Source organism: Phaseolus vulgaris, chromosome 1 (genome assembly GCF_051622355.1).
Source record: "Phaseolus vulgaris cultivar YP4 chromosome 1, ASM5162235v1, whole genome shotgun sequence".
Taxonomy (NCBI): domain Eukaryota; kingdom Viridiplantae; phylum Streptophyta; class Magnoliopsida; order Fabales; family Fabaceae; genus Phaseolus; species Phaseolus vulgaris.
In genome coordinates, this window is record NC_143498.1 from 6166460 (window position 1) to 6297447 (window position 130988).

Genomic DNA, 130988 nt, shown 5'->3' on the forward strand with positions numbered 1-130988 from the left:
TTGGTTCTACAATTTCTTGAAAGCATATGATTGTGTAAGAAGTCCCTGTGCCCATACCGATAAAATCCTCCAGAATTCTTTTGCTCTTGAATTTTATTTAGTGACCATGAATGTTTAACAAAAATATTATTAATTAACTCAATTTGCAACACACTATTTCATAGTAGAGCCTGGCTAGGTATAACTTTGAGACATAGCAAGACCCAATAATTGGGATAGACATGAAGTGAGACAAAAAAAAACGATCCCACATTTTAAATTTTCATTTTCAAAATAGAAATATGTTTCCTCTTGGACACAACATTTTCCTCACAGTCAAACTTCAAGATTGAACATATAAAACTATGTGCATACACAAAGATCTTGCTATGTAACATATAACATGTCACATGAATCTAAGCATGCATGAAACCAAGACCACTCTTCAAAACTAACCTAAACAAAGATCTTCAACTATATGCACACATATATAAATATAAATAGAGAGAGACACAAAAAATTGTAGCTGCAATGATGACAAGTAGTCAAAGTGGCTATAATGCTTTCAATTCAAGCTATCAACTCATTCAATGGTGATTAACTTACATTGGCTTGTCCCTTAATCATAACACCAAAATGTGAGTAACTTAATTACCTAATCCACAAAAATACCACAGAATTGATACATAAATGATTCTTTAAACATATTGTTGAAGCTTCGATTCTATGTGAAAGATATTTTGTCTAGAGAATTAAATTTATTTTAGCTATGTCTTTGTACTTTTAAAAAGTTTTGAACTGAAATTAGGCTTAATTGAAATATTTTAAATATATTTCTATTAGAAGTAAAGTTACTATATATTATGTGCATCTCAGCTTTATATTAGTGTGTTTTTCTTTATATATTTATGTTTATTTTTGGCATCTCAGTCGCATCAAATAGGAGAGTCATCTTTTGAAATTTTGGCTTAACTGTAATTTTAATTCCTAATTTTGATTTTAAAATTTTTAATTTTAAATATTATGTAATTTTAGTTTGTAATTTTTTTTATGTCATTTTGATTCCTTAATTCTTAATTATTCATAAATTTATTTAATTTTCAGTTTTTATGTATTAATTACTATCAACGTTGTAAAGTCAATGTAGTTGTTACGATCCAATGAAAGAGTCAAAATTATCTTATATTTTTCTCCGATCTACCTATATCCTGTTAAAAATAATAAAAGTAACCAATAATTGAACTGGCAATTTAATAAGATTACAAATAATTAAAAATTGATAGATAAAAATTATATAATTGAAAATTAAGAGACTAAAATTACGATTTTTTAAAAAAATACAGAAATTAAAATTATAGAACAAAATTGCAAGTTTTTTAAAACCCAACAATTAAGTTATTATATATTTGTCAATACCAAAAAAAATACCCCAACTATAACAGTCAGAACTCACTGAAAAAGTCAACATTCCTATAGCAACAGCAAAAAAATGACTCCTCTTCCATAGTAAATGGTAGAATTACTAATTATATGAAGAAATTTGAAGTTATTTTGATTCTTTTTTTTCATATTTGAATGAAACATAATTTTTTTCTAATTTATTCTGAAATTAATTACTCTCTCCATCTTAGTAAAAACAACATATTTAAAAAAGGAATAAAGGTATTTTAATAAAATATTTGTGGAAGTTGATATGAGTATATGGTAAATGGTGAACCTAAAAGTGTTGGTCTAGGTCACAAGATTCAAACGGCTAATGATTAAAAACCAACTTTTTCTGATATTCAAAAGTAAAACACAATAATGAGACTTAACAACTTTATTATTTGATGGTTGTGGGGAGCAAAATCAATCCCAATACAGGTCAACAATCATGAAGTTTCACTGATAAAGATGGGACACCAAATCATGCAAACCCCAACAACCCATGCACTGTTCATATAAACAACCAAATAGGTTTTAAGTAGCTATGTTTACTTCAAATTTTATATCTCATCAAAGTCTCTTTCATACTTCAAAACTGTATAATTATCTGTTAGTTACAAATTATACCAGCAATTTTTTTGTTAAACTTGATTAGAAGCAGCAGTTAGTAGAAAAGTTGGTTAAGTATGATTATTATGTGGATAAGAACTACAACTGTTACAGGAATCAATAAAGTGATCTCAATTATTGAGCTCAACTGAACCTAATAAGATCTGGAGCTAATGAACCTCCCAAGATTACTAGAAAACGATTGTTTAACTAATGTGACTCTATCTAAAGCATCATCAACTGGTCAAAACCCAAAGAAAAAAGACTTCTATAAGGGAAACTAAGTGGTAAAAAAACAGAAAGTGTACACATTCCCTTTTGTAGGATTAGGAACAATAGAAAATTCACATTAAAAAATTAGAAGAAAAAACTATTATATTAAATAATAACATTACATTGTATACATTAAACTAGGTACACTATCAAACCCTATAAATTTTAAAAAACTGATATGTTTGAGAACCTTTACTAGATTATAACTGATAATATAAATATGTTTTTACTGAAATTTCACAATTATGAACTAATGTTTTTTTACTGTGCAGTTGTCAAAGTAAACTATACTGTGTAATTATCAAAGTAACATTTTTCTTATCATCTTTGCATCATTAATAGACAAGTTTAATGACTGATAAATATAATAGATGATTTAAACAACTATACTATTATACAAGTTTAATACTAGTGAACTAGTCTAATAATGAGTGTAATAAATAATCTTCTTTAACACTTTCAAATATAATAGAGTATTTTCACATATATTTATGTATGCAAAATCAAATGATATATAAATAACTGTGTTTCATGTATATGAAAAAAAAAGACAAAAAAACTCACTTTGATCTTGAGAGATTAAGCTTATAACTAGTACCTTGTTCTGATAAAGAAAACCAAGTAGTTATAATCACCAGCTTTGTTGTCTCTCCATTGGGATTACCCAATAAGAATTCGGTGATTTCAATGTCACACTATCGTTTTCATGTTCAAGTTTCATCAGATTCAAAGATTTTAGTAAGATAGAATAAAAAATGATTTAATTTAGAATAACGAATTTCTCTAGCAAAAGTGGCACTGCAACATGAACTAACCTTCACTTTCATCCCTTCACGCTTTAACAAAAAGGAAGAGAGAAAAGGAAACTCTGAGTTAACTTTTTCACTCTTCTACCTTATTAATTATACACTGTCCTTTTCTTTGTGTGATAGTAACCAGGAGAAGTTTGTATGTTAAACATGGAACTTAAGAGTAAGAATATCTGAAATTGTAATGATAATTTGGTTTGTTGAAGTGTTGGAGAGAGGAAAAAATGAGGGGGAAAATTGGTATAAAGATGAATATTGTAAGGCTTTTAAGGTGGAAATGGGCCCTTGAATAAATTATTAGAACAAGCACTCAATCTCATTCAGTGTCCATTCCCAAACAAAAGGCATATATATAATTTAGAAAGGTATTTTGAATTTTGAAAATTTAGCAAAGTGTGTTCCTACACTGAAACACTAATCATATCCTATTTGCAGCAAGTCAAAACGTTGTTGTTTCAGGTACATTCCTTTGCAAAATTATTGGAAATCCTATGTGGCTGTGTTTGTTATCTCTCATAGGATCTCAGCAGAGCTTGGTTTTGTTTTCCACTATCAATACCAACAAGAAGGTGTCAGCTGAACTGGGGTTTTCTTTTGTACAATCTACATTCTATATGATTCTGCATCACAACATTCTTCAGATGGATATTATTTTTCTTTTTATTGAAAAAAAGTGGTAGAATTAAAAGAAACTTTCAATTACATGTTCAAACCATCAGCAAAATTATCCAAAAGATTGTTGTACTTATGCAAACTACAAACACTAGTTTTTTTATGTTAAAAAATCTCTTTCAAAATGATTTTTCATTAAATATGTAAGATTATAATGATGTTAGAAGAATCAAATTTGCATTCAATTCTAGATTTTTGTTCACTTTAAATGAAGATTCATAAAACAAACTCTAAGATTTATAAGTGTGATCATACCAATACAATTTTAAAATTATTCAATTTCTCTGCAATTTTATAATTATAATCTGGTACATGATTATTAATATATCAGTACTTATTAACTAATTAAAAACAATTTGATAGGAAAGATTAAGATGGTATTTTCAATTCAAAAGTATAATATACACTACAAAAAAATCATGAAATAGAAACCAATTTTAGAAACAAATTAATTAGTTGCTATAGTGACTAAATTAAAGACTATTTTAGAGACTAAAAAAGTTTTTGGTTTCTAAATTAGTTTCTATGATTGTTAAATGGTTTCTAAATTGGTATCTAATTAGCAACCAAAGTTTTTGCTACCAAATTTAAAAACTAAATAATTGGTAGTTAAAACCTTGGTAGCTAATTAGATACTCATTTAGAAATCATCTAACAATAATAAAAACTAATTTAGAAACTATTTTTTTTTTAGTTTCTAAAATGGTCTCTAATTTAGTTACTATAACAACTAATTATTTTTGTCTCTAAAATTGGTTTCTATTTCATGTTTTCATTGTACTGATACTAAATTTTGTAACATTTTTTCTATCTTTCTCATTTTATTAAATATGAACCTTTCTACTCACTCAAAATTTTAACAATATTATCATCATCATCGTTTTTATAATTAAAGTTAGTCTTTATAAAAAATGAAAAGTAAAATCCCCACTTTTATAGGTAGAACTTAAAATCGTTTTTAAAATTTATGAGAAACTTCAAACATATATTACCTATAGGTAATTTAGGTAATTTATTGATGACATGTCTCATTATTTTTAACAAAGTATTCGAACAAGCTAACCCAATAAATTCAATTTGGAATATTTCAATTGATTGATGCATGACACAATAGTGAACTCTCCTTGGAATAATAAAAAAACTATAAATGAGTCAATAATTAGTTGAAGTCAACATTCTAGCTTTAACCACTTCATACATTCACCTTGATAAACGTTACCATATAAAAATATTAATAACATGTATGGGACAATGTCTTATTTATGCACCATTTTTTTAAATTATGTTTTGTGGCATAATTTTTCTTAAATCAACAATGGGCAACACTTGAACATTGATTCCAACTAGAACAACATAAATATATTATATTTTAGGCCAAAAAATGGTTGAAAGTAGTCAATAATATTAATCTATTAAAGTAGACCACATTACCCCACAAGTTGAATCACCTTCTCCTATGAGAATTCACCCAAAGCATAACTATGATGTAAGACCCTCTTTCTTGCAATACTAGCTATGAAAAGTATTTCCTAACTTAGACCTTAAAATTCATTATAAATACCAAAACTATACCAATTGCACTCCACCTCATCTTATTACTTAGCTCTAGAACAAACAAAGCTTAAATACAAACTAAGTTTAGTTGAAACTCAAAATTTTCTAAAACAAAATAGTGATATAATATTTTTATGTAACATGTTATAGTATATATTTAAAAGTTGACTTTTTTTATTTGTTGTTGTATGCCAACTTTTGACATAATATCCGTGATTGAATAGAGAATCAAAATTAATAAATGCTAGGTTAAAAGTCATAAACTTGAATAGTCATGGAGAATGGTAGAATCAACTCCACTTTTGAGGGAGGGAAGAATTCGTATAAAATATTAAAATTCATGTTTTGGTAGTGAAATATGGTAATATTTTTCAATGTATCAAAAAAATCGTATGATATCAAATTTGTTATTGAGTCAATTAAAGAAGAGAGACATGAAATTATGCATTATTTGTTATTAGTTTTTTAAGACTTTCAAAATTTTCTTATCATACTAATATAATTTTAATAGGTTAATTATTAAAATAAATAAAATTTTAAAAAATTATTAAAAATAGGTATGCTTCCTAAAAATAGGTAGTATTTAGATAAAAATAATTTTATTGTTTTTTAACAGAAATCGTGTTAATGTACATGACTTCAATCTGATTAGTTGAAATCTGATTCCACTAAAATTATATTACTTTTAACTTCACTTTCCAACTTGACACAATTTATTTATTTTAATATTTTTTTTAAATAATTAATCTATTAAATTGTACTAGTTTAGTAAAAATTTATTATTTGAAAGTTTGGATAATGAGAAACATAACTAAGAAGTTTACTGGGAGGATTATTTTTATTGATTTCACATGTTTTAAGATAATAAAAATAAGTTATTTTAATTTTACCTCTAAAAATTTCACATGTCTAAAAATTTATAGTTTATGATTATCTTTAATAGTTTTTTTTCCTTTTCAGTTTAAGTAATATTTAAAATAATATTAAATTAGTATAATACCATAAATTAATAATGCTCAAATTTTTAAGAATTGAAGTTTCCTAATATTCAAATTACATACATACAATTCAAATACAATATACTATAATACCAAGTCTAAGTTTCCACAAATACATATAAATATTTATTATTAATAATAAATTTATAGTTAGAACAAAAAATTAAAGATATTTTATAAATTTTCTCAAAATTTTGATTCTATAAAATTGTCAAAAAACTAATTTAAAATGAAGTTAACTCTTCCGATTTTGTTTATAGTTTCTAATCAAAATTTTAGCCAATCTTTTAATTGTTAACTTTTTTGTTGTTGTTTATGCTGCAAACTAACAATATAACTGATGAACATGTGAACGTACGTAATGTAATAAGACGGTGACAAAGTCATGTATTTTTTTTTTTATAAATTGTACTTTTCTTCTGTTCATGAACACAAGTTATGGGAATCAAGTACATTGTTTTGTTAAACTTCCTAATGACTTGTTACCAATTATATTAGTTAATACTGGTTTGTTCAACAACAATAAATATTAGAAAGAAAATTTCAGATTAGATTAGTCAAAATTTGAATAAAAAAGTAAAAGTATTATTTTTTCAGACATGGAATAGTCTTGTAATATTATTATTTGCTAACGAAATAGCAGAGTGCTTGATTTTTTCATAGCAGAGTTCTAAACAGAGGAAGAGTGTGTAATGCTGCTAAGAAAAACCTCATTGCTATGAAGTTGGGAAGTGTGTATTTGGATTGGTTCAAGTCATTATTTAGAATCAATCACGGTCCAAGTGGTATCAGCTATTTTAATTATATTAACCAATTTCAAACCCTTTTTTTATGTCAGTGCATAAAATTCTAGAAATCTTTGAAATAGGTTTTGTTAAAAGGTGTGCCCTTTGACAAACCTTCCCTTGCAGTTCAGAAAATGACTCATTCTGCAGCTACAAATGCCACATAACAAATAATTTTTTTCAAAGATTACAACATAATTGGCTTTACATAAAGCACTACTTAAAAGGGTCAATAGGAAGATATATTGAATCTTCACAACAGCTAGCTAAGAGTTTAGACAAATTGGTTAAATTAGAATAAATAAGAATAATGTTAACCACCAGATTCCTCAGATGTTCTGCACCATAATATCTTGGTTGTAACATTGGCATGTTCTTCGATGAAAACTTATATAACTTTATACAATGTTTTGATATCGTTATCTAATCATAATCAAAGTTTTACCTCGATAATATAAACTTTGATTAGACAGGTTCACGAGGTAAAACTCTAGTTTTGATTAAAGAACAATATTGAGAACACTTAAAAAATTGTATCTAAATTTGGCTTCATTTAAAATTGCAATTGTGGATACTCTTTGAGTTCATCACTACTACAGCTGCAATTTCAGTCAAATATACCCACAATTTTGTTAATCACATGGAAACTACAATTGTGACTCTAGCTTCAATTCAAAATCATGGACATTCCATTAAAGGGTCTGGGGTGAAAAGACAGAGCAAAGCTCAACAGAGCCATAATCAAGAAGCTCCTCAATCATCTGCTCTATGTGATCTTCCTCAAGAGGCTTGAACTGCAGGGGAACACTTTCAAGAGCTCTGACCATTTTAACACCCCTGTTGGCCTCTGAGTCTTGACCCTCCTCTGCTCTCTTGTGTGGCAACACTTGATGAGTTTGGTCACTCTTCACACTGAAGCTGCTTGGTGGGGATGTGGAAGTGGCATTGGGCACTGAAGGTGTTCTCTGAGACTCAGATGATGCCAAAGCCTGTCTTGTCATTTGCAAAGAAGCCATGTAGCACCTGTGCAGTTTGGCAGTCAAAGTTGCTGAGAGAAGCTTTGAACTAGAAGATGATGTGTGAGAGACATTGGGGTTGAAAGGGAAGTTTGTCCTTGCCCTGGCACCACACATTAGCCTAGCTGCTTCATCATAGGCTCTAGCTGCATCTTCAGCTGTTTCAAATGTACCAAGCCATATCCTGGTCTTCCTGCACAAGCCAAATCAATCATTTTTATAGGTTTCATTCATTTAAACAACACCAAAACAAAACCCTTTTTCCATCTCATACCTCTTACTCATTCACTTCAGTTAAAAATCAATTTTCAACATTACACATTTGGTTTCATTCATCTAAACAACAACAACAAGACAACCTGGTTAACATCACCACTTTCATGAATCACATGACCTTACAATACTATTCTTTCCAACAATAAAACTGTTGACACTAATCATACCCTTTTAGTGGCATGTCAAAAGGTTTGTAAGACTATGAAAATGTGACTGGTATATAATTGGTTGAGCACAGCATTTTGCATACATGTAGTAACATTTTTTTCTGGCAACTTGCATGGGAAAATGGTGGAAACTTACAATATGGGGTGGCGAATTTCGGAGACCCAAGAGCCCCAATGCCTTTGTCGGACACCTCGGTAACGCTGTTGTGGTCTGGCCATGTTGGGGAAAGAAAAATGGATTCTTGTTCTTTTTCAGAAAGTGTTTTGTGGAAAATGTTAACTGAAGGAGAAATGGGAGAGAAGGGGTGTTTTTGTAGAGAGGGGAAGTGTTTTCTCTACTCAACAATCTGGCCCCAGTTAAGAACATGGCCCCCACAGGGATTTCTTATTCTTTCCCTATCACCTGTAACTTGGCTATCTTTTGCAATTTGCAAGCCATGATTACGGCATAACTATTTCATTTCAATACACAATTCTTCTTCTGTCTCACTATATCTTACTTACTCTTGTTTTTTAGTCATCAACACAACACATATCTATTATGCACATACCATCTACCTTTCTTTTTGTTAATCACTGCTTAAGGATAAAATATACAATCATAAATTGTCCTCATGTGAGTGTAGGGAAAAAATTGTGGAGGATAATGACGGTTGTGTAGTTTAGTTTCTGGTGAGGTAAAATACAACAATATTATTATAAAGTGAACTTTAAATCTAACTCAACAGCATAAAAATGGTTCATAGGTGACGTTTGCACTCACTTATATGAAATCTCCAACACATCCCTCATGTCGAGAGTGATAACTCATGCGTGAGACAACATATTATGAGTGGTTTGATAACTGTTCGATAGCGGATCATATGATAGGTCCAACAAACACTCGTTAGGATAGACTTTAAATGACTCTGATACCATATTATAAAGTGAAGTTTAAACTCAACTCAACCCCATAAAACCGATTTATAGAATGAGATTTGCATCTATTTATATACAATAAAATATTCTCATATCTATTTGACGTGCTTAAAAAAAAAAGAAAAAAAAAGCACTTTAATTTGAGCTTATGCATTATACCTTGGACTGGTCCATTTGGAGACCAAGATAACGATCATACGTTGCAAATTGTTGGAGTGATCCGTAGTAACACATGTGCTATAGATATGAATAATGTCTTTTACCATTGCATTTCATGGATTCACATGTGATCACTTATCAAAATGTTTATTTTATGATTGGTCAATCCCACCCAAGTTGGAACACTCTTGGGTTAAAATCAAAGATTCTTTGACCATCATAATTACCCTAACATGTCAAATTGTTTAATCAAGTTTTTGTCCCTATTGTCCCTTCAAAACCCCATCACAACAACACAACCCTTTCCTCTATTCTTTATTAGGGTGGGGATGGGGGCATATGATGATGTGAGCTAGTTATGGAGATAAGAGTATGGGTATGTTATGGAAGAAGTTGGAAAATAATTATTTACAAACAATTTTTGTATTGATAGATTTGTTGAGCAACATAGAAATTAATCAGTGAGCATAATATGGTTTAAAAGGAAATAAATAAATGCTTATAGGATGTGAGTTCACAAGTAGGTTAGGAATTTGGTTGGTATTTTGTGGTCCATTTGCTACTTGTAGCCACTGTTCACCCACGTGCCCAGATACTTCATTCAAATAATTTTCAACACATTTAAAATAAAATTTTAAAATTATTTAAATAAAAAAAGTCCAAGGTTAATTAAAAAACAATAAAAATTTCAACCATCTATTTATTTATTTCCTATATCCATAAACCTCAAAAAAATAATTGTGGACTACCATTCTATGTAGCACAAATACGGATACAGACATTGACATGATACAGATACGAACACGAAGATACGTATAATTTCTAAACTGTCGGACACAGGGACACTGATCTATATATTATATAATTTTGAATTATATAAATTGAAAATAAATATTTATGTGCAAAAGAATTTGTTCTTTATTTTTATAATCATAATAAAAATTTATACAATAAATTTGAGTTTTTAAAAAATTATTATTTTTATACCTTTTTAAAATTGTGTTAAAATCGTGTTAGAATTTTCAAAAATTCAACAAATATTTATTGAATTGAACACTTCACCAATAAGTGTCTTACGAGTATCGACACCTATACGTATGTCCGACACGGATACGCCCATTTAAAAAAAGTGTCCGAGCCTCATAGACCATTACTCATTTTTCTTATCCCAACACAATTTCTCCAATTACATTTAATTTATTTAGGTGATTAATTGAATAGAAAGGTTAATTTTTTTTTGTCACTGTCACCCATCAGGGTCATGTGCTGAACTTAACAACCACCTTAGAATTCTTGTTTTTTGAATAAAACAACATGGGGGTCCATTATGCATGCTCATCACTGCAGGGAAAGAAGCTAAAGACAATAAAATGCTGCTTAATCATCTACCATTTTTTTATTTATTACTATAACATTATGCTAACCCTAGTATTTATTTCCCGTTGGAAAATAACAATTTAACATTATTCACTAATAATAATAGTGAAATAACTTTTTCGTATCTTCGAATTACTGAAATTGGTATGCACTTTTAAAGAATTTTACTTTTTGATATCAAATAATTTAGAAATATTTCAACGGTATCATTACTCACACATATATTATAATTTAATTATATCTCTATTTTTTTTCATACTGACTTAATATCTCAAATATGAAAAAAATATATTATGATTTGTATGGTTGATTGGATGAAAATGAGTGAGTAATAATAATAATATATATTTATTGATTTAAAATATTTAATATAAAAAATTATTAAATAATAATTATTTTTAGTAATTATTTTTTATTATTATTATGTTGATTAAGTTAAATATTGTTTTATAAAAAAAATTATTGGTATATAAAGTATTTTTTATTATTAATAAAAAAATTATAAACTAATTTCTAAATTAATAATTAAAGTTAATTATTAAAATTATGATGATTATTAATTTAAAAATTAATTTAATTTTTTTTATTAATAATAGAAACTATTTTAAATACTAATAATTTTTAAATTAGTTGTTATTTAATAATTTTATATAATAATTAGAAATGAAAAAAGAAAATTAGAAGAAGTAATTTTAAAAAGAACTTGGTTTGTGTTGGTTTACCAGCTACACCAACTAGTATACTATTTTTTAGTGTTTGAGTGAAGTTTTTGTTTTTGTTTCTTTTGGAGGTTTGAGAATTAGCAGGGAATAGTAACAAGGAAAAGTTAAAAAAAGAGAAGAAAAGGAGGAGACAAGAGAACAAGAAGCATGTCATGGATTCAAACACTTATTTCAATCTATCTTTCTCTCTCTCTTTCCTTTTTTAATATTTGCTTTTGTCTTCCACCTAAGATCAAATTAACTTATATGCATTAAATTAATGTACAAAATTTATGAGATTAACAAAAAATACCACTTAATTAGCTCTAACCCTTATATATGTGTATATAAATACGCGTGAAGTGGGTCCATAATCTATATAGCATGGGCATGGATTGTTCAAAACAAAAATTCTATTTCACTCTCTCCATGGCTGTTTATGCAATAAAACCAATTAAGAAACTTGTTTCAATGCTTTTGTCCCCTTTCATGTCTTCTTAATTCAAAATTAACCATTCACCAAACTAATCAAAATTAAATGAATTAAAGTGTTAATCCCTCCTACAATGACGACAATTTTAGTTTTACAAACAAATTTTAATCTAACTATGTTTTCACTTTTCAATGAGGCCTTATTTCTTATTTTAATTTTTTTCTTAAATTAATTAACCTTTTCCCATAATCAAAGTAGTATATTTATTAAAAAAGCATGACTGTAAATATTTATTGTTATTCTTAATATATCACTACAAGAAAATTATGAAATAGAAACCAATTTTTAGATAAAAAAATAATTAGTTGTTATAGTGACTAAATTAAAGACCATTTTAGAGATTTTTTGTTTGTTTCTAAATTAGTTTTTATTATTGTTAAATGATTTCTAAATTGGTAGCTAATTAGATACTAATTTAGAAATCATTTAACAATAATAAAATCTAATTTAGTTATTATATCAACTAATTATTTTTTGTTTCTAAATTGGTTTATATTTCATGTTTTTCTTGTAGAGTATATATATATATATATATAATAAATTTTTAAATTATAATAATTATGAAATTCTTAAGGACTCAACTAATTCAAAATTTATAATCAAACCAATTATTTTTTTATAGGTTTTTAGTCTAATTAAATCTATCTAAAAACCAACAAATTATGATTTATGATTTATGATTAAATCGACAACGTGAAATTTTCCATTATTATGGTATTATAAAATGATTACGTATTTTTTTAATTATTTAATTGATGTGAGTAAATTACAACAAAATATGTTATTTATATCCTTTAATTACATGTTTATATATGCTTTTTTTTTGGGTAAAAAATGTAATTATTTTCTTAAATTAGATTTTTTTATAAAAAAACTTGACTGGTTTAAATTGAATGAACCTATTTTTTTTAATCGATTCCAATCTTATATGTGTAAAAAGCTATTATTATTTGATTTTGTATCATGTTGAAGATCTCCATATGGTGGAGTCTCTATTATCTTCACATGCCTCACGAAAACTTGTCCACACGTAACATCCATTGAATTCAAACTAGGAACAAAGGTCAGAGAAATATAACATGGGACTTTCTATCAAGTTAGTGACAAATTAAGGTCTTTTTCTTCTTCTTTTGTTTGGGTCCTAACCCTATTAATACACACACATGACACATGCATGCATCGACAAAATATACATATTCTCCTGCTTTCTTTTCTCTAATTTCTTTTCATTTTCTTTCCTTATTATTCAATGGATGTGATCACTATTATGATACTATCATTTCCTATTATATTTTTCACATTTAGACCTTTCAAAGTGAATCTAATTACTTAATCCAATTTTTTTTCACCATAAGTTGTCTCACTTTTGACAAGCAAAAAAGACTTTATCCACCATCTCTTCATCCATTAAATTGCTTGTTTCACCTAAAAAAGAAACTAAAATTAAAACATTATTTTATTTTGTTGACAAAATATTAAAGTAAATTGCATTTAATTTAAAGTTTCAAAATAATGCTATCATATTTGTAATATAGTACATTCAATATATTTTTTTTATGTATTAGTAAGATATTTATTTTTATGTGAATTCCAACCCCACCTAGTTAGCTTGACTTACCATAAATAAGCAATCCACTTTACTTATAATTGTGGTGAGTTTATTTTTATTAACCTAACACGGCTCAAATGTGTGGTTAGCAAGTTTGATTTGCAAGCTCTCAATATTAATATTGGGTTTATAATGTTTTGTTTGGATATAAGTTAAAAAAGAGAAGAGTTTGTCTAATTCCTTCTCACTATATACAAAGAAAACTCATGTATTATTTTTGATAATTTGAATTAAATAAAAATACATCCGAGTTTTTATCTTGAATGTGTTATATTTTGATTAATGAGTTATTTATTTGTAGTTTATCTTAAAGTGATGTTTCTTTCCAAGAAACCAATGTTGGTGAGAAAATATATGATACCTTACAATAGTTTGTGGGCATTTTTATTATGCAAGAAGTCAATTCATTTGTTAGTTTCATTAGGTTACTTCTATATTAGTTGTATTTAACAAAATTAGAAATTATTTTATAAATTAAAAAAATTATTGGTTTCTAAAGTAATTTTTATTATTAATAAAAAAATTACAAAATAGTTTCTACATTGGTATCTAACTATTAACTACCAAGATTTTAACTATTTATTATTTTATATTTTAAATTAATCTTTTAGAGACTAATCTAAAATCTAAAATATTAGTAACTAAGACACTAGTAGCTAATTTAGATATCAATTTAGAAATCATTTTATAAATTTTTCTTAATGATAGAAATTATCAATAATTTTTTAATATTTAAAATGATATCTAATTTAGTTAATATAATGACTAATTTTTTATTTATTTCTAAATTTAGTTGTTATTTAATGATTTTCTTGATAACTTTTATTGTTAATAAAAAAGAATATTATAAAGTTTATTAACATGTATGTTTAGAGACTATCAAACTCTTTACTTTAGCCTCCACTCTCTTACAAATTAAACCCTAAAAACTCCTTCATGTTAGAAATGTTCAATCACACTTTAATCATCACTTCTCACAACTATTTGAAATAAAGTTGTTTGACTTCGGAGAGGAAAATTAATCCATATTTTTACAAAGAGAATACATTTGATGAAATAATTTTTTAGATAGATTCCAAAAAAATAGGTTTCAATTTAACCAAACTAACCCATTATTATAACAAATAAATTCACATTGAACTATAAGTTAAGCATGAATCACATGTTTTACAAAATTAAATTATAATTGTTGTTTCTCTGAAAGAAATACACTTTTCATATTTAAATATATAGTTACATTTAGAAATAGAATAATTAATAAATTTGAGGGCCATTAAACAAAATACATGAAAGCATGGTGAGATAAATACTACACATGTTTCCAGAAAAGTCATTTTCTATGAGCAGGAGCATGTGAAAGGACTGCTCCCAACCTTGTCTGGCCAGTCAATTTTTGAATTTTAGGCTATCTAATTAATACTATTGACAACCCAAAGAAGGTTCTTGCAACCCTAACCTCAAAAAAAGATAAATACAATGCAACTATAACATGTGCTTGTTTCTGTTCTCATTAATTTGTAATAGATTCTACCTTTAAATAAAGTTCTTGCTTTAATATATTGAACAAAAAAAAGGCAATTAAAGGGAAAGATTTCACTAAAAGAAAATCTATATATTAGTTTCTTCAAACTTCTCTAAGTTAGTTTGTTATCAATGGGTAAAGAAAAAAGGAAATGATGATATATGGAGATGATGTAGTGATAATTTATAACTTATGGAATCACATTAACAATATCATTTCTAGAGATAATATGACAGATGCAGAGGAAATATTTTACAGTGGCATAAATGAAGACTTGGATGTGGATTAAACATAAATACTTAAATATATCTTTCACTACAAGAAATTTGTTATTTACATACGGATCCGTATGTAGAGTGAGCATTACATACGAATTTGGATCTGTATGTAAAGTGAGCATTGCATACGAATTTTTGCATATGAATTCATATCTGTATGTAAGGTGAGCATTACATTCGGATTTTTACATACGAATCCAAATCCGTATAAAAAAGTAAGCATTATATATGGATTTTTACATACGAATCCAGATCCACATGTAAAGTAAGTGGTACATACCGATTTTTACATACGAATCCAAATGCATATTTAAAGTGAGCATTACATACGAATTGAAGAAACTACATATTTAAAGTGAGCATTACATACGAATCCAAATGCATTTTATGTGTGGCAGTAGCGCTGAAAATTGAAGAAACTACAATCATCTCTTCGTCTCTCATCTTCTTCACATTATTCCTCCTTTTCATCCTCAACCAGCGTCAAATTTCTCTTCTCCGTAAGTTTTATTCTCCTTTCTCCTTCCTCTTTATCATTCATCATCAACATTTTTAAATAAAATTGAGTAACTGAACACGAGAAGAGGCATGAGAACGGGCTCGAGATGGCATGAAGACCACGGTTCATCACAGGACTTCACAACGTTCTTTTTTTTCTAATTTCCCAAACGATTATGGAGAAGTAGACATGTTTAAGGTTTTCCAGAGATGGGTCAGGGTAAAAGAAGTCTTTATTGCTCGAAGACCTAACAGATGGGGGAGAAGGTTTGGCTTCGTGAGATTCTTTGCAGTGAGAAATGTGAGGCGTCTGGAGAACGAGCTAGACCAAATCTATGTTGGAAATAGGAAGCTCTTTGTGAATGTACCGAAGTACCGTAGGAATAAGCTGGAACCTAAAAATTATGAGAGGAAGGATCTGAGGAACCACGCGTCGGGGAGTAAGAAGGAGAACAGGGAGGCGAAGCAGAAGGACCAACGGTCACATGGGAAGAAGAATATGAAGGAAGTATGGGTGGAGAAGAAAAGACAAAAATCATACGCTGAAGTTGTTAAAGGGGTTGTTAAGGAGAGGTGGAGAGGAGCAGCAGACAGAGTGCAACAGCATGCCCTGCCCTGGATGAAAAGAAGTATCGTTGGACAGCTCAAGGAAGGTATCTGGTTTGATCAGCTGGGAGAGGAGTTAGTGTAAGGGGGTATGAATATGGTACGTGCGAGGTACATGGGGGATAACTTAGAATTATTAACCCCAAAGGAAGGGGTGGCTATGAAAGCTCTGATCCTGCACAATAAAGATTAGTTCGATAGCGTCTTTGTCAGCACTCAACCATGGACGGAAACCATTGTAGCGGATCACAAAGTTGTTTGGACCAGGTGTTATGGTCTACCTATCTCCTTGTGGAACAAAGACTGCTTCGAAAAGGTGGTGGGGGAGGAGGCATCACTGGTGTCAATTGATATGGCTACGTTATCGTGGGAAAACCTAGAATTCGCAAGATTACAGATACGCATTCTCCAGAGCCACAGCTGCACATGGATGAAGAATATGAGGTTTAACGACTGCAAGTACAACATTGTCATGGAGGAGGAGCCCCCAACTGGGTATGGTGACATCTGTAAGTGTAACCTCTATGACTCGTCTGATAGCATTTCGTCATCAGAAACTTATGTTGAAGATTCTATGCTATCGGTCAAGAGCTGTGAGGAGGAACTTAGGCAATGGGGAGGAGAGTGTTCCCGGTCAAAAGGAGTGGAGGACGATGGCCAGCCAGAGGCAGGTGGTAAAGTGGGAGCACATACGACAAATTCGTTTTTTAAGGTAACACATATAGGTAGCAGGGATAGCCAGGGGAAAAGTTATCCTCCTATCACGGAAGAGGACTGCATGGGTTAGACGGCTGTAGCAGACTTTGATTTAGGGGTACTCTCTGTCAATGCCTACGCTCACGCCTGCAAAAGCAGCCATGACTTTGCTGACCTGGCCAAATTCGTGGTGGAAATTGAATCCAATTTGGACGTTACGTTTAACCGTTATGGGCTGAGCCAAGAAGAGATAAGGGAGGCCCAACTTGGCAAGGAGCGGGACCCCAATCCAAGCCACGTGCAGGTTGATGCAGGTGCGTGTGGCTCAGGGCCTTTGACGGAGCCCACCTTATGCGCGGAAGGCAGCACTCATTCCACGAGTGGATCGCAGGGGGCGCGATTGGAAGAAAGCGAACAAAAGGAAGAATGTAATGCCTCCCCTGAAGCGATCTATAAGATGAATCCACCGGTGGAGAGCAACTTGGCGACAAAGAAGAGGGAGGACCTCACAAAGGGAGACGACGCAGCGGCCCAAAGGCCTAGTGTAAGCGGTGACGCTGAAGGGGGTACCACCATAGACTCTGAAGTGACGCACACCCAAGAGCTGACTCCATCCTCACCCCGTCAGCGAAAGGAGAAGGGGCTCATTGAATTGGGGGATTCGTTCTCGATGCCTAGACGGTCTGAGAGAATCAGTAAGAGACAAGTCCTCTCTGGACCCATCTCGCATGCTAGAGGAGGTATGAACTCACCCTCAATTTCGGATGGGGATATAAATAACTACAATCTACGAATATGTGATTAAGGCAATGGCGTGGATCAGATCATAGCTAGAGAGGGAGTGAAATTTGTTTGTCTACAGGAAACTAAGATTACTCAGATTTCGGATACAAGATGTTTCGCCTTATGGGGGAATAATAAAGTAGGTTGGGTACACTATGAAGGTGGAAATGGTGGAGGTAGCCTACTCTCTATGTGGAATACAGACGCCTTCATTTCTGGAAGTCATGAAGTGGGAAAAGGGTACATAGCCGTGTTTGGGCAGAACGTTAAATCTAAGAGAGAAGAAGACACTGTGGGGAGGGCTAACTCGTATAAAAATGTCCACCCAAATTCAGAACTGGTGTTTCTCTGGCGACTTTAATGCCGTGAGAAGCCAAAGTGAAAGGAAAGGAGTGAGGGCAAGGGACAACCAGTCAAGCGAAATAGTAGACTTCAACTACTTCATTGATGCAAACCTACTGATCGAGCTCCCTTTTATTGGCAAGAAATTCACTTGGTTAAACTCTACAGGTTCGTCGAAGAGCAGACTAGACAGGGTGCTTGTATCAGAAGATTGGTTGCAAGTATGACCTATGTCTAAACAATATGTGCAAAGTAGGGAAGTCTCAGACCACTCTGCATTGGTAGTAAAGTCTGTGGAAAAGGACAGGGGGCCTAAACCTTTTAGAACTGTGGATGCTTGGCTGTCAGAGAAAGGGTTTATGGAGATGGTGAAGGACAGATGGTACTCATATTTAGTTCAGGGGAGTGGGTTCATGAAGGTCAAAGAAAAATTGAAATGCTTGAAGGGTGACTTAAAGGTATGGAACAAGGATGTATTTGGCAATATCGAGACTTGTAAGAGAAGGATCTTACAGGAAATTGATGTTTTGGACAGTCAAGACTGCAATGGTACCTTAGTAGACAACGAAAGGCTAAGAAGGGTCGAATTGGTCAGTAGGCTGAAGGAAACTAATCTCAAGCTTGAATCCCTGCTCCGCCAAAAGGCCAGAGTTAGCTGGTTCAAGAATGGGGACTCTTGTACAAAATTTTTCCATTCTTCGTTGACCTCTTGCTAATTGATTTTGAGTAGCTTTATCTAGATCAGAAGCAAATTGTGCAAAAGCTTCTAATTCTGCGAATTGTGCTAATTCCAATTTTAATTTACCAGCTACTTGTTTCATGGCTTGATTTGAAGCGACCAAAGACTTGGGTTGACGTGGTAGAGTTCAAGTCTTTATCTACTCGCGACAACCTGTGTCTGCTAGAAAGGTTTTCTGAGGAGGAAATAAGGGATGCGGTGTGGCAATGTGAAGGCTCAAAAAGCCCAAGACCCGACGGTTTCAATTTTAATTTTATTAAAAAGAGCTGGGATTTTCTGAAGGAGGATGTTATGGTAGTGATGAATCTTTTTCATGAAACAGGCTGCATACCGAAGGGGTGTAATGCGTCTTTCATTGCATTAGTGCCCAAAGTAAGAAACCCTGTCCACCTTGACCAATACAGACCCATATCTTTAGTAGGTGCTATGTACAAGATTATTTCCAAGGTGTTGGCTGGAAGGATCAAGAAGGTTCTCTCTACGGTTATTGACGACTGCCAATCGACTTTCTTGAAGGATAGAGGAATCCTAGACAGCGTACTTATGGCTAATGAAGTTGTGGAGGATCTTAGAAAGGGCGGAAGAAGTGGGTTAAGCCTGAAGGTGGATTTTGAAAAGGCCTACGATTCGGTTCGATGGGAGTTCCTCTATGACATGCTACATAAGATGGGTTTCCACAATAAGTGGATAAGATGGATCCGAGGGTGTATGGAAAGTGCTACTGTGTCTGTACTTGTCAATGGAAGTCCAACGGAAGAATTCAAACCTAAAAGGGGGCTGAGGCAGGGAGATCCGCTTGCCTCATTTCTCTTTCTAGTAGTAGCTGAAGGACTAACTGGGCTAGTGAGGCAAGCAGTAAAGGCTAATCTTCTGTCGGGTCTTAAGATTAGTAGGAATGAGCTCCAGCTATGCATCCTCCAGTTCGCTGATGACACCTTGTTTGTATGTGAGGACTCTTTCAGGAACGTGGTAACACTAAAGGCTATCCTTATGGGCTTCGAGGTAGCATCCGGACTGAAGATCAACTTTCATAAATAAAAGTTAGCAGGAATTAATGTCCATAGAGATAATCTACTTTGCTACACGAAGACCTTGAACTGTACCCAGATGGAAGTACCTTTTAAATATCTGGGCCTTGAAGTGGGTGGCAACCCAAGGAAGAAGAAGTTCTGGGAGCCAGTTCTTAACAAGCTGAAAGCTAGGCTCAGTGTGTGGAAAGGGAGGTTCCTATCCATGGCCGGGAGAATATGTGTTATAAAATCTGTACTCACTGTAGTACCTTTGTACTACCTTTCTCTGTTCAGAGCACCGAACTCAGTTTGTATGAGTATCACTAGTCTCCAAAGGAGGTTTCTGTGGGGGTGGGGGAAGGAGAAGAAGCCGATCTCATGGGTAAGCTGGGAGAACTTGTGTAAATCAAAGGAGGAGGGAGGGCTGGGACTTACAGACATCCGAAAGTTTAATTTCGCCCTATTGGCTAAGTGGAGATGGCGATGGCTCTCAGACGAAAGAGGGAGATGGAAGGAGCTGTTGGAGTCAAAGTATGGAATAGAAGACGAGCCAGTGCAAACACCTTTAAAAAGGTGATCATGGTGGTGGAGGGACCTCCATAGAGTGTGCAGAGAGGGAGGAGGAGATGAATGGTTCCAAGCAGGAATGAGATGGAAGTTAGGTCGGGGTAACAAAGCACGTTTTTTGGGAGGATGTGTGGGTAGGGAACACTAACCTCAAAACGTTGTTCCCCAGACTTTATTCGTTATCGTATAATCAGGGGCAAAGGGTGGAAGAGGTGGGTGTGTGGGAAGGGTTAGTTTGGTGATGGACCCTAAGTTGGAGGCGTGACAAATTTCAATGGGAATTGGAGTTGGAAACAGAGCTTACAACTCACATATCCAAGGCCATTGTTAATAGGGAGCAGCCAGATTTACGGGTATGGGGAAATGAAGAAAATGGGTGCTTCACTGTGAAATCAGCATATTTGAGCCTAGCTAAGAGTGATAGAGGGCCTCAAAACGAAGTGTTTAAAGCTTCTCTGGAAGGCAAAGGCCTTTCCCAACGTCATAACCACAGCATGGAGAGCTCTATTGGATAAACTACCAACTAGAGAGTGCTTGAGTAGGAGAGGGGTGGTGATGGAGTCTACCATGTGTGCGTTATGCCATGACAAGATCGAATCGAGCCAACATCGGTTCATGGAGTGCGGGTTGGCTCTGCGGGTATAGGGCCTGTGTCATAGGTGGATTGGTACTTTGTCTGTTGAAAATAATGTCCTAAAGTGCCACTTTGAGAGCTTCCTGCTCACACAGGCCAGCAACAAACAAAACATGGTGTGGAAAGGTATTTGGGCAGCTATAGTAAGGTGCATCTGGGAGCACAGAAACTCGGTGGTGTTCAAGCAAAGAGTTGTAGACGCAGAAGAGGTGTTTCAAAAAGCTCAACTCAAATCTTGGCTATGGATGAAGCATAAGGTACAAAGGTTTGATTACTCATTCGTGGACTGATCTTAAACCCAATGCCTTGTATAAAGAGTTACAAATAAAAGGGGGCCAAGAACGATACTTCTTCCTAAGCTGGCTCTGTACTGCAGTATAACAATTATTCCCTTGAGGAGATAATACCAGTGCTCCTATGAGGGGTCCAGGGAGGAGGGATGGCTGAATTATAGTAGGGGGACAAAATGGTGTGTTATGCCTTTTGTACTTGGCAACCTTGGCCAAATGCCTCTGTCAGTGCCTGGCGGATACAGATACAATGCCAACAAGCATTGGATGGTAAGCATAACTGGTCATTGTGGATGCTATGAGGGGTGATATGGGACTGCTAACGTGGATGAGGTATGGACTGGGCTGCTGGTGACCGTGGTTGTCGCCAGGTTGGCTGCTGCACGACCCAACGTTGGTCTGGTGATAAACTAATGCAGAGAGGATTGGGTAGGACATACTGGTTTTGCTGTGTTGTAGGTAAATAAAAGGGGAGTAGCTGAACAAAGGCATGTTGGGGATTATTTTCGCACTGGCTGTCATGGAATGCCTAGAGGATGGGGTGCTGTCAAAACGTGCTAAATCATGTACTACTCATCATCCACACATCTGGCATTGGTTTTCGGGTTGATGCTGGAACACATATGGATGACTGCTTGTTCTTGTGCCGCTCAAGAAGATGGTATAGCAGAACTGAATACAGGTTTGTGGCAGTATTCTGGTTTTGAGTAAAAGGTGAAGAGTTGGAAGCTGGCAGAGTAAAGGGTAGTACTATGGCAGGCAAATCACTGGATGCAGAATCTAGCTTGAAGGATGGTGTGCTTGCGACCATTCTGTCATGACGGTGCACCTATTAATTTACACTCTTAGTAGTCTAGATATACTCACTTTTTAATCCCACTTGCTTTGATTTGAGTTTTTTGGGGTAGCTGCTACTATGTTTATATAGTCCTGAATATCTTTTTGGGTGTGTTTTTGTAGTGTAACTCTCTTTATGGTGGTTCTGCTCCAACTATAAGGAGGACTACACATGTGACTGATGTAAACGGGTTGGGATACCCCTGAAGTATCCCTCTTAATTTAATTAATTCATTGTTGATAAAAAAAAACCATACAAATTTTTATATACATTCGTATAGTTCTTGATGGGAATTAAAAATAATGAACAAACTAAAATAAAAATGAAAATATAAAAAAAGTCATAGAAAATTGAAATAGTTTTAAGATTTATTGCGTTGTTAGAATTAAATTAAAAAAGTAATTTAAGTTTAATTATTATTTTTATTTAATTAAAGAAAAATATAATATTAAAATTATAAAAAATTAAAAAAATATATAAATATTAGTATCAATATATTATTTCATATTGATTGTCTTCATCTAAATCATATTAAAATTAAAATTAAAATTATTAATATTAATATTTTTATTAATATTAATTATATTATTAATATTATTAATATTATTAATATAATAACAAGGATAATGTGTTTCATATATTTATCATATAGTATGTTTTAGGGTAGACCACTTATACTTGGTCTTTCTATCTAGTATTTTGGAGTTTAATAGTCTAGTGTTTGAAGTTGGTAGAGGGTCTAGTGTGTGATGGGTAGACTGTCTAGTATGTGTTTCATATGTTGATCATATAATATGTTTTAGGGTAGACCGCTTATACTTGGTCTTTTTATCTAGTATTTTGGAGTTTGGTGGTTACAAGTTTTCTGTTTCTATCTTATATGAATGTACATATTATCCTTGTTATTCTTTGACAATGCGTTTTCTATATTTTAGTTACCTTTTGTTTTTCAATCAAGTTTAATACGGAGATTTGTTTCAAACTATTTTGCAACTAAATAAAGTTTCAAGATGTTATTCTTTGAATGTTAAATTACTCCATTATAATTAATAATTGGAACTTAATTTGTAGGTGTTATTTACAATATTGTGGCATATTTGTATCAAAGAAAGTTAATATTTTTAACTTTTTTTTTTAATTTTATCAAGTTCACTAGCTAGAGTGTGTTAACATATTGAAAACATCAATCTGACCCACTAAATTGTGGTGAGCTAGTCCATGACCCATACCCACTTTGTCAAGTTGGTCAAGTGAGTTAACAAACCAACCTCTTATAAAAAATTATTATATATATATTAAAATCACACATAATTATATGAGTATTTCTTAGGTTTTTAATTAACTAATTAATGTCTCTAACAAAATTAAAATAATTATTTGTTAAATTACTTCATTATAATTAATAGTTGAAATTTAATTTATAAGTGTTAATAATTTAAGTTATAACATTGTTACGTATTTCTATAAAAAAAAATTAATATTTTAACTTATTAGTAGGCTAATGAGCTAGAAGGTGTTGACGGTTGAAACACCAACCTGACCTGCCAAATTGTGACAAGTTGGCCTGCAACCTTAGACCCATTTTGTCATGTCTACTAAAATAAAAGTCAAATGTATCACAAATGAAATAAAAAATAAAATTCATAATGTTTCAATTTTTTATGAAAATAAGTACAAATAGTTGCTATGATGAATTTTTCAATATTTTGGTGACTCCAGTATGATTAGAAAATGTGGTGAACTTGTTAGGAATCTAAGTATGAGTTAAGTCTCATATTGAGTAGAAATAATAAAACATATAAGAAAAAAAAAACCGACAAACTCTTTCTCTTAAAGTTTTGAATTAAAAGAAAGTAATGTCATGATATTTTATAAGTTTTGTCATGATTCATTGGTGTTTAATCTCTTTAGTGTCATCTTCTCGCTCAAAACATATGAGTTACAATCGATTTTAACACATCATAGTATGAATGACAAAATGAGTCAACTTAACTTATTTTATCTTAACATACTCAACTTTAGGCCGACCTACTTAAAAACAAGATGTAATCAACTGATCCGTCATAATTAGAAAAACATTTACGTTCTTTAAATAATATAGACAAATGTTACTTTATGACAACTTTTAAAAAAAAAATTATCTCCTCTCATGGTAAAATATTATTGTCCCATCAATATGGATCAATTCGGTAGTTATGGATTGTAAGCATATCATGACTCAATAATATAATAATTGAAATCTTTTAAACTATTTTCTATTTTAATTTTTAATTTAAAAAAAAAATCCAAGAACCAGTTTATCTCATCACACCTTTAATCTACCAAGTTGACGGGTCAAAGAAGACAAAATATGTTGATGAACTAGAAATATCAAAGTATATTAAAGGAACATGGTATAATTTATATTGCTTTAATGGGTTGGAAAGTTAGAAATGTCAATCTATTCCACCAAATTGTTGCAAGATGAGAGCGTAAGCAATGTGCTTTGAGAAAACCCTTGAAATTTAGCTTTAAATAAAATTATAGGTTTGAATAATACAGATAGTAAAATATAATTAAGAAAATATCGTACGAGAAGTTCAAAATAAGATGCTTTTACCAATATTAAGTTATCGATCAACAAATAAATATTTGATAATTATTATAGAAAAAACAACAAAACTGTTCATGAAATTCAATGCTGAAATTTGAATACATATTCAATGTCCATTATGATTATATGTAACAATTTGACTGGCATTTAAAGTAGGCACAAAAGACGCGTACTAATTAAGGAAAACATTTATTTTTTGTATTTTTAATATAATTTTAATTGAGTTATATATTGTACCCTTCTAGTTTCTTATTTTCCCTCTTCTTATTAATTAAATTAAAAATTACAAAAAATTATGTTATTTTAAAATTAAAAAAAAATAGAGAAAAGTGAATAGATGTTTACTAAAAAGCGGACAATTAAAAAGGATTTTTTTTTTGTCATTTATACTTATCTTACATATATGTATTTATTGTGAAGTAAAAATGAGAAAAGTGAATTAAAAAAATATGATAAATATTTATTAAAGTAAAAAAAATAACTATGACATCTTTCTATTTCTAAAAAAAATAGTTTAAACACAAAGGAGTGGAAGAAGTAAGAAAATCTTATATATGTGAATTTGAACGTTAACTTGTAAAAAGTACATAACTTCTTTTTTAAGACTAAAACACCTTCACACTATTTTGAGGAAATGCTTTCAGCAAGTAATTTCCGCTTGATGTGGCATTTGAACAATTTTAATGGTTTTGTTTTCTATGACCAAATTTATTGAGAGCATTTCTACCGCAATAAACATTTTTTTTATCCGGATACATTATTTTTAAATTTATATCTTAATTAATTTTTTATTTGATAGCATATGGAAATATAATTTTTAAAATATATAACATTTATTTTTATAACTTTAAATTTTATTTAAAATCTAATAGATACGACCATACCAGTTAACTTGTTTTGTTTTGATTCGTTAGTCTCATATAACTATGATGTCTAGTGACTAATAATTTCATAGATCACCGCCTTATTTTTTTTTTTGATATAAAGATGAACACTTATTTGAGTTATTTTTAGCTTTTAGATAGATACTGCAAGGCTCTATAGTAATTATATTTTTTTAAAATAAAAAATTATTTGTGAGTTTTGTTTCCCTTGAGATGTGGGGTTTCTTCCTGCATCTCTACCTTTTTCTTCCTACACCCTTACATTTTTAAAGTACTAAAACTAATCTTATCATTTTATTTGAAAAGACATCATTATGGTGTTTATAGATTTTCGAAAATTGGGTTCCAGGATATTTATGAATTGGTAGATCCAGAATACATTTTTTTTACTTATAGATTGACGGATCTAAAATGCATTTTTTTACTTATGGATTGGTAAATCCATAATGAATGTGGATTGGTGGATTCATAATGCATTTTTTTTTTACTTATGGATTGGTGAATTCTAAATACTTATTTTGATTTATGGATTGGGGGATCCGGAATGCATGTTTTGACTTTTGATGTTTGGTTGTGGTTTTCAATAATTTGTTGAAATTTGATGGTAAGATGTTATTTTATAGAAGTATGTACAATACCGAAAGATTTGTTGAACTTCACTATTATTCAATTTTAAGACTCATTGGAAAATATAAACACAAACATTTATATCTAATCGCCAAAACTTGATCTTCATATGTAATTATGGGATTGTAATCAAATTCATAAATCAATAAGTTGTTAATAGTGACTCGTCCACTGGATTGTAGAATATTGAAGAGGTGCAAAAGAAACACCCGAAGTATAATATTAAAGTGGATGGGTCATTGTTGACAACTTATGAAAACCATGTGGCCCATTTCTATGATGTATGCGTATGTCCGCAAACAATGACATGGTCGACGATGATTATTTATATCTTTTATGTTTTTAGTTATATTTCTGTTTTGTAATTTGATGAAGCTACACATTGTTTACATTATTATTTTAAAGGGTTTAGGAATTAGTTCTTACACAATCGTGAGTGAATTTGTTCTTCCGCATTTATAATAGTCACAATGTATGCTTACATATTAATTTATGAATTTGATTACAACCTTATAACTACATATGAAGACCAAGTTTTGACAATTGCATAAGAATGTTTATGTTTTCCAATGAGTCCTAAAATTGATTAATAATGAAGTTCAACAAATCTTTCCTCATTGTCCATACTTCTACAAATTTATATCTTACCATGAAATTCCAACAAATTATTGAAAACCACAACCAAACATCAAAAAGTCAAAAAATACATTCGGGATTCACCAATCCATAAGTCAAAAAATGCATGATGCATTCCGGATTCACCAATACATAAGTCAAAAAATACATTCGAGATCCACCAATCCATAAGTCAAGAAATGCATTTTGAATCCACCATTTCATAAGTCAAAATAATACATTCCAGATCCACCAATCCATAGATTTCGTGGAACCCACATTCCAGAAACCTATAAACCTCATGACGGTGCATTTTCAAATAAAAATAGCAAGATTAATTTTGGTATTTTAAAAAATGTTAGGGTGCAGGAAGAAAAATATAGGGGTGCAAGAAGAAATACCCAATCTATTTCTTAATGTAGCTTTGTTTGGAAGGTTGTGGATTATGCTTTCACAAACCTTTATATCATAAAACAAAATCAAAATGCTCTGAATTATGCTCCATCTATATTGTATGAGATTTTAGGTTCATGAAACAAGTTATCAACTCTGGGTGTATAATATGTATCAACTCTGTATTTTCACTTATCCGTTTCTTGCACCATCTTTTTATATCTCATTTCTTTCTTATTTATTGGGTGGTTTGTTGGCTCCAAAAAGTGTCAAATAACTCTTTCCTACAAGTGATTTATGATGAAGTATATAATCACATCAACAAAATTTATAATACTAACATCTTATAAAACCTTACGAGAGACTCCTTAAATTTTGTTTAAAATAACTTTCTTTTCTTAATTAAAATTGAATAAAAGATACAATCCCCTAATTAATAACTTATAAAAACATTGTTGTTGATACACAATTCCATCTTTTGAGTAACAATTTAAAATATTTTTTTAAATTGGATTGAACTGAATATTATTCTTTTTAAACAAAATCATGTAGTTAGGATGAATTTGACCAATTTGAACTTTGGTTGGTTTACTGTTACGCCCCGACTCAACAATAGCACAAGGCCCATAATACAACCTAATTGGAAGAAGGACGTTATAGTGGGATAAGTCCAAAGACATTTTTATTGTTCTGTCATGTTGTGTTTTTCTTTTATTAATGTTTACTGTTACATGATGTTTGTCTTTTAAGTTTGTAAGGCCACACAACCCACTTATACCCTTTTAAAGGGATTGTTAGTTATGAGAAAAGAAGAATTTGGTAACCCTAGTTTTAGTAGCAGTTATAGCAAAAGTCTAACAAATTGGTACTTTCATTGAGAGACCATGCCTCATCTCCCAAACTACCATCCAAAGACTTAGAAGAAGTTTCACACATAATCCAGGAACGAATCACGATGATTCAAAGCCAAATCGAGAAAAATGTCAATCGTTAATCTACATTAAAGGTAAGGAATGATAACCTTCACTCTAATAGAGACCAAGTAGCATGCCTTTCTCATACGGAGAATAAAATACCTCCACCCTTACCTGCCACCCACTAGACCAACCCTCATACAACCTAAGCTCAATATCAGTATCAACACCTTTCACCTCCTGCAATCAGACCATCATTACTCACCCTACCTTTTTTTTATGACAACAACGCATTGGATTTTCTCTTTTAAGCGGACCAATATTTCTCATTCTATCAGATAACACCAAATCAACATGCGCCCGGGGTAGTGTTTCATATGCAGGGCGAGGCTCTTTCATAGTTCAAATGGTTGCACAACAACAACAAGACAACAAATTGGCCATCATTCACACGGGCTTTAGAGCTCCGTTTTAACCCATCAACATATACAAATCACCAAGTAGAGTTGTTCAAACTTCAACAAACAACTTTAGTTACTGAATATCAATGAACGACTATGCAATTGTATAATGGGTTTCACTCCAGAGATTATACTTAACTGCTTCATTTTGGGATTACATAAGGATATCCGCATAGAGCTAGCCATCTTGAACCCATTCTCTATATCCCAAGCCATTGGTCTAGCAAAACTTATTCAAGACAAAATTAGGGATTCTAAACCTAAACAAAATTGTTTTCCCTTGCCATACACCACTCACTCTTCTAGTAGCTCCACTGCATCAAACATTACTAAACCCTACACGCTTCCCCCATCAACATCTCTTATACCCTACATTACTAACACTATCCATATTCACCTATCACCCTAGGCTCTCACACAAACCATTTCACCCGAAACACTCAAATTCACAGGCTTGATTCATAACCTTTTCGGTTACTATTTTGATTGACTCAGGTAGCCCTCATATCATTCTCAAGTCCCGCATTGCACACCATCTAAACCTACCCATCACTCCCAGCCCACCCCTATTTGTAATGGTTGGAAATGGATAGTTCATTAAGTGTCAAGGTATTTGTACGATATTGGAGATCTCACTCTAGAAATCTACTTTTACCATTCCCTTTTACCTTCTTCCCATTGAAGGTGCATATGTTGTATTGGGCATTGAATGGTTAAGCACTCTTAGGCCCATTAAGGCAGATTTCTCAGTTCCAAGCATTGTGTTTATACACACACCGCCAAATCACATTACAAGTCCACACTTCCACAATTCCACTATCCACTACCTATCATCAATTTTTCCAATACATATCCACAAACTCTATTTCTTCATTACATCTTCTCTTAGTAGAACCCCAAAACGTGTCACCTATATCTGTAAACACTGAAATACATAATCCAACATCCCCATTATATTGTTTTCCCACTCTCATCCAATCTCTTCTCCAACAATACCAAACAATCTTCTAGAGGCCTCGTGGATTACCACCACAAATACCACATGACCACCATATACCCTTTTTACCTAATACACCAACCATCAAAGTGAAACCCTACCACTGCAAGGAAGTCATTACTAAACTTATTGTTGACATGCTACAAGAGAGTATTATTAAACCCACTACTAGCCCTTTCTCTTCACCAGTGCTCCTAATAAAAAAGAAAGATGGGACATGAAATTTATGTGTTGATTACAAAGCCCTTTAACAAAGCCACCATTTGTGACCACTTTCCCATTCCTACAATTGATGAATTGCTAGACGAGTTAGGCTCAACTACAGTTTTTACTAAAATATACTTACACTTAGTGTATCAACAAATCTTACTCATCCCAGAAGACACCCCAAAAACAACATTTTGCATTATTGATGGTCACTACGAATTCTTAGTCATGCCATTTGATTTAACTAATGCTACTTTTACTTTTTAGGCAGCAATGAATAATCTTCTCAAACCATACCTCTATCAGTTTGTCTTAGTTTTTTTTATGATATTTGAATTTACAGTCCTATATTGTAGGATCATATTGTTCATTTGAAAACTCTTTCACAAGTGCTACAAAATAAAAAAAATTATGTGCTAAGCATAGTGAATGTAGTTTTGCAACCGCTCAAGTTATTTAGGTCACATAATTTATGCTAAAGGAGTCAATCCTAACCCAGAAAAAGTGTCATACACAATTGGCCAAAGCCACGGTCGCTCATGGAATTAAGAGGTTTCCTCGGTCTCACCGGATTCTATAGGAAATTTATAAAGCACAACGTCACTCTCGCCGCTCTTCTCACTAACTTATTACAACACTAAAAATTACATGGTTAGAACTTGCACAAGAAGCCTTTGCAAAATTAAAGTTACACACATCAAAGGTGCCTAACTTACAACTTTCGAACTTTAAGCTTCCCTTCGTCATTGGGACATATGCATCACCAGTGGCAGTAGGAGCGGTCCTAAGCAATACAGGGCATATGCTAACCTTCTTTAGTACTTTAGTAAAAAGATGTGCCTAAAACTTCAAGTATCATCTGTATACGTCCGTGAGATGTATGCAATCACAAAAGATGTCAAGAAATGCCAGCATCTCATAGGGTAACATTTCAAGATAATTACATATCAAAAGAGCTTAAACACTCTCCCTTCACAAGCCATACAAACCCCAAAGCAATTGAAATGGACATTAAAGCTACAAGGATATGATTTTCAAATTGTGTACAAACCTGGAAAGGAGAACGCGGTGGCTGATGCTCTTTCATGTTAAGAGATAGTTATCCATCCATAATGTTGGTACTATCATCTCCCATTCCTAAGCTTTTCCAAGAACTACAACAATTTTTTGAGTCCACAGAAGGCCAACAATTAATCTAGACATGCACAAGGAGTCAACAATGTCTCAACCTCTTCTCCACACGCCAAGGGTTGTTGTTCTTCTGCCACCAAATATTGGTCCCTTCAACAAATACTTCTTCTCTCGTATCATTCAAGAATTTCATGTCTCGTCTTCAACCGACCACTCTAACATTAAACCCACATTGAGGCCCATTGTTGCATTATTGACTAAATTAAATACTATTTTAGAGATTAAAAAATTATTGGTATTTTAATTAATTTATATTATTGATAAATAGTTTCAAAATTGATATCTAATTAGTTACCAAAGTTTTAACTATCAACTTTAGAATCAAAAGAATTGGGAGCTAAAACCTTGTTAGTTAAAATCTTTAGTTAATTAGATACTAATTTAGAAACTACTTATCAATAATAGAAACTAATTTAGATATCAATAATTTTTTTAATAATATCTAATTTAGTAAATATAATAATTAATTATTTTTTATTTTTAAAATTGGTTTTTAGTTAGTAAGTTTTAGTAGTAACATTTCATAATGAATTCCATCAGAATTTGAATATTGAAATTCACATTTACTATGCCATGAAATAATTAATTAAGGCCTAACCAAACTTAAAAGTGATGCAGATCAATTCCATTATGCACAAAAAAAGGTTTGTATGCTAAATATATAAACAAAAGTATAGATAAAAATATCATTTCATTATTTGTTATTCTTTTGCCTAATAATTTGGCTATTTAATACTAATGTGAGTTTTTGTTTTGTTAGAGCGTGTTGGGGTGAATTTGACCCATTTTCTCTTTTATTTTCTCTTTATTATTGTCACTTAGTATTAATAGTGACCAATATAATAAATTATTTAAATTAAATTTTATTTTAATTTAAAAGTGTACGTCGGAATAATTTATCATCTTAACCATTTTTAAATTAAAATTTAAATAATAATAAAATATTTGATAACACATTTAATATTAAAATTAAATTACTATAAGTTATATAGTATGTAAAAATAGAAATAGTTAATCTGATGCAACACCCTTCTATTTTTATGATTTAAGGATACATATCATGACAATATGTAATTTTAAAAATCTTTCTCTAAATTAATTTTTTAAATAAAAAATAAAAAGTTATTCTAATTAACTTAAGTGTAGTACTTTTATTAATTCTTTATTTTAAAGTGGAAATATATTTTAAAATATAAAATAATATATATGTTTACTTAATTATAATTATATTTATTATGAATGTTATAGAACGATTTGTTTTTTACTTATTAGTTTTAAAAATAAAAGAAAAACAGTTTTTAATTAATTATAAGAGTGATTAGTTATTTAGTAAATATTTAAAAATAAGAAATGATTGAAATATTTAAAATAAAATATTAATAAAAATAAAAATAAAAATAAATTTATGTACAAACATTATAATGAGAAATTCTCTTTATATATAAATATAAATACTAAATAATCACACATATCAATATCAATAGCAAAATTTAATTTATTTACATTTTAAAAAAATGTTACTAATATATTAAATTAATCTACAATACTTTTTAAAACTATTGATTCACTATTTTCTAATACAAAACATAAATGCTCATAATATTTAATAAGAGTACAAAAATATAAATTTTATAATAATTAATATCTTATATTAATATCTTTTCTAAAATGTATGATGTAATAATAAGGAGAAAAGAGAGTGTAGATTGATTAATTTTTATAATAAGTATTTTTATTAAATCTTACTTATCTAAATTGAACACTTGTGAAGTTCTGCATGATGAACCAATAAGGGAAGAACTGTCTTCTCTTTCTTCTCATCGCCCATTGTTTCCTTCTTCAATTCTATCTCTCTAAGCTTCTTCAAGTGTTTCACAAAAACGAATCTACTTCATCGCATCATCGTCTTTTCTACGCTACTCAACTTCTACAACACTCAGATCCGCACTTCACAGTTAGTGTAACAGATTCTGCCACAATTTCGTATCGATTTTGTTTTGCAATCGCTTATCATTTTCTGTTGCAGGTGATGGCTTCTTCTGTTCTCTCCGCAGCTTTGAACTCTCTCTCTCCCTCTTATTCTCTCTCCTCGCGCCAAACCCACAAGGTACCTCTTTCGCATTGTTCCCACATTGGTTTTAACGATTACCCTTTTTTGATTTGACGTTGCTGTCAAACAGGGGAAGCCCAAGATTGGAGGCAACGCTTTGAGATTTAACAAGTCCTTCCCAAATGCAAGGGTATGTTCTAAAAACTAAATCTTTGTTGCTTCAATTTTATTCATTTGTTTTTGTTTTGCTTTGGTTGGTTCATTTTTTATTCGTTATTACTTTATGATCAATTGGGTAGGTCTATTGGGAAGCTAAGTTGGTTTTGGTTTTCTGCATGTGACATCTCTCGTGGTTTGTCAGGTGTCGATGTCTCTATACTGACCTTAAAATCAAAAGTCTGACATAGAGACACTTGAATGGACTCAAATCAAACTTTTTGAATTTAGGAGATTAATGAGATGAGAGATCAAAAGAATATTTTAGCCACTTTGTATTTGTTAAATTAACCTCGGTGCAGAATTTTTTGTTGGAGTTTATTTTCTATACGCCATTAGTATGAAACATCCTTTTGCAGACATTCAATGAGATTTTACTACTTTGCCATGTCATCATGTTTATTAATACGATGATGTGGTGAAAAGATAAATTCCTGCTGGATGTCCATATCTCTGTCTGTGTAAAGATGCTTTACAATCAAGATTCAAGATTCAATTCCTACTGGGGTGTATAAATTAAACTTCGTTTTTTATAATCAAGATTCAATTTGGATTGTGATTAGTTATATTCCCATTCTCCATTTCATACTTGGTGGAAGAACAGTTTTAAAGCTGTGTAAAAGTAGTTAGTGAGGATTAAGGAGAATGAGGGCACAGAAACTGTTGGCGTGCAAGTGTGCTAATATATTATGATTTCCGTCAATTTTGTTTCAGTCTAGTGGTCGGGTTATGGCTGTTGCAGTTAATGTTTCTCGGTTTGAGGGCATACCTATGGCTCCTCCTGATCCAATTCTTGGAGTTTCTGAGGCATTTAAAGCGGACACAAGTGATGTCAAGCTCAATCTTGGAGTGGGGGCATACCGAACAGAAGAACTACAGCCGTATGTGCTTAATGTTGTTAAGAAGGTATTTGTTCCTTACTTTATATGTGTGCTGTCGTTTGAGTGTACATAGTTTGCACAACTCTCCTGCCATCTGTTTGTTCCTAATTTTGCTTCACGTCCACAAACCTAAGTATTTTTTAATTGAGTTAATGTTGATTTAGATGAACTTCTTCGTTTTTTAGGCTGAGAATCTTATGCTGGAGAGGGGGGATAACAAAGAGGTAATTTTATTTACAGCATATGCGCTTATGTGTTCTGTGGTGCCATTGGCTCTTAGGTTATTGACTATGATTTAACTTGTAAGTGCAGTATCTCTCTATTGAGGGTTTAGCTGCGTTTAACAAGGCAACTGCAGAGTTGTTACTTGGAGCAGACAACCCAGCAATCAAACAGCAAAGAGTACGTAATTGATTTAGAAAATATAGAAGTTTTGAAGGACTTTGCGATTTCTTGGTTATGATTTTTTTTTTCTTCCATTTCTTACTTACATTATTCAGTTGCATCTAGGTTGCCACTGTCCAAGGTCTTTCTGGAACTGGTTCTCTGCGGCTAGCTGCAGCTCTGATAGAAAGATATTTTGCTGGGGCTAAAGTTTTGATATCATCTCCTACCTGGGGTGTGCATTCTTTTACTGCTTACTCTGTTTATATTAGTTTTATATTTGTTAGGGAGTTCATACAATACAACCCGGGTAATAAATACTATTATCTTGCAGGTAATCACAAGAATATTTTCAATGATGCTAGAGTGCCATGGTCTGAGTACAGATATTATGATCCCAAGACAGTTGGCTTGGATTTTGAGGGCATGATTGAAGATATAAAGGTTACATTCCTGATCCAGAACGTAGCAAGTAAAATGGACAATGAACGGTGTTGTATAACTGCTTTGAATTAGAAATCAATGTTGAAGAATATTCTATCTGTTCGCTTATCCCTTTTTTATATTCATTGTAAAATGCATGTTTTCAAAAATATCTTTCACTTGAAATACAACTGGTGTAATTGTTTTGATTTAACATGGCATTACAGGGTAATGGTACTTGATGCTTCATTGATTTAGTAGTTGTAACTTGTCATCTTGTTATAGGAAGGCATACATAAAAATACAGATTCATATTTAATTTAAAGATTCCTCCAATCCAATATATGATTGAACTCACGTAATTGTACATTCCTACATTTATACAGTCAGCTCCTGAAGGATCTTTTGTGCTTCTACATGGATGTGCTCATAACCCTACTGGTATTGATCCAACACCTGAGCAATGGGAAAAAATAGCTGATTTAATTCAAGAAAAGAACCACATTCCCTTTTTTGATGTTGCTTACCAGGTACCAATCTTGGGGTAAATGAGCTATTTCTTAATAAATTTCTTGATAGCACATAAAAAACCATTAACATATTCAGCATTATGACTAAATCTTTAGAGACCTAGAACCTTATTTCCCTTATTAATTTTAGGGCTTTGCCAGTGGAAGCCTTGACGAAGATGCAGCTTCTGTGAGGCTTTTTGTTGCACGTGGTATGGAGGTTCTTGTAGCTCAGTCATACAGTAAAAATCTTGGTCTCTATGCTGAAAGGATTGGAGCAATCAATGTGATTTCATCATCCCCAGAATCTGCAGCAAGGTACGGTAAATTAAGTCTCCCATTTTTTCTCATATCTGAAGTTGAATGGACATGTCTAGGAAAAATATTGGATCTTTCTACTTCCATCCCCTGCAGTTTTATCCCTTTTCAAGTCAGATACACGGATCGTTTTATCAATTGAGTAAAGGTTGTAAGAAGTAGCTGCAATCTAATGCTGTGTTTGGAAGAACTTATTTACAGTTTATTTTAAGTTGATGATATAAGCACTTACGTAAGTGTTTTGAGAGAGTTAATGGAACCAACACATGGTATGTTCATAAGCGGTTTTCAGTTTATTTCAATCAACTCTTCAGGGTAGCTTTTGTAAAACCAACTCGCAATTTATTTGAAAACAATTTGACCCTATTTTCTCTCAATTATAGATACAAATTATATACAAGCGCTTATTTGGTAAGCGTTCATTCAACAAGCTCTTAATTAAGTTGTTTACCCAAATGAACTAATACTTTCTTTACTAAAATCGTCACAAAAAATCTCCAGATCTGTCTTAAGAAAAGCAACATCTTGGATTCAACTTAATTGGGGCAATGTATGCCTCAGTAAAAGTTATGTATTTGGGCATATACTCTGAACTTTTAGTACGTGGTTAATGTTAGTTTTTGTTTTTTGGATTTAACTTGATTCTGGCAATGTATACATCTTGTATTTTTGTTTTTTGGATCAACAAATGTTAGTTTTTTGTTAGTGCAAAGACTTGAATCGACTACCTATCCCTCCCTCTCTTCAGTTCAATCCCCTTGCGTAAATACCTTTCTGTTATGGATAATAAACATTAAGCTCACTTTTCACACTTGTGCAATCATATTGTTCTATCTTGATGACCAATGTGGTAACTATTTATTGCAGGGTAAAGAGCCAGCTGAAAAGGCTCGCCCGACCAATGTACTCAAATCCACCTGTACATGGGGCTAGAATTGTTGCCGATGTTGTTGGAAACCCAGTTCTCTTTAATGAATGGAGAGCAGAAATGGAAATGATGGCTGGAAGGATCAAGAATGTTAGACAACAGCTATACAATAGTATTACTTCAAAAGACAACAGTGGAAAAGATTGGTCATTTATACTTAAGCAGATAGGCATGTTCTCATTCACTGGCTTGAACAAGGAACAGGTAATTGACTCCTGTTTACTTCTTGCCTGTGATCAACTTTTGGCTTTTATACACCATTTTTTAGTCCTATTGCATTGAATCTAGCAAAAAGAATATTGATCTGTAATTTGATTTTACTGCGTTGTTATATTGACTGTGTTGCTCTTTAATGATACATTGTGTTTTATCAGACTGACAACATGACAAATAAGTGGCATGTATACATGACAAAGGACGGAAGGATTTCCCTGGCAGGATTGTCGTTGGCTAAATGTGAATACCTTGCAGATGCTATTATAGACTCGTATCATAATGTCAGCTGAAACTCGGTGAAATATTTTTGGTGAGTGTTATATCCAATCGGAAAGATTGTGAGATACATGAAAATAATTTATGTATGCATTAATTAATTGTCATACATATGTACCTCAAAGTACCTTAGGAAATTTTGTAACCTTGTTGAAACAAATTGACTCTGTATTGACGCATAACAAGTCGGATTGTCTGACTTAAAGCTAGTTGAATCAGCACCGATTTATAGTATGTTTCTCATTTCATATGGGTGAGACTGAATATCATGGTAACAAACTTCCATTGGCCATAATGTCATTTCGTGGTTGGTCGGTATCTTTTTTCTTTTGTTAAATCCTCCTTCCATTGTGATCGAATCATTTATGTTGATAGAGAAATCATGAGATTTCACTCGTCATTTATTGTGAATGGTGATGAGGTAGGTATTTTGGATCCAAGAACGAAAATAATTGAATATATATGGTTTTCATACTTGAACCAAAGAATTAAAGACAAGAATGTCTCGTCACCTGCACAGAATCTGGACAAGTTACCATGTTGAAATTCCTTTATACAATGTTTTGTTGGAAGGTTATGCTGGGAAGAAATTAGTAAGGATTCTTAAAATTTATTCTTCTCTTGATTTAGTAGTATCAAATTTAGAAGAACGCAAATAAAGTTAACATATTCTTTTACATTTACTGTACAGCTTAAGTTTTTTAGGACATACAATGGCAGACAGAGTGTATTGGAGAGCCTTGTTAGTATTTTTCTGAAGTTTATGTAACTATTTGTAGTCTGGTTTGTTGAATTTGATATGGCAAAAGAGTGAATAAAGACAATAAGATTCTCTCTGAACAATTCAATTATCTAATCCTATATACACAAATATTTTCACAAAAGCGAAACCAATTTACTCGCATTTATCATAACAATCCAATGCTCTCATACACTATTTAGGCCTACTCTTTTCCTCAATCTATCTGTAGTCACACTCCCGGGCTGTGTTTATTACAAAACCAGTGTTGTTATGGATCTTTCTGTAATATCAAGCCTTGATGAAGCCTCACTAGTTGGGTAAGACAAAAGATATCATTGATGGATTATGAGTGAGTGGTAATTTCTCAAACTGATCATGGACTAGAATCCTCATGTGGGTTAGCAGGTAAGACTTGCTGTGGCAGTTGTGTGACTTTGAGTGTTCCTCCAAGCTCTACGGGGACAAGAGGGATAAGTGAGTGGAGAACATCTGCAATCAGGGGACGGTAAGTTGGCTCTGGTTGCACGCACAACACTGCCACTGCCGCAACCTACAAAGTTCAAGGTCAATGTTTTAGTTAAGCAGAGTTTACGTGATAAATTTCTCATGAACACTTGCAAAAGAAAAATAATATAAAAAAAAAGTATTTTTTTTCTGCAAATTAAAAGTAAAGTCATGTTTCTACAAATTAATTTTATGCATAAACTAAATTTTTTCTTATTTTAATCTACCCCTATAAGTGTTTAGACCTGAGATTATAATAATAAATAAGAGAACCACTACTCACTTACATTATTGTTTCTTAAAAGCCATGTTGATCCTAATAAAAAGTATGGAGTTCATTTCTAGATTGCAACATAGAGTGGCAAAGAAAAGATTTAAACTGCATCAATAAGGAGAGATAATCACATGGATTCATTTGTCAGGTGAGTCCCACATGAACCCTATGTTTTTCACCCTCCTACTTGTAGGTGTAGATGCTAGAGAGGATACGGATTTCAAGCCTACCTCATTTAGTAGAATTTATACTACTTTCAACTAATGTCAGATCTTTTGAAAATGGATCAGAAACTGTATTGTTATCACTACAGATGCATTGAATGTTATCACTATGAACCTATTACTGGTAGTATTATTATGACTTGAATAATTATACATAATGTCTTTCTATTAATCTTCGTATTTTCAAAATGAAGAAAACATGAAGTATTTTTTGTGTTTTCATGATGTTAAACATAGTTTTCATTCAATACAATCTTCATAAATTATAAAGTTTGATAAAAAAAATCTTGTAAGATGGTACAGCTAACTCTTACTATGACTATTATCTTGGCCAAAAAGGGTAAGTAGTAATAAACTGGAAAAATATGTCTGAGTTGTGTTTCCGAGGCACTCAAACCTGGTATAAGTGTTTGGGGTCCATTGTATTCTTAATTACAGGATCCACGATGTTTGGAAGCTTTTGTCTGTCTGTGAGCTGTGGCATGGCCTGCAAACATCATTAATAGCTTCATGTCATTTCCAATACCAACCCAGTTAAATTTCAGGATCATCAAGCAAACAGTACCCATGTGACAATAGATTGGCATTGAGCTGGTGCTAGTTTTTCCACAGGCTTTCTTCCCAAGAGAAGCTCCAACAGCACAACTCCAAAAGCATATACATCACTTTTATCTGTCAATTTACCTGCAAAAATAATTAAAATCAAACTTCCTCAATAGATAACAGTTCAGGTTTTGCAATAACTGTTTCTCCATGTTCTAAGAAAATCCCTGGAGAAGTGATCCGTTTAATTTATATCTCATGGTTAATGTGTGGTAGTTTGATTCACAGTCTCCCTTGATAATTTATATATCAAAGTTTTCAACTGAATAATACAAAGTTATTCTACTTCCAATGTTTCGCATCTCTAAGACAAGAACCAATTGAACTACCTAAGAACAAAATTCAGTTCCCACCCTTAGGACATTTATTATTATCATTATTATTTTTTATCACAGACAAGAAGCAGCTGGAGCAAACTAGGCATATGGGGCCGTAAGGTGTAACTGACAACATATTAATTTAATAAATAATCTATATAACTTGCCAGATCAGATGTTCCCAAGAGAAGCACAAGTGCACACATCTAAAAATTATTAAATGGTTCAAGACTATCATGGTCATGTGTTCATAGTTTCAATCAATCTTCACATCACAGTTAATCAGGTTTTTTAATTAACCAAAAAGAATTAACAAAAGGAAAACATTTATACACAACATTAGTATCATAAGTGTTGTTCTGCAATTAAATTTGATTTTTTCTCTGCACAGTATGTAATTAAAGAACACTAACATAATCTATGATATTATACCTAAGTTATGTAAGGATTTCTTGCACAGATCACACTTCCAAACTCACCCTTTACATAATTAATGCATCAAGTGTTCAAAATACAATTATGTTGGATCTGGTATGTTGAAAGCTTAAGGACACATTAAACATCTAGCAACTTGTCAGACCATTGCATATGCTATGAAGTTATATGTGATATGAGTTCAGTTCATACCATCTAAAAGATACTCTGGGGCTACGTAACCCAACGTGCCTGAGAGCTTGATATTATTCTTGTTTTGGGTCCCATTGGTTATGGCAAGACCAAAATCAGAAAGCTGAATCCACCAGTAATAGCAGGCAGAAAAGAAGCTTTTGAGAACACAATAAAAATGTATGGTACAAAAAGAGAATAATAAATGCAGCAAATTGAACATGGCCTTTTTGTTTTACCTTGGCATTGAACTTTGTATCCAAAAGAATATTAGAAGATTTCAGATCTCTATGGATCACTGGAGGGTAACAGTGTTCATGCAGATATTTTAATCCCCTGGTTGACATTAATCAAATACCATGTTAACAAAGATACAATAAACCAAATAAAAAATTGCAAACAATACACTCACACTCTTTCAACACACTTCATCCTTCACTATCATAGCTTTTTGCTGGAAACAATTTAACACACCAACAGCATTCTAAAAAAAGATTATCAGGGAAGAAATGAAATAAAAGTAACTATTATTATGGGTCAGTTTGGTTACACATAAAAGTGTTTGAAAAATAAATAATTTAAAAAAAAAAACACTTATTTAAGAAGTAGGCAGGATTTGCTTCTTTTTTTAAAAAAAAATATTGCTACTTACTTTAAAAATAAGCAAATTTTAAAAAACACATAAGTGTGTTTATTTTATTTTAAAAAAACAATTAAACTCATCCTCTATTAGAAAACTAAAATGTAAATGCCAGTAATTTTAGAATTTATTTACATTAGCAATGAAATGGAAGAAGCAAATAAGACCCATTAAGTATGCTAATTATTTTGTGACTTCCAATAAATTTCAATAATAATAAAAGAGTGCATGGAAAAGAGTGAAGCTAGCATTGCTTCTAAGCAAATAGGAGGATAGATAAAGAACTGTTTAGGGAAGGTCACCTTGCTGTGTCAAGAGCAATTTTCATCCTCAAATGCCAAGTCAATGCTGAGCCATGAGAAGGTCCTTCAAATAATAATAATAATAATTTTATAACTGACCTCATTACATCTTAATCACTTGTAATATCCCAGGTAATAAAGCATATAAAACAATGTTTTACCATGTAATTGTGTTTCCAATGATCCATTATGCATCAATTCATAGACAATAATCCTTGTATCTTCATTACTGCTACATCCCAGTAGAGAAATTACATTTGGATGTTGAATTTTACTTAACAATTCCACCTCGTTCTGTACATTCATATAAGCACAACTATTCAATATAATAATAAAAACAAATAGAAAAAGGAATAAATTATTCGCAAGGGATTACCTCATATTCTTGCTCAGCATACTGATTTTCACAGTGCAATTTCTTAACGGCAACTTCCAAATTATCAGCCAAATGTGCTTTGTAAACACATCCAAAACCTCCCTCACCCAAGATGTTACTTTCCTTGTAATTGCCGGTGACTTTTTCTATTTGCTTATAATCAATTATTGGAACACACCCTTTCTTACCAACCAGCTTTATAGAGCTGAATTTACTCAAAGTTGGTGATGAAGCTAGCCCTTTCTCAGCATCTTGGGAATCAAATTACAGAAAAAAGGGAAAAAATTACAAACCTTAGACAATACCAAGAAAGCAAATTAATGTCAAAGTTCCTTGATATCCCAAAATAGTGATTTGTGAAGCAAAATAGAAACCTGAGGGATCTTTTGGTTTGAAAAAAAAGGCCTTTTTTAACTTTATTTCTTGATTTTGAAGGTTTGTATTGAAAACAGTGGAAACAACTATTTATTGTTTTCTGTTTTCATTATTTCCTATATAAACTTCAGAAAATAGGAAACAAAAAGTGAAAACAGAAGAATGTAAAAAAAAAAAGGTTTAATAAAACTAAATTTCTTGAGATTCTAAGAAATGGAATTGTGAGAAAAAGGGGGAAAACCTGATCTTTGAACGTTTTTCCCTTTGGATTTTGAAGGGTACTTGGAATGATAAATCCAGATGCACAACACACTCAAAATGACTGCACCAAGTGAAGTGCTGGCTACGGCAATAGCAATTACCATTTTCTTGTGCGAATCTATTTGCTGCTCTTCAGCCCCCATCACAATTGCTGACAAATATGCAGTATATGGCAGTGAGCATCAAATCAAATAATGGAAACAATATATAACCAATTCATTAAAATTCAAACCATTAATGACAAGTTAATGGCGTTTAAGCAAAAGGGCAGCGCAGGATCCAAATCCACACAATAAAAAACACAAGTCCAAGAAATGAATAAAAATGAGCTACAACGTATGTTATCAGCATTAAGTGCTTGTCATGATTTTCAAAATTCGAAATTCGAAACTGTTGAATACCAACTCCATCAGAAGTGACACAGATTGTGGCAGGGACATCAAATGGAACAGAAACATAAGTAATGAATCAGACACAGCAACACACAAACATAAAATTGCATCAAAAAAAGTATCTACATTTAGTATCTGAACATGTTAGCCCCCAAAAAAAAAGTGGTAAACCAAGAAAATAAAACAAACATAGAAAAAGAGGGAGAGAACCTGGAGAGGAAGCAGACATTGAATTGGGAAATGGAGAAAAGGGTGGACCTTGAGGTGAGGGGGCAAGAGGGTATGGTGAGGCAAGAGTCCAAATGGGTTTGTGAAGAACAAGGAGGAGCATGAGAAGCAAAAGAAGAAGCTTCGTTTTCATTGTTTCTTTCTAAGAAAACATGAAGATAAAGATAGAATAGATGTGTGAAGGAAAAAAAAGGTTGTTGTGCCTGAAAAGGAACACACACAGACACCAACACACACTGAGTGAGTGAGTTTTGGTAGCCACTTCAACTGAGTGAGAGAAAGTGTTTGTTTGAGATCTTTGAGGCTTGACCTCTTCTTTTAAACTTCCAAAAAACAATATTTGCTTTTTGTTATCTTTTTTAACCCTTTTTATTTGAGCATTCTCTGTCTCATCTTTCTCCTTTATCTCTTCTTTGTTTAACTGTCTTTCTCATGCTTTCTCAGTGGAAGGAAAAAGGACAACAATGAACAGATGAGGTTTAATTTTAGGGTGGGGGCAACTTCACCACTATCATCTGCACTCGTGCATTGTTTTCAATGTCAGACAGAAACAACCCTTTCACCCAAAATCTTCAATGCCAAAATTTAAACAAGGAAAATAAAAGATCAATAATGATAGTAACTTAGGACATTCATTTATTAATTACTTTAACAATTAATTTGGTCATATACTTCTATTTCAATTAACTAATTTATCACATTCAACTTTTAGTTAGCAATTTATAAACTTAATTTATTAGCTAATATGGTGTAACCATAACTTAATTTGGATTTTTTTGTTTTTGGCAAAATTGCCTCCAACAAAACCTAAACCAATGAATTTGAATTTTTCTTTATTCCGGCCCCATGTGACGAACCCTAATCATGTGACGTGGGAAGATTGAAGAAATCTACCTATATAATGTATTATCATATAATCATACTATGTTTTTTTAAGTTTAAGCCAAAATAATTTTCAAACATGTGTGAATTGAATTTTATTAGTATCATTTGTCAATATACATAGAATAAGTATTTTTAGAAGATTCGTTAAAAAATAAATTTTAAGTCTATCTCGTATAAAACTGATTTATAAGATGAAGTTTGCATTAATTTGATATTAAATTATAATAAGTTCAACAAACTCTGATAAATCCAACAAATTTTTCCTAGAATAGACTTTAAATGACTATGATGTGAACTTTAAATCCAAGTAAATCTTATAAAACAGATTCATAAGATGAGGTAACTTAACCTTACAAGATAAAATTTACTATCATTTATATATTACGAATTATATTTATATTTAGGGGATGTATAATTCCAACATCATATGAAAATCTTTCCTAAAATTGAGGTGGTTTGAAAACGAAAATGTCATAATCAAAGGAAATTATGAATGTAATTAGGTTAATTACGTGGTAATCTTTTCCTTCTTCATTTTTGTAGGAAGCTCCAATAGGTAATACTCACAATCAGAAACGTCATTGTCACAGCTCTCATGGATAAGAAAAGTCACCAAAATTTCTTAAAAGCACCATGGAATCATTGGTAGCTAATACAAGATTATTGGTGAAAAATAAGTAACACAAATTAAAGCATATTGTTCAAACTATTAACGTATTATTGTTTTTAGTACCAGCAATCATTATAGTGAGATTTTCTTTACACAAATAGTTGTTATGGCAGTTATGTACTTAATATTTGGAACTATCATTTAAATTCAAATAATTCCGTAAATCCACTACCTTAATGGTCCCACAAATTTGTTATTGAATTTTTCTTATAAATTTCTGGATAAACATTAATAAAAATTAATAAGGTTTTTCTAAGTTAAAATTCAGTTATAATAAGTTTTTGAAGATTTTTTTTATAAATTAGTTTGTATAAACTAATTTTAGTTTAAAAAAAAATTAATTACCCTTTTGGTTCCTCGGGTATAATAATTGTGCGGTATTAATCCTTATGTTAATTATTTTAATTTTAGCGTTTGTTGATGCTTTTATATATTGCGAATGTTTGATTTTAGTTTAGGGTTCAAATTATGCTAATTTTAGTAATTACAATAAAGATAGTGATAGATTTTCCTATATATTGTAAATAGTAGTAATTACATAATACAATATAAAATAATTAAAATTGTTTCTACTAGGGAGATGAGACCTAGAGAACTATTGAAGTCTTCTTCTCCTTTCTTCGGTCGGTCAGGTTGTTGGGTGATGAATTGTGATTCTTCTCGTCCTCCTGCTCTCAGGTAGGTGAACAATAATAAATGACATATCTTACTCCTTGGGATGCATGTTATTTATATTATTCTAGTGGACCTACCTTGTTGGGCCCGTTTATCGAGGTGAACCCTACTTAGGGTTGCATAACCTAATTCTTAATGACGGGTTAGCTTCGCTGACTTTGGTTTGAGCATTAACGGTCATATGGGTCGGCCGTCAGCCAAGTTCCCCTGGTGTCGGTCGTCTCGGTCAAGTCTTCTAAGGTCTTGACCTGGCCTTGATCGTCTCGGCCAGGTAGACCGTCGATCTCGTCATCTCAACCAAGTCTCTCAAGTCTCAGACAAGTTTCTTTGATCTCGGGCAGCCAGGTGGGTCTTGGTCAAAGAGACCAGGGGTCGGCCTCGCCCATACCGGTACAAAAATATATTATATTATTGTTTCAAACAATTTGTTTAAACACGATACAAATTTTAGTTAACAGTAGTTTAAATGAATTTCCATTAACAAATGTTGTATTAAAAAGCATGTTAGAGAATGGCCATTAGTATTCGCCACTTTTGTAAATGATATATATTTTTTTTAAAGATTATCTTTTCTATTATACACCTTCTTCTATAAATTTTATGATGTCTTTTTAAATACAAAACCATAAGAAATTTCAAATTCTAAAACGGTTAATATTTTATAAACTTAAGTTCCGAAAAGTTAATGTAATTTAAGTGATTTTAAAATCAAATCCTCATTTTTTTTTCTTAAATACCTTATAAATTTGAGGTTATGAACATTAATATAATTTAAGTGATTTTAAAAACAAATCCTCATTTTTTTCATAAACTTATCATAGAGGTTTGGTTTGTTCTTGAAGTATTATTTGGGTTGGTTCAATTTGAGCTTTCTATCAACAAAATAATTAATGAATTAGTAGTTATTCTTCCTTCCTTTATTCTTAATAATGGCATTTCATTACAAACATTAGAGACAAATTTTTCAAATTAGTATCTGAGTCTCTTGTCACTAAGAAATAATTAACATACGTGACACCAATAAATCATTAAGTTTTATTAGAACAAAAAGAGAAAAAGACACACACATATATAATATATATAATCTTGTGTGTTTATATAATTGATTAATAGTTGGTGTAACGTGCATCTTCACCAAAATTCTACCCATAATCGACCTAACACGTGAGTATTATTTTTCTAGTAATATGTGCATTCAAAAGTTCAAAGATCTTGTCCTTTAGTTATATGGATCCATTAACCTTTCTTGTTAGAGTTATTTTTATAATAAATAAATATAAGAAAATGAGAAAGTACAAGTTTATACACACATAATATTTTGATGAGTTATAAGGAATTGTTTTCTACATGTTGATATTTTGACGAGTTATAAGGAATTGTTTTCTACATGTTGTTGAGTAATGCTTCCATCCATTAACTTAATATTAAGTCGATTTTAAGTCTAACTCAATCTTATAAAATTGATTTATAAGGTGAGATCGATGTGTAGAATCTTTAACACACTTTTCTCACACTGCTAAGATCTGCTAATTCGTGCATAAGACTATATATACATCATAAATAGTTTGATAGCGGCCCGATAGTAGATGACTTGCTAAACCCAACAAACTATTTTTAAGAAAGACTCTAATAGTTTGATATCATATTAAAAAGTAGATTAAACCTAATTCAATTTTTTAAAACCGACTTATAAAATAAGATTTACACCTACTTATATACTATTTCTTTATCTCTTTATTTTTCTGTAGTATCTATCACAAGATCTTATTGTAATTGTTTCCAACAAACGAGAATAACTCTGGATTGCGAAAAAAAAAAATAATACGCACTATTTTAGATTCTAAGATGAATCAGATAATTATATAGAAGAATTATGATTATTTATTGTGGTGTTTGAGTCATGGAATCCTCAGTCATTCATTGATAAAAGAAGAGACATGAAGTAGAAATTAAGGATGGAAAATTAATGTGATACAGTATTATAATTGGAAAAGTACCATATTGTAATGGAAAAAGACAAAAATAACTAAATAATATTTAGTGTGCATGTTTTAAGAAATATTGAAAAGTATACAGAGTAAAACAGAGAAAACCTTAGCAAACAATATCTATATAAATAACTAGTTCTATTTAGCTATAATAAAATCATTAATTACTCTTAATCCACTGTCAATGTCAATATTTCGAGTTCATTGTCTGCTGCTTGATATTTTTGGTGTTGTTCTTCTAATATACCTTCAAAATATATTGATTTTAATATATTATTTTTTTAATATATTTTAAAATATCTAAATTAATGTATTTTGGTGGCACAATAAAGAGACAACATAAAAACATCCAACAAAGAATCTAAATTTCATAATTTAACTTTGTCAATTATATAAGAACCAATTTTCTCTTAAGTTTAAATATTTAAATAGATGAAGAATTAATATTTTTAGATAAGAGGTTGTGTGAATTATTATTATTCCATCTAAGCATATATAAATAGCTAGAAAAAGGTTGAAATTGAATTAACTTATTTGGTGGGTCTTTAAATGGGTCCAATAGCATTCAAATTCCTTTGTCAGCTTCTTTGGTACAATAATTGCTGTAAACATTTTTTATAAATCGTGTTAGTACAATAAAATTTTACAAAAAAGAGTTATTTATAAAAAAAAGAAAGGACAAAAAAGGTGATAATGAAATATGGAGACAAAAATTAGTGCTGTAAAAAGTATATTTTGTATGAATAATATAATTTTGTGAAAAAAATGCCAAAGGTGGGTTGTGCATATACCTGACACTTTTTTTTTCTTTTACAATTGAACATTTCTAAACATTTCATTTCATATTTTTAGAAGGTAATTTATTTATAGAGAGAATTTAAAATATGCTATGCTAAAGTACATTATTTTAATAAAATTTCAGTTTAAAAAATTTATGAAAATAATTTGTATGTTTAAAACTGAAAAAAATATCACTAATTAATATTTTTAAATTATTAAACATTATTCACTATTAGAATATTTTTTATATTTAATGATAATCAAAATACTTTATCTAAACAAAAAATAAAATGAAAACTTAATATATTTAAATTTCTTTATACAAACTAAAACTTTCAGAAGAATTAAGCAGCTGAAAGGAATTGAATTATAATTTCCTGTACAAATGTAAGGTTATTGTATAGGGATACCACCCAAAGCATATAGAAGGGGAAGAATTTCAACATCCATGGACAATTCAACTCAAACACTGAACCATGATAAACATCCATGTAACTTCCATTTTTTTGGCATCATGAATCCGAAATTTCAAACATGCTATAAATTGCATTGCATCTGAAAGGATGATTTACAATTTGAATTGCAATTCGATGGCCTTGCTTTTAGATTACCAATATTTCAAAAATAACATGCACCAAAACTTTTTCCAAAAATCCTTGCTAAGGGCAACTTATGTGAATTGCTTTAGCTTCTCTTCTACAAGTTCAATGCACCGGTACAACACCAACTCAAGTGGATTTAAGGTGCATACAGTTTCAACTGCAAACTCATCGTACTCACTCTTGCTCTCTGTCATTATACCTGTCAGAAGGGTACGCAAAGGAAGCAGCCATTCATTGTAGGCCTTCAGTAAACTGTTCCTTGACATCACTCCTGTGCAGTTTGTCTTTTCTGTTACCAAGGAAATGGTAAAACCTTCCAAATTAGACTCAATTTAGACTAGATAAATACTACCAACACACACTATCATTAGTTTAAATTTATTGAAAATCACAATTTTTAAAGTCTCATTTCATATTTAACAAGTATTAGTGATTATTTTAAAATTTTCAATAAGTTTTAATCAATAAGAGAGAGTATGTTGCTAACACTATCTCATCTAGATAATGCTTCAAAATCACGAATTATAATGTTTCAAGAAAAATTGTAAAATGAATATTGAAGGTACACATTTCCGTTTAGGAACAACTAACCATTCAAGTGGTTCATTAACTAAAAAACTTGTAACTCATTAATCACTGCTTGAACTAGTATATTTTTTTCAACCAAGACTTCTTGTTAGTAATTTTTCCCATAAGTGATAATTAATTGATGCTATATACCTGCAGATTCTATCATCAATACAAATCTGTATAGGTTGAGGGCTGACAACACCTGTGAATCATGATAAATAAGGCCATTACTTAAAACCTTTTCATATCAGTTCATATTCATAACCCAAAAATAAATGACAATTATTCCAAATGCTTCTTCTAATAGATGCATTTCAAGAAACCCGGATTATACAACGGTATAATAAATCATTTGGTCCTTTTACCCACACTAACTTTTCATTTAGTTCCTATACCTAAAAAGTCTGTTTTTATGGCAGTGTAAAACTACTACAAAATGAAGGCACAAGTTAAAACATAAAAAATGTTGTTCATAACGAACGGTTTTTCGATATAAGAACTAAAATGAAAAATTGGTGTAGGTATAGAGACCACTTGATTAATTAAACCTAACATAAATTACAAAGAACACATAAAATAGGAAGAATACCGCATCACTCTGCTCAGGTAGGAAAGGAGGTCCACCCTGTGGAGGTCTTAGAATCAACTCGACCAACTCAATGACCCCAGGATTCCAAAATGAGGTATCCAAAAATGCTTTGTTTTCTATCTGTGGGGCATCTTTTACTGTTGATCTACTATTGCAGATTGCTGTGTGCATTTCCTTCCGGATAAGTTCCATGAAAATGGCGATCTTCAACAAGGTGCAAGATCACTATTAGATGATTTAACTTTTAACAGAAAATAAACAACAATGCTAAATAAATTGTAATTTAGGCAGGGCATTACCATTGAGGAAGAGTCGGTATTGGTAATCAATGCTTTCAAAATGTCTAATCTTTGAGATTTTGGAATATCAGCAAGTACCTGGTTTAAGTAACATTAGCACAGTACAATAAAAATATCAAGAAAATCATGCTCGATATATTAAGCAGTTTAACAAACATCATTTATCCCTTTTTCAGAAATTCCAAACCACATGTTGCATTTATAACCATAAAAGAGGTGCTGCTAGTATTAGAAACTCACTCCTTTTAGCACTGCAAAGGATTTTTTCCTAAGTTCTGGCTCTGGGGCAAGCATGATAACCATTTTTATAGCCTGAAAGGTTAATGTGTAACCAAAAGAGAAACATATATCACATCAGCATAATCCTTCTTCATTTGAGGAAGTAAAAGATTGAACAATGATAAACAAACTGAAGTCACAAATTGCAGTAAACACAACCTGCAAAGCTGAAAAAAGACTAGGCATATATGATGACCATTCAGAATGTTCCTCATTGCAGTTTCTGGAGACACTTCCATCTGTGATGCAAAGCAAGAAGTCGATAGCATGTTTCTTTAACTCCCATGGAAGATTTACAAAGGTAAGTACTTGCTTTAATATTCCTATTGCTTGCCACCTTTTTGTTTGATTATTACAAAGCTCATCCTTGATGGCAGTCAAATTTTCTTTAGTATAAGCAACCTCCTCCGAGAAAAGTCCCCAAATTACTTTAAAAAAATAGAGTTTGATGGGTTAGTGAAAGGGAAAGGAAAAAAACAAAAGGCATGGATTCAATTATAGAGTAATTATTCAAACACAAACCTAAAAGAGCAGCACCATGTTTGACATGAGATAAGAAACCCATATAGAGATCTTTCTCTTCTGGAAAATTGAGGAGGTTAACAGACAAATATACAGCAATGTAAATAGTGCTTATGTTTAAAAAATTATGGAAATATGGTGAACAAAGAGTACTACCTCCAAAAATGGAGCCCGCCACAGTCTCAACATCATAAGTTGTTACTAGACTGAGATATGATAAACCACAGTATGAAGAAATTTGTGATAGTTGTAATACAAACGAATGACAACTGGAAGCTTTATACCCTAAACTAGCTGAAATGAGAGCCTGGGAGAGTGTGTGGTAACATGTTAAATCATATTAAAATCAATAAAACCATATCTCCATTTTACTTAGAACTAGTTAGGAAGAAATACAAATAACAACAATTAGTTTTAATGCAGTACAGAGACATGTACCACGCATTGCAGGACATATAGACCAAGAAGAGATTGGAGCTTCTCCTTTGCATCACCCTCCTATTGTATAAGAGGAAAGAGAAAAACATCAGCAACAGAATTGAAAATAAATCAGCCATTCAAGATATCTTAACAAAGAAAAGATCATTGTTTTAAAATTGACTGACCAATTTTTTGCAAACTTCACATATAGAATTTGCAATCCCAACAGCTCTGTCAAATACATCCTCTAGTTCTTTTTCTTGTTCTTCTTCTTCTGACTCCAAAGACACGACTTTCAGTACATTAAGTATTATAGGAACAGATTCTTTTACTTGCTCAAACTGATGCCTCTGAAGGGAAATAAAGACTGAAAAGACAAAATAAGTATGAGCAAAAACTTCAAATAATGTGGCTTAAAATCATTGACGGAACACAGTGAGCCAAAACTAGCATTAAGGTTTTGCATTTCATCAACAAAGATAATTTACAAGTTTAAATATTTGCTTAAGTCATAAGACAAATTATCCCTTGGTCATCTTGCTGAATAAAATGAGCCCAATGAAAACTGCATGTAATTGACAACTAACAGGACTAGGTGATTTAGTATCAAGCTGAAGCTTAGGACCTTGAGAATATTCATTTTAATTATATTTTATTTGAGATTAGATATAAAAGTCCAGTAATAAAATATATGATGCCACTTCACCCAAACAAATAATGTGTCAAATTTGATTGTTATTAGTCCTGCTAAACTCTAGATTTCAACCCAAAATATATTGTCACACAAGAATGCTGAACCAAAAGCATATTGTCCTGTAAGGAACTGCTTTTCTAGTTTCATCCTTCATTTATAAATTTACAAAAACTCAATATACAGCATCAATACGTTTTAAATCATCTCCTTTAAATTGATCCTATCATTTTCTTAGAAAGTAATGGTGGAAAATAAACAATTTCTAAATAAGTACAATTGATCTCAACAAACCATAATTTTATAGTCAATTTTCTCAATATAAACATAATATAGCCATACATTTGATGCGACTCAGGCTGTGAACAAAAGAACGAGCCTGGATTATAAATGTAAAGGCCAGAGTGGCTAATAACTAGGAGTGGGTTGTCTTCATAAAAGGCCCAGACCAACTTAGATTCAACAAAACCAAAACCAAAAAATAAACTTCATAAAATGAATCCAGTGTCAAGTGATTCACATGCTCTACATTGGAAGAGCATTAACAAGGTAATTGCTTCCATCTTTCATTCACTGAACAGATATAACAGTTTTTATATTCAATCCATTGGTTAAAAAGGTCAATGCAATAAATACCTTTTGAGATCCCTGATAAAGGAGGGATAATGTAACTGGCAGCCTTGGTGATCTTACTTGAGTAACCTAACGTCTGTTCACAATTACATTAACAGAAGCATATGATCAATATATTAATAAAAAATAGATCAATAAAATGTCACTCTGTCACTGGCTAGTAGTCTTTTGCAAGAAACTATGACGTGATTATGAGAAAATTTGAGTTTTCTTTTGGATAGAAGATCATCATTATATAGAAAGTGAATATTTCAAACTGAGCAAGGACTAAGGTCTAGCAGGAAGTCAGAAATACAAGTGAGTAGAGGGTGTGAGGGTTAAGTGATGGGCTGTCCACAAAGAGGGGAGGAAAGGGATCTCGAGCCAAGGACAAATCATGTGGAATGAGATGTAGGTATATCAGAAAATGTGGAGGTTTCAATGGTAATCGTGTCTTCCACATTTTAATTAGTTGGGATTCTCCATTTGAAAATTGTTTAACAAACATCCAATAGGTAATAGAATTGTCAACTAGTACGGGAGTATTAAAGTGACATTGTGTGTGTCTTTGAAGTGCTAATATACATTTACTCACAATAAAGACAAGCTTACATTACAGAGAATTGAGAGCATATCCCTTGGACCACATTTCACTATAAACTGATCGATAATGCTGGTTGCCATGTCCAAAAATCTACTTGAAATCCCCACAAACTTTGAAACAGCCTTTGGCAGTTCAAAGGAAAGGGCATCAACAACTTCCTGTCACATCACCAAACAATCAACATCACATAGTTTCCCATAGAATCATTAATCTCCCATTTCTAGTTTCATAAAAGCATAACTAGATGCCCCCCATGGTGCCGGCTTCAGTACAGCTAGCATTTCCACATAGCCAGTGTACTGTCACCATTGGATGGAAATGGAATGACTCAAATCTGGAATGCATGTTTTAAGTCCGATATACCAAGTTTAAATACAAGTCATCTAACTTTCACCCAATGGTTCCAAGTTGCTGACTGCAGGGAATCTTGTTTTCATGTCTCTAAATTTTTCCTTTTTTCTTTATTTTTTCTAAGGTCGTAATTGAATAAATCTCTCCACACACACCTATATAAAATAAGAAGATAAAATGAATTAAGTTTCTCACATAAGATAAAATCAACTTACGCACTTAACTATCATAGAAGCTCACTTAATTTAACTTCTCTAAAAGCTAAAGTGCAATAGTTGTAGCTTAAAACATTCAACACATTTTTTTCTTTTCTTCTCCTACAACTCAGAAATTCATCCAAGCAGTAGCTGAGGCTGATATGGAATTAGAAGACTTAAAAATCCTGAATGCGAAACATGAATTAAGTGTTGAAGTTCACCCACCTGGTCAAGAGAAGGAGAACAGATATAGCTATGGATCTCAGATATAGCCTCAAATGCTTCATTTTCAGCATGTTCACTATCCGGATCAGACACAGCAACATCATACACAGAATCAAGAAACTTGACAAGCTCTGAAACCGTCTTTTCAGACTCATGAAAATCTCCAGCCTCAACCAACTACCAAGTATAAAATACCATGACAGTCATCACCATGTTAGTAAACAAGTAACCTTTCTACTCATAACAACACAAGCATAAGCACTCATTTTAAAATTTCAAGCTTTCATTTTAAAAATTAACAACATAAACAATAATCCTTACGAGTAATAGTTGCTAGCATTATTATATATAAACAGAAATAAATAAATTTCACAAAATCAATTTTTCTGAAAAAAAGGTGAGTGATCTTACTTTCGAGCATGACTCGAGAATTCTTCGAAGATTGTTCCGAATTTCAGAATCCCGAAACGATGCAATTTCGCGCTCTACAGAGACCGACATGAGAGTGAAATTTATAAGGAAAGAAACTTCGACACTGAAACGAAAAACCCCTTAAAGAACAAGATGAGGGCAAAACAGTCATTAAATCCAAAGGTGAAGTAGCAAAAAACTTAATTAATGAGTAAATAATTATTCTAATATTTTAACTTATTCTAAACTTTATTAAAGCTCGTTAATTACTAATTATTTCTTTATAAAGTATATAGGAAATCTAGGAGGATATAGAAGTAATTTCAGGTTTTCTGAAATGTTGGTGATGGTATAAGCATTCTGCAGTGAACTTGGTTCGGAAAGAGGAAGTAACGAAGCACTACCATTACAATGGAGCCGGAAGTGAGTATCGAAGGATCGGCGATGATTCAGGTGGCGGTGGTTCCAATCGGAACGGTGCCGTCGAACCTGCTGCGGGACTACTACTCCATGCTGATACCGCTGCACACGATCCCGCTCTCTGCCATCAGCTCCTTCTACACCGAGCACCAGAAGTCCCCCTTCGCCGTCCAGCCCTGGGACTCCGGCTCCCTCCGCTTCAAGTTCGTCCTCGGCGGCGCGCCGCCCAGCCCCTGGGAGGACTTTCAGTCGAACCGCAAAACCCTCGCCGTCGTCGGTGTCGTCCACTGTCCTTCCTCCCCCGATCTCGACACCGCCGTCGACGTTTTTTCCAATGCCTGCAAGTCCTTCCCTTCTTCCCTCGTCGATCGCTGTTTCGCCTTCTGCCCAAACGATTCGCAGGTCGTGCTTCGTTTCTTGTTCAATTTCTTATTTTTGTGGCGATTTAGTGAAGAAATGGGTAAAATACGAAATATTAATGTAATATTATTTTGGTTTAATTTCCTAGCGAGGGAATGGATCAGAAGAAACGAACTGTCTTAGAGGATTTTATAACTTTAATTTCCTTTGTTTTGGCATTTCGATAAACTAGATGAAACAATGTTGTAGTTTTTCTTTCTTAATTTTTACTGTTTTTGGTGATATAGTGAAGAAATAGATCGAAACAGAACTGTTATGTTTTTTTTTCTTTTTACTTTAATCTCCTCCCATGTGTCGGCACTTTAGTGAAGAAATGGATCGAAGAAGATAAAGAATTTCAGGAGGTTTTATTTCCTCTGTTTTTTGCAATTTAATGAAGAAATAGACCAAAGAAAAAGTTCTGTAGTTTATACTTTCTCTTAATTTCCTCTTTTTATTTTTTGTAATTCAGTGAAGGAATGGATCTAAAAGAAGTAGTCTTATAGTTTTATTTCTCTATTTTTTGACATTTTTTATTGAAGGAATGGACTGAAAAATGGTTCTGTAGGTTTTTTCTGTTTCATTTTCTCTGGTTTTAGCAATTTGGTCAATAAATGGATTGAAAAGAAACAATCTTTTGTTATATGTTTTCCTTAATTTCTCTGTTTTTTGCTATTTAGTGAAGAAATGGATCAAAATGGAATGGTCTAATAGTTTTTTTTATCTTTGGTTTTGTAGCTTGAGGATGGAAGTAAGAAAGGGGGAAATTTGAGGTTGTTTCCTCCTGCAGATCGTCCTACATTGGAGTTCCACTTGAACACAATGATGCAAGAGATTGCTGCGTCACTGCTTATGGAGTTTGAGAAATGGGTGCTTCAGGCAGAATCTTCCGGAACCATTCTCAAGACGCCTTTAGATTCTCAAGCTAGTCTCAGCTCAGAGGAGGTGTTCATGTTTAGGTGTCCTGATTTTATTTTATTTTTTTCATTTTTAGTGGCTTTATGTGAAAACTATTTGCATTTGTTTTATATTTATTTTTTCTTCTGTGGTTGAGTTCGGTTAGGTTCATACTTGAGAGTGTGTTCTTGGAATCCAGGTTATCAAGGCCAAAAAGAGAAGGCTTGGGCGTGCTCAGAAGACCATTGGTGATTACTGTTTGCTAGCAGGCTCCCCTGTCGATGCCAATGCTCATTATTCTACTGCATTGGAACTTTCCAGGTTAACTGGTGATTACTTCTGGTATGCTGGAGCAATGGAGGGTAGTGTCTGTGCCTTGTTGGTATTTTCTCTTCTTCTTTTCATTATTGTTTTATTTAATATTTAACATTATGGCCTCTATGGTCATGATGTGTTGTGTATTTTATGGGAACTGAGTGTAGCACTGAGAAGGTACATGTACTCCATAGACTTTGTTCGCATTGGTTTGTTGATTGTACATTAAATGGCATTGGTTTGAAAATTGAAACTTCTTTTTGTGATTAGTTTTTAATTTGAAAACTAATTGAAGATCACTTTGGCAATTGTATATTATTGATCTACCTACTTGAGTTAACTACTTACTAGTGCTTTATTTCTCATGTAGTTGCACACAATGTTAGAAGAACAGAAGTATTCATTTTGTAACTATCTAAGTAGTTATAAATTATCAATTAGTGAGAAGGCCATGGTTCCAAAGTAAAAGCTCTAATGACTAAAATCTCTTTGTCCTCATTAGCACTCAAATTAAATAAGATATTTATCTTAGTCCTTGAAACAAAAGGATGAGATTGCTGAAGACAATCATATGAATCTTTCGGACATTTGTTTTCTCTGGATTATGGATATATAAATTGTTAGGGTCTGAGGTTAAAGGTCAAAATTAGTTGAACTTGGAAATGTTGTACGTTAGATATAATTTGGTTATTGCTTTATTATTTAGACAGTTGCAGTTCTCATGAATCTAAAGGTAAACTTGGGTGCTGCTGTTGTTTCTGGAGCTACTATAGCATGACATGTATAGTACCTATGACCGTCTTCACTTAAAATATAAATAAGTATTTAATAGGTCTATAAAATGAGGTAATGACAGTGCAAGGGAAAAAACATCTCTATATTTTTTAATTATTTTATTTTATGGTACCAGATTGACCGTATGGGCCAAAAAGATTCAGCACTGGAAGAAGAAGTTAGATATCGTTATAATATTGTGATCATGAATTACAAGAAGTCACAAGATAATGTTCAGCGGTAAAATGCTCTGCTTTGAGCTTTCATTAACTGATCTCTTTGTGCCCATTCCATATTTGTGCTTTCTCTAATTATATTAATCTTTTGTATTTATACCTCTCGCAGATTATTCCAATTACTACTGGTTGTCAATCTTAATTGTTTTTAATCTTTTTATGCAGAGTTTCTCCCCTAACTTTTGAACTTGAAGCTACTTTGAAATTAGCAAGGTTTCTTTGCAGGTACATTTTTTTCCGAGCTATTACTATTTGATAAATGTGATGTGTTTTGAATATTAAGTACATCTAAGAGTATTCTTAAATAAAGATTATGCACCATGTCCATTCCGACATGAATTTTGTTTTTCACTTCTTTGGCTTTTAGAAGTTAGATCAACATATCAGCTTATGCTTCACAAATTAAATTTGCAAAGCAATGAGTCTGATTAACCAAAACAGTTGACAATTATAATCTTTGCCATTGTATTCACAAATTTTAAAGAAATTTGAGGTGCAGTATTTCATAAAGAAATATTCTTGTTTTCCATCATTTTGTCAAATTTTATCTAAATTCTCTCAATCAACAGGAGAGAGCTGGCCAAGGAGGTGGTAGAGTTGTTGACCACAGCTGCAGATGGTGCTAAATCTTTAATTGATGCAAGTGATAGACTCATATTATATATTGAAATAGCTCGTCTGTATGGAAGTCTTGGATACCATAGAAAAGCTGCATTTTTCTCAAGGCAGGTTGCACAGTTATATCTGCAGCAAGAAAATAGATTGGCTGCCATTAGTGCTATGCAAGTTTTGGCAATGACCACCAAAGCTTATCATGTTCAAAGTAGATCATCTCTCTCTGATCATTCTTTGCACCGTGTGAGTTACCAAGCCTAACCAATCAGAACACCAAGTTTTGGTTGACAATTGGTATACCTGAAATATATATGCATGCTATATAATTAATTTATGCATTGGGCAGATAGTTATCATTGGTTTGACATATTTGCATTGAAACTGGACATTATTAGTTTGGTATGGGTGTTGCCTTACTGCTTGGATCTGATTTTGGTTTTCTTTGCTTATATTTGGAAAAACCCAAGTCCATGTTGTCTAGAAATAGTATCAAAATACATTTATAAGTGATGTCAGTCCTCATCTTACAAGCTAGTTTTGTAAGATTGAGTTGGATTTAAATCACTTTGTATTAGGAAAAACCCAAGCCTCACATCTAGTAGATATAGTATCAAAATACAGTATATAAATGGTAGTAATCCTCATCTTATAATCTAGTTTTGTAAAGTTGAATTAAGCCTAAACCATTCTGTAAGAGCTTAAAATGTTGCCAACTCTTTTCTCTGGTTGGTTTGACTAACCGTACCCGTAGTCTAGGTAGGTTTTTACTGCTCATAAATATTTTCTGGAAAACTGAGTTATTGCTCTGATGGTGGTTAGGAATGAAAAAAAAAAAAATAGAAGTCATGATAATAATGGAAAAGCATTTTGAGCATTGATTTTTTTCTTTAAGTAAAACTAAATATGATACAGTTTTTAAGCTTTATTGTCTCCTTGAGACCAATGTTTAATCTATCTCATTAGTTGTCAAAGTAAATATGGTGCTTTGAGTTGTTGAATTTATATTTAGAAGAGTAAAGGTCCAACATCACAATGGAAACACATCTCTAACATCTCTTTGACATATACAAAGATGTTATAATGTTTAGTCTTAAAACAAAAGAGTTGAAAGGAATATCTGATTTGGAATTAGTAATGTCTAATGTAGCTAGTTAGTCAACTATATGGCATTAGCGTTTTTTTATTTCAATCTCTGTGCTTCCAATTAACTTGTGCAGCCTGAGTTTGCGTATTTGCATCTTGTATTTAAATTTTTTAGTGGACAGCTCAAATTATCCTAAGTTTTCACTTTAGTATAAAAAACTTGGACTAAAGTCTGAGCTCAAGCAAATTTGATAGTTGAAATGACTTTTATCATTAACAAGCTCGTGCATTTATAAAATTAAAACTTAAGTTGTTGCTTCGTTGCAGAATGGAATTGTATCAAATAATGCTGATAGTGGGAAAACAAACCACCAATCAGCAGTCTCACTATTTGAGTCTCAATGGAGTACCCTCCAGATGGTTGTATTAAGAGAAATTCTACTTTCTGCTGTCCGTGCTGGTGATCCTCTTACTGCATGGAGTGCAGCAGCACGACTCCTTAGATCCTACTATCCTCTAATAACACCTGCTGGGCAAAATGGCCTTGCTAATGCACTTTCAAATTCAGCTGACAGGCTGCCACTAGGGACTCGTTGTGCTGATCCTGCTTTACCCTTTGTGAGGTAATTACTTCCTTAAAGATTTCTTTCACCACAAGTCGTATCATGTTTAACTCATACAACAGACAATCACCACTGAGTTATTTAGCATTAGATTTGCCTAAACCACAACTCATATCATGACTAAATTATAGTGTTGTAATCCTTTTAATGCCAGCTCATTTGTACTATGCAAAATGAAGCTAGAGTTAAGGATGACTGATATTTTTCAGAAAGTTGGCTTATAACTACCTTTTTCTGAATATTCCCTATCAAAACTTTAACTTCATTCCATTTTACTGTATTTTGACTTATCCAACATATGGTGTTGAATATTCCCATATCAATGTTTTTATATTTTTTTTGTTTATGTTGTTATATTGAATAGGTATTTTTGAGAGCTAACGACAATGATTGAAGTGTTTTTTTTGAATGAAATAACTAAATTGTTTGTGATAGCATTAGAAAAAAGTATATCACAATAACTGGGTTTTCAGAATCTTGAGATATTTATTTTTCCTGTGGGAAAAATCCTTATAATTTTTTTTCCTTTGGGATCATTATTAAGTTTTTCAAATGCTAATTTCTTGAATCACACAAATTTGGAGAACTAACAAAATAGCAACATGATTATTCATTGCTTCCAGGCTGCATTCCTTTCCTCTCCACCCAACACAAATTGACATAATAAAGCGCAGTTCTGCTAGAGAAGACTGGTGGGCCGGTGCTGCTCCTTCTGGCCCTTTCATTTATACACCATTCAGTAAAGGAGAGTCTAATAATATCAAGAAGCATGAGCTTATTTGGATTGTTGGAGAACCTGTTGAGGTCTTGGTGGAATTGGCAAACCCATGTGGCTTTGATTTAAGGGTTGATAGCATCTATCTATCCGTGCATTCTGGAAATTTTGATGCTTTCCCCGTAAGTGTAAGCCTTCTACCAAATTCTTCAAAAGTGATCACCTTATCTGGCATTCCAACATCAGTGGGACCAGTTTCTATTCCTGGGTGTATTGTTCACTGTTTTGGTGTTATTACTGAACATCTGTTTAAAGAGGTTGACAATCTGCTTCTTGGGGCCTCACAAGGGCTGGTCCTTTCTGACCCTTTTCGATGCTGTGGATCTCCTAAGTTGAAAAATGTGTCTGTTCCCAATATATCTGTTGTACCACCACTTCCATTATTGGTATCTCATGTTGTTGGAGGTGATGGAGCCATCATATTATATGAAGGTGAAATTCGGGATGTGTGGATTCGCCTGGCTAATGCAGGTACTGTTCCAATTGAACAGGCCCATATTTCATTGTCCGGGAAAAATCAAGATTCTGTAATTTCATATTCTTCTGAAACTTTGAAATCTTGCCTCCCTCTGAGACCTGGAGCAGAAGTTACATTCCCTGTGACCTTGAGGGCCTGGCAGGTTGGCTTGGTGGATGCAGATGCTGGTGCTGGGAAAACTGTCTCAGGGAACTATATGAGGCATTCCAAAGATGGAATCAGCCCATCGCTGTTGTTCCACTACGCTGGTATTGTGTTCAGTTACAATCAGTAGTATTTCTTGCTTTCTTCTGGATTAACTTATCTGTTCAATCTGCAGTCTTTACACTGGAACACATTAAGATCAAACCTTTTTTCTTTCTATTCTGATATTTAATTAAATTTGCCCCCCTTTTTTTATACCATTAGGTTCACTTGCATGCTATTCTGTAATTAGCAATAGCTCCCATCTCATGGCATATTAAGTCTTGTGCAGAACATGCTTTTTAATGATTTTCTTGGTGTTATTTTCTCATTTCGTAGCTTCATGTGCTGCTAGGACCGTTGTTATCTTGTGTGAAGTCCTTTATGTATGCAACCAGTGATGTTTCAACATCTATTTCAGGTCCAATGAAAACCTCTGAAGATACTCCAACAAATGGATCTACTGTGCCCCCTGGCAGACGGCTTGTTGTTCCACTGCAGATTTGTGTTTTGCAGGGCTTGTCCTTTGTGAAGGCTCAGCTTCTTTCAATGGAGTTTCCTGCTCATGTTGGTGAAAGTCTTCCAAAGTTGGATGTAAATAATAAGTCTACTGGTGAACATGTTGACTCAGAGACAAAAATGGACAGATTGGTTAAAATAGATCCTTTCAGAGGAAGTTGGGGGCTGCGATTCCTTGAACTTGAGTTATCTAATCCAACTGACGTTGTGTTTGAAATCAATGTCTCTGTCAAACTGGAGAAATCAAGCAATGAGAACAACCATTTTACTGATCAGGGTGCTACAGAATATGTCTATCCTAAAACAAGAATTGATAGAGATTGCTCAGCAAGGGTTCTAGTGCCTCTTGAGCATTTTAAATTACCTGTCCTTGACGATTCCTTTTTTATAAAGGATACCCAGTTAGATGGGAATGGTGGAGGAAGAAATGCATCCTTCTCAGAGAAGAACACCAAAGCTGAACTAAATGCTTGCATCAAGAACCTCATATCTAGGATTAAGGTTCGATGGCATTCAGGACGAAATAGCTCTGGAGAGTTAAATATCAAAGAAGCTATCCAGGCTGCTCTCCAAACATCAGTCATGGATGTTTTACTTCCAGATCCATTGACGTTTGGCTTCAGGCTTGTTAGAGATGATTCGGAATCAAAAAAAACTGAACCTGATAAAGAATCTGAATCTGCTGTTTCCAAAGGTTCAGTGATTGCACATGAAATGACACCAATGGAAGTTCTGGTTCGTAATAATACTAAAGATATGCTCAAAATGAGTCTTAATATTACATGCAGAGATGTAGCCGGGGAAAATTGTGTAGATGGTACCAAAGCGACTGTTCTATGGACAGGTAATTCCTTTTATTTTTATAAACGAGTTTATTATGTTTTTAGTCCTTAAACTTTTTTTAAAATTCTACTTTTAGTCCCTGAACAAAAAAGTTTCTGTTCGTTGTCCATGAACTTTTCTTCCGTTAACATTTTAGTTCCTGTCGGCAGTAGATGTCACGTTATCACTTAACACAGACTAAACGTAAAGAAAAAATTCAGGACTAAAACTAGAATTTGATAATATTTTAGGGACTAAATACGTATTAAACCTTTTTTAAGTTCATGATTGGCTTTTCTAATTAGCATGCATTATTGGTCTCGTTGAATTTGCTTGCCTTAATCGCTCTTTTTCAGGTGTTCTGAGTGACATTGCTATGGAAATTCCACCACTTCAACAAATTAAACACTCGTTCTGCTTACATTTTCTTGTCCCTGGAGAGTATACACTACTTGCTGCAGCAGTGATTGATGATGCAAATGACATTCTTCGTGCTCGTGCGAAGACCACCTCGGCTGCTGAACCAATTTTCTGTCGTGGACCACCGTATCACGTTCGTGTCCTTGGAACTGCATGAAAATTATCCATAAATCAAATTTGAAACTTTGCAGATATCATTCACAGTTTATACTCTCAGTATGAGGTTTTCCCTTGGTTATTTAAAATGATGCTCGAGTTGCACAAGGTCATGCATGTGGGATTCTTCTGCTTGAAATTTCTTTGATATGAACTTTCCAAATTAAGAATTCATGGGAAGACATGGGATTTTTTCTGTATATCGAGTGGAATGTATTATGATAAGATAGAGGGTTTGGGAATTTTGTTTATTTTTGCAAACACTGATACTTTGTTCTATTTTCTTAGACATCTTTTTGTTGTTGTACGTATTCCTAACACAGCTTTGGTAGATGATTTACTTGATTATTTTACACACAATAAGAGGCCCTCATTGTTAACAAATTCTTCTTCTTTAATACTTCATAAATACTTTATTTTTACAAACATAAAACGTGTTAAAATATTATTTAACAAATAAGACTAGGAAGATGTTATAGAAAGATTTACCATTACATGCTTATATTTCGTGTATTAATTGTATGTTATACATATGATTTTATTAATTGATGTCTTATCAAATAATTTTTTATTGATTTTCATTTTATTATTGTTGTTTTTTTATTTTAAATAAGAAATATTAAATTGACACATAGAATTCATTATATTATATTTCTTGTTGGTTTGTCTTAACATGTATCGTCTTTGTTACTAATTCCATCCCGATCGGCGACTGTAGATTTTAATTTTCTATTTCTGTACTTGAAATAAAATTACATTTTATTTTTTATATTTAACGGGCATAATTTTTTTCCTATTCTCATTTATTAAAGGATTTTTTATAAAATAGTTATAACAAAAAAGTTGATATCCAAAGATTCAAATATACATTTTTCTTTATTCAGTGTGAAAAAAAAATTATAATTAGATAAATATAAAATTAAAGTAATAATTGCATAAAGGGTGAAATAATCAATGTTGCTACTACTATCACATGTTCTCACTGTGGAATAAATGACCATATCGAGTCTGTTTGTTATTGAAAACAAGGTTTTTCTTTTGAAAATATGAACAATAGAAATATTGCTAATAGAAAAATATGTTTTCTTGTGGCAAAAGTGGACACTTCATTGATGTCTACTACAAGAGACATGGTTACCCACTCGGGCACAAGTTCTTCAATGGTAAAAATATCTTTATTAATAATCTTGATACTAAACAAGACATAAAAGTTGATTCTGTGTAGAATCTGGGAATATCAAGATGTTTGCCTATCCCAATAGCAGTAAAAATGCTTCTGCAGTTAACTAGGTTGAATCAATAAATTTTTGCAACACTCATCAAGGTAAGTATATTACCTATCTCAATTCTCTTGAAAGAGAAACTTTAATCAATTGCATTATTGATTTAGCAGGCACAATTCACATATCTTCCTCCCTCCTAAATTTTGTTTCTTATAAATAAATATAACCTATAGTTGTTATTTTGCCTAATGGATCCAAGGTGATGGCCACTCATGTTCGGATTGTCAGATTCAATGATAATTTCTTGATTAGAGATGTCTTATATGTTCTAGATTTTGCATACGATTTAATTTCCATTTTCAAGTCGGTTTTTGCTTTTAATTATGAAATCATATTTGCTTCAAATTTTTGTGTTATTGAAAATAAAAAAGAGAGAAATTGGTTTAGCTGACTGTAATGTTGACCTTTATATGCTAAAACTCAATATGGGAAAGTTAATTCTATTGTTCCCTATTGTAATATTGTAGATAATAATATTTGGCATGTCAAATTTGTTCATCCTTCAGAGGTTAGTTATGATGAAACAAAAATATTCTATAGACAAATTTTTTTAAGTGTGATATTTCTCATATTGTAAAACAAAAGAAATTGTCTTTTCTTCATAGTGCTTTTCATGCTAGCCAATAGTTTGATTTGATATATACTGGTTCTTGTTCAAAATCCTCTTCAAATGGTTATATATATGTTCTTAATATAGTTGTTGATCATACTTAATATATTTAACTTTATCTCATGAAAAATAAGGTCTAAACACACGATCATTTAGTCAACTTCATGACACTTAATTTTGCAAAGTTGTATCATAAGGTCAGATAATTGACCAAAATTTGATATGAAAAATTATTTAATGCTAAAGGAATTACACATCAAACTTGTTGCATTGAGACACCTGAACAAAATGGGATGGTAACAGAAAGTATCAACACATTTTAAATATTACACATGCCTTTTATTTTTCTGTCTAACATTTCTATGCAATTATGGAATTATGCAGTTATGGAATTATATAGTGAAATATGTTGTCTATATGATAAATTGCATCTCCACTCCTTTTTTTTTAAAATATCCTTTTGAAAAATTACGTAATAAATTGTTCGTGTTATATATCTACAGTTACTACTAATAGGAAAAAGCTTGACCCTCATGCTAAAGTTGGGATATTTATGGTTTCAAACCAAACATCAAAAGTTATGTTGTTTATGATCTTTAGTCTCATAACATTAATGTTTCTAAGAATGTTATATTTTATGGAAATCATTTTCCCTATACACATTCATTTGAGGAAAACGAAAACATTTTCTAGATTCCCTTAACTATTTTTATGACCAGGCTAGATTCACCAATGACTTTCCTGAAGAAAAAAATAGTAACATTCAAATTCCTAATGCTAATGAAGTTCCTACTGAAATTGGGGCTGAAAATGAGAATATTGAACACACTACTAGTTTTGTTAATGATCATTCTGCTTTGAAGATCCACTAAGATAAGAGTCATTCTTGCATATCTTCATGATTTTCAAACTACTCTTGCTTCTTGTGATTCTAACAAAGTTAAATTTTCGATTCAATCTTTTGTCTCTCTTATTACACTATCACCTTCTTTTATACAAGTTATTCTTTCAATGATGACAATTCTAAACCAGAGAGTTGTGGGACTGTCTCACAACAAGAAGAATGAAAGAAGAACTTGTAGCTTTAGAAAGAAACAACACTCTAAGAATAAAGTTGCAATTAGCTACAAGTCGGTATATAAGATCAAATATAATGTTGATGGTACCATAGAAATGTACAAAGTTTGTCTTGTAGCTAAAGTTTATACTTTATTAGAAGGTCTGGATTTATTATTACTTTTTCTAATGTAGCAAAATTAACTACAATACTGTCTTGAGTACTATACATAATTGACATCTTAAATAATTGAATGTTGATAATGTTTTTTATATAAAGATTTGCATGAGAAAATATACATGAAACTCCCCAAAGTTTGAAATATAATAAGGAAAACCTAATTTGTCATTTACACTAATCATTTTTTGGCCTTAAACAAGCTAATAGACAATGTTATGCCAAACTTTCTTACTTTCTTCTCTCACACAAGTTCAAACAAGCTTCAACTGATCATTCTCTATTTATGAAATTTTCCAATTGAAAGATAAGCTTTGCTAGGTTATGTTGATGATGCCATTTTAACAGAAAATGTTATTTCTGACATTAACAACATTACTTCTTTACTTGATCAAGCTTTTAAAATAAAAATTTAGGTGATTTAACATACTTTCTTGGTTTTGAGGTGACAATGAATAACAAACATATACATTGAGTTAGAGAAAATACAATTTTACCCTTCTCAATGAGTCAGGAATGCTTGTTTCTACACCTATTTTTACTCCCATGAATTTCTCCAACCGCATCAAATCTAGCATAAGAGAACCACTCAATAATCCAACCTCTTTCAGAAGACTAATTGGTATACTCATTTATCTCACCAACACTTGGCCAAAATCGCACACGTTCTTGATCACTTGAGTCAGTTTATTTCTTCTCCTACTACCCATTGTCATCTGTGCATTCTTCGTTATCTTAAACAAGCTTAGGGGTAGGAAATATTTCATATTACTGACAGTAAGATACAATTCAAAGCTTTAAGTGACTTCGACTGGGTTGAATGACCTAATTCTCAACAATTTGTCAATGGTTACATTGTTTATCTTGGTCATTCTCCCATATCTTAGAAATTAAAGAAGCAGCCAACTGTTTCCAAAAGTTCTTCAGAAGCTGAGTTTATGGCATTAGTTGCCACCACCTGGGAAGTTCAATAACTTTTTTATACTTATGTTAGACTTCAAAATCCAACACACACCATCACTTTTGTATTGTAATAACCAATCTGTTATTCAAATAACTTCAAATCAAGTCTTCCATGAAAAAAACAAAGTATATACAAATTGATTGTCATATAGTATAGTAATAGAGAAAGTTCATGAAGGTCTCATAAAACTTACCCATATGTTCCGTCTTCAACAAGTAGACGTCATGACCAAAGTTATTCTTCCTGCTGCATAATCTTCTTTTCAAATTAGAGATGATCAATAATAAACTTGAATGGACTTTCAAAATTTAGAAGAAAACTAAAAAAAATTATTTTGTGCACAATTCGCTTAGGTGCTACTTTTAGTAATCCCTCCAAAAAATTTCTCTCAAATAAATCTACCAATTCAATATTATTTCTGCCTCAAATTTTCAAATGCATCAGATTTTCAACCTCGATCGGAATTTACCCTAAACAAATTCAAACGAAGCAATGATCACCAATTTCTTAAAAAAGAATGATTCCCTGAAATGAATGAAAAAAGTAATCACAAATTACAAGGATGATGAGAAGTTGATAAGCAAGTTTCTTAAAACCCATGAAACAATTATATTTAACAATCAAGGTCTTGTATACAAGGGGAAGTAGTAGTATCCACCCATCTTTGCCCACAACATGAGAACCTTCACAATTCACCAAATACATTTTCCGTTTTCATTCCAAAGTTAGTTAATTCGTTAATCCCCGCGTCACCCACCCAATTAATCAATCAGTTAATTAATCACCCAATTAATTAATCAATAAAACAAGTAAACAATTAAATTATTATTATTATTATTCGCCAGAATATTCCACCGGCGGCGAGGGCGGCAACCGGGAGCTGAAGTTTCTGAAGGGAATCTCTTCGGGGCTTTCGTTCTCGAAGTTGAGGGCGTAGCTGGAAGGGTCGTAGCTAAAGTCCGCCGACTGTGACTGACGGTGATGGAGGAACTTGCGACTCATGCGGGACTTTAGACTCCGCCCCCTGACACGTGTATGAGGGTCATTCCCGAACTCGGTGCTCGGGGGTGACCTTAGTTTGAACCAGGACGAGGATGACGTGGAACCTGCCGGAGAAATTGGCGTCCTAGGTATGCGTAACTTGCTGTAAAACCCTTCTCCATGTTCCATGGAATCGTTCTGCGCAGTTCCCGAGAAACAGCATAGGGAAGATTTGAACTTCTCCCTCAGAGATTGTTGTCGGTTAATACCACTTTGCATTGTTGCTTTGTTATCAAAAACAATAGCAACAAAATTCAAATTATGGTGAAGAAACACAATACAAGATAGTTTTTTAAGAAAAGATAATTTTTTTATGGTTTTTGCTTTGGATGGGAAAGAGGGTTGTGGGGTTTTGATTTTTGAGATTATTGGGTATATATTTTGGGAATTGTTTGAGTTGGGAAACTCCGAAGAATCCGTGGGATGAACGTGAGTGCGATTTTTCTGTTGAAACTTTGTTGTTTTCTTTTGGGTTTTTCTTTTTCTTTTTTGACTATATTCAGTAAATGGGAGCTCATTTCTAACCCACAATTTTCACCTTTTTGTTGTAAATGTGTAAAAATAAAAGATGGGGTGTTTGAGTTTCTGTTGAAACCTTAAGCTGGTGAAAGATTTGGTTATCTTTGGTTTTTTTATTGTTAAATCTAAGCAGCTCTTTGTGTTTTCGTTTTTTTCACCTTCTCACCAACTCTGTCATAGTATCCTATGTTTTGCTGTATCCCTATAATTTTACCTTTCATTTTTGTAACAGTCTAATTCTACAATTTTTCTAATGGTTCTCTCTCTCACACACATAAATAACTTCTTCTATGTAAATATTGCCCCTTTTCTCATCAAACTTTTCTCTCTTTTTCCTCCTTTTTTTCAAACAAAAAAAAAAAGCATGAAAAAAAGTTCATTCTCTCGTGTTGGTGATATTTTGAGAAACAATAAAGAGAGTAAGAAAGAGTAACATATTTAAGAAAGAAAAAGACAAAGGAAAATAAATTAGAAATTTAAAAAAAAAAGTAAAGTGCACTAGAATTAAGGATAAATTTCTTACGTTTATTTTTAGTTGCATAATATAAATAAATAAAATAATTTAAATTTATTTTTACTAACATTATACATAATCTTATTGATTAACTTACCAAAATCTCTTGGATGTGATTCATTAATGATTTTAGATTAAATAATTTCACTGAGTTATTTATGGTTTATTTGGATGGTTTTTTCAATAAAAAACCTTTATAAATGAATATATAAAAAATCAAATTATAGATTAAAATTAATTTGTGCATAAGATAATTTATAGATTATTTTATATAATTTTTTAAAAATTTTACCTTTAATTTGCACATAAATTAGTTTATATTTTTAATCTTGTATAGTATACTTTTTTTTATTTTATTTTGTAGGTTCTATCCCATGGTATGATTTGTATCCTATATGAGAAAAGCTTTTCATATAATATAGTTTCTTATTTTATTTTGTAGCTTTAAGTAAACAGAATTTTACTCTCCCGCTGAGTAAGTATCGATGTGTGTGTATTAATCATGCATTAACAGTACAATAATTCTATATTATTATATAATCGCAAACTAACAAATAATTTTTAAATGACATTTGTGATAATTATAGTAAAAATTATACTAAGAATGATTTGTGGAAGGTTATGTGATTCAGAAATTTGCATGTGATAGTTTCAAATTACGTTCCTAAGATCGTTTTTTGGCTGTGAAATATGAAATGATGTTGTTAGATAGAGTGCCACCAATGAAGTTCGTTTTCTGTATGGTAATTAAAAATGAAAGAGAAAATGGAAGAGACAAAGGTTTCTAACGTCCAAATCAGTGTGCATTTTGCGGAAAAATAAGTCACATCGTGGATGCATGTTACAAAAACACACCTAAACCAAATATTGGTTCATTTGCAGTCAACACAATGATTTTTTTATGTTATTGAAGAGGTAACAATGTTAAATGTCCATATGTGTGTAACAAAAAGTTATATGGGAATTTAACTGTAATTTTAAATTTAATGTGTACTAAAAATAAAAAAAATTGAGCATCATATAAAAAAATTCTCAAAATTCAAAATTTTGGATATGTTTTATTATTATTGAGACTTGTACCTGAATTTGGTTTGTCATATACCGATTGGTCCGACCCGTCAGGTAACCTAAAGTTAAGATCATCATGATTTTTGGAACTATTATTATAAATCCTACATAATTAGGTTAGTGTAATAACATTAATTTAGATAAAAATATATTATGGGAATCAATCTTATAAATGCACAATTAACGTGATCTTAATAGATAATTAACGTGATTTTAATATGCACAATATCTCGACCTCTTTGAATGCACTGATTTACTTGCACAATATCCCATTTTATATTATATAAATTCTCTGATTATATTACATAATACTCCGATTTATATACATTATATGATATTGAGAGATTTTATTAGAAAATACCATGATATGACACATTAAAACTTGAAACCAGTGTCAAAGATCCAAGCCCATGGAGGCTTATAAATAGATAATCACTCACGGGGAGTAATCTCAACTCGAATTTTGGCACTATATTATATACACAGAATTTGATGTTCTTACTGACTTGAGCTTCAAAGTATTTTCTACAGGTGGAAAGTCCCTCCTCATTCCTTGGAAGCTGAATCACTAGAGCTTAAAGGAAGATCACTCGAAGCCCACCCGAATTCCAACCGATCTCATTTTGACGAGAACAACACTCAAATAAATTATCATCTAAACCTTTTATATAATTTAGTGAGATGAAGCATAAGATATAATAGGTTAGGTGAACATCAAAGAGTATTTTGAAACCTCATATCTCTAGATACTATTAAATAAGAATTAGAGATATAAAAAAAATAATATGTGTAAACTAATTACAAAGTGTGTATATATACACAAATAATTTCTTAGTAAAAAAAACTCAAAATAGTTATATATTAAAAGTTATACTTTATAGTATATTTATCTAATTGTGATTTATTTTATGTGAGTTTTTTATATTAATTTAAGGATATTTGAAATGAAGGTTAAATAAAGTATGATACTTCATTACAAGAAATTTTTTTGAAGCATCAGTCGAAAGTGTGAGTACTTCTACATCCATCAATTTTGCTGCTTAATCCATATGAAATGTGAAGTTAAGTGGTTGGAATGTGAAGGTGAAAAGGTAGAACACTAAAAGTGGTGAATACGTTTGTATAATACTGAGAATCTATCTATTTTTTGGATGTTATTTTTGTAAACTCCAATTGCTCCTTCTTATAACCTATTAAAAGAAAATTGCATACATGTATAGTGGGATAAAATCCATCATTAGCCATGAAACAAAGCTATCAAAATCAAAGTAGTTGTTGATTTTTCAGGAGAAGTAGTAACATTGAGAGAATACAAATCCATAAGTCAATCTTTTCACATGCATCTTCTAAAAAACTTGATCATGAAGAATTCCTTCACTCAATCTAATCAACATCTTAATTCTACAATATCTAGTTACTCTAGTTTTCATGGATTTGTTAGAGTGATGTTGCTTAAGTTGTGAATAATAAGATATTATGATATTTGTTAAGATAGAAATTATATTAATATACTCACATTCGGTATAGAGAGTTATGATGATATTTATTGAATAAAATTTCTCTCTTTCTTTTTATTCTTTTGTTTTTTTTATTTTTACCCTTTGTCTTTTTTATTTCCTAGTATGATGTGAAAGCCAAAATATTAAAAAAATTCAAATATATATTATTTACCATATTCAATGAAGTTATCAATCATGGTCATTGTATGAGTTTGGATCATACAATTCGTAATTATAATGATTAACTTTTTGTATTGCACAATTTGAAAAGAATGTTCTACCAGAAAAATTTTAAATTGTACAATCTACAATTGTAATTTGAACTTCTAAATTATGAAATTTGATTATTTTTAGAATACCCAATTCAAAAAGATACTTATAAACTTTTTATTCTATAATTTTGAATACATTTTCGGATGGTATAATTCATAATTTTTTTCAAAAACGGAAATTCATTTCATAACAAATAGTTTAAAAATATATTTTAGATTGCTTAATTAATCCAAAAGTTATAATTATATTTTTAGATTTTACATTCAATATATATTTTTGAATTGTGTATAGTAGATTTCTAAATTATAATCCCAAATTAAATTTTAGAGTGTGGAATACATAATACATTTTTAAATAAAAAATGCATTTATGATTATACAATTTAAAAATATATTATATGATAAATTTCAACTTTTCTCATATTTCATAATACTGAAAAAAAAATCATGGGATTACATAGAGAATGAGTCCACAAAAATTTGGATATTCAAGGGTACATTAGAATTCAATCCATATAAAAAAAATTACACCAACTTGAATTATATTATTTTAAAATAGTCTATTTGCCTATTTGCACATACTTTTACTAATGGCAAGGTAAAGCACAAAAATTGAAATTAAAAGTAGTTTTTTTAAATTCAAAATATATTTATTTAATTTACTAGTTCTTAATATTTTGATTAGAAGTGTTTGTTAAATTGATCGGAGTAATCGATCAATCAAACTCCATCTGATCAAAATAGATTGACTTAAGTTTTTCATTGTAATTGGAACTTAATTTAATCTCATTAATCTCTTAAAGCTAGATAATAAGTTTTGTGCGATGAATATGAGAGTCAACTTAACAAAAATTATTATCATTATTATTATATATCTATTATTCAATTTATTTCATTATTCTTTGAAGTAAATGTAAGTATTTATGAAATATTAAACTATTTAATTCTTCAAATATTAAATAACAGTTTAAAAAAAATTAAAATTCTAAAAAATTTATTTTAAAATTAGTAGTTTTATCATAATTTAAAACTTGGGCAACAAATTAGTAAAGATCATAGTTTTAATATGTTGGACAAAAGAAATTTAAAGAATCACAATTTAACTCTCTTTTTATATTATTTTTTAAACTATTTCAATTTCATAAGTTGCTTTGCAACTTTTAAAGCCATATATCTTTAATATATTCTAATACAACACTATTATTCTCTTTTTTATTTATAAATTTTATTTAAATATAAAAATATCCGTATCAGAAAAAACTTGTTAATTATGATTGCATAAATATGTTTAATCTTTCTTTGGAGTGTACGTGGGAATATTTGTAAGTCAACGCAGCTCCTTCTTGAAATATAAGGATAACAATAATAATCATACTAAATTATATTTCAAAGAAAAAGTCACTTATTTTTGCCGTTACGCTACCGTAACTTTTTTTTTCTCTTCTATTGAAGTAAAAATAAAAATAAGTAGGAGAAAAAAGTAAAAAAAATAAATAAATTATAAAATATATACATTTGTCCGAGAAGAAAATAATGTGAAAATGAAAAGAATTTTGATATTTTAAAAATTTATTAAAATTAAATAATTATATAATTACAAAGTTTCTCATTTAGTTAGTATTGAGAAAGATTGAGAGAATGATAATTTTGAAAAATATCAATTTTTTTACATTTTTCACTCTTCTATTTTTATATATGAGTTTAAAATAAAATATGTGGAATCCAATGAAAAATAACATATTTCTTTATTATAGAATATGAGAAATTTTTTTGCGACTTCTTTTTCAACATAAATCACTTTTGATTTTATATTTTTTCTTTAAATCAATGGAGCTTAAATAAATGATGTTAATGTGAAATGTTGAGAAGGAAGATGTGAGCAATGAAGATGATTTGGCGTTGAAGCAGCAACTAGACCTTTACGTGGAGAAGGTTGCACTGGAGAGCATGAGTCAAGAAATTCAAACTTCCACGACCCTTGTGATTTCCGTTACTAAGTAATTACACTATCTAAATTTATAAAAATTAAAAATATAAAAAATTAAATAAACAAACAAAAAAGAAAGACATGTTAAGAAACACAATTTTTTTTTTAAAAAAAATAGTGCTAACAAGCACAAGTTCAAAAAAAATAAATAAAAAAATTATAAAACATTAGATGTACTTCATGCAAGATTAAATGTCATTCTCCATTTTAAGTAACATCCCGATAATTCACATCTATACTGGATGGGACTCAAACCCAAGTCCTTCCAGTGCCCAGGGGAAGAATTACCAAACAAGTTCTTTGATCATATTATCATTTTTATTATACTTATTATTATTAACATAATTTATACATATTAATATAATTATTATTATGAATAATAAAATAAATTATATTCATATTATTAATATTATTCATATTATTAATATTTATTAATATTATTCATATAATTAATATTATTACTAATATTATTATTATAATTAAAATTATTATAAATATTATCATTAATATTATTATTGTAATTAAAATTATTTTAAATATTATTATAAATACTAGCGGGAACACAGGCGCTATCCGCATTTCTTATTTTTTCATTTATATATATTTATGTTTAATATTAAAATTTGAATAAATAATATTATAATTTGCACATTTATCTTAACTAGGGATGGCAAAGCGGGGCGGGCCGTGCGGGCCGGCCCGCGGCCCGCAGGTAAAAAACGCGGGGCGGGATGATCTTTTCAACCCGCTAACCCGCATTAGCCCGCAACCCGCGCGGGCCAGTAGCGGGGCGGGGCGGGCTGGCTTGCAAACCCGCAAGAAAAAAATATTGGCACTTAGTAGCAACAGGGCAACCTAACTGGGTCATGCCAATTAAATTGATTTCAAACACGATAAAGGAGCAAGACACCAGTTAGAGAAGGAGAAGTAAACAGAGGGTATTTTAGAAGTTACCCATGACCAAGCCTTCAATTGAGCCAAAAGTTATCTTATTTTTATTGTATTATTTTTATGAAAAATTAATTAATTAATTGTCATTGTTTTAATATATGCAGGGGAAGATTATAATTATGAAAAAATGGATGAAGGTTCTACTAAGGTGGCATCCAATGTTATTGAAATGGAAGAATGTCAATAATGTTTATGTTTAATGTTTTTGAATTAATGTTTATGTTTAATGTTTTGGAATTAGGTATTTTTAATGTTTTGGAAGTGAAAAAATAGTGATATTTGATATTTATCTTAATGTTTTGATGTTTGACTATATTTGAAAAGGAAGGAAAAAAAATTAGGTTTAATAATAACAAATATATAGGTTTAATTTGACAATTTTTTAATAACAAAATGTAAAAAAATAAATATTTAATTTAAAAAAAAAACGCGGGCTGGCCCGCATTTGCGGGCCAGCTCTTATGCGGGGCGGGCCAACCCGTCCCGCATTTTTGCGGGCCAAGTGCGGGGCGGGCCAATGCGGGGCGGGCTGGCCCGCTTTGCCATCCCTAATCTTAACAATATAAATTTATAGTATATTATAAATAAAAAATGACATTATCATTATTATGTAAAATTATTATACTTTGTGTGAATTGGCTTAACCAATGTGAGTAATTGATCATCATTCTAAGTGTTTTATTCTTTACAAATTTTATTTCCTAAGAATGTCACACACATTAACCACTTTTGCAATTCAAAACTGTTCATCTTCTCCAGTATTTTCACTAATATTTTTCTTTCTCTCAAATTTGAAGAGACATTCTTCTTTCTATACAAGAGTTTGAAAAGTAACCACTTTTTCAATTCAAAACAGTCTTCAACCTCTATTTCAATTTAAAATTGTTCCTCCACATATATTACAATGTCCATAATATAATCAAATATTTATATAAGGATAAAATAGGGAAAAAATTAAGAGTTGTTAAAGAGGAGAATCCCTTGATTCTTAATGAGTAAAGAAATTGAAGTTATTAATTTATAAAATAAACTAAACATCTCTATTGGAAAAAATAAAATTAAATGTATACATTAAAGAAATAGGAAAAGCAAAATAAGATAAATAAAAGAGATGAAATATGAAGAAAATTAACAATACACATTTCAGAATCTAAAAATTAGAGTTTTTGAAGCATTGAGGAGATGGAATACATGGTGAAGTGGCTGTGATGAAATGTGAAGAGGAACATTTTAGAATTTCAAAATTAGAATTTTGAGGAGGCGGGAGACATAGTGGCAACCAAGGAAGACTGTGTGCGCTTGCATTTAGATGTTGGAAGGGTCAACAATGAAGGTGTTTGCTCACGCTGAGCATCAAAGCTTGGAACTTCTCGATTTCTTCTTCTTTATCCCCTTCTTCCTCTTGTGCTTGAGAAATATGAAAGAAAACGCACCAAAATTGAATTTGTTGAAGGAATACCAAAATTGAATTTGCGCGCACTTGGGACTCTGTAGAAAGAATATCAAATAGCATTAGACAATAGTTTTTAAGATATTTCTATATTCTTCATCTCTCATAGTTTTCTTATATATAATTTTTTTTGCCTAAAAAAAGTAACCGTGCATAAACTCACATTTCACCCCTCTCCCTCCACTCTTCCTTATCAATCTCTCCACTCTCCTGCCCATTAAGTGAAGTGAAAACAAATAAAATAAAATTTTAAAATTAAAAAACGCTTATTTAATAAAGAAGAATATTAGTTTTAAAACAGAAAAGTAACCAATTTCTCCACTCACCTGCCCATGAGAACAAATAAAATAAAATTTTAAAATTAAAAAACGTTTATTTAATAAAGAAGAATATTAGTTTAAAAGATAAAAGTAACCCATTTCTCCACTTAAGTGAGAACAAAAATAAAAATAGATTAATGTACCAATCTCTCCACTTTTCTCAGTTAAGTAGTGAGAACAAATAAAATTAAATTAAAAAAATTAAAAAACTGTTTTATTAACTTTTAAAATTATAAAATGTCCAAATAACCAAAATAAATTGATAAAACAAAATATTAAGTAAGGATAAAATAGAAAAACAATTTAGAGTATGTTTCTTTTTTCAGTATTTTTTATTTTTCAAAAACAATTTCTCTTAATAACATTAAAATGATAAGTTAAAGAGTATACAGGTAAAGAGTAGGTTAATAAAATAGTGGAGAGCGGTAATTAAAAGTTACATATGGTAAAGAGAATGAATGAATTTTCAAAATTTAAAATTCAAAATTGCTATTTGAATTCAAAACCGTTGCGTTTTTGACATGAAATGGATATCTCCATACCCTTTAGACTTATTTTTTTTTTTAATGAAATAATGAAATATGGCAAAATATATACCTAAAACAGGTTCGCGTAAAAACGTACGTATTGGTTCGCGGAATCATACGCGTAAAATACCAAAAGGAATTATTCAGGTTCAAGCTAGTTTCAACAATACTATTGTAACTATTACAGATGTACGAGGTCGGGTGATTTCTTGGTCCTCCGCTGGTACTTGTGGATTCAAGGGTACACGAAGGGGAACACCTTTTGCCGCTCAAACTGCAGCAGGAAATGCTATTCGAACAGTATCGGATCAAGGTATGCAACGAGCAGAAATCATGATCAAAGGGCCTGGTCTCGGAAGAGATGCAACATTAAGGGCTATTCGTAGAAGTGGTATACTCTTAAATTTTATACGAGATGTAACTCCTATGCCACATAATGGATGTAGGTCTCCTAAAAAAGACGTGTATAAAACTAAAAATAAACATGAAAAATATTTCAAGAGAAATAAACAAGTCAAGAGTTTGATCAAAATAATAGATTACTATGGTTCAAGAGAAATTAAGAGTCTCTACTCGGACACTACAATGGAGATGTGTTGAATCAAGAATAGACAGTAAGCGTCTTTATTATGGACGCTTTATTCTGTCCCCACTTATGAAAGGTCAAGCCGATACAATAGGCATTGCAATCCGAAGAATTTTACTCGGAGAAATAGAGGGAACATGTATATTCTACCATAATAGGTATTGAAGAATCAGTCCATGAAATTTTAATGAATTTGAAAGAAATTGTATTGAAAAGTAATATGTATGGAATACAAGACGCATCGATTTCTTTCAAAGGTCCTGGATATATAACCGCTCAAGACATCATTTTACCACCCTCGGTGGAAATCGTTATAATAGACCACATATAGCCAACGTAACAAAATAATTAAATAGAATTTGAGTTTAATATTTTTTTATAATTTTTAATATTTTATTCAGGGTAAAAATATATGTATTTGGTAATAGTTAAAATTTATTTAAAACTACAAACTCAACCGAACAAATAATTAAATAGAAAATCGGTTTCTTAAATCAATTTTAATAAAAAATAAGTATCAGTTTAAATCAGAAAAGTAACGTACCAAATCTCCACTCTCCTGCGTGGTCCACAAAATATTACAAATATCTTTAATTTTATTTAATAGACAAGATCTTTTAAACAGAAAAGTAACTAATCAATCTCTCCACTCTCTCCCCTCTCTCTCCATTCTCTCCACTCTCCAATTAAAATTAAAAAAATTATTTTATTAATTTTTGAAATTATAAAACGTCCTAATAACCAAAATAAATTAATACAATAAATTATTAAGTAAGGATAAAATGGAAAAAAAATTAAGAGCAGTTAATAGGAGAATAAGAAATGACACAATGACCATAGTACAATAATAAAATTAAATATTATAAATATTATTATAAATATTATTAATATTATTATGAATATTATTAATATTAATATTATTATGAATATTATTAATATTATTATGAATATTATTATGAATATTATTATAATATTATATTTATATTATTAATATTATATTCATATTATTAATATTATATTCATATTATTAATATTAATATTGTTAATAATAATAAGTATAATAAAAATCATAATCATACTAAAACATTTGCTTGGTGTAGTGGTTAAATTTTCTTTGATTTATCTGAAGGAACTTGGCTTTGAATCTCATTCATTGTACATTTTATATTTTGGTGCCAAAATTTACATACGGATTTTGATCCGTATGTAATTCGCGTTTTTCTTGTAGTGATCACAATACTATGTTAGATAACTTTTTACTCCAAACGAAGTAGAAACAACTATCGTAAAAAGCATATAACTGAACCATAATAAGTTGTGTTAGGATGGTTGTAGAAACAAAACAATTTTTGTTCGATATAGACTTATGTTTTGTGGTGGATAATTTGGATAGACAAAAGACGAAAGCATTCCTTGCAACACGGTAATAAGCTTAAATAATGTTTTCATTAGGTACAAGTTAAAGCTTTGTGTGTACTTTTTGTTTGATGAATATTTCACTCATAAGATAAAGTGAAAATTACAAATCATCTTTTATATAAAATATTTGTGTCTTACATTATTTAATGTTTTTATGTTTCTCCCTTCATTTCGACAAACTCTTAAAAAAACTACGTGATGAACTTTTTTCTAACTAAACATATAATAAATATACAACTCAAGAAATTATATATATATATATATATATATTAAATATTAAAAAAACGTTATTTTAAGAGGGAAAATAAATAAATAAAGTGTTCTTCAAATCATACTAAAAGTTTAATAAATATTTTGCATGTTACACCTATCCTAAAATTTATAAAGGATGAATTAAAATGTATATTTTCGAAAAGAAAGGTTCAAAAATATAAAAATATATAATTAATCACTTTAATTTCAAAAGTTCATTAACAATAGTTAAAACTAATAGTTTATTTATAGCATTTAAAATAATGATTAATTTACGTAGTATAGGTTGTATACCTTAATTCAATAAAGCTAATTATATTTCTTAATTTTACATTAATTATTTGAATAATTATGATTCTTTTAATTTGTTTGCCCTCTAATTTTTTACACTAAATTAGAAAGTTGTTTTAATTACCGATATTTCTAATCGTCTTAGTTGTTATATCGGGAAACAGTTTAGGGACATGCTAATATGTAAAATTAAAAGTACATTTAAATTTATTTTAAAAAACAAGTTATGTTTTCTTAGAAATTTTAAAAAATGCTTCTAATTTGAATAACTCTTAAATGCAATCTCAATTATGTAATCCAACATAACTAACTATATCGCATAAATAGGAGTTATGTAGTTGAGTTACATCCAAAGTTGAGTTAGATCCAAAAGCCTAAATTTGAATGCATAGAAATTAAAGTTTTAAAATATACACCTAATTAGTTAATGCAAGTGAAAAAATTGTTAAAAGAGATGGTGACTCTGATGGCGATGGTTGACCATATGTAGTCACTTTGCCAACAACAACAGCATAATCTAAACAAAATAGAAGAACATAAAAGATATACATTTTCTTCTTCTTTTTCTTCTTATTATTATTACAATTATTATTATTATTATTATTGATGGAAAGAGAAAAATGAAAAAGATAAATTGGAGAAGACTTTTTGGAGTTTAATTTGATTTCATCAGAACAACTGGACACAGAAGAGAAGAAATATGACCAAGCCGCCTCTGATGTCAAATCCAACTACTCTCTATTCTCTATAATTGTGAAGAAAGATTCTTCTTTCTGCTTCTGCTTTCTACATTTGAAACAAAGGGAAATCAAATTAGAAAATGGGGTGTGGCAATTTGTTCTTCACAATTCTGATAACTTTCTCAGTGGCTCTGATAACATACAACATCATCATCTCAGCCAATGCCCCTCTTAAGCAGGACTTCCCTGGCCCTTCTCGCCCTTCCATTTCGGTGGATCCCCTTATCAAGATGCCACTGCGCAGATCATCCTCTGAAAAGAAGAGGCTTTTTCACACTGCAGTCACTGCCTCTGACTCTGTCTACAACACGTGGCAGTGCAGAGTGATGTACTTTTGGTACAACAAATTCAAGGATGCACCCCAATCTGGGATGGGAGGGTTCACTCGGATCCTTCACTCTGGGAAGCCTGACCAGTTCATGGATGAGATCCCCACCTTTGTTGCTCAGCCTTTACCTGCTGGGATGGATCAGGTTTTGCTTTGCTTCTTAATTCTCTTGCTTCTTGCACAATTATGCTTTGTGGGTTGGGTGTTCTGTGCTGCGTTTCTCTACTGTTACTGTGGATGTAATTGTTCTAAAGTTGAAAAAAAAATTAATTTTTATATGGGGGGTTCAATTTCTGAATGATTAAAAAATCGTATGAATTTTGTCGGAATGGTAAACACTGTAAAAAAGTTTTGAACTGTTGTCCTACAAAATGGTAATATGTTGACTTTTTGTTTTTGTAATTTCAAGTGATATTTTGTTAGTTAGTTTAGGTTGGGTTGTGTTTCTGTACCACAATGACTGTGATTATTCAGAACAAAGAAAGAAAGAAAATGTTCATATGGGTGCTTTAATTTCTAAACGATTGCACTTATTCTGTTAGAGATCTTGTATTAACCCAATGATATAAATAAAATAGCGTATATAAGCAGGGACAGTTATTATGCCTTAACTAACTTTTGGGATGGAGTTTGACTCAAATTCAAAATTATAAGATTTCATGGTTTCTCCCAGTGATTGTTGACGAGTCTAAATTCAAATTTATTTCTGAAATGGGAAAAAATAGCTGCTGGAAATGCAATCATAGTTGCTCCAGATGTGGATTATGAAATGCTAGTTCCTACCATAAAAATGGTTTGAATAATTGAAGGACTAAAAACATCAATTTAAGTCAATGACTGATATGTAAGTAAGGTATCAAAATCAGTAGTTTATTCCTTATTCTTGTGAATTCTTACACATCTTCACTCTGTAACAGGGATACATTGTCCTTAATAGACCATGGGCCTTTGTGCAGTGGCTTCAAAAGGCAGACATTAAAGAAGAGTATGAGCTGCTTAACTTTAAAGTTCTACATTCAAGACTGCGATAATTTTCTCTTTTTCTCTCTTGGGAATTTGGTTTTGACTTTTGTTTGCACTGTATATCAGTTACATATTGATGTCAGAGCCAGATCATATAATTGTCAAACCTATACCCAACTTAGCCACAGATGGGCTAGGAGCTGCATTCCCTTTCTTCTACATTGAGCCTAAGAAGTATGAAACAGTACTAAGAAAGTACTTCCCTGAGGAAAAGGGACCAATAACTAATATTGATCCAATTGGGAATTCACCAGTTATTGTTGGGAAGGTACCTGTCAATTAGTTTTCTGTGATACTAATGAATACTCTTGATTTGGTGCCACTTTATAAATTTTGTGTGGATGAATGTTAGGAATTCCTTAAGAAGATTTCTCCCACTTGGATGAATGTTTCCCTGGCAATGAAAAAGGATCCTGAAACTGATAAAGCTTTTGGATGGGTGCTTGAAATGTAATTTTATTGTTTTCCTTCTCTTATTCAGGTTATCCTTTCTTAAACTTACAACAATGTGACCTTTTTATGTTTTTATTTTGTATCGTTGACTTAGGTATGCTTATGCTGTTGCATCTGCTCTTCATGGTGTTCGTAACATATTACACAAGGACTTCATGATTCAGGTTCAATAAGGTTCTTTCTTTAATATTTTTTCTACGACCAGTATTCCTAAGCAAATTATACAAGGACCTTTGGTGTCTGTCCATTACTAGTAGCTGAGGAAAATGAGTATATTTGAGAATGTCCAGTAAAGGTTATTAAAAACTAAAGTCTTTTTTTGTCTATTCTTCGTTCCTTTTAATTTCATAATTTTTCAATAAAACGCACAATTCATCGAAAGCTCTCTATCGTCAAATTGCTAACAATTGTTTGTTTATTATGCGTTTCAGCCTCCGTGGGACAAAGAAATTGGCAAGGCATACATAATTCACTATACATATGGTTGTGACTATAACATGAAGGTACATTTCTATTCTGATGCGATCTGAAAAATAAGGGAAAAGACGAAAAAGAAGTGAAACTAATAAAGAAAAAGTACATCTTAATTTCTATTTTATTGCTTAGAGTTGTGACTCAATGTATATTTAGGGTGAGCTGACTTATGGAAAGATTGGAGAGTGGAGGTTTGATAAAAGATCTTATGATAAAGTTGTCCCCCCGAAAAATCTGACAATGCCTCCACCTGGTGTTCCAGAAAGTGTGGTATGTAATTTCACCTTATGCGCCTCTTGAGACATCTTCTTTCAATGTTTTCACGATTATCCGGAGAATTTTAACATTCAGCTCTATAACCCTAACAGGTGACTCTCGTAAAAATGGTGAACGAAGCCACAGCAAGTATTCCGAATTGGTAGTGGTAGGGACTACTGGTGGTTACAAATTACAATCATTGGAGATTGCATTGTACACTCCACTTCTTGTGTATTTATCTAATTTTTCGTACATAGTTGGGGCTGTGCTTCAAACATGGGAATTTGTCACGTGTGGTTTCACGGAATGCTTGCGTTCAGCTGCTGCTAACTATTTGTTTACAATGAAAATTTTCTTCACTTTAATTTCATTAAAACCTGAAGGCGTCCAATAATTGAAGATGAGAAAAAGTAACTGAAGATAAACAAAATTAAGATAACCAAGGGAAGCCCATTTACAAACAAATTATGGAGCAAAACTTTCGCAGCTCCACGTATAGATCACGTTGCAAACTCTTGCTGGTTATATACAAACTACAAATGGCACCTTGGTTACATTGCAGGGACTTGTATTTTCAGACGTCATGAACACTACCATGTAGCCAACAATTGGAGGTCATCAGTTCATATAGCGCCTGCAATTTTTTGAATTGCAGTAACATGGAATCTTTCCTTCGTCCTCGTGGTTAAAGTGGTAATCATACGTGATCTCTTCACCAGGAAATATATCCCTCTCTGCAAAGAAGACAACCTTCAAAAAAAAAAAACAGAAGACAACCTTAAAAAACAGAAGCCAACATTTTTTCATCAACGTGCAGTAAAAAAGATGAAAGCTGAAACCACACGTAAAGAACGTCCAGGTGCATCTAAATATACAAGCTATCAAAGCATATAACAAACCATTTAATCCTCACGTTAATTATATATTTGCCAACAAATCCCACATGAAGTAACCTTTGCTATAATCACGAATCATGAATGAAACAATTCCAATGTATCGTGGCAATCAAGTAGTGCCACTTTTTCTAAATCATAACCTATTGAATACAGAAAACTGAATAAAATGTTTGCAATTTACCTTCTTTTCATGCCTTACAGTAATCACTTTTGCCACGCAATTTGGCTGGTCATAATAAATAAATATTTGTTAGAACGAATTGAAGAACAAAAAGAACAGAGCAATTGTTAAAACAAATCACATCTATTGAAACTTCATAGGACAAAAATTATATCAAGGATAGACCAAAGAAATATTCATGAGTAGGGATTTGACTGCTCAGTGACTTGGTTTCTTATTAAATAGTAAGCAAATCAAATTGATATTTTGCAGTTTGGTTTACAACATTTTTTACGACATTTGTTGTCTATTAAAAATTGTTCATTTTTTACAACAAAAAATATAAAACACTTCTACAAAAATAATCGTTGAGCATTATTTTACAAAAGAAATTGTATGATAAATTGTGAAATAAAGAAATGCAACAAATTATTTTTGCATGATTATTGTTATATTCATAATTTTAGCTTTACCTTTCTCTAATATTTATAAATAAATTAGATAATATAGTAAAAAGTTACAATAAATTTTTTTTTATCTTTTTTTAATAAATACAATTATATTATAAGTAAAATTTAATTTGTTAGTCGTTAATTAATTCCAAATATATAATATTATATTTAAATACAATAAGCAGTTTTATTTTATTTTATTCTTTATATTTTATCCCGAACCACACCGTTTAATATAAGAAAAAATAAATCCAAAAAATATCAGTTATGTTCAACATCTGGTTTTTTGAATTTTGGATTGATTCAATTTTGAATAACCTTCCTTCCAAGAGTATGGAGTTGAAATTAAATGCAGCTAGCATTGGCATAAAGACTGACTAGAAAAAGATTCTTGTTTGAACAAGCACGGTAGCTTTTTTGGACATAGTCATCAATACTTAGCGTTCTTAACATACATATTTGAGGACACTACGCGAAACAACTTCATAACAAGTATTTAGTCTCTATAAGCCAACCACCATAAGTGTGGACGAAGGCATATTAATGAATGCACACTAAAATCGACAAAACTAAAAACGAGATGAACAATAAAGGAAGAGTCAAACTTAAAGTAAACATACCAGGCATGAGTGGTTAACAAACCGTGCAATCCCCCCTTTCCTCGTGGCATCAATAATATGCTCTTTGTCTATCCTGAAGAAGTAGCAGGCACTCTTGTCCTGAAGTTTCTTTCCAGATTGATAATCCTTCTCTCTTTTATCAGCCACCCGCAATCCCACAATTTCACCAATATATTCAACCACCTACAGAAGCACAAGAAACGCTTCATATTTGCAATCATAGTGTAGAGGCATATGAACAATTGTAAACCAGTATCATACCACTTCACCCCGGGAAATGAATCGAGAAGTGTAAAGACCAAGTGCATGTATACGGGACTTGTATACAACGAGGTGTTTCCATCCCTTTGCTTGTTTGTACCGAGTGTATTCCTTCTGCAGACAGTAGGAAATACGAAAGTCAGGACAATAGGCTGAAGCTTACCATAAAAAATAGAAACCATGTTTTCCTAGGCATAAAGTTTATGATCTGCTAAAGTAAGATCCTTAAGATATATGGATCTGAAATTTTTGTAAGGAAAACTAAACATTATCGTCATGACTTGAACAATGTTGAAAATAATAGGATTTAAGTAGATGAAGTAAGAAGGATAAATGACAATGAAACATTAGATTACTATTGAATGAGATATATTAATATTACAATGTATGGATATGATTATGAAACATAAAGTATTAACCCTTACACTAATCATAATACAAACTAAATGAGAGGACAAATTGATATAAGGAAATATGGTAACTGATCTTGAGAAATAACCAGTAAAGATGGACATGAATCAAAGGGATAAAGATACTCTAGGATAGGACAAGATAGGATGTAATATTTTCCATAATACTAACAAACACAGTCATATATTAGTTACACATCCCGGGAAAATACTTAATCTAAGATATTAATCAGCTACAGACCAGTAAATAAAATTTAAAAATTTATATTCCAACAAAACAAATCTAATATTCATATTGGAGGCTATGTAATACAACCGATACATACTCGACAATTATGCTCCATATCCAAATCTGAGAATTTTGTGAGTCCTTGAGAACATAATTTCTGCCCATTGATGTGAATCCAAGCATTAAGCTGCTCCTCAGGAACAACGCATCCACCTTGGCAGTGATTATTCTGAAAACCATCCCATCTTCTGCCCTTGTAACCCTACAATAATCCAGAATAATACATTTAATATAATTACATGTCAGCATTCCAAAGAAAGAAAGAAAGTTCAAAATGGCTCCCCACATCACCTGAGAGGTGATAAAGTCCAAAAAATGCTATGAACGAAGAAAATACCTCTGCCCTGGCACAGGTGAATTCCTTTTCTTCTTGACTTCCTATTTTATCAATAGGATCATATATGGACAGATAACTAGGTTCAATAGTATGTAGCATGCAACTCCCATAAAATCCAATCTTCTCATCATCAATACCTTCAGTCTCACTTTGCAACAGGTTCTGCAAGGTTGAGAACCAATTGTCATGAGAGTTATGGTGCACCAATGGATAAAACACTCAATTTGCATTATCAAATGTTTATTGACAGCAGAATTCATAATAAATGTTTAAAATCAATGAAATTCTGGACAACTCATCTTAGGTACCAAACCCAAGAAAAAGAAAATCCATACCACAGCAATGCCCAATTGTCATATTTACACCATTAACTCGATTAAATCATATCAAAATAACCTACATACTGCAAAGCACTTGCAAAAGACTCGCCAAACCAGGAAGATTTAACATGAGGTAACGTTAATCATTATAGTTAAAATTGTAATTCAACATGTACAGTCATGCAATTACGTTTTCTTCACAGAAGCAATTCTGATCCAAGCTCCAAACATGTTTTGATGAGATTAATAGAGCAGTAGGTCATGTAGTAGTATTACTAATACAAATCCAAGTTCACAAACAGTAAGACCGATAATCCTAATATACTCTGGCAGTCCCACTCAAACTAAAAGTCAACTCAGCTTTAAGCATGTTCTTTAAGTAACAAACCCACAACACAAATAAAATGCCTTATTTCCCCAAAGAACTCAAACAAATAGTACTCGTGAAAAACCTTGGCAACATCCTTTGGCACATCAAGTGGTAGGGAAGAATAGATCTCAATTTTTAAATATGTTTTGGTAAGAGAGACACGCACATTTTCCCTAACAGCAGATATTATTAGACAGCGGACCTTATAAATAAAATTATAGTTTCTGAAATAGTTTAATTTAAGTCATCAACGGCAGAAAGTTGTATGATGTAAGTTCCCGGCTATCAAAGAAAAAGTACCTTTAGATGAGCACACCAAGGATGAAACTTGACAGAGCAATCAGCCATCCTGCACTCTATACAAGAACCACCCCATCGATTGCAAATGGAACAAACCTGCGAAAAATATTTTAGTGAAAAAAGAGCAAATGCTAATAAACACAAAATAATGTTAAGAAACAATAGTAGATTAAGTTTGACCTTACACATCTTTTACAACTATATATTGCATTCTACAAACTACTAAGCCCACATATAAGTCCCAACAATGAATACAAAGCTTACCCATATAACCCAGAACATGAAAATAAATAGCACAAATTAGTAAAATAACCCTGAAAAAAGCACAAAACTGTGAACTTATTGGGAGGAGGGACAGGACTTTATTAATAATGGCCTATACTGTAACATGACATGACAGACAAAGTAGGAAATTAAAAAGTTCCCAGTGATTATCTATTTGATAAACAGCATATACCCTGTGTTTTCATTATATGAATTAGTATTTGTCCTTGTTGGCAATACTACTAAGATACAGCAAATATAGAGCAATAGAATACCTACACATAATACCGTGCAGTATTCACACAAAATTACTAATAACGGTAAAAGGGTCAGAACCCATGAAGAACAATAATATTTGTTGTTTTACTTCAGAAATCAGTGCTCAACCAGCTGAGCAATATAAAACTCCTGTTAGGTACTCACCACATCTGCTCTGGGACGTGAAACACCAGAAACATCAAAAGCACTCATTGTGTCAACATTTGGGCATCTTGTTCCAGGAGTCCAAAGACCACAAACCATATGAATCCATTGTTTAACAGTTGAATCAAGAACTCCTTCAGTAATGCTGTTGTGTACCTTGAAACTATAAAGAGTAGTAGGAGTGTATTGTGTGTTATTGGTAGATATTCGAACTTTCACCAGATCAGTTGATGCATCAAAAATTTTGGGCTTCAAAGCACTTTCTTGATCAGCTTTTGAGGATGAGAATGCATATATTTCCTCCCCAAAAAATTCACATGAAGTTGTATGCTTAGGCATGTCATCTTTCTCACTATTCCAAACTTTTAGGAGGCTCTTGACAATCGTGTGACTCATTGTTGCTCGAGTCATGGCTCCACCTCCATAACCACATAGGACGCATGCCTTGATATTGGAACCACCAAAAATGAAAAGCATGGAAAGAAGTGTTAGATTAATTTTTAAATGAAGAACTTATTATAGAAGACTATATACAGAGTAGCAGAGGAATCACAAATAGTCATGAAAAAATCATTCAACAGTTGAATGACTTTATCTTGGGGTATGAATAGAGGCAAAGAATAAAAAACTAACATTTGGGGTAAAAAACTTGATGAATGACTTCAAGAATCAGAAAGGAAAGCAGAAAAACAAGACTCATGTATAAGGATTGAGAAATCAAATAGAAAATTAAAAATGCTTATTGGATATACAATATTTTTTGAGTTGGTTCGGCATGGTCTGCAGCACCAACGACTTTTTTTGGGTAATGTGGAAACACCATAGCAAGCTTGATGCACCTGGTAGACAAGATAAAGGAGATAAATCAAAATCTTGTTTCATACAAAAAATATGAACGGTTCAACAATTCAATATTACTTAAATAAAAAAAAAATAAACATACTCTAATTAGGCATTGACAACATTCCAACAAACAGTTTATTTTATCATTGCTTGAGCTTCGACACACACAGCAGAAGGTATCTGAGTATATAGTTGATATGTTTGTGTGACCTTGAATTGAGCTGCAATGAGACACAGTAAAAATAACAATATGGAAAGAAAACATTTGCATTTAAATGGAATACTTCTAAAACAGAATATGTAAATAGGACAATTGTTTATTTGCTTACTTTCTACGTTTTGTGCTACACAAACCAGGCTCTCTGTCTTGAGCACAACTCATCATATCCGTTACTTTGGTTTCTAGCATGCATTTAAACACTTTGTGAGGAGGCATTTCTCAGGAAAATAATTCTCTACACATACAAAAGGCTACAAATGAGATTAAGGTTAAGTAAAGGATGGAAGAACCATGTTTCAAATGAAGAGGACATTCATGGGTAAATAACAATCCATACTATTAATAAATATTGTAGTACATGGGCATGCTAGGATAAATTTCCCCATAAGCACTTTTAAAAGAGAAAAATAAGGAAAAATAAAATGAACTTCTCTCATATAACTTATTTGAATTCTTGTTTTAAACTTGTGCATAAACTAATTTTAGCTTATGAAAAAGCTCATTTCATTTTTACCTTCTTATTTTTCTCTCCTAAAAGTGTTTATGAAAAAACTAGTCCAAACAGACCCTAATAAATCATCACTCATAAGTTGTTGCTACTAGACTCCTGATGAAATCACACAACTCAAGTAACAAAGTTTGGTGGAATATTAACAGCCAATAAAAACCAAGCAATAGCAAACATCTATCAAAATCGCAGAACATCATAGGATATGGCACTTCAATCATGAAAGAAAGCCAGCATTTAACTCAAGGAATAAATTATAAACCAATTAATAAACTACTGCAAATATGAGTATGTTAATAATCCACACCTCATCATTCTAGTTCTTTTTAATTAATTTGCTAAATACATTATTTAGAAAAATAATCACGAAGCTCTGCTCAAATTCACCTTTAGCAGTGAGTTCATTAATGCTACGATGTTTCCGAATGTCCTTGTTCTTCACCTTCAATAGAACATTTTCTCTGTTTCCAACTCTAACACCCTGCTTAGCTTTAGCTTTCGCATCTTGCTTGCCACCTCTCTCCAAGTCTTCCAGAGACATATCAACACTTGCTTCATTATAAATTATTGTATTTTGTGTTTCAATGTGTTCCTTAACTTTTAAACCACGGTTCCCACAGCAGTACTCACTATCTGTTCCAATACTCAATCTCTTCCATTTCTTTTTTGAAGTTAGTCTAGGTTTTCCCTTTGTGTAGCTCATACATCTTTTGGAAGATTTAAGGACCTTGTTGAGGGAGACAATTTTTGCAGGCTTTTGCACCTCTTTAGCCAAATGCCCATTACGTATTTCACCATATTTTCCACATACTACTGGCCTTGTGATTCTATGACCATTTTCCTTCCTGCATAAGAATGGCCACAACTCGGCTTTTTTGGGTTCCTCGTAGGATGGTTCTTGCATATGAAACTGCTCAAAACAATCAGAGGTGAGATTATTTCTCAATTTCTTTGTTCCAGAAACTCCAGGCAACGTGCAAAACTCCGCATAAGAATCTGATTGAGACTCATGGGCAACTTTATAACTGAGATGCTTCCTCAGACTATTCTTACAGGAATTAAATTTGGATGAAAATGCAGACTGTATTCGTTTGTTACAAGGTTGAACAAAGGAAGACTTGTTAAATGATTTCTGCAGGCTAGACAGAGAGTGCATTTGCATTTCATTTGGCAAACTAGAAGAGGAATGCAAAATCTCAGCACCCTCATCATTCTTATTGGGCAACAAGGAAGGGAATTCAGAAGATAATGAAGCATCTAGAATCCTCACCACATTTCTCTTTCGCTTCCTTCCTTTGATGCCTCTCTTAACATTATGAGACTGATTGGTTTTACAATTAGCAGAAACCACAAAATGATTTTGATTCCTTTCTTTCTTCCATATCAAGGAATCTAACAGTTTAAGATCATCAAGGAGATTGCAACATGATTCATCATTTAAGACTCTCGAACAACCATTTTTCATGTAATTCCCAGAGATCAAGCCTAGAAGCTCATCAGTTCTTTCACTTTCAACTAAATCTGACAAGGAGACTTGATCAATACCTGAACCTTCATCAACTACAAGGTTGTTGACAAAGCCAGTGTCAACAGCATCATCAGTACAGTAATCAATTTTGTTGACCATCACAGATGCCTGAGTAACCAAAGGAGCAGAGCATCCAGAAGAAACATTAGAATTTTCTTTCTCTTTTGACAGGTCTCCCATATCAATAGTTCTTTTGGGGCGTTTCACGGAAATGTTTCCAAGTTGAAAATCATCCCGTCCTTCCCTATCCAAACCAGTAGATGTTTGATCTAAAGATGTTGCATCACAAACTGCTTTCCTGACCTTACTGGGCACATCTCTCCACTGAGGGGCATGAAAGCCAATTCTGGTTGAGTCTTGGCCAAGTATCTTCCCACCTTGCTCAAAGTGGATATTTCTGTTGTTCGAAGTATTCAGATTTCTCCACAAATCTGAAGGCATCTTCAAAGAAGTTTCACCACTGACATTAGCAAATTGTTGCCTTAGGTTATTACAAAGGGGTTCAATCCCTGAGGAAAAGTTGCTTCGGCAACAGTTTATCAGAGCAGCAGAAGGATACTCGCCTTCCAGACATATATTTGATGGTTGCTCAGAGCATTTTTCACATGCACTTGATCTGATATTGTCTTTCTTTATACCAAGGCTGCAACATCAAAATTGAGGGAGAGAAAAAATACCAAAAATAGTTAGAGGTGTGACTCACAGTGGATGGAAAAGTTTGCAGACATTAGTAAATGGAACCCAATTTTCGGATCTGACAAAATGGAATTATGAAAAGGAATAATATTTATCAATTAAATACCCAATTGACATGCATCAACAGAAAGCCAGGCAGGCATTTTTTTTCAACAGTTCCTGGTTTTAGGTGTTTATCCCAAGCATAAACAAATCTACAATACCCTATTCTTGCAACATATTATATGTTCAAGCTCCATCCATTCACTCTTCTGACAATGGATGATTTCACCTATATATATCTATCAACATGTTAGAAAGCATGTAATTCTACGTTCACTCACATTTAACATGCAAAACTTATATAGTCAACTTTCTCTAGAGACATTTGAAAATCAATTTATACAGTCTTCTGAGGTAAAACTACTCATTAAAATTGCTCGTGAAGAAATAACATGAAAAAGAACAAGAGTTGAAGTTTCATCTACAAGAATAAGGATGCAGATTTGTTTATCCCCAAAACCTTAAGTGTTATACCAGGGTAGCAAATTATGAGTTGTCAAAACCTACTTAAAATTAGGTTTTTTTGCCCTATTTTTTGGCCATTTAAAACATTATACTTAATGCAATTCATAATACATTTTTTTTTATCTCTGCCACAACACCTTTTGCCATAACCCGTTATGGTTTCCGTTATAACTTTATAAAGGATTTATGGAGTCTCCGATATGATTTGTTATCCGATATCCGTTAGCACTCCGACATGGTCATAGCGGCCGCCATGGGCCACCATGCAAAATCCGATTCGCCACCACCTTGTTGTGGCGGTGGTCAGGAAAACCGCCACCAAAATCCGCCATGGTGACGCCATAGCCGATAAGTGATAACACTGGTCATAACTAATAATCAACAGTCATAATCTTGAGACTTGATCACCCACCAATCTAAGGGATAATTAAAAAGTCAACAAAAACAAGACTCAGATGCCGAGGTGCTCTGTTGACCTGATTGTGACTAAGAAGATGCTGTGTATAAACCAAAATGCAGCTGCAATAAATAATCAGCAGCCAAAAAAAGACAAGAGGATGAAGAGAGTGTCTTTCACATAAAAAAGAAACAAAGAATAGAATAATGCAAGAAGTTGCACAGAAAAAAAGGTAAACCTGAAGGGTATGCAACATAATGTCTAGAGTAAGTAGAAGACTCACCCAATGTAAAGGACGCCAAATATAACTTGTTGGAATTTTAAGAAAGAATGTAATTGTAAATGAGGTACATTACATGCCATACAGTATCCATGTAATCACAAAAAGCAATGGTTTAGACCCTATATAGAAAAAGCAAAGGCATCTTCCAGAAATTGTCCCCTTCATGTAAATTTTCATGTTTCGATGGAGAAGAAACCATTTTAGTCATTCTTCATGGGAGCATTTTGAATCCTGTTTTCATTCTGATGCGGACAAACATAAAAATTTCAAAATCACCTTAATACTTTGAGGGGTCAAGAAAAAAAATAATTTAATGGCCTGCTAATCTCAATGAACATGATTTGTTTTCAATCTGTGATTCAGATTGCTATCACCACTCTACACAAATGCAATGCAATGTCACTTCAGTTGTCTTCAGTCTGCAAGATATACTATCATGCCACTAAAGCACACTAATAGCTAATTTGATGATAGGTGAAAAGTCATCATTAAATGAAGATTAAATAAAAGTACAAAAATTAATAAAAACAAATCATATCCTTAACTGTGGATAATGAGGACAGAATATTCCAAATGCAAAATATAACATGATATTTTACATTATCTGAACTTATTTTGCCCCTAAAAACCCATGATCCCATGTAGCTACATAGTCGCATAGTTGCTTTAGCTTTGTCAGTCTATTAGTTTACACAAAACAAAACAAGCACATAAAATATATCAAAATATTTGGCAAATAACCAAGTAAGCTAGGCCTCCTAGTTATAACAGACATGAATTTACGCACCCATGTTTTCCATTAGATTAAGCCAATGGCTGATGTTTCTTCCCTGGAAAATTTAAAACATCCTGGAACTCTTCATTGTTATCTTTCTAACAAAGTCATTAAATTATAACCACCCCACCCTCAAATATTCACACATTTAACTCAATAGGTTGAAATTATTTGTAGGTAAGATTTAGGTTTGATGACATCATTGGTTATAACAGGACAGATTTCTCTCCCTCCAATTTATCTCATTTCTCATTATTGCACCTATCAGAAAAACCCTGACTGAAATTTCACATCGACTAAAAATAGAACTTAAAAAGGGTATATAAGTGCAGCACAACACTCATTGTATAAGTTGGTTTTTTAATATTCAAACTCGCATTCTATCAGACTCTATCCTAGATCCACTCTACTAAAGGGTGTGACCTATCATGTTTTCCATGCACCAGATTCAATAGAACTGGGTGAGGGGATATATGGAGAAAAACTCAAGTCCCACATTAACTTGACATAATGAAAGAGTATACAACTTACAAGTGAGGGGCACAGCTGATCTCATAAGTTGGTTTTGGGGGTTTAGTCCAAACGCACATTCTAAGACCCCAACACATTGAAGCAAACAACTTAATTAAGCACCTATTTAATTAGTTTCTACCACAGAAAGCTTATTTCCTAACTTTGACCATAAAAAATATAAGCAAAATCCAAATTTATTTTCATAACCATTACCATAAAGTTTAACTAACCTGTTTCAAAAACCCCAACATACAAGTACTCCAAATGCACTATCTTCTTCCACACCCTTCTAGAGTCAAACAAAACAACAACCCATGCCCCAAACCTAATTATAGAATTAAGGGAAAAATACTCCGTAAGATGCCATTAGAATAGGCTGCAAACTGAATATGCTGGCTGATTTTAAATCAAAGCTACAAAGATAACTTTCCAGCAGTGTAACACAGATATCCTTATGACGTTAACATGATAGTTGTCTGCAATTACCTTAAAGAAGTTTCTTCATTTTGAAGATCACAAGAATGTTTACATTGCGTTTCCTTTTCTTTAGAATGTAAAGGTGTTGGCGACAGGTCAGACAAATGATAATATCCGTTCATACCTGTAAGGACAATTACAATTAAATGTGCATGCTACAAAACTAAACTAACATTAAAATTTCACAATCAATGGAAGTCAATCTCTAAAAACACTGTTAAAAGTTATAGGGAAAAAAAAAAATTATGCTTGCCTATGAGGGAAGGCAACTTCTCCAAACCAACAGTATTCTCATGATTCCCAAAAATTCCTCTATCTTGAGGCAATTTCAATGTTGTACAAGAGGTTCCCTGCTCAGATGTTGAAGCCTCACAAGCATAATGCTGAACTTTCGAAATACTGCTGGATCCCCCTTGCTTCTGTTTCATATTAAAATGCAATGCATGATGTTGCTCAGATAACTCCCGTATCTGTCTCATTGCAAGCAACCTCGTCTTTTCATCAACTAAACAAGCATCCATATTAATTGCCTCCTGTTGTGGCAAAGTTGGAGTCTGATTTGACACAGAAATTGAAGCATGATTCGGAAGGCCTTTCAAAATCTCTTTAAATGGAATGGAGGTCTGTTGATTCACATGATTTTGTAGTCCAAGAGAAGACATATTGTGTGAACCATGCAAAATATTTGCACCCATAGATGTATCTAATGGCAAGCTAGATTCAAAATTTGATTCATACATCTTTTCGTTAACAACTGAAATACTACTATCATAACCACCAACGGCTCTCCTAATGGAGCTTAGATATTCCATTAACTGACCAATTCCAAATCCAGAATTTTTTTTGGCACCAGAATCTTTGGCAAAGCTCACCCCTTTATTATTGCCCAAATATTTATTGGTCCCGATTACAGGTTTATTTGATTGCCCTCCTGTGTGACCATAATCAGAATACAGTTTCTTAGGCATGAGAGGGCTGACACCGTTCCACAAATTTTCACTAGCTTGTGTCTTCCCTCCAGCTATATCAATTCGCGAAAATGGTGAAAATGATACACCCTTGGCCACATTTTTGGCTTCCAATCCAGCTTTAGCAGAACCCTTACTCACAGCTGACATATAGTTCTTGGGTTTAAGCTGAGGCAATTCTTCAACCATTTTGAATGAACCAGCAGCATAACTAAAATTATTCTGCAATCCCTCCTCCCTGCTGAGGTCTGCATCTAATGTACAAGGTACATTGTTAAGAGGTTTCTTCAAAATGAAACAAAAAGGAAAATACACTGAATAAATAATAGATACAACATAACACTCGAGCAATCAGCTAAAATAAAATATTGATTCAACGCACTATTAATCATCTGCTTCTGAGGTTGCAATTTTGGTGGACTGGCAAGGGCATACAGCAGGGGTTCTATAAATGATGGAAGTGGATTTCCTGTCTGAGGTGGTTGACCAAGCCTAAGATCAACATTGGAGGAAGCTGCGTCTCTGCCTGCAAGACCATCATTTGCATTCTTTGTTATGCAATCACGGTCTTTCAAAAAGTTTGTTGGTGTTTGCAAAGGTGAGTGGGCAGTTGACAAACTTCCTGTCCCTTTCAGAGAATCCAAGAAAGGAGGTATAGGGTGACAACCATCATCCAGTTGAGTTCCACCAAAATTTGGTGCAGTTGTATACATACCCAGATTAGATTCCATTAACTGATTTTTCAACTGATCAACAAAGCTCTTTTGTGAAATACCAGTACAACCTTTGAGTGGAATGTTGCAACCATCCTGGATTGTCGTTGCTTGTTTTCTGGACAATGTACCAATAAATAAATTGTTGTCCATACGGGCATTATTTGGAAACATGACATAGTCAGAAGAAGACTTTCCAGACCTTGACATAACTGCAGATGAACTCAACATATGAGACAAGTTAGTCTTGGACACATCAAAAGCAGATGCATTGGATTTCATCGGACTGCCTGTTGTTGATAATACTTCTGGCCAGTCCCATTCATTCTCATTCCCCAGAGACCTAATCTAAAGCATCATAAAAGTATCACCATCCAGTGTTCTCGTTGCTTCAAACATGCAAATAAGAAATTCAATTCTTAATGCCAACAACAAAAGGAGAGGTAAAATGAATGCACAGATTTATCAAATTTGCACATACATAAAAGTTTAAAATATGGTTCTCTTTTAATAAGCTAGCTAGAGTTCACCCAAATAAATGTCACTGTCTAAAACAATACTACAATGCCCTAGTGAATGAATAACTATCACAAATGAATATAACTATGACTACGATGAACAAAACAAATAAGATTGATTAGCATATATGTTTGGGTTGTCCAGTAGTCTAAAGTTATTGATGTTACTTTGTAGTTTCTATTTTACCCCATGCAACAATACACTTATAAAAACAGGACTGGATGACTGAATAAGAAATGGAGTTCATGGTTTGGTGGCATGAATGTAAATCTAAAGGGAATTTTAAAATGTCATCAGTCAGCAAATATTTTAAAAAAAACTTGTTAGTGACTATATACATAAATATATGAAATTTTGAACTTCATTTTTTGTTTTATAAAATGATAGTTTGCTAATTAATGCTTACAACAATTCATTCAAAAATTCAGATAAATATTAAATTAAAGATGTGCTAAATACTTAGTTTTATTTTCCATTCATGTTATCCATCACTAAGTTGAGTGCAAGATTTAATATTTGTAGCGAAGGAGATGTTTGGCTTAATGGTTTGCTTCCTTGTTTGTCAGTGTTAATGAAAGCACGTGGTAACCAGTGTTATAAAGGCAATTTAATTTGCACAGTAAAACAATATAAATCACTTTCCTAACTCTTAAAATCCTCCCAATATTAGAGGGAAGACAAAAAAAATATGAAGCAAGAAATTTAATTCCCTTATGACCCCTTCCTTCCTCTCCAAATTTTTACACCAAATTAGGACAAAAAATTTCCCTCCCTCTTCTCTGTTCCCTCCAGCCCAACACACTATACAATAAACATTAGCCTATGTGTAGTAGAAACGTTCCAATAGAAAGGAGAAAACTGCAAGCAACTAAATAAAACTTTAGGGACCAGAACATGTGACATCCTCAAATCTTGAAAAACTTGAAGAATGCAAAAAGAAATCTATAATTCCATACTCAGTGGAAAAACTTAAAAGGAAAGCATCAACACTCAGAACAAGAAGATAAATTCCAATGCAATAATAAGCAAAAGATAAAGTAGAAACACTCATCTCCAAAACACAGCAAAATATATTATATATCAAGAAACATCAACCAATAAATTGCATGAAAGCTACGTCTTACCCCAAACTTCAAGAAGTAAAGCTTCCGCCATTCTGAAATAGTCTCTCCACTCTCCATACAAACAGCAACCCCTGGGTCAACGCCATGTAACCCTGAATGCTGCAACATCAGAGCAGCAAACCAGTAAGCATTAATTGTGCATAAAATGTGAATTTACTGCTCAAGGGTATGGCTAAACATTGCTATAGAGTAGAACCAGTTCTGACGGGATTTACCTCACAAAACTTAAGAACAGACATGTGGCAACAATGGCATGAGCAAAAAACACCAAGAAGCCCTGTATGGCTAAGAAGAAGATGGCCACCTTTAAATTGACAATAGAAATGTGAGCTATCTATACATTTACCATGGATAAATCTCATTCAATAGGACACTATATGCAGCTAGCACTCACATTTTCCCATGCAGAACACACGAGGACACCCACTCATAAATGAAGTTGCAGACTTAGATGAGCACCATTCTAAAGCAATATTAGGTGTAGTCTGAATATCTGAGCAGCAAACATTTTGACCAAATGCGGGGCATGTACCACGGCACTGACCTGGAAAAGAAAAAGATTCCCTCGCTTTCCCACCACCAGGAACTGTGGGCTGAGTAGCAGTATTGCTGCCCCGAATATTGTGGAAGACAAAATTACTACTATTATTCAAACCAACCATTGCTCTAGAAGAAATCTCTGGAAAGTTATTCACCCAACTTTGCAGGTTACAGTTAATCAAATTTTCTGTTATCAAACCCACACCAGATGTCCAGAAGTTTCCTCTTTCTATAGAACTAACAAAAGAATTCCTAATAGCATCAGTAGAATCACCAGATGAGATGCCAAGCGTGCGTTCAGACAAATTCTGGAAATCATACTGTAACAAGGATGGAGTACCATGGAGTAGAGCCAGAAATGAATTTCCAGCATCGGCTTGGCCTGATCCAAGGGTGGTTGAGAGGGGAAAACTTGGGTAATCAGGAACTTGCTTCCCTCCAACAAATTTTGATCTTAAACCAAGGGCAACTTGTGGATAAAAATAACTTGCATTCATCCCCTTCTATTTAAAAAAACAAGATAAAAGAGAGCTATAAAAATAGCGAGAGTACTAATAAAACACAATGACCTTAAAAGAAACAGAAAACAATTCTAAAAGACAGAGTATTATTATGTATGCAAAGCTGGAGAGTATAAAACATAGATACAACATGTGACCCAGATGCAACATAGATACAGGAATATTGTTAGAACACTAAATAACCATACACAAAATATAAAGAATTAAATTAGCATAAAACATAAGCCTTAAATCAAAAGACAATCACTGTTTTAAAAGTGAGCAAGGGTGCATTAGCTGTTGTAACATAATAAAATGTTACAACTTCTCTAGTTATTGTATTTGTAGTATTTCAATCTCTAACGCTATAAAAGTTAAAAAAACAAAAGACAGAAGAAAATGTAAAATAAATTTAGGATTATTTAAAGTATCCAACATAGGTAAGCCGCTATTTAAGTGTTCATACTCCTTTGCTTGCAATTGAAGATGAGAGTGTTAATCCCAAAGATGAATACTACAAAAACTTTCCCATCATGCTCAAAAGAATTTTGAAGCTACTAGTCAACAGCAGCCTCCACAGAAAACAGATTATGATCATAGGTCATGCCACATTTACATTTACTGCACTAAAGGAGCAATGATGAGATCCAAAACAAACATCATTTTCGTTAGTTGAATAAAACTTATCCACTCTAAAAAAGGTCATACAAACTGAAAATTTCAAACTAAGTGCAAACCCTTTCTGTTCGGCAGTTCATCACCAGTGTCAGAAATTTCCAAAACTAGACTGGAAATATTATTTCTTAATTGTCAGCAAAGATATTATTAAGAAAAAAAATAAGGACATCAGGGGTCCTAACATTTTTATGTTCTTGCTCATAATATTAATCTTTAAATTCAAAGCCAGAAGACCTGCAGATCCCGAGCAGATGCATTATTTCCAAAGAAAAAGAGCTTTCCTGGTTTCCTATGAATGCTCTTGGTCGATAAAATTTTAGTGCATCCAATCAAAACTACTGTAATATCTCAACTAAAATTTCTTTATCAGAAACAGCATATAATTATCACTAATACACACCACATCACCAGTTACTAATTCTAGAAGTGTAAATACATGCAAACATAGACGCTTTTCTAGTAGATTCCATTCCCACTATTGGAACTTTATAACAAACTCATAACCTCAATAAACATGAGACAAAAATAATTCCGCTTTGCAAATCTTGAGATAATACATTATTCTTTTAAATAGCATTGATTATTCGTATATAAAAAAATAGATAAATTTACACATCCAACGTAGTGACTACTAGTATGTCTCAACTAAAACTTCATTACCAATTACTAGTTCAAGGAGTGTATACACATGCAAACATAGACGTTCTCCAAGACCCCACTTCCGCTCTAGGAATTTCGTAAAGAACTCGAAACCTTATTAAACTCGAGACAAAAATCTTTCACTATGCGAATCACGTGACACAATACATAATTTCTTTAAATAGCATTGGTTCGTTGGAAAATATCAATATATTAGAATATAATATATATATATATATATATATTAATAATGATAATAATAACAACAACAACAAAATTACGGAGAGTTTACATTGTCATCACGGTTGAACAATGCTAAAGTATATTGCATCGGAACAACAAAGCAATTTATCAGGTTACACATTAGAACATTCACGAAACGCACGTTCGTCATTGCATTACTGCATGTTTAGTTTATCATCCAACACAACTCGACGCGCGTTTTTTTTCCTAAGCAATGCATAGTAGCTTTCACGTTCTTTATGTGGAAATTGGCATGAAAAATGCGTAATTAACACGGAGTCAAACACAACTAAACTGCAACAACCGAAACGCACAGGTAATCACAGTCATCGAAAGAAACAGCTCAGACGAAAAAAAGAGAGCAGAGTGAAGTTACCGGCTCCGGCGACGGTGCGGAGGAAACCGTCGCAGACGTCGGCGGCTGAAATGGCGAATCAAAATTCCGCTGCCACGCGCCCTCCATCTCTCAAAATCCCTAACATTCCACGAAACCACTGGAGAGTCGCGATGAAAACCACGCGAAAACAGCGTTAAGTGAAGAAGAGAACAAGGAAGTGGAGAAAATAAGCAGAGTGAGAAGTGAGAAGCGAGAACCCTGAAGCGAGAGGAAGTGGTGGAGTTGTATTGAGCGCAGTGGGAACAGCACCTGAGGAGAGTGTGGATAAAAGCGGGTGCAGGTGAGGGTGGAGCAATCCGAGGCTGACAGAAACTGACACGAAAGGTTATGTTTGGGGATTTTGGAGCGTTGATCTGTGTCGTGTTTGAGGGAAGAGAGATCAGGGGCCGTTGATTATGATTACAGCTGGTTCGGTCAGTTTGGGAAAGTGAATGGGCTGTGTGGTCAAGTTGTATGAGCAGGTTTCACAGGGCATCGATGCGTGGCAACTCTCTCTCACTCTCAGTGCAGGGGCAGTCTGGTTTCGCCAATGACACGTTGACACGTGTCTTGGTAATAGTTTGGTCTAGCCGTGGTTCTCCTGTTGACAAGTTCCGCCTTGTAAAATTGGTAGAGAGTAGTTTTAAACATTGCTCAAGAATTAGAAAACTAATATTGGTTTGAAAAACTTCATATTAAATCTAATATGGTAAACTTAATTCCAACCAATTTGAATTCATACAGTTCCTGGAATTTTACATTGTCTACTTTTATAATAGTTTAATTTTTTATTTTATTATATGTAACTTACATTATTAAAATCACTGCGGCACTGTATGGATGAGAGATGAGATCACTCTCGTCTAAAAAATAATTAAGAATATAATGAAGATTTAAAATGACTTCTAAATCAAACATTAGATTAGGTCTAATTAAATATAATCTTAAACTCGGTCAAATATGATAAATTAATACATCTTAATTAGTGTGAGATTAAAGGATCTTATTTATATCGACTTAAGTTCATCCACATGAAGGTTCACTTTAACTCTATAAATAAGTTGACAATAAGATAGGTAAAGTAGACATTTTAATAACACTTATTATACATAACTACTCCAAAAGTGACTTGGGCATCAAAGTGTGTTTTGTTAGTACACCCCCTCTTTTGGAGTGATAACACTCGAAGCATCTCGGACGATAATAACTCGGAGCTTACTCAGTAGTAACAAAAAAGAGAATACCTACTTGCCCTTTGTAAGAACAACTGATGTTCACCTTGGGGTCGAAAAGGACGTCAAAGAACTTTATGATATCAACGAGAAACATGATGAACGAAAGAAGAAGATTGGTTGACACCCGTATGACCGGAGCATGACGGATGAACACATTGATGGAGTTGTTGAAAGAAACGACTCAGCTTAAAAGGCATAATAAGGAGGAGATCACAACTCTAAGGCACAAGAATAAAGCCTTATGAAAGAAGTTGGTAGTAGGGATCCATGTGTCGCCAAATGTTGAAGGTGGCCATACCAAGAGACTATGACAAAGGCAACAACTATTTTGCCTCAACCAATACACACTCCAACAATTGTAACCCAATCACTCAAAGCAAAGAGCCACAAAGTTTAATCATGAATCAACACCTCTGGCACGATTAGAGGCTTCCAACAACATCCTTACTAAGTTCCCTCTTAATAGGAAAGGGCTAACCATACTGATATGACGAAACCACCGATCTGAATGAACACATCAATGTCTATGTGATCCAGATAAATGTGTATACCATGGAGGATATAGTTCTCTTTCGTGTGTTCTCCATATCCTTAAAGGGGGCGACACTAAGTTGGTTCACCCAACTTCCTCCTTTTCAGTTAACTACTTTGATGCCCTTGTAGAAGAGTTTGGAATGTAGTTTACTACTAGTCGGCCAAATCACCTAACCTTCATTGCCCTTGTAAGCATAAGGTATTGTGACTCTTCATGGAAAGGTTCGGTTGCCCTTGTAAGCATAAGGTATTGTGACTCTTCATGGAAAGGTTCGGAAAAGTGGCTCTGAACATCCACAACCTCAACATGGAAGTAACAATGCACCATTTAGTCACCTAATACCATTCGAGGATAGCTTATGTAAGAAGTTAGGGGCTGACCTTAATGAACTATAGAGGAGGGTTACGAAGTTTATTCAACTTAAGGAACTACGTAATTTTAGAAGCAAAGTAAAAAACAAGATGGTGACCGAGAAAACGCACAGGGACAGGGAGAAGCCATAACAAGGTCCTCCCTAGATAAGGCCAAGAGAGAATTGAGGTCCAAGGTTCTCCCAATATACTTCGTTAAATGCAAATCAAACAAGGATTCTGGAGGAAGCCCTTAGTGTCGAGTACATTCTGACCCTTAACACTCCCAAACATTGCCCCCCCCCCCCCCCCCCAAAAAAAAAAAACAATGCATGTACCACTGGAACTTCGACAATTCAATTGAAGAGTGTTTCACCTTGAAAGAAAAAATTGAAGAATTGATTCAAGCGGACCACCTTCTAAGATTCATCAAGGAAACAAGGGTTTTCATAACTAAGTGTTCCTCTAAGAGAGAATAGCGTGAGCGTTGAAGTCATGAGGTACATGGTCACCGAGACTATTTCAATCGAGACAATAACCAACCCCATGGGTCAAACCAGAGGCCACAACTGATCAAAATGAGAGAGGACACGAAGCCCCTCTACACGAAGTAATCAACACCATTGTAGGGTAGTGGTCTCAAACTTGATAAGAAGAATGTCACCCATAAATTTATATGATGTCAACTTCAAAGCAATTAACCCAATGTAGGATGATCTCATGATTATCACGTTAGAAGTAAAGAAATTTACACTCATGAAAATCCTGGTGGATCAGGGAAGCTCACTACACATTTTCTACTGGAAAACCTTTAAAAAGTTGCAAATCCCAAATGTTGACATCCAAAGCTTATGGTGTTGAGATAGTGTGATTATTAGGAGAGAGTATAAATATGAAAGGTTACATCGACTTGTTCTCTAATCTGGGAGAAGGAAGTTTGAAAAGTCAGACTATCAAGATCTGATACTTGATAATCGATGCAAATACCTCATACAACATTCTCCTGAGAAGAATATCCTTAAATAACCTAGAAACTATAGTGTCAACATCACACTTGACAATGAGGTTCCCTTATGCATCCGGAGACATCATCACGATCCATGTCAACTAAAGAACCGCGAGAGAATGTTATGTGGTCATTTTGAGAATCACACCCTTATATCCTTGTTGAGATTGCCAAACGACAAATAATTAACCTCAATCTGTAATAAATGGTGATGTAAAGGTCAAGCTCGACAAAAACACAACCACCATCTGATTAAGGCACAAAGGACAAGAAACAAGGATAGGGACCAACCTCATAGAATCCGAGGCCAAGAAGATATATTGGGTCGTCCTTCAAAATGCTAACCTATTCACTTGGACAGTCGAAAACATGTCAGGGGTAGACCTTGAGGTGATCTTGCACAAGTTATTCGCGTACAAGGAAGCTCACCCAAAGTTGCAAAAGAAGACAAAATTAAGGGATTAGAAGTGGAAAGTTGTCAAAGAGGAGGTTGATAAACTTATCAATGTTAGATTTATCTGAGAAGCACGATGCACAACATGGTTAGAAAACACAAAAAAAGTTAGTGAAAAATTAAGAATCTGTACATATAAAATGGACATCAACAACACATATCCTAAAGATGCTTATCCCTTATAAAGTATGGACGGCAAGACAAAAGGTCCTCAATTTTCTAAACACCTAATCATGATATAACCAAATATGAATGCACTCAAAAGATGGAAAGAAGACAATTTCTATAACCAAAGGCAACTATTTTTCTCCAAATTTGATTCAACTTTATATGAACGAACAACATCAATTTCTCCAAAATAAATTTATGCACCCGAAATGGATTTTCTTGCAACTCCAACCTCTAATACAAAACTGATAGTAATGTTGTAACCCACAACTATTGAAACAAAGACTTATTCCTAAACATGTTTATGATATTAGCCGAAAAGATATCTACAACACTGCACCAGTTAATCAATATATATATATATATATATATATAAATAAATAAAGCTTTATTGGATTATGTATGTTGTAAATGTTGGCCTATCTTTTTTTTTTCTCATTAAACTAAGGACATCCATTAATTTTCTCTTATTTCTTTTTATTATTACTATTTATTCTTATTAGTATTATCATTATTCTTATATGACAAAGAGGTCACAAAATTCTTACTCAATATACCCGCTGCTCGAAATCTTGAATCTATACGAGCATCAATTGTTATTTATTCAAGCTTTTATTAGTGTAGGCTTAAAGAGTTATTTACAACAGGATGAAAAGACTTATTTTCAATGTGGCGAGGAATTGGACTCAAGCAGGGATCATAACAAGACAATAAACATGGTGGGAGAAAGTTTCAATTAAAAGCAAGAAGAATTACCAATTTGTCATGGATGTAGCCTCAGACAAACAATATTTAATGGTACGTTATTTTATAAATGAATAATATTTAATGTTCTATTAATTTATGTTGATAAAGTCAATAATATACATTACCATATACTTGAATATTTTAATTATATTCAAGTGTTATAATAAACATATTATGAATAGAATAGGAAAAATATTTCAATTCAGTAACCAATTGGAGTGCATTTATGCATACTTTTCGATTCATGTTTAGCCTATAGTGAATATGTGGATTTGAGAGGCTAGTTCATAGATTAAACTTTGGTAGATGTATGACTAATATCTTACCCTAAAAGTTGTTAATTATCTAAATCCTATTCCACTTTATGTATACTTGTAACTAACAATTTTATAAGATTTTTTTATTAACAATAAAAAATATTTAAATTAAATAAATTATTTGGTGATGATCCATATACAAAACTTCACTTATAAAATTATCTTTGAAAAAACCTATTCAAACAAAATGCATACTGCTCTCACATAAGAACCCAAAAAAACCTTAGGACAACCCACAACCATTAGGCTTGCCTATATGCTACATATTCAAACATACCACAGTGGTAAGCAACAGTAGAAAAAATAAGACTAGAAGGTCTTAGTCCTAAGGCATAAATGTAGCTCTGTATATAGATTTTACATAAGATTTCAAATAGTTTTACAAGTTTTAATTTATTAAAATATATAAATAATTTGAATCAAATTAAAGTTGACTAAATCTATAATAATAATTTACGTCGATCTAAATTTTGAAAAGTAAATTCATGTTTACAAAATACTTAATATTAGAAAAATATAAATCATGATGCCTTAAAAGCATTTTTTTTTATTTAATCAATTGTCTTAACCAATATTAATCAAATAAATTATCAACTATTAATGAAATATTTAGAACAGATAAATAATAATTTTGTAAACATATTTAATTAAATCAAATCAATATAACATGTTTAAAATATAAATTGTTTGAATGTACATGACAATGTTTGTAATTATTATATATATTTTGACAAATACACATAAATGTGACAATTCATATTGATTTTTTTAAAACTAAAAATTAATAACAAGTATATTAAAAATTACAATATCAAAAATTTAAGTGAAATCCATTTATTACAAGATGATATTGTTATGGCACTAAAGGATATAAAGGACTTTGCATGGATACCTAGATGGAAACCACTAGTTTATGGGAAAATGAAAATAAACGAAGATGGAAGCTATGAGTTATCACTCAATAAATATTGTCACAGGGAAGTCTATATATAGGGATCAAAATTCTATGTAGGCCTTTGGCTTTTCTTCTTGTAATACATCCAAAGCGGAAATTTTGGCCATTTTGCATGTAATTCATATGTAACAATTATTTTAGAATATAATAACATGTCATTGTATCGCATAGTTCACTACAAAATACAAAATAAATAATATAAACAAGTAAAACATCATGAACAACCAAGTGTTTAGAATAAGAAGATGGATATAAATAAGCAATGTTCCAGTAAATAATTTCAACATTGAATATATCTAGCTAGAGTTGATTGTTTGATCCTTTGTCACTGTTTCATCTGGAAATAGAATAGGTTTTGGAGGTATTTCCAAGTCTTCAATATCTCCTTCAAGCATTTCCATTACTATGTTCATTGAGGGTCGATCATTTGGTTTTAGTTGTATGCACCATAGTGCAACTATAATCATCTTCTTTGCTATTTTATTTTCTTCTTCTGTCACATCTTCGATATCTGCATCTTTCTCTTCCCTAATATGATCATAGATCCAAAGGGGAAAGTAAAGTTGACTTGAGTGATCTGCGTGAGGATTTAGATTCTTCCTCTTACTTGTCATCTCCATCAACAACATTCCAAAGCTATAAACATCAGCCTTATGGGATATTCCTCCAATATTTTTATAAAACAATTCTGGAGCCATATATCCAATGGTTCCTCTTGCTACAGTCATTGTGACAATGCTATTATCTATTGGATATAACTTTACCAATCCAAAGTCAGAAACCTTAGGAATGAAGTTTTCATCTAGTAAGATGTTATGGGGTTTAATGTCAAAATGCAAAATCTGCATCTCACACCCATGGTGGAGATAAGCAATCCCACGAGCCACTCCGATTGATATATTATATATCTTTTCATAGCTTAAATGTGTATTTCTCTCTTTTGAGAAAATAAATTTATCAAGAGATCCATTGGGCATGAATTCATAGACAAGAGCACGTTTTGAGCCACTAACACAAAATCCAATTAATTGTACCACATTTTGATGATGTATTCTTCCAATGGTTGCAACTTCACTGATAAAATCTTGTCCATTTCCTTTGGATTTGTTCAATATTTTGATGGCCACAGAAGGTCCACTACGCAACTTTGCCATAAAGACATAGCCAAATCCTCCTTCACCTAACTTCTCTTTGAAACCTGCAGCCATCTTCTTGATTTCCTTGTATGAATATCTAATAGGTGCCAAGCTATTTTGTTCAAGGTAACTTTCAATATTTTCATACATTGACATATTTCTTTTTCTCCATTTACATATAAAAATACCAATTAAGAATGGTAATCCAAACAAAACTTTGTAAGCCCATACCATAAGAATAATTTGTGTGAGATATCCTGCAAGAAATTTTTACTTGGGTGATTACACTGGTATTGTAAAATGAAATAAATTATTTGTTAAAATATTTTTTGGTTCACAAAATCCAAACTTTACACATCCATAGTAACATTACACAAAAGAGTAAATTTAATGTCTATCACAAACAATTATCAATAAATTTCATTTTTGACATTGCTATCTATAAAATTTTATGTAACATTAATATTTCCTAAGACCTAATTGAGATGGTTGTAAAAAAATACAAATAGTTTTTTTAAAATAATTTCTTTAGTTTCTATAAACTTTTTAAATTCAATTTGTGTTCCTCTAACTTCTTTAACATATTGAAAATTACAATTTTTTTTATCTCTAAGGTAATTAACATTTAATATCGATTATAAACCTTTATTTATATCACTTTCACTCTTAAAATTTTGAATTTTTAAATTAGATGAAGAAAATATTACAAACTTTTGAACAAATTAATATTGAATTTTTAAAATGTGGAGAATATAACTAAAACATAGGTAAATTAAGATGATAAAATATCAATTAGAATATGTTCATCTCACTAACTAGACAAAAAAGACTTTGCATTTGAACCTTTTATAAAGGTTGTGTTCGATTAGTATAAATCACAATGTAATCTACTTACATTTTATAATGTGGTCTTATTTTAGTTGATGTTTCTAATACACATCCCTCGCGCCGAGGACAGTATGTGTTCACATCAAAGACATTAAGCATGGGAATCAAGAGAAGCTTAATAACGGGTAACATGATAGGCTCAAATCTCGACTAGAATAAACTCTTAGTAACTTTGATGTCATATAAGGATAATGAGTTTAAGTTTAACTTCAACTCACAAAGTTGGTTTAATAAGGTGAGGTTTACCACCACTTATATACTATAATTTGGTCTTATCTTTATTCAATGTGGGATCTTCAACAATGTGGTTAAAATTTATTATCAAATGTCCAAAACAATGCTTAAAACATAATCATCGTTGAAAATAGCAAATGATGATGGTTACAATGTATAATTATCATCACGTGTCTTTTAATATATAGAAATCATGCCAACACAAATAGTGTCATTTTGTAACTTTTAATGTTTTCTTCTTCTCCATTGTATTGCTCCCACCATCGCCACTCCTTTGCATTTGACCTAGTAACAAAATTTTATTTTTATGTCTTTTACAATTAGATATTTGCTTTCGCTAAGTTTTTCTCATGTACGAATGATGGAGAAAGAGAATGTCTAGAGCTAGGGAACAAAAAGGAAAGCGAGACCTCATATTTCTTCACACATTTTTCTTTAAACTCTAACGAGTATGATATGTGGAAAATCTTCCAAAGTCGGGGAAAAGTTACTGGAACGTTTATAACTAGGAAACTAAATGGGAGAAGACAAAGATATTACTTGGTGAGATTTGTAGAGGTTGTCAATGAAGTAGAAATAGAAAAAAAGTAGATGCAATTTGGATAGCAAGCATGAAAAATCACGTTGGTTGACCAAAATACAACAGGTTTGAAAAAAATAACAACCAGAACAAGAATGAAGGGATAAACATAGAGCAAAAAATCGAAAGAACAACAAAATAGGTGAAAAGGATCAATACTTTACTTATGCACAAGCGGTAAAACGTGACACTAAGAAGGAAGGTAAAAAAGATGCAATGGAAGGAATATCGTTACAAGTGTAAGAGAAGGAGAAGATGTGGATAAAGAGAAGTTTTGAAGTTAGACTACATGATGCAAGTAAGATGGATCTGCTAAATGAAAACTTTATCCTAGGTGAGCTATGATTCATCATAATAAGATATTTAAGGGATAATCAAGTGAATCTCTCACCTGATAATGAAATGAATATATATAAACAATTGAGGAACACAATGAATGATTTTCAAGCACGTTTGAGTCTTCTTGGTCATCTCAAGAAACATCGAGAAATAAGATCATATAGGTGCGGTGTAGAGGCATACCATTATCCTTATGGGGCATCAAATGCTTCAAAAGGATTGTGGTTATCATTGGAATGCTCATCACAATAAACAAATGTTGTTGGGTCTTGGGAAGTGTTAAAGTATGCGAGATTGTAGGTATGTTTAGCAATTAGGAGTTTCACTATGATGTATTGGAAAATCAAAGTCAACGGTTCAATTATCAAGTGTCGTGGGAAGATGATCTCACTACAACAACAACCAAGAAGGAACACAATTAAAATATTGGGGGAACAAACCTATGGAAGACAAATCATCGTTAGCAACAATAGGTGGGATTAAAACAAATTCATTAGAGTCAGAATGTTCGGAAATTAATTATCTTGATATAGGATATACACTGGGTAATGGGGAGCAAACCACAATGGAGGTATCAAACATTAAAAGGTCGACCACCAAAGAGAGGGATGAGAAGATGACAGGGTCGTTGGTGGGTAATTACCAAGGGGAGATCAAATTTTATATCGTCCTTACTTTCCTTTTTTTGCGTTGCGTGTGACATTTTGACTTCCCTGACTTCTTCATACCATTTCTCTCATTATGATTAATATTGTGAAGTACTTCCTCCTATGAGTTCACCATTTTTTTCCTTCATTATGCTTTATTTCAAAACTTTTGATTTTTGTACATTTTCACTTTGACTACTCCATGAATTACTTGCCCAATAAGGTTCTCAAGAAATAATTTTTGTTAGATTTCCTTTCCCAAATACCACACTTGTACATTGGAACCCCCAATGATGAATTTCTTCTTCCACTTATACTTGATAAACAATATCATTGATTTTTGTGTTTTTATTAATTTTTTCCTCACCGTGGGTTTATTTATAGTTATCAAGGTGTCAATGGTTGTCATTACCTTTTTTAAATATTCTTGTCTATACAAAGATAATAGTATGTGTTGAACATGCACTTTGATGTCTCCAAATCCATGAATATTGGTTGAAGGCTTTGCTGCTGCTTGTGTGTGTGGGTTTTGGGTAGTTTGAATTTGTAATCCACTCATAGAATTGATCACAAGTTGTTTGATTTTAATGTATTTGAAAAAAATGTGTTTTCAAAGAGAAGTGGAAAAACAACTAGTTGTTTTATCGTTTCAACCGGTTGTTTTACACTTACAGTTTTTTGAAAGGATTTGAAACTGTTTGACTTTGGTTGACTTTGCTGTCAAACCAATTCAACCGGTTGTTTCAAAAATTCAACCAATTGATCTTTGAAAATCCTTAACAAAATTCTGTTAAGTTGATTTAATCTGATTTAAATTATTTTAATTGATTTTGGATCTTTAATTAATTACTTTTAACAACTAGTTGGAGTATAAATAAGTGGTTATACGCTCCTGGTTGTTAAGATTTCAAATTAACAGTTTCAAATCAGTTTTCTAAGATTGCTTCAAGTTTTGGATACTTTCTAAGAGTGGAATATGATTGTGCTGTAATTAAGATTGCTTTGATATTTGATAATTATCAGGTGTTTTCCATTCTCTTTCATTTGACTTGTATTTCTGTAAAGTACTGTGTTGCATAGAGTCAGAGGGTGTTCTGATTTGTGGTGTGTTGTAATTGCCAAAGGAAGTGTGTGTTCTTGAGGGGTTCAAGATCACTTCTTTGGTGTGTGTGGTTTGTAATATGTGGTTGATTACATATGGAATACTTAGTGATTTCTAGGGACTGGATGTAGCTCTTAGCTTTTAGTTTTAAGTTTTTTTATAAACTGCTGATAAAAACAACTGAATGAATCGCATAAACAACCGGTTGATTTTATGGAAATCAACTAAAACAATTTTGTAACTTATGCATTTTCATTCCTTTGGCTTTGATTTTTCATTGGCTTTCTTCATACCTTTAAAGTTTGCGAAAAACGTTTAAAAACATTTCACTCCCCTTGTTTTAGGCCTACAATTCTAACCATATGCCCTTAGACCTAACCAAAACAACCTTGTTTTCTAAGATAACCTGGTTTAATTATGGAATCACTTATTCAAACAACATTTATAGTCGTTTGCTATCTTGCTCTATCGCCTTACTTACTTTGCTATCCCATAAATTATGCACTCTGATGAATTTCAAGCCATCTAGAAAGAAATTTTCTTTTAGCGTATCCACCTTATTATTGTCATGCAACCTTCTGATAAAAGCTTTTCTTTAACCATTATTTTTGTTGGTGTTGAGGGAATAAAACAGAGCAAGATATTTGTTAACAGAGAATATAAATTTTATTTCATTGCTACTTTTCAAATAAGAATACAATCTCTCTAAATAGTCTTACAATAGACTTCTCAAATTCTACCTTCTCTATCATAAAACCTATACTATAATTTACATTTAAATCATAGTATAAATGACATTTAAAACTAGAATTAAAGATAATAATTATTAGCTATTCAAATGCTAAAATAAAACTGATGAAGGCTGACGGCTTTGAGTTTAATGCTAACAAATTCCCCCTTAAACTCAAACCTTTCATATTTTTCATTCAGATTGTTATCGCTCACACTTCTAATTTTATATTTTTCCTTACCCCAACTGCCTCCAATATTATATTTTTCTAGTAGTCACCATATTGTCCTTGATTAGAAGCAACTTCAATTTTCTTCATTGCACCAATCCGTGCAGAATTTTGAATTGAATTACTTTTAATTTTCCAAACAAAATCTTCTCCACTTTCACCCTTTGAATTAAAAGGATTTAAGAAAGACTTTGACTTCAATGAGCTTTGAAGATAATGATTATACCATATTTCCCTTTCAGATGATGTCTCAACACCATTCCATTTATGGTCTTCTCCTAAATCAAAACCACTATTTTCAAGTAAAACACATGAACCAAAAGGGGATTTGAATTTGAATTGTAATTCACTCACCTTTTCTTTTTGTGCCAAAAGCAACAAATGAAGTTTTTCAACTTGATTGACTCTACTTTCCTTGTCTTTCTCCATATCAACATATTTTTCTTCCAATTTTGTAAACCTTTTTTCCAGGTTATCAAATTTTGCTTCAACACTCTCCAATAATTGTCTCATACTGAGAATATTACTCTTCAAGTCAGGTACATAAATTTTTGTGACATTTTCTTTGGATTTAAAGGCCATGTGCTCCTCCTCCATTGGATTGAGAACAAAACTTTTTCCCTTCATTTCAACTTTAAACAAATCTCTGCCATCAACATCTTTAATTAAGCAATGTTTATTTCCAAACATCACATTATAGCCTTTTTCCAACAATTGACCAACACTCAAAAGATTTTGATCAATCTCTGGCACAAAAAGAACATTTGTAATGATTTTTATACCCTTATAGCTTGTGATAGCTATTGTGCCTTTTCCTTTTACTGCAAGATGTTCACCATTTCCAATCCTCACCCTTTTAATATCAGTAGTTCTCAATTCCTTGAAGAGTTCCTTGTCATGTGTCATGTGGTTGGTGCAGCCACTGTCAATTAGCCAAGATGCACTTGAAATATTGCTGCAAAAACCAGTTGCAACAAAAAGTACATCCTCCTCCTCCTTTGCAATTTGAGCATCTACATCTTGTTGCTCACTTTGGTTTCTACAAATGATTGCTCCATGCCCAAGTTGATTGCACTTGTTGCACTTAGCATTAGGTCTTCTCCAACACTTAAACAGCTGATGACCTAACTTGTTGCAATGCTTACAAGGAAGATAATTTCTACCTTTGTTTCTCCAGCCACCTTCATGTTTGACTAGTAAGGCTCCTTCTACTGCTCCATCTTGTCTCATGGTTCTCCTTTGTTCTTGTGCTTGTAAAGCATTTAAGAGCTTTGCAAGAGAAATCTTTGATAGGTCATTTGTGTTCTCCAGGGTTGTTATGGTGGCTTCAAACCTCTCTGGAACTGTTACAAGCAGTTTTTCCACAATTCTTGAATCTTTTAACACAGATCCAAGCAACCTCACTTTGTTGGCAATGCTTAGAAGTTTGTCCGGGTACTCTTTTACGGATTCCGACTCCTTCATTCTCTGCAATTCAAACTCTCTGATTAGATTCAGGGTTTGCATTCCAGGAATCCTCTCATCACCTTCATATTCTGCCTTGAGGTAATCCCAGATTTCTTTTGCTAACTTCAAGGACATTATCCTTGTGAATACCACAGGAGATACAGCTGCAAATAGACATGCTTTTGCCTTTGATTTCTTCATCTTTTTTCCTTCTGTGATTTTATTTGTGCCACCATAGGGTTTCCTGGAAGGGACTGAATTTCATAGTCCTCTTCTACAGCTTCCCATAAATCCAATGCTTCTAGGTAGGTCTCCATACGAACAACCCACATTTGATAATTGTCTCCATCAAAGACAGGTGGTGCCATTGCTGAAAAATTTGATCCTCCTTCCATTGGTGCACTCTACTAACCTCACAATCCCTCAAGAAAATAGCTCTGATACCACTTGTTGGTGTTGAGGGAATAAAACAGAGCAAGATATTTGTGAACAGAGAATATAAATTTTATTTCAATGCTACTTTTCAAATAAGAATACAATCTCTCTAAATAGTCTTACAATAGACTTCTCCAATTCTACCTTCTCTATCATACAACCTATACTATAATTTACATTTAAATCATAGTATAAATGACATTTAAAACTAGAATTAAAGATAATAATTATTGGCTATTCAAATGCTAAAATAAAACTGATGAAGACTAACGGCTTTGAGTTTAATGCTAACAATTTCTCTTACTCATTCACTAAAAACTGTTTCGCTTCCATCTACCTGTATTAGTGTTCATATTGTTTTACAATCTCACTTATGCTCGTGACTAATCCTGAACTTTCCTCCTTTACATCACAATTCCCATTATTTTGCTTTTTGAATTAGTTCCTTCGAGCTTACTTCACTTGAACACCATTTCTTTGTTCCTTCAATATTTGGCTTGTTCACGTGTGTTTTTCTAATACCAATCCACATATTATCCAATTTATCCCTAACTCCACTGCATTTACCATTCCAAGAAACATCCAAACCCAATTCTTTGCACTCTCCCATTTACTTTTTGCATATAAATACCTCTTGCATTCTCCCCCACCTTCGGAAGATTTTCTACATAACATACTCATCGTAGTTTACCGGAAAGTGAGAAAAAAAAAAAAAGAATGGTGTGGAGTCTTTCTATGCTCATGTGTTTTGCGCCCTTTTGTCTTTGTTGTTGATAGTTTTCATACTCAACTCATTGGTAGCTCCTCTTTCTATTTTGAATCTGATTCCTTTTTATTTAATGGGGTACCTAGTGTGATAACTTTTTGGGAGATGTTCAAAACATTAAAGTTGAGGGGATCCTCTTTCAAGATTTTCTACTTAGTGATGCAAATCAAGTGTGTTTTGATAATTTGATTTTTTTTTTTATCTTAAAGTGTGTTTAATAATTTATATCATTACAAGAAAATTATTAAATAGAAACTAATTTTAGAAACTAAAAATAATTAGTTGCTATGGTGACTAAATTAGAGATCATTTTAGAAATTAAAAAAAATTGGTTTCTAAATTAGTTTCTATTATTGTTAAATGGTTTCTAAATTGGTATATAATTAGCAACTAAGGTTTTTGCTACCAAATTTAGAATATAAATAATTGGTAGTTAAAACATTGGTAGCTAATTAGATACTAATTTAGAAACTATTTAAAAATAATAGAAACTAATTTAGAAACCAAAAATTTTTTTAGTCTCTAAAATGATCTCTAATTTAGTCACTATAACAACTAATTATTTTTTGTCTCTAAAATTGGTTTCTATTTCATGATTTTTTTGTAGTGTATATTCATTGACAATATTTTGGACTTTAATTATGCAATTACATAAATTATATATTGATTCAAAATGATGTCAAACTATTTCTTATAATTATGTTTGCGATGTAATATGAAGTAAGATAATTTGTAAATAATTGTGTTTATGAAGGATTTGTTAGGAATTAGATTGAATGCAAGTTAAAGTTATAATCAAAACTTGGGATGACAGCGAGGTAAGGTGAGTGCAAGTTTGACTATACACATCCACATTCCCGAAATAAAAAGTTATTCTCATCCTCGTCTCATCCCATTAGGTATAATTTTTTTTGTCTCATTCTCATCCTCATTAGGTAATGGGTGTATCCATATCCACGCTCATACTCGTTCTCACACTCTCCCAAATATTAAATAAATAATGTTCTTACAAAACAAGAAAAAAAATCACAATAAATAAAATATGTTATCAAATAACAATTACATGTAATAGAAATTTCATAACAATTTCAATATATTGTTTTGAAAATATTGAGGGGGAAAATACCTCAGAGATTTGAGTGAATTTGGTAAATATTAAACATGGTGAATTGTTGAAAGAGAGAATGAAATTTTGTGTAAAAAAAAAAAAAGTTCTTGAAATGAAACAAAATTAAGAAACAAGAAAAAAAGAAAAATATTTTTTTTAGGTTACCTAATAAACTAAGAGTTTACAAAATTTAATTCAATAAAATTGAGGTTTACGTTTCCTAAAATGTAATTTATCATTTGAAGAAAATTACTTAAAATGTAATTTATCATTTGAAGAAAATTACTAGAAAAAAAATGTGTAATTGAGAATATAATTAAAGAGAAAATACTTTAAGATATGAGTGAGCTTGATAGATATTAAATAGTTAAACAATTGGGAGAGTATGTAAAATAAGAGTTTTTCAAATGGAATGATAAAAAAAAACATGGATGAGAATAACAAAAATAAGTTTTCTATTCCATACCCAATTTAAAATATTAAATATTATGATGCTCAAAGTTTATTTATAACCCATAATTAAAACAAAACAAATATTATAAAAGTTATACATACAACAAATTTTTTTACTATAATTATCATATATTACTTTCACCAATTATTCATATCATAACCAATCATTGAAAGGGTTGAAAATTTTGAAAATAAGTGGGTTTGGAAGGGGAAAAAATGGTTTAGGGAGCATATTTTGTGGAAGGTTGGGTAGGGTAATATGATCTTATTTTTGAATGATACTTGGATAGGGGATAAGCCTTTAAGGAAGAAATATCCTAGAATATATAGTATTTTAAAACAAAAAAGAAAACTTATAATAAAGGAGTTTGGATAACATACCATTGGACTTGGAAACTTATAGGTAGAGGAGGGATTGGTTTGAGTGAAAAAAACTAATGGTCAACGAATTAGTACATATTATTCAGGATATTACAATACATAAAGATCAACTAGATGAGTGGGAGTGGAAGGAAGATAGAACTTGTTGGTATTCTATGCAATCTGCCTACAGGTTAATACATAGTTTTCCCTTATAGGAGAATGATGTAAATTTTAATTATCTGTGGAAAGTTAAGGCCTTACCCCAACCTTATCTTTTGTTTAGAGGGTATTCTTGAATAAAATTTCTACAATACATAACTTGCTCAAAAGAGGTATCCAACTACAGAGAACTTTGTGTGCTATCTGTAATAGTTTAGAAGAAACCTATCCTGTTTACATGTAGAATTACAAATCAAATTTGGAACATGTGTGATGTGTGGTTAGGGAGAATGATGATACATCATTGTAATGCTAAACAACACTTTTTAGGTTTTCATCATGGGGGTTTAAATAGAAAGGGTAATCAAATTTGGAAAGTTGCGTGGATAGATCCAATGTGGACTTGTGGATACATAGAAATAATGTTATATTTAAAAATCTTAAACCAAATGACATAGAAATCTATTCTATAGTACATGTTAAATAGTGAATTTAGGATTTAGGATTTGTGTGAATAACGAAGAAGTACACTAAGATCATAAAATCTTTACGTATCCGTGTGGCTAATCTTATTAAGCTACATAGCCTAGATCCTTCAATGTAGTTCTATGTAGGAAAAGTTTAACTTTTGTGCATCCTTGGTTATGTGTGTATCTGTGCAACAAAAGCTTAGTGGAGTACAAATCAGTGCTCTATGGATTACAAACATAATGGAACCTAGAATATAATCCTGGACAATTGTTGAGCAAATTATTATACTCTGTAATAAATTATGCAGCCATTATTTCAACTCATAGATTGATACAAGGAATAACGAGTAGTGCGAATTTTACATCTGTTTTTGTGTGCAGAGGGGCTACAAACTGGTTTAAAGTCTCCTCATTTTATATATTTTTTATTATTGATAAAAAAAGTGGTTGAAATGTTTTAAAAACAAATTAAAATTAAGAAAAAAATACACTGACTGTAACTGGTCAAATCTTTTATTGTTTTAACAATATTTCTATTAATGAAAATTTTAGAACTCCTATTAAAATTCTATTTTAATAATTGTTAAAAGCTATACTCCAGTTGTGTAATTAAAGCATTGAGAAATTAAGATGATAAAATCTTACCTGGTTCTATTATTCTCTCTAGCACTTCCAATATTGTAAGAAAACCCTCTGAAATGAAGTAAAATGTGACTTTATAATAGTCTCAACAGTTATTCAAAAAAGAATATTTTCAGATTTTGATAAAGGTTATAGCGGTCAATAAGTTTAACAGTTATTTATTTTTAATTTAATGCTTACGTTCTTATAAATACATGTAAAACATAAAAAATAAAAAAAATACCATTTTTTGTTCTAAAAGTTGATTGAATTATTATAATGATATTTTGAAGATAATAATAATATATCTAAAATGAAACATAAAATATAGATGACTGAAGCTTTGTTTTGAAAAATTCTGAAAAAAGTGGTTAACAGATGATTATTTGAAAATATATAATTATGTAAAATGTGTCTTAATATTTGGTTTAGGATCACTCACCGCATTGAAGCTTCTGGTTAGAAGAGTCGAAATAGCAATAGCTATCATCATCTGGACAAAGATTCTGACAGGCGAGTTTTATCCATGAAATCTCGAATCCATAGGCGAGTGCGGTGTGCATGGAAGAGTAGGAATGGTAATCGAAAGTGGAGAGAGAAGTGGGAGCAACAAGCTTTACCTCACACCCAACTTCTAAGTCCTCAGCTTTTAGGTCTCCACCAATTGCATATGAATACCCCTTCCCCTCCCACTTCACCCACTCTCCACTCTCCACATACTTCCCTTTCTCTCTCACCCAATCATTACAATTCACAAACACTATATGCGAGAAACTTCCTTATTGGGAAATGAGGATAGAAAAATTGTTTGTTTCCCATAAAGTAAAGAAGGAAAGAAAGATACAAAAGAAAAGAGAGGAAGATGAAAGGGAAGCTAAAGAAAAAGAAAAACCAAGTGAGGGGTGGTGTGAATCTAGAAAGAATGAGGAATATCTTATAACACCCCTTACAAGCATATTCAAAATGGAAAATCAAGAGAAAATCCTTGGGAAACAAAAGGCGTGGGAAAAGAGTGTTCCTTCTCACAAAGTCATTCAACAAGAAGTAAAAGTTGAAAATACCTTTGAAAACATGTTTCTTGTTGAACAACCTAGCCTTACCTTTTGTAAAGGAACACTTGCAAGCATAGTGAAAAAAGAAGAATCCTTAAAAGAGACTTGCATAGATAAAGATGTAGTGGATTATTTCTCATATGTGCTAGGATATCACCAAGTGAATGTCAAGTTATCTATAAGCATCTACAAAAACAAATTTTTATGTGAGGTAGTGCCTAAAGAAACTTGTCATGTCTTATTGAGACAACCATTGCAAAGTGTACAAATTCTCATAAACAATGGTTGTAACAACGAGACTATCTTTACACATAAGAGAAAAATTCTTCATGAAGGAGAACTCATGGGCCAAATTAGAGTTGATAAAACTCTAGAGCTTTTAAAAGGAAAACTTTTGTCCCCCATGAGAAAAGATGTTCAAAGACATTACCCTAGATACATATCTTGTTTTAAAACTACACCTAAGCCAATGTCTCATGAACTCTATACTCCTTCACCTTTTGCAAATGATCCTTGGGAAGACACAAATTTCATATTAGAGCTTCCTAGGACAACAAAAGGTTTTGATTCCATTTTCATGGATATGGATAAACTCTTCCTTAGAGAAGTGACAAATCTTCATGGTTTATCATCAAACATAGTGTTGGCTAGAGCTCCAAATTTTGAAAATCATCATTTGAGGATTCTCTTGGAAAAACTTGAAACTAAGTTATACACTTTAAATTCTTATCATCCTCAAAAGAATGGTCAAAATACATTTGAAAACCTAGCTCTTTTTACTATGCCTAAAGAAATCATGAAAGACAACCACAATTCTTGGGATGAGTATCCTTTTCCTAATAAGCATGCATACAATGGAGTAGTCCACAAGACTACAAATATTTCTACATTTGAAATTGCATGTGGACTTAATCCTCTCTCGCTTTTTAAGTTGTTACCCTTTCCTAAAGGTATTGTGCCTAAGGAAAAGGTAACCAATATTGAAAATTTTCAAATACATAAGAGGATTAGAGGACACATAAAACCATCAAAAGGAAAATATTGTGAAAAGTTGCCAAAAACAAAAGAAAAACAAAAATGGCAACTTCATACAATTAAGTTCTCTCCAATTGCTCACACTAACTCATTTGCTTTGTTTCAAGATTCCCATAGATGGACATTTGATCCGGGAGGACAAACCTTGACGAAGCAAGAGGCTGCTATTCGAGATCAAATCTATAGATCTGGGGATATATCTTCTCAAGAAGGAGGAGATGATGGACACCATCCAGCCACATCCATCCCCCTAGATGAAGAAAAAGCATTGGATTTGAGGATAAATCCTTTTCAAGAGGGAGGAGATGATGGAAGAGGCCCCAACACCAACCCTTTGAGAGGCCACCAAAATGCTACCTTGAGGCAACCACTAGAGTCATAGTCAAAGAGGGGTCAAGAGGACACATTTTACATGTCATAGACTCTAGTGTGTCATAGTTTTTCTTATTTTTCTAGTCAAAGTAGCATAGTTTAAATATTTTTGTAAATGTGTTGAAACATGCAAAGTGGTACCTAAAATGCTAACCTAAGTTTAATTAGAGTTTCCTACTCCTAATTAAACTTAGGTCCATCCCACAATTAGCCTAAGTGGAGCATAAGGTTCTAGAACTCCTAGCACATCTAAGAGGTTTTGTAGATCATCTAGCGGTTCTAGTGAAATCGTTTAGCTACTCCTCTAACAAGACTATATAGCCTGTTTGCTATGTTTTTTTTTTTTATTTATATGTTTATCTGTTGTAATCTTAAGAGTGTGTGCATCTCATATTCTGTTTTCCAGAAATTTTGTTTTTCTTTTTTTTGTTTCTTGCTCTTGCGAGTTGCGCTTTTGTTTCATTAATCCGTGTGACTGTGTGTGTCATGAATTACCATTTTTAATATGCTAGCAGAGTAGGTTGAATGACCTGCTTTGCCTCCAATGTTGTTTCAGTTCTTTTTCTTTCTTGTTGAATAATTGTTTTCTCTTGTAGACTATTTTCTTCTTATTGTCTTCTTCATGTATTTTTCTGAAACAGAATACAGAAAGCAAGGTTTTGTTATGAATCTTTGCAATAATCCCGCAAGTTCATATTACTTGCATCTTGGAGAAAATTCTAGAACTGCGTTTATCTCTCCTCAACTCAATGGAGAAAATCCCTTCACATAAAGGGAAAATTGTGGTATTAAAGTTGACACCTCTCCTAATTAAGTTTGATGTTGTTGGTACTTATCCCATCAGAACCCTCCAAAAAAAGTTTTGAGCATTCTAGAGTGCTCTGACATTCTCAAAAAAATTGATTAAAGTATTGTTAGCACTCACATAGGTATTTTTTAATATAGCATATGATGACTTGAAATAGAGAATAACCTAGTAATTTTTGTTTAAGGGTTACCTCTCCTAACCATCCTTTCAATAAGTGATTGATAGATGTTATTTATTCACTTATTTTTCTAAATATCCTTTCTGACGTTATCGGTAAGTTCGATATTAAGCCTTTAAGGTTCGACCCGAGGCTTAGTAGGTTGTGTGGCGTTATAGGTAAGTTTTGATATTAAGTCTCTAAGGCTCGGTCTGAGGCTAGTGGGATGTATGGCATTATAGGTAGATTCTGATCTATATAACGATAATTTGGATTGAACGAGAGCCAATCCTAGAAAAATTCCTACGATTATATATTTTATAGATGAATCCCATTAATGTCATGTTTAAGATAGTTTAAGGCAAGAATAAAATGTTATAAAGGTAATTTTGTCATTTAATAGTGAATAAGGACTTAAAGTACGATCAAATACAAGAAATGGGCGGATCAATATAGCATAAAAAGGATATACAAGGTAAAAAAAAAGGCAGAATAAAAATTGGGGTGAATTGTTTTCACAATATTTTCGTAATATTGGAGTCAATTAATTGATTGATCAGTTCAACTAATTATAAAAAGCACAATAAGTATATATTCAAAAATTAAACTAGTTGTTACGAGAATTCAACCAATTGATTTAAACGCAATAAGTAGAAAGTTATTGATAAAACAAATATCAGAGTAAGAGAGAGATTGCACAGGAGATTGCACAGGAGATTTATATTTGTTCACTCTTACATCCATCAAGAGCTACATCCAGTCCTCAGCAAATTACTAAGAATTCACTAAAGCAAACACACAAGGTTTACAAGAACACAAAACACTCTTAACCACATACAAAATTCAGAAACCCTATCTGAATCTGTTTACACCAAATTGCAGTGAAAACAATAAGATTTGAATACACCTCGATTATTACAAATGAAGCACAAGAAAAATGTAAACCCAGAAACCTTCTTTACCAAACAAGAATGATCCAAGAAGCAAACTCAAACTCCAAGAATGATTTTAAAACTTTCTATTTTTTCTCTCTTATGAAAATCGTTTTTTGAAATAATCAGATTACATCCTTATATAAGGTAATAATGATTGTATAAGAATTTTGATCATTTAATGAAAACAATTGTTTCAATTAAAAATGCATTGATTAATATAACAGAATTATGTTAAAAACATTTAATTGATTTTCTTTAAATAGATGAAATCAACAAATTTTAAACCAGTTCTTTTATCGAAATAACTTATTGATTTCACTTAACAAAAAAGACAAACTAAAAGACAAATCATTTTTAAATCCTTAAAAACCGTAAGTGTTTTAAACCGGATTGATACGATAAATCAATATGTTAAAAATACTTACTATAGTCAACAAACATGAATAGAAGTAATTTCAACTTATTAATATATGAATCAACTCATTAAAAAAGACAGATTTAGAAAACAAAACTTTTCAAGGAGATTACTATTCAAGTAACTTGGATCATTGTGTAATGAAAAGTTATATATAAAAAGCCATGTTTGTTGAACTTTAAGCTCTAGAACGCAACAACACATGGTAGATGATTTCTCTTCCACCGGGCACAAACCAATCGGTTGTCGTTGGGTACATAAAATCAAGTATAATTTTGATGGGACCATTGAACGATATAAAGCTCGTTTGGTCGCCAAGGGCTTCACCCAGGTTGAAGGTATAGACTATAAGGAAACTTTTTCTCCTACTGCCAAGCTCACCACTATTCGTTGTTTATTAATTGTTGCTTCCCGCAACTAGTATACACATCAACTTGATGTGAACAATTCATTCATTCATGTGAAATTACAAGAAGAGGTGTATATGACTCCAACTCCTGGTCTTCGCCCATAGGGGGAGAATCCGGTATGTCTGCTTCACAAATTAATTTATGGTTTAAAACAAGCATCACGAAATTGGTTCTCAACTTTTGCAACTACAGTTAAATCTACTGGTTACATACAATCCAAGGCAGATTATTCACTTTTTACTAAATCTCAAGGTAAAAAGTTTACTGTTATTCTCATTTACGTCGATGACATCCTTAAAAAAATCTATTTAATGTAAAATCATTTGGATTAAAGCTTACTAAATATTACTCTTTTGGTCATGGAAAAGTTATGCAATCCAACACATGAAAAATAGAAAAGACAAGTATTGTCTACACAAAAATTGTAGAATGTCATCATGCATATTCAGGTGGAATGAGTTCATGATTCCGCATTTGCAAACTTTGGAAAAAAAAATAAATTTAGTAACCCATTTGTTCTAACTTTATAGATGTAAAATATTTAATAGAGACAAAGAAGTGAAAAATATTATAGATGTACTTCTACTTAAAATGACAAACAAGCTGAATGTAAAACAAATTTTTATTATACATAACTAAATAGTATGCTTCACTAAAGGATGAATTGCATGTATACTTATACTTTACATGAAATAATTAGGAGAAGGAGTTCAATTCATTCGATGTCGAGTTTATTGTTTCACCATCTCTACTCAATTCATCTAGAAATAAAGCAGGCTTTGGAGGTATTTCCAAGTCTTCAATGTCTCCTTCAAGCATTTCCACTACTCTATTCATTGAGGGTCGATCGCTTGGTTTCAATTGTATGCACCAAAGAGACACTATGATCATTTTCTTTGCTATTATCTTTTCCTCTTTAGTCAAATATTCCTTATCTATATCTTCCTCATCTTTGATATGATCATAGATCCAAAGTGGAAAGTAAAGTTGACTTGAGTGGTCTACATGGGGATTTAGATTCTTCCTCTTGCTCGCCATCTCCATCAAAAGCATTCCAAAGCTATAAACATCAGCTTTATGGGATATTCCTCCAATATTTTTGTAAAATAGTTCTGGAGCCATATATCCAATGGTTCCTCTTGCTATAGTCATTGTGACGATACTATTATCTATTGGATATAACTTTGCCAATCCAAAGTCAGAAACCTTAGGGATAAAGTTTTCATCTAGTAAGATGTTATGAGGTTTGATGTCAAAATGCAAAATCTGCATCTCACACCCATGGTGGAGATAAGCAATCCCACGAGCCACTCCAATTGATATATTATATACATTTTCATAGCTTAAATGTATATTTCTCTCTTTTGAGAAAATAAATTTATCAAGAGATCCATTGGGCATAAATTCATAAACAAGAGCACGCTTTGAGCCACTAACACAAAATCCAATTAACCGTACCACATTTTGATGATGTATTCTTCCAATAGTCGCAACTTCATTGATAAAATCTTGTCCATTTGCTTTGGATTTGCCTAACATTTTGATGGCCACAGAAGGCCCACTGCACAACTTTGCCTTAAAGACATAGCCAAATCCTCCTTCACCTAACTTCTCTTTGAAACCAGCAGACATTTTCTTGATTTCCTTATATGAATATCTAATAGGTGCCAAGCTATTTTGTTGAAGGTAATTTTCAATATTTTCATACATTGATGTATGTCTTTTTCTCCATTTACATATAAAAATAACAATTAAAAATGGCAATCCAAACAAAAGTTTGTAGACCCATAATATAGAGATATACATGAGAATACCTGTAATAAATTTTTACTTTAGTGACACTTATACTATAAAATGCAACAAGGTATTTGTTAAAGTAAATTTTCGTTCATAAAGTCCAAACATGACATATCTATTTACTTGGTAACATTACAAAAAGAGTAAATTTAATGTTTAGCATAAACAATTATCAATAAATTTCTTTTTTTTATGTTACTCTTTATATAAATAAATTTTTTCTGTAACATTAATGTGTCCTAAAACCTAATTCAGTGATGGTTGTAAAATATAAAAAAAAAACAGATTTTTTTTAAATAATTTATTTGTTTCTATAAACATTTTAAATTCAATTTGTGTTTCTTTAACTTTTTTAACGTATTTACTATAACTTTTTGTTATTTACTACAACTTTTTGTCTTCTCTTATTTCCTAACATTAGTTCCTACAGGTTCGATATTCATCATTAAAAACAAATTATTACTTCTAATTCGGTACACTTGCTGAATTAAAGAGTAATCAACTATCCCAAATATTGAATAAATAACTTTCTTAAAGAGTAAAAATCACAATATAAAAAATGTTATCAAATAAAAATTAGTCATAATAGAAATTTCTTAACAGACTATAATCTATTGTTTTGCAAATGTTGAGAGGGAAAATACCTCGAAGATTTGAGTCTGGGATATTTGACATGGTGAACCCTTAAAAGATAAAGTGCAATCTTGTGTAGTATGAAAAGTTCTTGAAATAAACTAAATTAAAAAATAAGAAAAAATAATAAATTTTTAGATTACTTAATAAACTAAAGATTTACAAATTTAATTTAAAAAATTGAGGTTTACAATGTAATTCATCATTTGAAGAAAATCAGAAAAGTGTGTAATTAAGATTATTGTATAGTAAAAGAATAGTTTTTTTAAAATGGAATGAATCAAATGACTGACAAGAACAATAAAAATAAGTTTTAATAGGTTGTTTAATAAATTAAATATATTTCAGTAATTTAAAATGAAAACGGATAATTCATATCCAATTTAAAATATTAGATATTATTTACAATTGTGCCCAATCAATACGGAAATTAAAATTTATCTATTAAAAAAAAAGTTAAACTTTCAACAATATTTTTTAGTATAATTGTTCTCATATATTACTTTCACCAAACAGTTCATATTATAACCAATCATTGAAAGGGTGAAAATTTTATATTATAACCAATCATTGAAAGGGTTGAAAATTTTAAAACTAAAATAGAATTAAAAATGACAGTTTAATCTAATAAATTCTAAATCTTAAATCATAAACTATTGTAAAAAATGCTTGGAAATTTTTAAAAACAAAATAAAATTTTAAAAAAAAAACAGAGAATTGTATCTTGAACCGTAGCCAAATCTTCTATTTTTTAACATTTCTGTAAATGAAAATTTTAGAACTATTAATAAAAGTCTATTTTAATCATTTTTGTGTAATTAAAGAATTTAGAAATTAAGATGATAAAATTGTACCTGGTATACAGAATTTTAGCACTTCCAGCAGTGGCAGACTAAATGAGCCTGAAATGAAGGAAAATATGAAGTTTAGAATAGTGGTGATCTCTACAGTTTGATAAAGGTTATAGCGGTCAATAAGTTTAACAGTTACTTATTTTAAAGAAAATAAATGTTTAATTTAATGCATATGTTCTTATAAATACACGTAAAATATAAAAGATACAAAAATTGGTTTAAACTAATTGTTTACAAGCTTTTCAGTTAATTTAAATGTATATTTAGAAGATTTAAACTACATGAGTAAGGAGCATAATAACGTGCTTATCTAAAAAAATTGGTTAATATATTTTGGTTTAGGATCACTCACCTTTGATGCATTGAAGCTTGTGGTTAGAAGAGTCGACATAGCAATCTCTATCATCATCTGGACAATGTTTCTGACAGACGAGTTGTATCCATGAAATCTCGAATCCATAGGCGAGTGCGGTGTGAATGGAAGAGTAGGAATGGTTATCGAAAGTGGAGAGAGAAGTGGGAGCAACAAGCTTTACCTCACACCCAACTTCTAAGTCCTCTGCTTTTAGGTCTCCACCAATTGCATATGAATACCCCTTCCCCTCCCACTTCACCCACTCTCCACTCTCCACATACTTCTCTTTCTCTCTCACCGAATGGTTACAATTCACAAACACTATATGCGAGAAACTCAGAGATTCCCAATTTATAGAGGCATCTAGACCGGCTTGGTATGGATTCGAGTGGTAAAAGGAAGTGTAAGTGTCAGAGAAATTGGAGCGAGAGAGGAAACGGAGAGGAAGGGAGGAGAGATTATGGTGCTGCAGAGCAGGATCAACAACTCTCACTGTGTAGTTCTTGTAGTTTATTGACTTCACATGATATTGTCCAGAGTACAGATACAACACCGTAAAGTTATGCTCACAACCAAGTTCATACCTTTCCTCACCACACTTTTCTGGGTCGCCTTTTAATCGAAATGGATAACTGATGTTGCTGATTTTACCACAGGAAGAAGGGGGACAAACGTGTTCTTGGTGGTCCTTGGTAGCAGAAATATGGTGGAGTAGAAGTAGCAGTACCACCAACACTGCTCTCTCTCTCCACATCATGTCCAGACTGTTTCTCACTGAATTCAAGTGCAAACAAATCCAAGTTAGATATTTATATTTAAACATCACACACTGAATTTATAGCTATAAAGGACCACATTTTTCCTTTTACAAAATTGTTTGAAGACTTATGATACTTAAAACGTAGACTTTGACTCAGAAACCGCGTTATCTTGTTTCCGCAACTCATTTTAATCCATACAAAATTTTAAATATTCGTGAAGTGCATGAATTTTGATTTCGGTATTTAATCATCTAATTTTGTTGATGGTGTTCTTTGAGTTTCTGAAACCATCCTAAATTGTTTGTTTTAAAAGCTTATATTTTGAAAAATAATTTTAATGACCTTAGAATTTCTGTGAGTCCCAAAATAATGTTTGTTTGGTTAAGAAACTTCAACATGTGATAGGTACATAAATTGTTTTAGTGAATTTTTCCCCGAAAATGGCCTCATATGTTTCTTTGTGTTAATTTCTTGAACATATTCTTCTTGGACATGGGAGCAAGAAAGAGTGTGTGGTGGGAGAACGAAGCACTAACAATTTTCTGTATGTGTAAAAGGTAAAGGAGAGGGAAAAACATATGGAAGCAATTCCAAACACGTAACCCAAAATTCCAGCATACTTTTCAACTTGTGGCCTTGAAAACTCAATAATTAAAAGTGCGTTTCGAAGAATTTGACGTAGATCTCCAAAATTATAATGTCGCAAAAATGTATATGACCTTGTGGACTTTGACCTTGATAAAGTTAATAAAAGTGAACAACTCAGAGATAATTCTTGATAGAATTAAACACTTGAGTTACATAGGATGAGCCGTGAGATCCTCACTCGGCTAATTAGTAATTGAAAGAATAAAAAATCATTAAGCAATTTTTTTTGGTAGAAAAGCTAGCAGGAAATTTCTAAACCATGTTTTCTGCATGCAGGTATCAAAACCCTCAAGTGCATGTAGTTTCATTTGATGTGGTTGTCATTAATACTTCATGATCCTCTTCATCTTGTTCGTGATTACTATCTTCTTGAGCACAATTGGAAGCATGATTATCACCTTTTGATCTGCACTTATTTGCATAATGGCCACGTTTATGGCAATTATAACACTCAACATTTGATTTATTATAAATGCCTCCTCGTCCTCCGCGACCACGTCGGTAGCTCCTATCATAAACATGGTAGCTATTTCAGCAAAGGTCGTGGTGGCTAAAATCATGGAGGCGCTTGACGCGGGGGACGTGGTCGCGGAGGACGAGGAGGCATTTATAATAAATCAAATGTTGAGTGTTATAATTGCCATAAACGTGGCCATTATGCAAATAAGTGCAGATCAAAAGGTGATAATCATGCTTCCAATTGTGCTCAAGAAGATAGTAATCACGAACAAGATGAAGAGGATCATGAAGTATTAATGACAACCACATCAAATGAAACTCCAAACAATCAGACTTGGTATTTGGATACAGGTTGCACGAATCATATGTGTGGTCAGAAGGAGCTGTTTGCAGATTTGGATGACTCATTTCGAACAAAAGTGAAATTCGGTGATGACAGGTTCGTTCCGGTGATTGGAAAATGGTGAATTCTTATTACATTAAAGAATGGTGATCACAGGTACATTTATGATGTTTTCTATGTACCTGACATGAAAAGTAATCTGTTGAGTGTGGGACAACTGGCTGAAAAGGGTTACGTGATGCACATAGTTGAAAATAAATTCTCAATTTTTGATAGGTAATTTGATTCTTAAAACCTTTTTATCAAAAAACCGCATGTTTCCAGTAGATATTCATATGGGTGATTTAAAGTGCTTGAATGTAATAATGAATAATGAATCGTGGTTATGACATTTACGCTTTGGGCACTTAAATTTTCAGAGTTTGGAAAATCTTTCCAAAAGAAATTTAGTGAATGGTTTACCCCATATTTATCACCCTAATCAATTGTGTGAGGCTTGCATCTTTGGAAAGAATCACAGGATACCATTTGTTAAGGAGTCTTGGCGTGCAAAATTTCCTTTGGAGCTTGTTCATACAGATGTTTGTGGCCCGATGAACATATCATCAGTTGGAGGTAATAAGTATTTTTTAAC

General features: G+C 32.1%; 9 protein-coding genes across 25 annotated transcripts; 3 read left to right on the forward strand and 6 right to left on the reverse strand.

Moving 5' to 3' along the window:
* Nucleotides 1-7617: 7617 nt before the first annotated feature.
* Nucleotides 7618-8857, reverse strand: LOC137813284 (ethylene-responsive transcription factor ERF003). Its single transcript, XM_068615399.2, has 2 exons — nt 8700-8857; nt 7618-8313 (listed from the first exon to the last, which is right to left on the reverse strand). The coding sequence occupies exons 1-2, from the start codon at nt 8780-8782 to the stop codon at nt 7797-7799; spliced, it is 600 nt and encodes a 199-aa protein (XP_068471500.1). The 5' UTR covers nt 8783-8857; the 3' UTR covers nt 7618-7796.
* A 24356-nt stretch (nt 8858-33213) lies between these two features.
* ASP5 (aspartate aminotransferase 5) lies at nt 33214-37956 on the forward strand. Its single transcript, XM_068615401.1, has 12 exons — nt 33214-33459; nt 33532-33612; nt 33686-33745; nt 34486-34677; nt 34838-34876; nt 34965-35054; nt 35163-35271; nt 35371-35480; nt 35846-35989; nt 36120-36286; nt 37154-37418; nt 37589-37956. The coding sequence occupies exons 2-12, from the start codon at nt 33535-33537 to the stop codon at nt 37718-37720; spliced, it is 1386 nt and encodes a 461-aa protein (XP_068471502.1). The 5' UTR covers nt 33214-33459; nt 33532-33534; the 3' UTR covers nt 37721-37956.
* A 561-nt stretch (nt 37957-38517) lies between these two features.
* Nucleotides 38518-44080, reverse strand: LOC137813286 (putative receptor-like protein kinase At1g80640). The gene is made up of 10 exons (XM_068615402.2): nt 43533-44080; nt 42911-43081; nt 42295-42545; nt 42080-42212; nt 41919-41982; nt 41216-41312; nt 40998-41100; nt 40016-40134; nt 39848-39937; nt 38518-38998 (listed from the first exon to the last, which is right to left on the reverse strand). Exons 1-10 carry the CDS (start codon nt 43681-43683, stop codon nt 38822-38824), a joined length of 1356 nt encoding a protein of 451 aa, XP_068471503.1. The 5' UTR covers nt 43684-44080; the 3' UTR covers nt 38518-38821.
* Nucleotides 44081-48876: 4796 nt separating this feature from the next.
* Nucleotides 48877-55099, reverse strand: ALF4 (aberrant root formation protein). Of its 2 annotated transcripts, none has more exons than XM_068615403.2 (14): nt 54921-55099; nt 54510-54686; nt 53745-53894; nt 53157-53229; nt 52015-52196; nt 51848-51907; nt 51566-51716; nt 51410-51469; nt 51047-51315; nt 50849-50920; nt 50609-50686; nt 50310-50513; nt 49871-49922; nt 48877-49439 (listed from the first exon to the last, which is right to left on the reverse strand). In XM_068615403.2, the coding sequence occupies exons 1-14, from the start codon at nt 55008-55010 to the stop codon at nt 49219-49221; spliced, it is 1839 nt and encodes a 612-aa protein (XP_068471504.1). In that variant the 5' UTR covers nt 55011-55099; the 3' UTR covers nt 48877-49218. The 2 variants fall into 2 exon arrangements, 1 of the variants encoding a protein (XP_068471504.1); XR_016518841.1 differs by lacking the exon at nt 48877-49439 and having other exon boundaries at nt 51047-51126; nt 51225-51315.
* An 89-nt stretch (nt 55100-55188) lies between these two features.
* TRS120 (transport protein TRS120) lies at nt 55189-64019 on the forward strand. Of its 4 annotated transcripts, none has more exons than XM_068615404.1 (10): nt 55189-55742; nt 56478-56684; nt 56836-57018; nt 57862-57965; nt 58127-58186; nt 58531-58819; nt 59987-60282; nt 60906-61783; nt 62140-63081; nt 63416-64019. In XM_068615404.1, the coding sequence occupies exons 1-10, from the start codon at nt 55332-55334 to the stop codon at nt 63634-63636; spliced, it is 3591 nt and encodes a 1196-aa protein (XP_068471505.1). In that variant the 5' UTR covers nt 55189-55331; the 3' UTR covers nt 63637-64019. The 4 variants fall into 4 exon arrangements, with proteins under 4 accessions (XP_068471505.1, XP_068471506.1, XP_090155148.1 ...); XM_068615405.1 differs by having other exon boundaries at nt 55232-55742; nt 56478-56698; XM_090299022.1 differs by having other exon boundaries at nt 55299-55742; nt 58531-58870.
* A 16917-nt stretch (nt 64020-80936) lies between these two features.
* LOC137813290 (Hyp O-arabinosyltransferase-like protein) lies at nt 80937-84074 on the forward strand. 2 transcript variants are annotated; one of them, XR_016518857.1, is made up of 8 exons: nt 80937-81635; nt 82408-82475; nt 82580-82781; nt 82866-82963; nt 83061-83140; nt 83398-83469; nt 83597-83710; nt 83809-84074. XR_016518857.1 is itself a non-coding variant. In XM_068615415.1 (8 exons), exons 1-8 carry the CDS (start codon nt 81243-81245, stop codon nt 83860-83862), a joined length of 1071 nt encoding a protein of 356 aa, XP_068471516.1. In that variant the 5' UTR covers nt 80937-81242; the 3' UTR covers nt 83863-84074. The 2 variants fall into 2 exon arrangements, 1 of the variants encoding a protein (XP_068471516.1); XM_068615415.1 differs by having other exon boundaries at nt 83061-83130.
* Nucleotides 84075-84113: 39 nt separating this feature from the next.
* Nucleotides 84114-102445, reverse strand: LOC137813289 (uncharacterized). Of its 11 annotated transcripts, none has more exons than XM_068615407.2 (20): nt 102066-102430; nt 101848-101946; nt 99266-99914; nt 99087-99175; nt 98872-98970; nt 96898-97576; nt 95801-96769; nt 95557-95671; nt 90759-92542; nt 89973-90045; nt 89744-89864; nt 89553-89639; nt 88801-89244; nt 88114-88209; nt 87124-87285; nt 86824-86988; nt 86088-86201; nt 85827-86009; nt 84776-84820; nt 84114-84448 (listed from the first exon to the last, which is right to left on the reverse strand). In XM_068615407.2, exons 2-20 carry the CDS (start codon nt 101932-101934, stop codon nt 84317-84319), a joined length of 6093 nt encoding a protein of 2030 aa, XP_068471508.1. In that variant the 5' UTR covers nt 101935-101946; nt 102066-102430; the 3' UTR covers nt 84114-84316. The 11 variants fall into 11 exon arrangements, with proteins under 11 accessions (XP_068471508.1, XP_068471507.1, XP_068471513.1 ...); XM_068615406.2 differs by having other exon boundaries at nt 101848-101965; XM_068615412.2 differs by having other exon boundaries at nt 95801-96763; nt 96898-97346; nt 97431-97576; nt 101848-102430.
* Nucleotides 102446-107453: 5008 nt separating this feature from the next.
* Nucleotides 107454-119895, reverse strand: LOC150029476 (rust resistance kinase Lr10-like). Its single transcript, XM_090299073.1, has 3 exons — nt 119763-119895; nt 119345-119392; nt 107454-109007 (listed from the first exon to the last, which is right to left on the reverse strand). The coding sequence occupies exons 1-3, from the start codon at nt 119881-119883 to the stop codon at nt 107911-107913; spliced, it is 1266 nt and encodes a 421-aa protein (XP_090155199.1). The 5' UTR covers nt 119884-119895; the 3' UTR covers nt 107454-107910.
* LOC137813291 (rust resistance kinase Lr10) lies at nt 119829-128999 on the reverse strand. Of its 2 annotated transcripts, XM_090299064.1 has the most exons (4): nt 128141-128999; nt 127789-127836; nt 126946-126984; nt 119829-126318 (listed from the first exon to the last, which is right to left on the reverse strand). In XM_090299064.1, exons 1-4 carry the CDS (start codon nt 128964-128966, stop codon nt 125201-125203), a joined length of 2031 nt encoding a protein of 676 aa, XP_090155190.1. In that variant the 5' UTR covers nt 128967-128999; the 3' UTR covers nt 119829-125200. The 2 variants fall into 2 exon arrangements, with proteins under 2 accessions (XP_090155190.1, XP_068471517.1); XM_068615416.2 differs by lacking the exon at nt 126946-126984.
* Nucleotides 129000-130988: the final 1989 nt, after the last annotated feature.

What these genes read in the sequence shown, in the direction of transcription:
- LOC137813286 (XM_068615402.2), bottom strand. Translation starts at nt 43,683, where the DNA reads ATGAAAACGAAGCTTCTTCTTTTGCTTCTCATGCTCCTCCTTGTTCTT. An exon ending in ATTGGAAACACAATTACATG is followed by an intron (nt 41,983 to 42,079) that starts GTAAAACATTGT and finishes TATTATTTGAAG; the next exon opens with GACCTTCTCATGGCTCAGCA. An exon ending in CCCAGAGTATCTTTTAGATG is followed by an intron (nt 40,135 to 40,997) that starts GTATGAACTGAA and finishes TTATTTTTGCAG; the next exon opens with GTAAATTGACAGATAAAAGT.
- ASP5 (XM_068615401.1), top strand. Translation starts at nt 33,535, where the DNA reads ATGGCTTCTTCTGTTCTCTCCGCAGCTTTGAACTCTCTCTCTCCCTCT. An exon ending in CCTCGCGCCAAACCCACAAG is followed by an intron (nt 33,613 to 33,685) that starts GTACCTCTTTCG and finishes GCTGTCAAACAG; the next exon opens with GGGAAGCCCAAGATTGGAGG. An exon ending in GCATGATTGAAGATATAAAG is followed by an intron (nt 35,481 to 35,845) that starts GTTACATTCCTG and finishes ACATTTATACAG; the next exon opens with TCAGCTCCTGAAGGATCTTT.
- LOC137813289 (XM_068615407.2), bottom strand. Translation starts at nt 101,934, where the DNA reads ATGGAGGGCGCGTGGCAGCGGAATTTTGATTCGCCATTTCAGCCGCCG. An exon ending in AATGAAGAAACTTCTTTAAG is followed by an intron (nt 92,543 to 95,556) that starts GTAATTGCAGAC and finishes TTGATGTTGCAG; the next exon opens with CCTTGGTATAAAGAAAGACA. An exon ending in TGTAGCACAAAACGTAGAAA is followed by an intron (nt 89,865 to 89,972) that starts GTAAGCAAATAA and finishes GTCTCATTGCAG; the next exon opens with CTCAATTCAAGGTCACACAA.
- ALF4 (XM_068615403.2), bottom strand. Translation starts at nt 55,010, where the DNA reads ATGTCGGTCTCTGTAGAGCGCGAAATTGCATCGTTTCGGGATTCTGAA. An exon ending in TTTATCAGGGATCTCAAAAG is followed by an intron (nt 52,197 to 53,156) that starts GTATTTATTGCA and finishes TTGTCTTTTCAG; the next exon opens with TCTTTATTTCCCTTCAGAGG. An exon ending in GTCTTTTTTCAGCTTTGCAG is followed by an intron (nt 50,921 to 51,046) that starts GTTGTGTTTACT and finishes TTAACCTTTCAG; the next exon opens with GCTATAAAAATGGTTATCAT.
- LOC137813290 (XM_068615415.1), top strand. Translation starts at nt 81,243, where the DNA reads ATGGGGTGTGGCAATTTGTTCTTCACAATTCTGATAACTTTCTCAGTG. An exon ending in TACCTGCTGGGATGGATCAG is followed by an intron (nt 81,636 to 82,407) that starts GTTTTGCTTTGC and finishes ACTCTGTAACAG; the next exon opens with GGATACATTGTCCTTAATAG. An exon ending in ACAAGGACTTCATGATTCAG is followed by an intron (nt 83,131 to 83,397) that starts GTTCAATAAGGT and finishes TATGCGTTTCAG; the next exon opens with CCTCCGTGGGACAAAGAAAT.
- TRS120 (XM_068615404.1), top strand. Translation starts at nt 55,332, where the DNA reads ATGGAGCCGGAAGTGAGTATCGAAGGATCGGCGATGATTCAGGTGGCG. An exon ending in GTAGTGTCTGTGCCTTGTTG is followed by an intron (nt 57,019 to 57,861) that starts GTATTTTCTCTT and finishes TTATGGTACCAG; the next exon opens with ATTGACCGTATGGGCCAAAA. An exon ending in TTAGCAAGGTTTCTTTGCAG is followed by an intron (nt 58,187 to 58,530) that starts GTACATTTTTTT and finishes CTCAATCAACAG; the next exon opens with GAGAGAGCTGGCCAAGGAGG.
- LOC137813291 (XM_090299064.1), bottom strand. Translation starts at nt 128,966, where the DNA reads ATGTTTAAATATAAATATCTAACTTGGATTTGTTTGCACTTGAATTCA. An exon ending in CAAGCTTCAATGCATCAAAG is followed by an intron (nt 127,837 to 128,140) that starts GTGAGTGATCCT and finishes CCTTCATTTCAG; the next exon opens with GCTCATTTAGTCTGCCACTG. An exon ending in CCCAGACTCAAATCTTCGAG is followed by an intron (nt 126,319 to 126,945) that starts GTATTTTCCCTC and finishes AATTTATTACAG; the next exon opens with GTATTCTCATGTATATCTCT.
- LOC150029476 (XM_090299073.1), bottom strand. Translation starts at nt 119,883, where the DNA reads ATGCACACCGCACTCGCCTATGGATTCGAGATTTCATGGATAAAACTC. An exon ending in TAACCAGAAGCTTCAATGCG is followed by an intron (nt 119,393 to 119,762) that starts GTGAGTGATCCT and finishes ACTTCATTTCAG; the next exon opens with AGGGTTTTCTTACAATATTG. An exon ending in AGAGAGAATAATAGAACCAG is followed by an intron (nt 109,008 to 119,344) that starts GTAAGATTTTAT and finishes AATTTCTTGCAG; the next exon opens with GATATCTCACACAAATTATT.
- LOC137813284 (XM_068615399.2), bottom strand. Translation starts at nt 8,782, where the DNA reads ATGGCCAGACCACAACAGCGTTACCGAGGTGTCCGACAAAGGCATTGG. An exon ending in GAAATTCGCCACCCCATATT is followed by an intron (nt 8,314 to 8,699) that starts GTAAGTTTCCAC and finishes TGGCTTGTGCAG; the next exon opens with GAAGACCAGGATATGGCTTG.